At 36.3% G+C, this 144,179-nt stretch overlaps 1 long non-coding RNA gene across 2 annotated transcripts; it reads left to right on the top strand.

Annotated features, from left to right (window-relative positions):
- The first annotated feature begins 52,119 nt into the window (after positions 1 to 52,119).
- Positions 52,120 to 122,495, top strand: LOC134758276 (uncharacterized). 2 transcript variants are annotated; one of them, XR_010133278.1, is made up of 4 exons: positions 52,120 to 52,378; positions 109,274 to 109,395; positions 117,374 to 117,446; positions 120,923 to 122,495. It is a non-coding gene; the product is annotated as an uncharacterized lncRNA (long non-coding RNA). The 2 variants fall into 2 exon arrangements; XR_010133279.1 differs by lacking the exon at positions 117,374 to 117,446 and adding an exon at positions 60,065 to 60,168.
- Positions 122,496 to 144,179: the final 21,684 nt, after the last annotated feature.

Genomic DNA, 144,179 nt, shown 5'->3' with positions numbered 1-144,179 from the left:
TGGAAACAGGTCAGTTACAGTAATCCAGGGAGGACAGAGGAAGAAGAAAACTAACTACTAGATATCCACAAGAGAACTGTCAGTGAGAGAAGGGATTGGGGATAATTAGAAGAGGGTAATTCCTCTGAATTTTACCTCCTTCTGTTATTAGGTTATATGTCAAATTTTTAGGTTTGTATTAAAATAAATATTTTCATTTCAGCAGATATCCACTAGAAACTGATAAAATATACATTTTTTTCTGATTTTATACCACCTGAAAAAATGAATCATAAACTTTTCAATGTAGCAATTTATCTAAGAGATAACAGATAAAGTACCTCAACAAAAGTTGAAATTAAAAGTTTTTATCTAATATTTTATTTCTTAAGGTGTAATTGAGTTAGGTTTTAAACGACTGTGTTAAAATATATTAAAATAATGAGGAAATGATTTTACAAAGATTGAATAAGAGCTAATACCTTCATTATGTTTCAATGAATTTGATACATTAGGGAAACGAGGATACTTGTTTCTTTTCAGTTCCTCCTCCATCCTCTTCCCCCAGAAGTGTTTATATGTTAGGAAGAAGCACCACAGCTAGGGATACTTAGTTTGGTCTTTGGGATCAGTTCCCAGATAATAACACTGTGCCCCAGAGACCTGAGAAAAGAACAGTACATATGAAACTCTGAGTTCTAATTGAAGCCCCATCATTCACTCCCATTCTGATTCCTTGAGCAAATTACCTAACCCATCTCTGGGTCTCTGCGTAGCACATGAGGAATGATGCCTGCTTTAAACAATGTGGTAAGTGTTAGCAATTTAACGATGGCATAATGCCTTGAAAATACAAAGCTAGACTATATAAATTAAGGTTAAGTAAGAACGTAGAAAACAAAGAAAGAAACAAGCTTAGGAGTACGTGAAGAATAATTCCCAGAAAATCCCCTCGAGAGGCCAGGGCTCCCTGCAGGGCCTTGTTTTGCACAGCAGCTAAGTCAATAGACCACCCTTCATAGGTAAAAGAGGCGGAGGGACCCTGTGAACTTCTCACTGGATAAGCACAAATTAATTTGGTACAGGTGTTTCTTTTATATGCTGAGAGAGAACGTTCACAATGTCCTGTAGCCTTCCTACTCCTGAGGTGGTCTGCGCTGAGGAAACACTAGGATGTCATCTAAAACCTGTCAACACACCAGATGGATGTAGGTGCTTAGAGCCCTGTGTGCTGACTTATTTTTGGTATCCTGAATACACAGAGAAGACATAAAATACTCAAGAAAAATTTCAGAAGGATGGGAAACTATACAGGTCGATGGCTCTTTACTCAAAAATATTCAGGACCCATGGTTTTCAGAATTTTGGTTTCTTTTGGAAGTAGAAGGTGTGCATATGTATATATACACCTACATATGTATCTACACACACACACACACACACACACACACACAGTACATTATGTAACCTCACAAGGTGATACTGAAGCATCACCTTGTAATCCAACACATCGTTATTTCTGCTATAAAACATAAGCAGCACAAATAAACATTGTAAATAATCTCACATTAGTGCAGGTCAAATTTTGTTGGTAAATGAGTATTAAAATATATTTTTAGCATTAAGAATTTGGCTCTTGAATGTCAAAATTGTAGAAAGGAGATTGTCAAACTGTTGAAAAAAAGTACAACTCTGTGGTTGAAACTAGAAATTTAACCTTATAGGGCAGATTGCCTTATGGCCTGGACTATATAATTTTGGGGGTAGAAATTGTTTACTTAGGTGAGTATTATAATTATGATTTAAGGACCACATTTCATTTAGCTCACTGTAAAATAGTTTCTATGATTTTTTTTTTCACCTGAAATCCATGGGCCCATGGGTAGGCTCCAGGGGGAACGTGATCCCAATTAACTCCTGAAATAGTGTGCACATTTCTGTATAAATGTGAATTTTTCCAAGGAAGATGGGTTCATGGCCTCCCCCCACAAAAGTCCAAGCATTCTGAGAATCAGAAAAGTTCACAAACTTGTGTTTTATGTCATTAAAACAGAGGTTAATGGCAATAGTCTGAAAGGTCGTTTGACATTAATATTTTAGTAACACATTGCATGCTCTTTCCCATAGCTAAGAAGCCACACAGAGCCCAACTCCCTCCCGTCTACACTCCTTTTGCCTCTCATGCCCGTTCCCCTTCATTGGCTTTATCCCCACTGGCCTTCTTTATGTTTCTTATGCTCAGCCAACTCATCTCTGCCTCAAAGTTTTGCTGCTAGTTATTTGCTCTATCTGGTGTACCTGCCCAAGGCCTTCCCATAGCTAGATGATTTTTGTCATTTAAATCTCAACTCAAATGCACCTCCTCCTAGGAGCCTTCTCTGACTATTAATCTAAAATCACTTTGCATTTCCTCTCTATTGCATCATTCTGCTATATTGCCTTCATAACACTCACAGTCACGGGTTGCAAAGCTAGACATGGCAACCCTCATAGCACTTACCTTCTAACTGAAATAATCTTATGTATTTATATATTTACTTATTTTCTTACCCCCCAACCTAGAATGTAACTTCATTGTTTCCTCTATGTCCAGAATAGTCATTGGCATATAGCAGGCCTTCAGTGAATATTTGTTGAATGAATAAATAAAGGAACTCATTAAATTCATTGCAGTAATAATGCAGAGTATTGTGGAAAATTGGAATTGGTAAATAATGGTCAGTTTAAAGCCACTGTGTAAACCAGTGAAGTTACTTCTCTTTTGGCTCATTTTCCTCATTAGTACAGCTTACCCTCCATGTAAATTTATTGTGAAATTTAAATCAGTGCATTTAAGACACATGGCATACAGGTGGCATGAATGTAGTCTAATACATTTGTTAAATATTATTGTTGTTATTATTGTCCTTTTGGAAAATATTTAAAAATTACTTAAATGATGCAAAAGACATAATCAAGAAATGAAAATAGATATCCTCTCAAATTTGTGATCTAAGATTTCAGATAAAATTATTTAAAGATATATATATATACGCATATCATATATATGACCGCCATGTTAATACAAATTTCGTTTCCTGAATAGGTATTGAAATGGATACATTTTAACTTCTGAATAGGTATGTGGATTTGAAAACAGAACATGAAAGTGTTTTAGTAACTTAAGCACGATTTTGGATTCCAATGTTTGAGAGTTAATACAAGTTTGAAACTAACTACATGCTTTAATTTTTTTATTTTATACTAACACAATACATAAACAGAATACCAAGTAGTCATCATCATATCTAAAACTCTCCAGAATTCAACACTCTCTCCATTAGTCATTCTCTAAAAAATGGGGTACTTGAATATTCATTTGTCTTTACAAAAGGAACACTCAGAATATATTGGCTAACTAGATAAATGGAGAATGTGATTTGGGGGATGCGTTCCCAGAAACTAATTTTATTTTGGAGAATTTTGCTAATACCCTGTACCAGTAGCGTTAACAGGGTATTTTTCTATTTAATTCTAGCTAAAAAATTATTTCCAATTCATTGAAGTACTTTATTGTTAACATTTTTGTTGATTAGTTTTCTATATCATTTTGCTGAAAATTGTAATAAATCAACTTCCTAAAACCATTGGATGTGTCCTAATTCCATTTATTAAATATCACACCCTAAACACTTCTTTTCTTCTGTTTTCTTTCAAGCAATGCATGCACCAGCCTTGTTTTCATCAACTGAAGGAACTATTGCATAGCTTTATAATATTTTAGAACTGAAAGAGTCCTTAGAGATCATTTAGTACCATTCTCATCATTTAAAAATGAGGAAACTGCAGTCCGGAAAGGAAAATGTGTCCAAGATCATCCAGTGAATTAACAGATCAGGGGCTAGAACTAATTTCTGATTTCCTTCCTTCAGATATCTAAACGCTAATTCCCAAGCAGCAGTCACCCACTAACAGGCTCAGCACAGGCTGTGGGCCAAGTCACTTCTTAGTTTAAAAAGTCATAATCGCAAAAAAGGTTGTCAGCTTTTTTAATGGAGAGGGATTGCCCTAGAAAAGGGAGAGAACCATGAAGGGAGAAATGTTTTCATTTGGAGATACATTTTCCAAGGTCACTCCCTTCCACCTTTGTTCTCGTGATAATTCTTTGCTGTATTTTTTGTAATTTTTGAGTTCTGGGTTAGATCAATACTAGTGATTCCGTTTCCTTTCCTTAATGTTATTTCTTCTTCTTCGCTCTATGAGATATTTTGTCATCTTTGGATAGAATCTAGCAAAGCAGTTAAAAGGCTTAGCAAATACATCCAGTTAAGCAGACTTCCTTTATATAAAATTAAAATTTAAAAATATAGGCAATTATTAGGATAAGAAATGCAAAGAAAATAGCAAATTTTTTTCTCCTAAAGTAGCCAGAAAATTAAACTAAGAAGCATTGTGTAGAAAACCAGTCAGTGGTTTAATTCATTTTACTCACCCAGACATACTCTGTTGTTTGCCTCTTTCTTTTTCTTTCTTTCTTTCTTTCTTTCTTTTTCTTTCTTTCGTTCTTTCTTTCTTTCTTTCTCTCTTTCTCTCTCTCTTTCTTTCTTTTTTAACAGGACCTTTCAACATGTATCTTTAGAGGTCCTAAAAAAATGCTGCGAGAGAAGAGTAGTGAAATACACTCTTGCCATTGTGTAAATTTTCCGTGTTTGTTCTCAGAATTTATGCCATGTTTTAAACTAGGAATTGTAATCTTAGTTTGCTCACTCTGAAGGCAAGATAAGATTCCAAGCATTTCTTAAATAGTTGGTATAATTTATTGTCATTGCAGTGCAGTCAGATTTAAACCCTTGTGGACCCTGATGCCACAAAACAGTTATTCAGAGTTCAAAGGGGTAGGCCTACACATGTGATTAAGTTATCACTAATGGAGCTACACTAACCCTTGCTGTGCCCTGGCTGATCCTGGTGTTCCAAAGATTATGTGATTCTCAAAAGCCTTCACATACCTATTGTGCATATTTTGTTGCATAAATCATAGCTGTCAGAGTCAAATACATATTCAATGAATTACTTCCCACCAATAACCCCCAAATAATTTCAAAATCAAAAATCATGTTTCCTCATGAATACAAACTTTTCTTGACAAACCTCCAGTGCCAAATGTGGTTTCCATTTGCTGTTTTTGGATTTATTTGACTGTGCCAAAGTTCAGGTGTGCCAGCTCTTTGTAATAAGCCATTTGGATGAAAGCTTGGCCAGCTCAAAGGATCCTGATGTATTTTATTGCTGCCTTTTAAGATTATTGTTCAGAAATACCAAGTCTAATTTTGAAATCAATTAGCCATTCGGTCTGATGAGGTGTTGGCCCAGCTCGGGTTCACACCCGCTGTCCACAGATTATTGTTCACTTGAGTCAAGTCCTTAGTATCGCGCTGTTGCCCAGCATCTGGTAGACATATGTTTGATGTTCTCGCAGAATGAGCTGATGGTTTAAATAGCAAACCCTAACGAAGAAAGCTTTGTACCTTGGCTGCTGTTAGCCAGCAAAACAAACTTTTTTATGATGCTCTTAAAAAAAAAAAAAAAGAAAAAAAAAGAGAGAGAGAGAAAGTAAAAGAAGAGGAGGAACTTCATTGCTTTCATATTTTATTTTATTTTTTTAGGATTTGTGTCTAGGAAACTGAACTCTTCAAAATAAACGTTAGATTGAATGGATGTAATGAGAAAGGAATTAAATTATCCACTACCTACTAGTACCAGACACATAGTCCTATTTTCTTGGGCCCTCCCCACAACCAGGCTGGAGGTGTAATATCTTTCCCAGAAAGCTGCTTCCAGAAGGGGTCTATATCTTTCCCTCCCAGTCAATCAGCACTTGTGAAGGTGCAAATTCTGCTTGGCAGGGGCAGTGCTTCTGGGAACAGTGCCAGAGGCCCCAAGCACCACCCATGCTGTTCAAAAGAAGTGGCAGATAGTAAAATATAAAGCTAAACTACCCCTTTCTCGGGTTTCCAACTCGCTGGCCACCTAACTTCTTTGTATAGAAGGGAGATCTAACTTGTCCTTCCACACGACGCCACTGATACCCCAACAGAACTCATTGTGGAGGTCTCATGAGAAGCCAAATGATAACAGGGTAGATACTGACTGGGCATTTTCCATGATTTTTCTTATCTTTTATAGATAAGAACATTTTCTTATTATTTTCTCAACTCTGTAACGAAGCCATTTATAAATGAAAAATGAATGGATTTAATAAATTATTTATATGAATAATGATAATAAGGATTCAGTGGGCTAATGGGAGACCAAATGACATGGAAGACTGCATAGCCCTCATAGCTCCCATTCCCTCCCACTGAGCTGTTAGTGAGTCATTAAGACCAGTGGCATTGGTTGTGTACATTCATCACGTGCGTCACTCACTTTCCCTCAAAGCAGGTTCATTTGTTTTTATTCATTGAATCAACAAATATTTATTGAATGCCTGCTTGTGTTTTAGGCACTGGGAAAACTACAGGGAGCAAAACAGAACTGGTCTCTAATCTCATGAAGCTTTTAGTCTGTGCATAAAGAGAGATGTTAAAGAAGGAAAAAAGAAATCGTTGAATTTCAGCCTACAAATAAGAAAAATGAGGAAACAAAGTACTAGTTACATATTTAAATTGTTACTTCCATCTTAAACGTTCAGACAAGTTTTATTAAAAAATTGTCTCATGTTCTGGATGTTTTCGATAAGAAGGGTACAAATTTTCAATGTATAAGAAGTATATCCTGTTAAATAATTTCTATTGTATTTTAACTGTGTATTTAAAAACCTATTTCCTGCCAGGTGCAGTGGCTTATGCTGTAATCCCAGCACTTTGGAAGGCTAACGTGGGAGGATTGCTCGAGACCAGCCTGGGCAACATAGTGAGAGCCTGTTTCTACAAAACATACAAAAATTAGCTAGGCGTGGGGGTGCATGACTGTAGTCCCAGCTACTGGGGAGGCAGAGGTGTGAGGATTGCTTGAGTCCAGAAGGTGGAGGCTGCAATGAGGTGGGATCATGCCACTGCACTCCAGCCTGGGAGACAGAGTTTTGTTTGAGACCTTGTCTCAAAACAAAATAAAACAAACCACTCCTACTTACTGAACATACATTATATATGTGTCACTCAATCATACTTTATCACATTTAATATCTGCCCCCATTTTTTAAAAGTAGCTATTTACTGATAAAGACACTGAGGATCACAGTGGCTGTAAATTAGAGCTGAGATGAAATTAAGGTGATATTTAGTTCCAAGCTCCTTGCTATTTCCAACATTACTGATCACCTCTCAACTGCCAAACTCTTAATAAGTGAAAAAAGCTACTTTCATTATCATTGAAGTTGCCAGTTAAGCGCTCAACAAGTAAGTAGCTCTAAACCTGCAATACCAAGTCTCTTCAGGTGTTTCCAGATATAAATGATGGACACACAAGTCTCTACCACCTTTACAGATAACAAAAGGCATAGATATGCAGAATAAGTATGTTTAGCAGCCTATGGGTAAACCCTGAGAGGAGAATTTGTTTTCCTTTACTAAAAGAGAGGGAGAAGGCAGTTGAGAGAAGACCTTCTGAATAGGAGGAGCTGTATGATTATCCTTCTGTTGTTTCGTTGTGAAAATATGTTGGTACTCTGATCACTTCGGTCACTTCCTAGGGGAGCTTTTTCTTAGTTTTCAAAGAAACATGAAAAAACATATTGATTTAAAGGGGAGAAGGTTATTATATGGAACCACAGAGTGTGACATTTATTCCTGTTCCTGCAAATTTCTTTATCAAAGAAATATACTTTGAGATAAATGTTATAATAATAAGTCCTAGCTTTCTTAATATTTCTAAAAACAAAGATGACCAACTTACACCAAAGTACCAAAGTAGAATTAAGGTTATAACTACCACAGTAAGTTACTGCCATTAAAAAGTACTGCTGTTCTAAGTTTCTGGCTGGATAACAGGCTATCATAAAGGATGATAAAGATGAAATGGCTTATATTTTCTTCTAACATGGAAAATATTTCAGCTAATTTTTATTATAAATAGAATATGACAAGAAGTTCAACAAAGAGGTAGGTTTTAAGCATTCCTAAACCCTCTGTAACATCTAAGCTTGGTGAATCTTTAACAGTCCAGAAGCTTAGTTTCTATATTGCCATACCTAAAAATGTAAATATCAGTAATTTCTTTGTCTTTGATGTTTTTATATCCATTAGTAGACCCTTTGACCTCAAGTGTAAGAGGATTCTTGGTAGATTAAAAACATAACTACTGATATTAATAGTTTTCTTCAGATATTAAAAAACACATTGAAACAGATTAACAAAGAGATATCTTTTATAATTTTCAGCATGACTCCATATTGTCAAGGTGACTGAAATTCAGTAGTGTACAATAACGTTGCTTATTGTTATTGTTATTGATATTATTGTTCCGGTGAAGTGCAGCCGTGGATCTTCTGATGCACAGTGATTGTACCTTGCTCTATTTCCATATATCACATTTATCCAATTCATCCAGTCATCTGTCTTACTCTTTTCTTATCACCAACATAACAATTTTAGCCTTCATAATGGCTGGAAATTGGCAAACAGCGATGAGGGACTACCACATATCAAAACCTATCACAACCACCTTTGGTGTATTCTGATTCCTGACTGAGAAACAGAAACAATCACAATCCAATGTTTCAGAAATAATGCATTAATATGAGCAGTGGGCAGAAATCTATTTTCACTTTTTTCTGATACATTTTTCCTCATATTTCATAGTTAGAAAGAAATCAAGAACATTACAAAAAGATGTTTTTGCTTTCACAGTGACACCTTAAATTTTTTTTCAGTTTGGTTTTAGTCTATTAATTGATGGTGGATGTCAACATTTTGCCATCAGCAACTGTAGTATGAAAATGCAATTAAATATACCTTCCAAGAAAATTCTATTGAATATAAAATTTGAACCATTTTTAATATATTTTTTCTAATTTTCAAGAAGACATTGGAGATTAATAATATATGCCCTCTTATTTTTATAAAGCAATTAAAACAAATTTAAATATGGGTAAACCTTTATTTATTTATTTTCTGAAACAGTTAAACACATTACATATCTAGCTCTGAAAAGTATAGTTGGGTTATTGGGTGTTTTTGTAAATGAAGACAAAAAGAGGAAGGAAGATTTGAATCAAGTGTATATAGCATTTTATATCCTGATTTTCTTATAAATATTTTGCATGGTCACTAAATATTCTTTGAAGATGTAATTTATAATGGTTACAGGGCATTGCATTTACTGTATGTGTTGTAATTTATTCAGTTCATCTTTTATTATTGAGTTTTGTTATTTTTTCTATTATAAATAAAGCTGTGATGACTATTCTTATACATAAATCTTAGTGTGTATCTCCAAATTCGTTCCATATGATTACTCTCCAGACATGGAATTACTAGACCAAGGTACGTAGACATTTTTAAGGATCTTGATTCATATTGGCAATGTATCCTTTCAAAATGCTCTAATTTACATTCTTGTCTGCAGCATTTGAGAGCATCTGCTTTACCCAAACAACACTAGATATTACTATCATTTGTTTCTAATATTTTTAAAAGGGGAAATAATATTTCATTTTAATTTCTTAGATTGAAAGTGAAATTCAACCTTATTGGATATATTGAATGACTATTTACATATTTTTTGTGCGTTGTCCCTTCCTGTCTTTATATGTAATCTTAGTGATGTGTTTGTATATTTTTGTAGGAGTTTTTTGTTAGTTAGGATTTTGTCCACTAATCTGCAATGAGTGTTATAATGCTTTTCTAATTTGTAATTTTCTTTTAATGTTCTTTTTGTTTTAAATGTTTCATTTTTATGTTGTTAAAATATTCTGCTTTTGCCTTAATGGTCTGCCTTCACTTTGATGCCTAAGTTCTTCATCTTGAGATCAAGTCATATTCATCTATACTTTCTTCTTGGTCTGTTATGGTTTCTTTTTTCTTTCTTAAATATTAAGATTGTTCAACTATTTAATTGTTTAGATGGCTAAACCATGCTGTTGCTTGTTAGAAGTAAGGGTATAACTTCATTTTCCCCCCGAAAGTTAAATATATTATTTAATGGCTACATTCTTTTCCAAATGCCTTTATGTGCCATCCTTATCATATGCTATATTCTTATTTTTTTGTAGTGTTTTCTGTTTCTTGGAACTCCAGCTGGTTTTATTTTTGTGTCAATATCACCATTCTTTATTAACTGTGGTGGCTTTAGAACACATTTTCAGATCTTATTGAAAGTCTCCTCCTACAACTCTTTTTTTTTCCTACTTGTCTTGAACTTTGACATTATACACAAGAAAAATTTAGTTAAAAACATACTTTTGAGATTTTGATTCAAATCCTAGACTTTGGTTTCTTTATCCGTCATTCTATCTTAGACTGTACTTGCCTGAAGTTTTTAAAATTTGTATCCTTATACAGTATTTTCAAATTCTCACACTTCCTTTGCCCCATCAGGTCAGTAAGTCAGAGTAAAAGGAAGACTAAAATCAGAATCAATGTGAGATAGAGACCTGAGAGAATATGCATAACATCTTTCTTCCCTTGCCCCCACCCATAGCTTTTATGACATTCAACATAGAGTTCCCAGACCCACCCTCCACCCCCAGCTCGAATTAGAACAAAATTCACTTGGTCCAAGTTGTGTAGATACAGAAAAGATGCATGTGAACAGATGTATCAAAATTTCAAGTGGACAAGGGGATTTATTTTCACAGTTTTTTATATCTATAGATCTCTTTGCAAGTTTCAGAGGCTGTATAAAGCTGTAATACAGCCACCTTTCTGAGCAAACTTGTGTGTAAATACAGTTTATTTCACTTGAAGCCTGTCCCAGTGACTGATGGAAATTGTAGTAAAACTTCCACCTGGGTTGTCAACTACGGGAAACTTTCTTATTTATTTTTATTTGTCACAGCAGGTTAAGCTCACAAAGTCCAGGTGTTACATGGCTTTAAATCTCGACACAGGCACGGGAATAGTCTGTTGAAGGTAGTTTATTTAGGATTCTTAAACATGAAGGGACTTAAAAAAATGGATTTTATCCAACTTTGCGGGTCGGGGTGTAAATTCAATGTACAATGACCAGAAATAGAACACAAAAGTAGTATCAATAGAACAAAATCCTGTGGCGTGTTATATAATAATTCAACGTATTTTTTTTCTGAACATGATAGGAAAGAAGGGAGCTTGGAGACAGAGAAGCAGCAGGTTTTCTGGTAATTTACCTAATTTTTTACAACGTAGCTAGAAGCGGTTATTCCTCTTAGCAATGTTTCTGGTTTTGTGTGAAGTAACATGTTACCAACAGATAAGGTTTTATTTTCTAAATGTTTAAATAGAACCTTTTACATATCTTAATCTTTTATTATTTTATCGTTATTTCACTTTATTTTTTAAACCTCATTCCCAAGGTTCTAATATATGTATTTACTTAGAAAACACACTGCTTTCACAATTATTTTATTTCATTTTTAAAACTGTTGTTTTCTTTTCAAATGACTTTGCCCAAACTAACCTGGTGATTCTTTGATTAACATGATAATTCACTGTACAGCAGTTGAAATTATATAATTTATGTAATTAGCCTGTCATACTGGCTATATTTTCTTTGTTGCCTTCCTAAAGCAGCTGAAAATAAAATTATCTTCCTGCCTTTGCCTACACATCTAGCAGATGTTCATATCATCCATCCAAATGCTTCTACTTGTGAGTATACAACTAATTTGGATCCAATTAATGCACAAGTAATTAAAGTTGATTTTTGTATGTTATTATAATTTTCCTCACACCGTGCTTGTGTTTCCATACTTTGGTATTTCATAAGCTGTCAGCTCATGAAACATTCCAGTTATAAGAGATTTTAGTTGACTCTCATAGGATGTATATAAGTGCATGTATCAAATTGACCCATCTGGATAGCACAAAATTCCCAGACAAGCCCGTTTGAACTGAGCCACTTGCGTGGTCTGCTGTAATAGTTTACTCTGTCCTGTTTTACATTTGTATTTGACATTTGCTTTCTACTTCCTGTACATCAATACAAGAATTCAGGAATCTTTTTCTGAGTTACCCCTTAGGCTAGGTCTACACTTACCAATCCATACTCTCTCTATCCAAAATTGCAAGGGTTAAAAAAGCAGAGTTAAAATTCCTACTTGATTCCACAGCAAAGATAATTAATCGTAATGCAGTTATTACTTTTCTCAAAAGTATTTTGGCCCAATAGCATATTATTTTATTTCAAATAAGCCATTTGATATTGAGGTTAGAATTGGCAGAAAAATCCTATATAAGGGAGCTTTGAAATTCAAGATGTAATTCTGTTTTGTAGTTCTCATCCCAAAAATCTTCAGAAAATTTTAAATGGGGAAAAGCAAGGAATAATTCAACAACTCTCTAAAAGACAGAGAGGCAAAAGTCATGAGATAATATCAATTTTATCTCACTAGTTACCACTATAAAAATTCTATAATTGACTACCTGTTTTTTAAAACTATATTTTATTTTTCAACTTAACATAGTTACCAGTTCATAACAAAATATGAGACAAATAAATATATGAAATTATGCTTCAAATGAATGAATAAATGAATGAATATTACATCGTATTCTGCAAAATATTTTTTCTCATCTATACTTTCCTCACCTCTGTCTTATAATTAGCAAATTATATTGGAAAATTGGAATAATTAAGGATATCTGATTTATTCTGTCACTGCTATTTATTACCTGTATGGCCTTGAATATATCACTTACTCTTTCTGGTTTTCAGTTTTCTTTTTCTCATAATAGTAATATTTACCTCTCATATCTCACAAGATTGTGTCATAATATAGATACGATGAAAGCAGTTTATACCTGGAAACCACAATATGGCTATAAGATAAATGTCACTTACCCTTGAGTTAATTTTGTTGTTGTTTTGTTCTTGATATATTTTTAATTTTCAATGTACACTTTGTAGAATTCCTGAATTCTTGTATTGATGACCAATGTAACTTAATCACATAAGGGAGTTTCGGTTAGTTTCTGATTGGCAGATATCGAATTTTGTATTTCATGGCCTTTTGGGCTTTGTACCTTTCTTAAAGTGCTTTGTATTATACATAATTTAAAATAATTGAATTGAAAGCCTTTAAGTTTGAAAATGTTTTGGATGTTTTACAATACCTTCTTAGTTGGGAAATGTGACTAATCTGAGTATTTCATAAAAGCCATGGTTTGGAATTCATGGTCCAGACTTTTTCTATCCTTCCCCAAGCCCTACCTCACCCCTATCCCCAACACGTCTCTGGATGGAACAGAAAGTCGCATTGGTCACTCACTTTGTTAAATCATCTGTCATTTCCTTGGCAAGTTAATTTGGCCAATGCATACAAGGAATTGAAGCGAAGGCAGTTTCTTCTCTTTGAAGCCCCAGGCATTTTGTTTCCAAATAAACTAACTGAATTAGTGAGTCCCCATGTAATTTATGATTTTTCATTTACTTGACTTATTTCCATGATGATTGGAGATTAGTCCATTTTAAAGAAGACAAGAGAAATTGGGTTTAAGAAACATTAAAACTGACCAAAAAAGCATACCAAGATCAAGTGGTTCAAAGTTATGGTGACAGATGGTCCTTAATTCATTCCTCACTCAAGAAAGAGAAAAATACATTTTGTTTTGTTTGTTTTTGTTAAAGCCTGTGCCTGAAGAGTTTTTATTTTTATTTTATGCTTATAGGGATTAAAATCTGAGTTTTATATAAATTCTAAACTCACTACAAAACCCTTGGTTATATGGAGTTTATCGTTTAAATGTGAAAAATCTCTGTTTATAGTTGGAGTTGTGCCTGCTGGGGGATTAAGGTCTGAAGGCCATAGTGATGTCACTGGATTAGAGTTAGGAAGATACATTTTGGTAGGACTAAAACCAATGCCAAATTCATGACTCCAAAATTTATGATTGAACTCTAGACTGCCTACAACTTCATGACTCCCAAATTTACGATTGAACTCACGACTTTCCAGCTTACAGATTTAAGTGCATGCATGAATAAATAAAGATTCTTGAACCTCGAAGTAAGTTCAGGGAAAATCAATGTGCAGTTAGTACTTAAAATAGTGATCTAGGAATAGCCAATGCGATAATTGTGTCTTGACTGTGTGTGGGTAAGGAGACTATACCACTTTAGATACCATTTAAAATGTTAATGTTTATAAAATTATACAAGAGTAGGCACATTTTATGCTATTGGTCTTCCGATCTTTTTGACATTTTGTTAGAATTTATTTTCTTAACTTTGGTCTCTTTTTGTCTGTCTCAAGGGATAGTGGTAAGACTACTCCCCTTGGAACAAAATTCCAAAATCAAATTAAGATATTCCTTGACCTTTACACAAGAATTATGTTTTTTTGATTTTTTTTTTAAATTTAAAATTCCAAGTCAAATCCTGGGATGACGCCAAATACCTGGGTGAAGAGATCAGCCATCCAAATGTTTTATCTATGTAATAACAAACAGCTCTAGACTGGCCTTCAAGGCTCTTTGCCACCTTCACCCAGCTTACACGTTTCTTTGTACTCCCAATAATAATCGTATAGCTCAGCAGATCTGAAAGGTTTATTCTCCATCTCCTGATTCCTTAGTTCTATTTCCTTTGCACCAGACTACCTTCATTTATTGCTGCCACCAACACAGATGACTTCTTCCCTCATTCTCTGACCTGATGTATAACATTCCTGAGGTATATGTTACATGCCTCCTTCCATAATGACAGCGTGTTTATCATAGACCTTTCCCAGAGAGCACGAGCCACTATGCCTTCTAAAATCTTATATTACACCTTATATTTAGCATGTAGAATATATTCCATAAATATTTATAAAAATATTACATGTAACAAATGATCCACAAAATGTTGGTTGATTGGCCTATTGTTTTATCTGTTTATTTCTTCTGGGAATAAACAATTTCAGGTCTTATACATTCCGTTTTCTGTGTATCTTTAAAATATTAACAAGCAAATTCATATCTATATTTAAAGTATGCAATATAAACAAATACTATACTTGGCAAATTTAAAAATTGAGGTGTCAATAGAAAAAGAGTTCAAAGTTTTTAATTTAATAAAGTTGAAGATAGAATTATTATTGTGTTATCACTACAATTTTATAAATGTCTTAGTCTGTTGTGGCTGCTATAACAAAATGCCATAAACTGGCTGGTTTACAAACAACAAAAATTCATTTTTCAAATAAATAACAAAGATATTTAGTTCTGGAGGCTGGGAAGTCCAAAATGAAGAGGGTTGCAGATTCAGTGTCTGCTGAGGGCCCACTTTATGGTTCATAGAGAGTGTCTTCTTGCTGTGTTCTCACATAGTGGAAAGGGTGAGGGCTCTCTCTAGGGTCCCTTTTATAAGGGCACTAATATCATTTCAGGTGATCTAATTACCTCCCAAAGGCTCTACTTTCTAATACCATCACGTTGGGGGTTGGGATTTCAATATATGAATTTTGAGGGAACCCAAACACTCAAGACTATCGCAATAAGCCAGGGAACAAGTTACAAATTTGTAAAATGAGAAAGAAAATGGTTGCTACATCCTTTAGTCACTTCCAAAGTCATCATCACTAAAAAATGTAGAGATGATCAAAGAAACTGTGTGTGCCACTACTGCATAAAAGTGCAGTATGAATGTTTATATTTTAGGATGGGCTTTGTGTGTTTAAAAATTTTATTTCTAATTCACGTTAGAATATTTTTTACATTTTCTCAGCTGAACCTAATTTGTTTTAATCTGTAAATATTATGTCCCCAAATGGATCATCTATCTTCTAAAAACCTATTTTCCACTTTCAATACTCCTTCTCCCTCTCTTGCAGCACCTGGCCAAAAGCAAGATGTGTTGGACCTTACCCAACTGATTAGAGGTGACACTACAACAAACTCCACACAACAAGGAGCCTTCCACTTATTCTGTACGTGACATCTCTCATCTCTAGGCAAGCCTATTTCCCCTCTGAGGGTCTTTGTCCCCTGAGGACTTTCTCAAGCCGAACATTTCAGTTTAATTTTATTTAATAGAGAGATCACGACTGTCTCATTTTCTGAGTCATCTGTGTGCATCACCAGTTAGTCGTTTTGCCTGGGAATGGAGAGGGACTATAGACTTAAAAATATTTATTTCTTTTAGCTGCATGTCCTTGGGCAAGTTATTTAATCTCTTGGTAGCTCAGCTTTCTTGCTCTCATTTGTCATAAGTGGTGAATAGTACAATTGTCATGAGAATTGAATAAATGAATACATGTAAGGTGATTAGAATTCTGCTGAGTGTTTGACAAGTGCTTAATTAGCTTTAGCAATTCTTAAAAATGATTAGCTTGATCAAAGATATCTTGGTGAGATGTAGCCCTTTGTTGTAATCATCTTCACAGGCCAAATAAGAATCCAAGGGTCCACACTTAAGAAGTAAATGGGGAACAAGAAAAAAACATTAACGATCAGCCAAGATTTACATCTTTTCTTTATTTTTGAGTCAACAAATCTGCTAAATCTCATACTCTGTTTTGGAATGAAAATTGATGCTCATTTCATAATTTAAAATTTTAATATAAAACCATGGTTTGATAGTTATTTTTCCAGAGTGAGGCTATTTTTCCAGAGTTGGGAGAGCAGTAAGCTAAATATAGTGAGGGATGTTTCATTATGTTCTTCTACAGGTAATAAAGCATGGAAACTTCTAAGGCATATTTTATTAAATTTTCTTTTATCTAAATTATTTGTGTAATAGTAGTTTAAATATTGTGTCTATCTCTCTGCATTGTAAGATGAATCTTCATACTTTCAACCATAGTGTGTTTATTATAGACAAAGCTCCAGTTTGCAGGACTATGCCCCTTGGACCATTTACCTCACAGTTTCCATTGCATCCATTCATAGATTGCAGTGACTGTCACACACCAGCCATTTTGATGGAACATTGGAAGCCAATGTGTCCTTTGTAATGTCTATCTTTGGTGATTTATCTTTGAGTGATTTGGTTCAAGAGCCTCTTGCAAAGGATACTTTGCCTACAGTTTTATTTTTTTCAGGTGCATCCACTTAAATTTTTAATAAAGCCACTGCTGATCTTACCACTTTATTTTCAGATTCACATTCCATGGTAACTAATGGCAGGTCATCACTTAAGTCCCTTGGAGAGAGACAAATCTAATTCTTAATGTATAATTACTGGCACTCCATCTCCTCCTTCTCACCTTTAATTTAACTTAATCTTTCCCTTTCTCTTCCTTTTTCACCATCTTCCTCCTCCTCTGCCCCTTATTTTTTTTGTAACTGTATCTTTGTTTTTATATGTGGTTTGTTTAAACATCTATGTTCCTAACACAATGCAGCATATTTTATTTTTACTTTCTTATTTAATTCTTATATTTTAATCCTACTTTTTGGCCATGCTATCTTTCCAGGTGCCACTTGCAAAAGATCTGATTATATATTATTAATGTCATAGAGAGCTATGTTTTAGACACCATCTCTTTTTTATAGATTTAAAAGTAGTAATATTTTCAGCAAATATGTTCTTGATAAATCATTACTTGCTAATTACTTCAGCTTGTAACTGTCTTGGAGTTCATTTTCACCATATTATTGCAGATGACACTTTGGGATCATAAAGTTGTATAGCATGTTATGTTTGGGTAGGACTTGAGAGAGAGCCATTATTTTTCCAACAGAACATTTATTCTAGGTTCTTAGTTGAATTTTAGGTTTAGCCATTTTAAGGGCTACTAAATATATCCCAAGGAAATTGATTAGGTTCAATTGATTATTCTTTTATTCCTACATTTAAAGTTACTAAATGTATAGGACATCAATTGGAGAGCGAATCTAGAGTCTTCCATTCCAAGTTCACCTTTTGCAATATGTTACTGGGGATTATCATGTCATTTGAAGATACTCAGGTTGTCAGCATCAACTCATTTACCGTGAGTTAGTGTTTCTCAATTTGTGGAGGTACCGCCCTTAGGAAACATTCCTTAAAATTACTAGGAGCTTGACTGATATTTAAAGGATAAGAATGTAGGATACTAAAAGTCCTGTAATACATGGGCCAATCACACAAATGATGAATTATTTGGAACGAAATGCCAATAGAATCTTCATTAAATACTGAGGGGGCTTGATCCAATGTTGCCGGGATATAGATGTATAAACGTCCTGAAAAAGGACTGTGTATTTGTTACTGATTCATTGAACATATTGGTTTTGTGAGAAACAACCAGAAACCAATTTTATTTTTTTTCTTCCATTGCTCATTCAAATCAGTTCCACAACTTATTTTCCCCATACCTGAGATGACACTCAGGCTTGATTCCTTAACTTCTAGATACTTTCTGAAAATAAAAACACTGGCCCAGTTAAGGGAAATATCAAAATCCCAAATTCTTACCCAATTTAAATTTCTCCTTTCCAGCACCTAGGTTTGACTCAGCTGGGAAGACTTCAGTGAAAGAAGATGTGATTGATTTCTCTTCTTTTTCATCCACTCGCTAGCTGCTTTGTGCAGATGTGAACAGGCATGGGTGCCCTGTGCTGGCAGAGAATATCCAGAACTGGTATTCCCTCTGGGAATCTGACTGTGGCTCTTCTTATGCTTAACATCTCTTCTCTGGCCAGCTATTTAAGAGACTCCATTCAGCCTCTTGGTTTCCTGTGACTCATCCACTTATTAGATCATATTGGTCTTCCAAAGTGATTTTATTGGGTAGCATAACTCTTAATGCATGTCACATTAGTTTATTGCTACAGGATCCACACCTAGTCCATAAATATCCATGGTCCACTGCAGTTTGAAAGCCATTACCCCCCAGTGCAATCCTTTTCTGGTGCTGCCAATTTCAGCCAGGCTCTCACCTATGCAATTCTCTTCTCCTACTCTAGCGAAGACCAGAGTGATTGTCTCAAAGCCCTCTCTCTTACCTGACTTCCCTTCTGGGAAGCTTACAACATTGACACTCTTCTTCAAGCACCCTGTGGTCAATGCCAACTTTAGAGATGGTTATGTGGAGAAACAGTAGTGGCATTTAATTATAGGATAGAATATGTATGATCCGGCTTTAGGGCTCCTAGCCCAGAGTTGACGGGCAAGTTTCATTCCCAGGGAAAATATACAAAAAAGGAAAAAGTGCTGTCTTTGACACATGGTTCTCTCTCTCTCTCTCTCTCTCTCTCTCCCTTTTTTTGAGATGGAGTCTTGATCTCTCGCCCAGGCTGGAGTGCAATGGTGCAATCTCTGCTCACTGAAACCTCCACCTCCTGGGTTCAAGTGGTTCTCGTGCCTCAGCCTCTCGAGTAGCTGAGATTATACGTGCCCACCACCACCCCCCAGGCTAATTTTTTGAATTTTTAGACAGGGTTTCATCGTGTTGGCTGGGCTGGTCTCGAACTCCTGACCTCAGGTGATCCACCCATCTCGGCCTCCCAAAATGTTGGGATTACAGGTATGAGCCATCACACCCGGCCTGGTGCTCTCTTTTTATAGATCAGATAGATGGCTAAGGGTTGGAGGCTCTAGTTTGAGTCAAAAGAGCCACTTCCCAATGTTTGTGCTATTTTCTGTCTTGTTAGGCCAGCAGAATTGCGCTCAAGACTCTCATTTGAGTTTAACTCTAGGATCTAGGTGCAAGAGACCAGATACAAATGTCAGCACAAGCCATGAGATACAGGATTTCTTTGTCAATAATAAACAGAATGGAACACCAGGCGCTCATGCTGTTTCTTCATGAAACAAATAGGCAAATAGGCAGTTGCTAGTAGGGATTCCCAATATTCATAAACCTCAAAAGGTAAAACTGTGGTACTTCTGCATGAAAATATAAAACATAATAGAAAGTACATAAAGAAAAATATATACAGGAATCTAGCGTACAATAAAGATGTCATCACAAGTAAGTGAGAAAAATGAAGCTTTTAATTTTTATATGGTTAAAATGATCAGTGTTAATTTTTTCATGACCACTGGATTTTGTATGATAGTTAGAAAAGTCTTTCCCAATCTGAAGTTATAAAAAAACTAACCCAGGGTTTCTGTCTCATGTTCATTAAAAAAAATAAACTTATTACTGGTGTTAGAACAATTAGCTAGCATCTGGAGTAAGTTAGCATTGCACATCTTACACCAGAATAAATCCCAAATTGATTAAAGGTTGAATTTAAAAAATAAGACCATGTAAGTACAAGAAAATATCATTGAATTCTTTTATGTCCTTGGAATGAGGAAGACCTTTCTTAATAAAATACAAAATCTAGAAGTCACTAAAGATGAAAAGGATAATTTTAACTACATAAAAATCAAGAAATTCTGCATGGAAAAAATACTATAAGCAAACTCAAAAGATAAACACAAAATTGGTGGTAGTGGTAGAGGGTTGATTGTAATTCATGTCACCAACAAAGGCTAATTCCCAAATATATAAATAACTTTTAGTAATTGAGATAAACTAACAACCTCCCCCAAAACAGTTAAGATCATCCACAGATAACTACATAAACAACCCACAAACATAGCAAAAGAAGCAACACCTTAACAGTAATGTGAGAAATGCAAATGTTACCTAAACAGAGGTATGATATTTTACATATTTTATTAGCAAAAACCCAGAGGTTGACATATTCTTCTGGCAAAACTGTGGGGAAACCAGTATCCTCATGCATTGTTTTTAGGATTCCAAAATGGAACAACTCCAAAGGAAGGAAATTTGATACTATTTACCTAAATGCATTTAACTTTTCTTAGTAATTCCACCACTGGAACATCATCCTACAGATGCACATGGGTATTTAAGGAGTAACGTATATTAAATATTATTAATTGCACGATTGTTTACAGCACTAAGAAGTTGGAAACTGCTTAAGTATCCAACAATAGGCACTGGTCCCAGGGATTCTGGTGTATCCACACTACACAGGCTTAGGCAGCAATAAAAAAAAAAGATCTTTTGGTACTAAAATAGGCCTCTAACATTTTTTATTAAGTAATTAAAGAAAGCAATAGTACAATATTTATAGTAAGCTATCTTTTGTATAAGAAAGGAGAAGATTATATATATATACATTTGCTTATATATTTATAAAGTATTAAAAGAATACACAAAAAAACTAGTAAATCTGCTTATATACGAGGGAGTGGATGGGGACAGATGTAAAGGTCTTCTCTCTGTATGTATTTATGTTGTTCTGATTTTTGAGCCATGTGAGCACACCTCTTCAAAAATAAAATAACATACATGTGTATATGTATATACAAAGTATACATAATTTTAAAATTCTAGATTCAGAATGTCTTTCTGGAACTCTGAATACATTTATGAATAAATTCCTCTATTTTCTTCTAAAATCTGGTTGGTAAAAGTCTAATGCAGTCTGATTCTTGATTCTTATTTCTTAGTAGGCAATTCTTTTTCTCATTCGCCATCTCTCCCTCTCTCTTTTCCCTTTCCATTCTCTCTCTTTTTGGAGGCTTGTCTATTTTTTTCCTTTTTTTAATTACAAAATTTCATCAGGATGAATGTGCTCAGCGTTTTGAGTTTTCTCTCAGTCTAAATATGAGTGAATGTTTTTTAAGTTTGGAGTGTTTTTTTTTTTACTCCTAATTATTTGATTTTTTTTTTCTCTTTACATTCTGGAAGATTCCCATGCCTTATCGCCTATTTCACCAAAACGTGATTCTTATATGTAAATACAGCTTAAGTATGTGAATGATTCCCAAACAGACTGTACATTGCTGGGAGAAAAAATTAAGAGATCTAAACAAAAGAGGTTGTATTCACATTATGGAATTTATAGCCAAGATATATGTTCTTTTAAACTTCACACTCCCTACTATTTATCATCTCCTCCCCAAAAACCCAAAGATCTCTTTCATTAAAAGGCAATAAAAATGTAGGGAAAGCACCTAAAAATAGCTCTCATGTTTCTTTTGACTGGCTTTCCCAAAGATGTATAAACTAAGAACATATAAGACAAATGTTTTCTACTGAAACTTCACATACAAAAATCCTGCACATTTATCACAAATACGGGAAAAATCTCTAAGTAGGAATGGATATAAGCAAAGTCAGTTAAGAATTATCTACCATACAACTCCTTTTCTAGCATTTTGGAGGAAATATAGGAAATGTTTTATCTAATATTCTATGTAATTATAATAAAATTTTGAAATGTTCCAGCGTATTCAAAAAATTAACATAATTGATTTCATATTTGAAGCCAGAAGAAAAGTGGGCAAATGGCAGTGATTTGGCAGTTCCTACTCTTAACACTGAACTACCTTTGTGCTAGTTTCGGTTAAGTCTATTAAGCTTATTAAACTTAATGCTTATTGTTTTCTTTTAACAGATATGTTAAGAGGCTTCAAGTTTTTACTACAATAGTATCTTCCTTTTAACTTTGGGGTTATATTAGTTTCTTTCAGGTTGACCTGATGCTCTGTAAGTGAACACATCATTGAATAGCCGATCCATTCATTTCATATATGTTATTATTTAATAGACTACACAATGCAGTACAGTGCACTGCCTTGACTAATGTATGTGCTTTCTCCTTTCCTGGATTATGAAGAAGTTCACAGTCACGCATTTTCACTGAAGGGGACCTAACTCCAGATTTGTTTTCTCTGGTTGGATGGAAGCTTTCTCAGTACGCAGTAGCACTCATCTGTGTTTATTAACTGCTTTCTTTATCAGAGTCTGTGAGGGAAAATGTATTTATTATATTCATTTATATATTATTTATTAGATTTGATTATATCTCTGAGGCTACTTTTTCATACTCATAATTGTTGAAACTTATTTCGTGCCTTGGAAAGTGAAGAAAGTTGTTGAATCAAAGATGTTCTCTCTCTTTTTTTAACCCTAGAGTTTACATTGTCACACTGTAGCATAATTTTTTCTCTCTGAATCACAAAGCTATTTTCTACCTGCTCTACCCCACCCATCCTATCCAGATCCCTCCAACTTACTATGAGCAGACTGATGCCATACATTTTCTCACCATGTCCTCTGTCTAGAACTCTGTCTCTCTTCTCCATTCATCTGTCCTACCCGCCTACAAAGTGTAGTTCAATCTCCTTCTGAACCTTCAAAGCCTCTCAATCTCCTCTTTGTCTTTAATAATAATAATAATATGGCCATTTATTAAGTACTGGTATCATCAGAACTTGTAAAACTTTTCTACTAAGGTGTCCCTTTTATCAGAGAAGAATGGGTACTATTTCAAGGGTGAGTAGGAGTGAGGAGGTGTCTTACATGTTTCTTAAAAATTGCATATATGTTTTAAAGTAATGTTTCACATGTATTCCCATCAGAGTTAAATCCAGGGGTGGGTCGTTCAGGCACCTGTCTGGGAAACACAGCTATAAGGCATTTTAAGCATCCATAGAGGGAATCAGAAATATACTACTAGATACCTCAGGTTTTCACATGTAACTCCTTCTATGAGTGAGATGTGAATTAGTACCACTTCTCCTGAAGAATGGGCCCTTGATTCAAAAAAGAAAAGAAAAAAAAAAGAAATGACAGAGGAATAAATGAGAGAAGGAAGGAAGAAAGAAAGATGGGCTATTTTCACTGGCCCCAATCTCTAGCAAGGAGCATTTTCTGATACACAATTTCCCCAACGCAACTGCAGGGCTCTCATCAACCCTGAGATCTGACAACTGCCTGAAGTGGGCAGTCACAGGACGTTGAAATTAGGAAAATACATAACACATAGAATAGCGCTTTTTTACCTGAAAAAAAAGGTAATTTGAAAAATCTATATTTAATATCTCCCAACTATATACCACTCAAGAAAGTTAGTGTAGGAGATCACAAATGAAAGTGAAAAAAAAGAATCATAAAAAGGTAGAAAATGTTTTGCTAATACAAAGTGAGAAAAACATCTTATTCAAAACAATGCTTTGCAGCGGGGCATGGTGGCTCATGCCTATAATCCCAGTACTTTGGAAGGCCAAGGCAGGTGGATCACTTGAGGTCAAGAGTTTGAGAGCAGCCTGGCCAACATGATGAAACCTTGTCTCTACTAAAAATACAAAAAGTTTTCGGGCATCATGGTGCATCCTTGTAATCTCAGCTACTCAGGAGGCTGAGGCAGAAGGCGCTTGAACTCAGAAGGCGAAGTTTCCAGTGAGCCACGATTGCGCCACTGCACTCAAGCCTGGGTAACAGAGTAAGACTGTCTCCAAAACAAACCAAAAACAATGTTTTGTGTCATAGTTGCATGATTTACCTCTAGGTATAGTTTTAGCTCTGACAATATCCAATTATGAATAAAGAAAATAATGAACAGACTATTCCAAGTAAATTAGAATGTTATGATCAATGTAAGGGATATAGCCCTTCTTTGCAATTTAAAGAAGTATATGAGTTTTAGTAATATAAAATTAGTTTCTTTGCTTTCTCCCTAAATTAATATTGAACAAAGATGTTAAACAAAAATGTTAAGAAAGGAATTTGTGGTGTCCAAATAACCCGGGTTTAGCTATATTCCCTGTACAGTAACTCACACAGTAGTTAGAGGTGCAAAGGCTTTATCAGGAAGGCACTAAAAATGTTGCATACCAATTTCTCATGTAACACTCACAAGACTTCTGTAAAGGAAGTGTATTTAAACCCCTTCAATCAATTCTTCTCCTGCTTAGGTTAAAGTTTAAAATCCTTATTGTCGTTTATCAGGTCCTCTATAATCCAGTGTCTGTCAAAATCACTGGTCTCAGAAAGGTTTTACTTTTTGGTTTACTTTTCGTTTTCATTCCCATATCTCCCTTTCAGAATACTTATCCCAATTTGGATTCTTTGCTGTTTGTTGAATAAGGCCTGAGACCATAACTGTCATGATCACCATTGTATCCCTAGAGCCTAGCCTGAAGAAATTCAATAATGTTCTGAAATGTATCTATTTTAAGGATGAGATACTTGGAGCTCATGGTATAAGTGACTTATTCAAGGTTGCACAGTTAATAAGTAGAGTCAGGACGAGCTCTTTCTGACTCCATGGACACAGGACTTAATCACCACACCATGTAGATTTAGGATTGCCATACCCTTATCGTCTGCTCAGCTTAGGGTCTATCTCACTTGCTGCCTTGTAGTAATTTCCACACAATTTCTGTCACACTATGCTATTAGGTATTTTTCTACGATCCTTTTTCCGTACAAGAATATTGCCTCCTTTCCTTGAAGAGATAAGTCATGTTTGTCGTTATTGTTTTGTTTCTAGTTCATATATTGCTGAAATGGGTGTCTTGGACATTTTAGTTACTCAGCAAATATTTTACTGAATGCTGTATAGGAAGGAACAACCTACTGGGCAGGGAGGCAAGCCTATTAGTTTAGAGGATGGAAATAATTCTTTTCATTAGTCACAAACCATAAGTATATATTAGGATTATGAAAAACTCTGCTATGCTTCATGAAAAAGGTCGAATATCAATAGCAATAAGAGAGATTTAATCTATTTACTTGAAGAAAAAAGCCAAGGAAGTTTCTCCCCTTCGGGTGAGAAACGGAGAGCACTCACTATAAGCACTTTGAAAAACAGCGAAGTAGGAATTGTATCTGTTTCATCCTTTCGTTTTCCTTTTCAACACCTCTTTTCACTCCTCCCATTTATCCTGTAGAAATACCTATGTCTCATTTCCACAGAAATTCTGCAGTAAGAAGTGTTAGCTAGTAATAGTTTAAGAACATATCAAACTAGGCACAACACATGTTAGGATTGTGTGAATTTTCAAGGGAACTTGCAATTCCCAAAGGACTATAACCTTGTAATTAGGAAGATATATTTGTAAGGCCTCTAGGGCCAAAATTGTTTCTCATTCTTGATTTCCTGCACAGAACATAGCAGAAGACCTTGCATACAGGAAATGACCATTGCACGCTAAGCTGCAGAACGCGTTCCACATTCATCCATCCTCTTCCTCTCACCTCCATCTCCTCTTCCCCTAGGATAATGAGGCCTGATTGGAGTCAAACACAAAGTGGACTTTTAGAAATACCAGTTGGGCAGCCATGACTTGCTTTAAATAGAAAAATAGAAGTAGAGATTAGAAATAATGCTAAATGAGAGTATTTTCTCTCACTTTCATTACCTTCTTCTCTTTTTTTCTGCTCATGCTGTGACTGAAAAACATAGCTGGGAGAGTGCTGTGCTAGGTGCCTACTAAGAAGGCTAAGAGGGAGACAAAAATGAAGCCGATGAAAAGGCTGGGCTAGTGGGAAAGAGAGATTCTAGGGTCCATGCATGCTCTAGGCCAATCAATGCCAAGGCGAGTGATCAGCAGCCAGTGTGGGTAAAGCCTTGGCTAGTGACTATTGGTAGCTGCATACACACAGACAGGCATTCACAAAACAACAACAACAACAACCACAAACCAACCCTGGGCCCCCGCAGGACTGGCTGTAGTTAGTATCAATCCTCGCTTGAAGGGGATGGGTAGATCCTGGTCCCAGCCCTATTTTTTGAAATATGATTAAAAATAAGATAAATCTATGTTCAAGTCTCCTCCTATTTTATTTCATATTTATCAAAGTCATGCAAGCACATAGTTTAAAAAATAAATTTTACATTGAAAAATTGGTATCTCCTCTACTTTCCTCCTTACCTGTAGTCCTATCCTCCAAAGGTAACTACTTAAACATTGCTTTAAGCTGATTTTTCTGGCACTTATCTTTCCATTTCTAAATAATATGTTTCTGTTTTTTAAAAAAACATATTTTCAATATCATCATTTGACATTCTGCTATGGTAGATGAAGATTTAACTATTTTCCACTTCCCACTTCCTTGTCCCATCCTTTCTCCTAATACAAGAGATCACATTTTTGTTGTTGTTGAATCAGTAATCAGCATTTCCACTAGTGTGATCATTAAATATTGTTCCTCGGAGTGGCAGTATATTATATTTCCTTTTTTAAGTATAACTTTTTGTTTTTTCTTGAATCAATAAAACCCAATTTTCCATTTGTATTGTTTCTTATGTTCTTTTCCTTAGTTTTTGCTCCCAAATGCTCCATTAATTCTCCACATAGCTACAAGTTTTATTTTCCCCAAAGCCCTATCACATCAGTGAATCTACCACTTCCCTACTTTTCCTGGAAAGGGTTCTTCTGGAGTCAGTTGCAGCTTTCTAGGCTGCTGAACAGCTGCCCTCCCAAACTGAATTCTCTTCTGTTTGAACATCAAGTCTTCCTTTTTCTTCATTACTCTGTCATTTAGTTGGAGAAGAATCTTAGAAAAAACGCATAGGAGGTAAGATTTTTGATCTTCCAAACTGATTGACAATTTGGTTGTTATTACTTTGAAAATAGATTTTCCTCAGAATTATTAAAGGAATTTCTCAATTGACTAATGGCAGATAGTATATCTGGTTAAAAATAAAAAAGTCTAATGTTAATTTGCTTTTCATTTCTTTATAAATACCTGATTTTTTTTCTGTGAAAGCTGTTATTTTTCTCTTTTTCCTCAATATTGCTAAATTTCATAATGATGTGTCTTACTGTGGGTCTTTACTCATTGAACAAAACACTAAGTAGGTCTTTCAACATGGAGACTGGGTTTTTTCCAGTTTTGGGAGATGTTCTTATGATTGTCTTTGAGCCTCCATTTTCTCTTTCTGGAACTCTCTTGTTTGTCATATGTTGGACTACTAGTTTTGACACTCTAAACCTCTCATCTTTTATCTTCTATTTTCTTCTCTTTGTATTTTTTTCTTCTTTTGGGGAGATTTTCTTAAGATCATTGTTTAAACTTCCATTGAATTTTAACTTTGACTTTTTAATAGCAAAATTTTTAATTTTTGTTCTTTTAAAATAATAGCATTCAGGTCTAATTTATGAGCCATCTATCTTTTTTCTTAATCTCTCTGAGGGTTTTGGTATACATTTACAATGCTTTCTTCTCCCCCTTCCATTAGAGCTCCATTTCCTTTGGATTTTTTTCATGTTTGATGTCTATTTCTTTCAGTCTTTCTCTTTCATGTTAGAGACTTTCCTCAAATATCTGCTAATCCTGACCTATGTCTAAAAATGAAGTATTAAAACTCATTTAAGCAATATTCAAAACATACTGAATACCTACCACTCAGGCATTATTCTGGGTTCTTAAAATTCATCAATGAAGAACTGATGGGGAATTCTGTTTGGCTGAAGAACAACTAAAAACCCCTGCATCCTTAAATGTCAATACACTTTCCTTCTGGAGCCAAGCAGCATCTTTAAATAACCCAACTATCTCCTTCCTTTTCAATAAGTAGACTTTCATCTAATCCCAGGCTTTACCTCCAACCCATACTACCTGTTGTTTCCAAATCCTAAAATCTTCCACTTCATTTTTCCAGACAAAAGATCTCCTATTTCCTGCCTCAGAGCAGGTAGTTCTTATCTGCATGGGTGGAGGAGGTAAGCTGAGGTCTGATTGCTCTCTGCATGTGTATCAAACCAATCTCCCAGTTCTCAGGACTTCCTTTTACCCCTCAACCTTCTCAGTACTTGAAACCTCCAAATCTAGGTCTTCTCAGGGAGGTTGAGTGGCTTAATTTACATTACTTCTCATTGATAAAGTATTTTGATGAATAACTTCCTCTGCTTTGTCAAATCAATTAACAAAAACATTGTTGAAATATTTCTTCAGATATTTCCTTTTCCCCATCTCTTTATCCCTGTAGGGTTACTTATTTATTTTTATTGACATTTTAGTGGGATTTCAGGAGGAAGAAGCAGGTTTACACATTTAGTTAAATCACCACCTTTAACTGGAAGGTTTGCTTCTTGAATTTAATATACTATTATATGTAATCATAGAGTGCTGCAGTAAAGACCTCAAATTTGTTCTCTCCTTCTTATATTCAAGTCTTTGTGTCATTCACCTCTACACTGACTCTCGGCATGACCGTGTGACTCGTTTGTCCAGTGGAGTAATTGCAAACAGGAGACAGAGATTTGAGACTTCTTGGAACACTCTACTTTGTGAATAAGTCCGGGCTAGTTGGTTCCAGTCATCACAGCTCTCTCCATTGGAGACCATTTCATAAAGCATCAATCCCTACTCACCCAACCCACCACTTGACTGTAGACCATGAGTGAGCTCAAATGAATTCAGCTTTGCTGGCCCAGATGAGAACTGAGCCAAGCACATACTTCCAGTTTGTAGAATCATGAATAGGGGGTGGTTTATTATGCAGCAAAAGCTAAGAAATACAACTCATAATTGCTATCTTCTTTTTCTTAACATTTACTGCATGTTAACAATATGTTAGGCACTGTTTTAAGCAATTGACATGTCTTAACTCATTTAATCCTAACAAAAAATTTATGAGGTTTATAGTATCCTCAATTTAAAGATGAGAAAATTGGAAACATAGGAAAACAGTATGATATCATAGAAAGAGTAATGTCCTGGGAGGCAGGAACCTAGTGTTCTACACAGGCTTTGCCATTTATTTAAAGTACAAATATGGAATACAAGATACTAATCTGCCTTATATTCCCATTACATGCACATATTCTTGACCCAGTTAGGCCACATCCATATTGACTCCCAAATACCTTTTCTAGTTAACAGTTGAGTAAGTACTTATATAGCACTTACTTGTCCCAGACACAATTTTGAGTGTTTTACATGTAACAACTTTACATATATTAGCATATATGCTTTACACACATTAATTTATTAAAACCTCACAGCAGCACTAGGTACTACTATTTCTCCCATTATGCACTTGAGAAAATTGAGATAAAGCCAGTTTCTGTGATGCGGGGGCAGGGTTTGAACCCAGGAAATCTGACTCCAGAGTCCTCATTTTTATTACTCTGCAGGAGTGACTCAGATATATGTGCTCCAATATTTATGCATGTGTATGAGCCATATCCCTCTCAAGTCTCTGCCGTCCTTCCTACCAACCATGTCCTGCTCATTTTCTAAGACCTACTCCCTTCATAAACCCAAATATGAACATGTCTACTCACACTAATTTCCTTATTCCTCAAACATTTATAATCTGCAGCATACATTTTATTACTGGGTCATATAATTGTTTTGTTGTCTAGTTGTTGTGTTTTAAAAAATATATAAATCTGTCCTCCCTAATGAGAGTAAATCCCCAGAGATAAAAACTCCTCAGGAATCCTTATCAAAATGCTAAGTACATAGGAGTCACTTTATAAAAATCTGCTGACTTGAGTCTAACTTGAGCATTTACCGGATTAATATCACGGCTCAGTATTTGGAACATTCCAAACTCATAATCTCTACTTGACAAAAGTGCCTTGTTACTTCAAACCCTGCTGTAACTGATTTGTCATTATCACACACTGTGCGCAGCCTGGAAGTAGCAGAGAAGAGTAAATGACTCTGAACACTGGTTTGAAATAAACAAGGATGACCTAGATAAGCAAACATCACTTTATAAGCTAAGTCTTTCTGGGAAAAGAGAAGATGATTCTCCATTGTTCCAATCTGATCAGGTTATAGATAGTTGGATGGTTATTGGGGTGTTTTACAGCTTGACTTAACCTTTTGTTAAACTCCTTCTGGACCAGAGTTATGTATGCTGTAAATATATATTCTTTATTATCATTAGCGATAACAGAACACCTCCAAGTCATGCATAGAACTCTCTTTTTGAAATGTATTTAAAAATTTTTCAGCCAACCATTCAATGGAAACATTTATTAAATATTCACTTTGAATGTAGCAGTGTCGAAAAATCTGTGGTAAAATGATGCAAGGAATAATAGCATACTCTCCCTCTGAAAGACCATAAAGTTGAATTTATTTATATTTTATATGTTTTTTAAAGTATGGTTTTGAGTCAAAACACTTTTTGAAAAGTTAATGCAAAACATCTTTGTTTCTTAAACAAAATACAAAAAGCTGGCCACTGTTCCTGTGCCTGATTTTATCTTTTACGTATGTATATATATGCATATATGTGTGTGTGTGTGTCTGTCGGTCTTTCGGTCTATATGTATAATGATATAGAATTATCTAACATCTGAAAATAACTCACATGAATTTTCATAAAGCAGTTATACATATTTATGTCTTTTGAAATATTGCCTAACACATGTATCTGAAAACCAGAGAAGATTTGAGGCAGTCATTTTGGTTCCTTTGTTAAATATTTTTTCTGATTTACAGTTTTCCATGTATGGAAGGATTTGGGCTGGGAAATTATATGATGAGCAAACGGTTGCTTTGAAACATCGGTGAAGAATCAGATAACATACTTTCAATTGGATAATTCAATGTGATAGTGCTGAAGGAACATCTTGCTTCTTAGGCTTACCCAAATCTATATGTAATAAATCTTATATTTTTAAATTTATTGCAAAGCATAAACTACTTTCCCATATATGATCTCATTTTGATTTTGGCCCCAATGCACAGAAATATATTTCTATTATGAATGTATTTCTCTTATAAATATACTAGAAATGTATATCAACTCAAGATAAAGCAATATATTCATATATCAACAGTCTCATCTGGTAAGATATAACAAACAGAAGCATAGTATTTTAAAATTGTTTTTCACTTGGCATTAAAGGTTTGAGGTATCATAAGGCTTAATCAGTCCCCGAGGTTTAGTGAATCTCCTTTATTTTTCAACTGAAAAGAATTATAATTTTTAAAGAAATATTGGGTTTTCTCTGTGGTCTAAAAAAGGCAGCCCTCCTCTCTTATCTAGAATGACACTGCCTGTACTAAATGCCACATCAACATTTGGATTTGCTAATCACAATGGGACCCAGCAAAAAAAGGTGGATCCCCAGTTACCCACAATCACATCTGGAAAACCCTTCTAGAGGACGTCCTCCCATGGGGGATAATCATCTGCATATCTATCGCTATAGTCGTCAATAATCATGATCAGCTTAGTTTTCAGAAACCTTATGAGAAAAGGTGCAGCAGACCTCTAAGCTAAGTTCACAAAATTACACCGTAATTTGAAACATTCAAGCTCTAACATCAAACGTTAAAGACATAAGTAATCAGTAATAAAAAATTAAAGAAAAGATTTCCTGGCCGGGCGCGGTGGCTCACGCCTGTAATCCCAGCACTTTGGGAGGCCGAGGCGGGCGGATCACGAGGTCAGGAGATCGAGACCATCCTGGCTAGCATGGTGAAACCCCGTCTCTACTAAAAATACAAAAAATTAGCCGGGCGTGGTGGTGGGCGCCTGTAGTCCCAGCTACTCGGGAGGCTGAGGCAGGAGAATGGCGTGAACCCGGGAGGTGGAGCTTGCAGTGAGCCGAGATCGCGCCACTGCACTCCAGCCTGGGCGACAAAGCAAGACTCCGTCTCAAAAAAAAAAAAAAAGATTTCCTGACCTGGATAGGGGTATATACAAACTAAGATTTTAAAGTCAGGCACGATATACAGTAAACTGCTTAAAAAGAAACAGGAAGTGCAAACAATTCCTAATTCTGAATCTGTCACATTGGTGAAGGAGACCCGGAATTTCATGCATTATAAAAATGTTTTTCAGCTTAGTTGTTGATACAGGTCTATAAGGCCAGACTTTTACCAACACTGTTTCTTTATAGCTTCCTGATATGCCATAATACAAATGTTCAAGCAAATTATAAATGGAAACAGACACAGTTACTCCAGTTACAAACTTATTTTTGGAAATTACAGATCATATTATGCTGCAGTCTCTGCATTCATTGATTTGGCACACAAATCTTTACAGATGAGTTCTTTTCCTTTGGGATTATGTGCTTTATGAACTATAGTGAATATTTATAGTGAAGTGAACAAAATATTAGGGAGTTGAAAGTTGAGATTTGTTTTCGTCTTGTCTGATGAGCCCTTTTTGTCATTATTTAAGGGATGCAAAGACCATTAGAGAAAGCTAATAGCCTTCACAGCCCTCAGATTATACTGATAACCACTGATGGGAGAGTTAAGCCAAATTGCATTCTCAAAATGGTTCTGGGAACATATCACTTCCAGTAATGGTCCTATCAACCAGACCTAAAAGCAAAAGGGCAAGATGCACTTAAAGGCAATTATCCATCAACATTGGAAAATATGGTTAGTAGATTAAGAGAGTTGAGTATATGCAATATATCTTGATTGCAGAAAAGCAGTTGATATAGCATTATTCAATTTACCAGCTAAATTAATTTAAATTGGTTTAGGCAGAAGTATAGTCAAATGAACTATCAGCTATCCAGAGGGCCATAAATAATAGATAACAATAAACACATTTGTTTTACATGCTGCTAATATAGTTATTTCTCCCCAGAACTCTCCTTCAGATCAGAATATGACAGTTATATATTATATGCCACCCTCTGGCTATCATTTCTTAAGATCTTTTTTGGAATTACATCTGTTCTATAAAGTTACAAAGACCAATTATGGACCATTAACAACTCCTATTTTTTCAGGGCTTACTTTATTTATCCATATTCAGTTTTCAGCTCCCTATTATATTCTGTTTGATTCTGGATTTTATCCTAATGTAAAATGTCATGAGCAGAAGCACAGGGCAGTGAAAGTAGCCTTTGCCTCCATACTCAAAAAGTTACTGACTGAATTTTCCTGGGTGCTGTGGTGAAGATGGCAGTGACCAGGAAGTCTGGTACAGGCAGAGTTTTCCTTCTCTCTTTGCAATGTCCATCTTAACCAGAGAGTGGATTTTCTTGAACCTGGGATGACCTAACCAAAGGTAAGATGACCAGGTGAAGTTTCCACGTGGTAATTTAATCCTTGAAAATTCAGAGCATGTTGTCCAACAATGATATGAAAAAGAACTTAACATCACTGATTGTTAGAGAAATGCAAATCAAAACGACAATGAGATACTGCCTCACACTGGTCAGAATGGCTATTACGAAAAGGTCACAAAATAACATGCTGGTGAGGTTGTAAGGAAAAAGGAATGCTTATACACTATTGGTGGGAGTGTAAATTAGTTAGACTATTCTAGAAGACAGTGTGGCTTTTTCTCGGTAACCTAAAGAAAAAAATACAATTCGAACCAGCAGTCCTGTTGCAGAGTGTATACCCAAAGAAATAGAAATCATTCTATTATAAAGACACATACATGTGTATGTTCACTGCAACACTATTCACAATACCAAAGACATGGAATCAATCTAAATTCCCAATGGTGAGAGACTGGATAAAGAAAATGTGGGACATATACACATGGAATATTATGCAGTCATTAAAAAAGAATGAGATCATGTCTTTTGCAGGGATATGGAAGGAGCTGGAGGCCATTATGCTTAGAAAACTAATGCATTAACAAAACCCCAAATACCACATGTTTTCACTTATAAGCGGGAGCTAAAGGATGAGAACACACCGACATATACAAGGTAACAACACACACTGGGGCCTACTGGAGGGTGGCAGGCGGGACGAGAGAGAGGATTAGAAAAAATAACGACTGAGTACTAGGCTTAAAACCTGGATGATGAAATAGTCTCTACAACAAACCCCCATGACACAAGTTTACCTATGCAACAAACCTTCACATGTACCCCTGAATTAAAAGTTAAAAAAAAGAATTGAGTTTCTTTCTCTTAAAAAAAGAAAATTTGGAACATGCGATTAAGACATACATTTGGAGGTTACATAACCTTATTAAACAAAGGAGAAAATGTAAGAGTCAAGAAGCAATCTCTTCCCCCTGTCTTAAAGAGACAAACCACTTTGTGGTCTACATGGTCTTTATGATATTTTCTAGGACCATGATTGTCAGCTTAGTGATGGTGGCTGTGATGATCCAGGGAAGGGCTGGGAAGAGAAAATACATGCATCTGAGAGAACTTTTCTGTACCTTAGGAGCACCCTTTGGGGCTGGTGCTTTTTCTAAAAATATTGAATCAATGCTGATTATATCAGAAGGAAGAAAAATCTTTTTTCCCATAATGTAAACTATAGAAAGTAAAACTTGAAAAAATTGTTTTGGGTGTAAATATACAAAATGCAGTGGTTCTCAATATAGACATGTCTCCCATGGCCGAGTGGGAGAGTAGAGATGAGGGGGTTGTGAGAGAAACATAAGAATCCCCGGGCAGTGGGAGGCAGGGCAAGTGTGAGGCTGGGAAACACTGTTGCAGGTACTGCTGCCTCAATTTCCTCACCCGTGCTGAAGCGAGGGCATGCTCGATCTCTATCATATCCCTCCTTTTCTTTTTTATGCTTGTGTCACACAGTTGGTTGCCTTCGGAACGTAATACAATAACGTTCTTATATATGTTTTGGAATGTTGGAATATCCCCATTAGAGGTTTGAATATCAAATGTACTGTTTCCTTCACCATATGATTTGAAATGGATATGATACAAGATAGGAAAGACAACAAGAACAACAACAACAAACAAGAGGCTACTTGATTCTTCTCTACTTGAGAGGAGAAGATATTTTTAAAAGTATGGCAGAAAGCTTGAGAAAGAGAAACTGTTGTGATTGAGTCTTCAATGTAGCCAAGAAAGAGTAAGCACAGCACAGAAGAAAAATTTGATTTTCTCATTAAGTATTGATGTGGTTTTAGGCAAATTACTTAATACAACGCCAAGACCCTACTTTACAGAATTGTCATGAGTATAAAGTAAAATAATTTATAGAAAATGCTTTATTTAATAACTGCATATAACAAGCATTCCAGCTTTATGATTATTATTTTTATTAGATCTAATTTCTTTGGAGCCAAGGCAAAAAATGAGACTAGGCTGTTACCTCATTTTTTTTCCAATTATAGTATGGCAGACAAATAAAAATATGTACTTTTAATTAGTACTGAACTTTAAGAAGAATTTATTGTACAGATCTTTTGAAAAAATATAATAATCTACATAATAAATAGAATTGAAAATAATAGCTTTTCAAAACATATATAAAAATTAACTTTATAAGAACATTTTGAAAATCAGCCTAGCAAGGAGCTGAATTAAAAGTGTTGGAATACATTGTTTTCTATTAATAATATATAATAGCAGGAAAGCCTAGAAAATCTTGAGGAAAGAATAATTTACATTTTAGTTAGTGTGTGTCTTTGATTATTAACTGGCTAACTTGGCTGTGTTTATGTGTGTTCCTTTAAAATTTTCCTTTTAGGTCATGAAAATAAGGCATATTTATTTAAAAAATCTGAAAATACATAAAGCATAAAAATGATAAAATTAATTCTAATATTCATAATTTTTTTACTTTTTCTGCGTATTATTGCCTTGACTTACAATGCTTTTATTTTTATTGTTGCATTTTAAATTTATCATGTATTTTTAACGTTTGGACTTCCTTGCTTTCACTTTCTAAAATAAGTTATTTTGTTCAGGATCTTACCTGATGAATGTTTTTCATGTTTAGTTAGAAGTTTGGCCCCCTAATTCTTGTTCTTAATCTATAATCTATTATACTACACTTTTTAAGTGTTTATTTAATATTTTAAATGTATTAACATTTTCTGTCACCTCCTTCAATACCTTAATGTTTTTATTTTTGTTTTCATTTTCTCGACTTAAACTCCCTTTTCTTCCAGTTGATTTTTCTCTGTTTGCCTCTCCAAATTCATTCTCTGATGTTTTCTGCCCCATTTTGTGCCCCAAGAGGCATTGGAAGGAAATTGAAGTGGGCAGTGAAAGAGGTCAAGGAGATGTCCCTCTCTGTCTGACCATGTGGTTTCTTTACCTTAGGTTGGAGTTCCATTTGGTAGCCCCTCTTCCATGGCTATGGCCCTTGCCCGTTCTGGCAACACAGTTTGATAAGAGAGGATGACAGCAGTAGAGAAAGCCCACATCACGAACAGGAGGTTGAAGGACCTTTTCCTTGGTTCTCTCTATAACCTTTTATCCAATCTCCTCGATCAATCTACAGCCACTTTAAAAATTATTTCTCAAAAAAACTAACCTTGGAATACTCAGGGACCTACAGGTTAACGCTCTAGAGGCAACTTATTTTCTTTATGTAAGTTCTATACTTTCCTAACACTATGTATCTTCTGTACTGTCCAAATATCTTTATATTTGCCACTGCTTGTTTTAATAGCTGTGGTCTCTGATACAAGGAACCCGTGCTTTTTATAAGCTGTAGCAATGTGTTACAAACAAGCACACCCTGACATGAACTTTATCCTTAGAACTATAATCTCCAATGATGCAGGAGGTAGACTGGACAGGGAGTGGCACTTGACATTCCAAGATAGGAACTCAGTTGCAGGAACAGCTGAGCCTGGGAGAGCTGAGAGCGGCTCATGTGGGGATTATGGATTTTGTGATTTGCTGATTCTGGCAAGAGAAGATGTGACGCTGTTACAGAGTAACCAGAGTGAGCTCTACCACTCACAGTAAGATGACCAGGAGATTCCTACACAAGCCAGCTGAGTCACATGGTGAGAGGGCTATAAGCCTTCAGATAATTGATTACGGGATGCATACATCAAACAGCACTGAAGTAAAAGGAATCAAAGAGAATCCACCCACAACTGGAGAGATTTATTTTTCTTCAAGAATGCATTACAGCAAAATAGAAAAAAAAACCTCCCTGGAGATTATTAAACATTTCTCTAACAGAACAGTGGAAAATACAGTACTCAAGGCAGAGAGGAATAGGACACACTTATAGGAAAGATTGACTAAAGGAAGCAGAACTAAATATTTAAAGAATCTGTGTTGTGTTCTCAACAGTCAGCGAAAAATAATTATTGGAAATATAAGACAACGTGTTGAGTAACAATTCTTTTTGTTCCAAGTAGCCAAAAACAGGGTTGACAGGAAGAAAGAATGTTGGATAGCTCGTTGACATAAGGTCTGTGATGGCTCTGAGCAGCCAGGATGACCTGGCTGAAAACAATGGAGGCTCTCCCTTCCCTCTGCTATCTGCTCCTCTGGGTGCACCTGTTCCGCTCCACATTCTCATTACAGACTGGTCCATATGGCATTAAAAGGGCTTCCAGAAGATTCAGGCTTAACATTTTACAAGTCCACATACCCAGGGAGAGCCTGACTGCTGACTCTTTCTCTTACTTTCAAGGTTAAAGGGGACTGTTTTTCTTCCACCTTGGATCTGGCACAACCCAACCAACAACTCATAACGCAATCCCACGAAGGAGTAGGCAATTCATGGAAAAGAGTGCTGGTCCCATGGTACAGTAGTGTCCACTGTAGGTCCTAGGAAAGGGCACTGAAGTGGGAGGCAGACTTGGTTGAAAAGATGGAAGGGTATTGGGAAAGAACATTAAAGAAATTGCAGCACTGAAATCAATTTTAGAACAGTTCAGGACAGAATCAATACTTAGAAAAAAATAGTTATGATATAGATGTGAATTTACTCCGAGTGAATTAGAATAGAGAAAAAGAAATAAAATGTAAGAGCAAAACGCTTTAACAATTCGCACCCACTTTAAGATAGTTAAGTTACACATACTTTTGTTTTCCTAAGTTCTTCCTTGCTAGTTTCCCTTAGCTGTATGTATTACAACTCCCTGAGTTAAATAATTAGCTGATTTATTTCATTCTTTCTTGTTTAATATTCAAAATATTTCAGGCTGTTAATTTGCTTATACTTACAGATTTAACCTCATACCATAAATTTTGATAAGCAATATTCTCATTTGTTTTTTTTCCTGATAATATGTAATTTCAGATGAGGACACATTTCAAATTTCAAAACTTCTATTTGAAAATACTTATTAGTTTCTAGGTATATTAAATTCTAGACAAAGACAGTGACTTGTACAAGATCCTACTTTTGAAATTTAATATTCATTACAGTCTTAATATATGAACTATACATATTAATTCCAAGCATATGCCATGTTTGTATGAGAAAAACATAGACATATTTTACCTTGTCTTATTATTTAAATTCTCTGAGCTTTATTTTTAATTTGCTTAGGTTTACAGAAAGTGTTGGCCTTTATTTGCTAAACTCATCAAAGGCTGAAAAGTTCTTTAAAACATATCTGTAATAATTCTAATTCTATTTTTCTCTATAGAACCTAATGCAGTTATTTGGCTCATAGAGGTTCATGACTGTTATTTTTCATGGTGAATATTATCTCAGAGTTATTATGAAGATTAAATAAGACAATACTTGCAAAGCACTTATTCAGTAATTGGCATATGGTAAATGTACTATAAATGTTAACTGTTACTATTGTTTCCTAAATCAGTAATTTCTGCTTTTATCTTTATTAATTTCCAGCTCCTGCATTTTTCTTGTTTATTAAATAGAATGGATATTCCATTTGTTTTAAATCTTTCTTATTTAATAGTGAAATATTTTAAAGCTGTGAATTTTCATTAAGCCGTATCCTATAGGCTTTGATATAGAATATTCTTATTCTTATTGATCTTTAAATAGCTTAGAAATTTTCAGTTTTATTTTATTTTAGTCCTAGGATGTGGCCACAAAATATGCATTCTTGGAACCTAGTTACATTTTCTCTGTGATCAAATGTATATAATTTTAAAAACGTATTCCTGGACATAAGGAAAAATGACAATTCTCAGTTTTTACTCTGTTCACAATTCCTATATCAATTTACGTTATTTATAGTCTATGTTTTCGTATTTTTTTCTACTTAATTACTCAGTTTCTGTGAGGTAAGTTTTAAGTTCTCTCCCTCATCCCTGAATTATATCTTGGCTGCCTGTAAGATCCTTGGATCTTTTCCTCTTAGAAAACTATAAATGTTGTTTTACTCTGTTCCAGCTTCATGAGTTGCAGAGAGAAAATTTCTCCCTATTCTGGTCTGTTATTGGTAAGCTTTCCTCTCTATTTGGAAGCTTTCAAGGTTTGCTCTTTTATTTTGGAGGGCAGCAAATTTTCCAGGTTATATAGTATGTCTTTTGGAGACCTGGCAATTAAGAGCGTTTAATCTGAAAACTCAACTCAGAAATATTCTCTTATTCTTTGATTGTTTCTCTTCTTCATATGTTTATCTGTTTCTGAAACTCTTATTACTAGAATATTTGATCTCCTGGCTCTATCTTCTATTATCCCTTGTTTTTCTCCTAACTACTGCTCTGTTATTTTTACAATTTTAGGATAATTTCCAGTTCATTTCCCACATGATTGATGAGGTTTTTATCAGCATCTAATCTATTTTTACTACCTTTATTGAATGTTAAAATTAAACACATCATGGTACATACACACCATGGAATACTACACAGCCATAAAAAAGAATGAAATCATGTTCTTTGCAGCAACACAGGTGCAGCTGGAGGCCATTATCCGGCGTGAACCGATGCAGGAACAGAAAACCAAATGCTGCATGTTTTCAGTTATAAGTGAGAACTAAACATTGTGTAGTTGTGGACACGAAGATGACAACAATAGACACTGGTGACTACTGAGCAGGGAGGGAAGAGGGTAAGGGTTGAAAAACTATTGGGTACTATGCTCACTACCTGGGTGATGGGATCGTTTGTATCCTAAACCTCAGCGTCATGCAATATACCCATATAACAAACCTGCACGTGTATCCTCTGAATCTAAAATAAGAGTTGAAATTATTAAAAAGAATTAAACACATTATAATTCTTACTAGCAAGAATGCTTTATTATCCCAAGATGACTTCTCCGTTTTTGTAGGATTTTCCCCTTAGATCTCACTGAATTATTTTAGTTCTCTCACTGAATTATTTTAGTTCTTTTCTGTTGCTATCATTACATTTCACAACTTTTTTCCATTTCAATGGGATCTTTTCTGATAACTTCAACTTCATCTCCATTCTTAAAACTATGGATTTTTTTTTTTTTTTTTTTGAGATAGAGTTTCACTCTGTCCTCCAGGCTGGAGTGCAGTGGCACAATCTCAGCTCACTGCAACCTCCACCACCTGGGTTCGAGCGATTCTCGTCTCAGCCTTCCACGCATCTGGGTTTACAGGCACGCACTACCATGCTTGGCTGATTTTTGTAGTTTTTATAGAGGTGGGGTTTGGCCATGTTGTCCAGGCTGATCTCAAACTCCTGGGCTCAAGTGATCCGCCCAACTCTGCCTCCCAAAGTGCTGGGATTACAGGGGTGAGCCACCGCACCTGGCCAAAACTACAGATCCATCTTGGTGGGGTGCTGTGTATCCTGCCTACAAGCCGAGCACTTTGAGAGGCTGAGGCAGCAGATCACCTGCGGTTAGGAGTTCAAGACCAGCCTGGCCAACATGGTGGAAACCTGTTTCTACTAAAAATACAAAAATTAGCTGGGTGTGATGGCATGAGCCTGTAATCCCAGCTACTCAGGAGGCTGAGGTGGGAGAATAGTTTGAACCAGGGAGGCAGAGGTTGCAGTGAGCCAAGGTAGTGTCACTGCACTCTAGCCTGGAAAACAGAGTGAGACTCTGTCTCAAAAACAAAACAAAACAAAAACAAAACAAAACAAAAACAAACGTATAGATCAATCATAAATGTTAGTAATTTTCACTTTCCATTTATCATTGGTACATAACAGATCTCTGAAGAACATCACAGTTACTTATTTCCCCTGAGCCCATTTAGCTTTGTCTGGTAGTGGAGGGTGAGTAGAGGGGGGAATGTAAGTAACAAATCTATTTCCTAATAGGAGGGCAGCATGTAGAGAGCCAATGGGTTAAGGCAAGTCTCTGGAAATTTCAATTTTAGAGGGTGATTGTCTTCTTCCTGGTTTTTCAAGAGCGCAGCAGTCCAGTTCAGTATGAAAGAGTTATCCAAAAGCAGTCAGCATCAGTAGCATCAGAAAGTTTCTCCCTTCATTTAGCATGGCAAGTGAGCAGGACACCAGGAGAAATAATTATTGATTATAATAAATATTATTATTTATTGACCATAATATATATTGGATTGCTCAACATAGCTTCAAGAGTCCATTGGTTTAGTTGTTTTCCCAACAGGCTTTACCAAAAAGGCAGACTGTGACCTCGCTTTGGACCTCTCTACAAAGAGTGGTGTGCAGCAGGTGAGTCTGATGAACCCTTCCCTGCCTGTTCCACATCACAGAAACCACAACCTGCAGACTGCAGTATTAGGTCAAGCTTTGTCCTTTACATTAACCATCAGCCAGATGGGTGCATTACCTCAGTAGAAATCAAGAGCACTGTGTATTCCTGTTCCTCCCATCCCACATCATAAGACAATGAAGAACTGTAAGGATGATATGGTTGCTTTATAATAAACTAAGACTAGCCTCAAAAGATAACTGGCCCTGCTAGCATATTTCCTTATGAAAGAAAACCTCTGGATCAACTCTTTCAAAACCAGAGTCATAATTTTTCTTCAATGGCCCCTAACATTTAACTGGCCTATTGGTAGCATCTCTAAAAAACTATTTAGCACACAGTCTTGATGATGTTGGCAAGGCAAATGGCAAGGTGACCGAGACGCTGTTTTCAGGAAAAGGAAGATGTTCTCCTGGACTGTAGAATGGGGATCTGTAATTTGGAGGTTCTGTTCTCTAGCAATACATTTTACAACCAATTTATTTTGAAGGATTTAATGGAAAGTTATATTTCAATAGGTGGTCTATGGGTCTTACAGAAAAAAAATCTTTATAGTCACAGTGAGCCCAAATGTTCATTAATACCTCATCTATGGCTTGCCACTGGAGTTTGGTTGCTTTCCTCAGGAGGCCAAAGCTCCCTTATAACAGCTAAGACTCACTGCAAAAACAAACAAAGAACAACTCTGAGATCTTTCACTTTACTTTCTGAAAAGATGTGAGGCTGGCCTGAGAGACTCCAAAAGGAGTTGAGCCATAAGATGACCCAGCTGTTGCCAGTCTTCCTTGAATGTTATATATCGCCTCCCTCATACTCCACATGCACCACCAAAGTTCTAAGACCTGCCTGGCTTCTGCCCTTAGTGGTTATGAACTTTCCTCATTTTACAATGATTATAAGTGCTTATCTATGTAACTGTTGTCTGTTGGCAGGTGGACACTTCTGCCCACCTAAGATGACTAGTACTAGTCTTTGCAATAGGGCAAATCCGTGGCACACAGATAGCTTGGTGGTGAGTTTCAGCCTTCCCCATGAAGGGGAGTTAACAACAACTATGGCACCACATGGATACCATCTTTAAACCTACTTCCCAGTACTCAATCCATAGCCACCTCCCCAATTCCTCCTCATTAACAAGCAATGACGAGGAAGATACCATTTACTGCCAAGTTAACCGTACAATTTCATCAACATGTTCACTACGGATTCCCACGGACATCCTTCAATTCCTACTAATAAGCCTGAGAAAACTTCATCTTCATTTTTTCTGGAAAGTCATGTCTGTCAGGTCATTCCTGTTGCCAAAGCTATCAAGAACTGTGAAGGATATGAGACTTGACTTGACTTGTAAGCTAACAAGTTTGCCTACCACAGTTTCATGGAAGCTGGAAAAATACAAAATTTTGTGGTTTTGGAAACCAAAGACTTCATTAGAGCTATAGCAGTAGTCATAAAATTCTCTGGTTTCCTGAGCTCTGAGTCCCACAGTGTTACTTGAAGAGAGTCAGGTCATGACTATAACATGCAGGGTGTTTTGTTACAGGAGAGGAACGCTTGCTCTAGAAGAGGACAGTATCTCTTCCTCTGTCTGTCACCCAAGTTGTTCACTATACAAACATCCTTAGGACAGATAACTGCAACACAAGCAGCATGTCCTTCTGCTTGTAAGGTGTACAGAAATGCAAAAGAATCACAGTAAATTTTCTCCCACAAAGGAATTGATCAAGAAGGATTGTAGGATTCAAAAGGACACTTTGAGGTCTTTTTAAACGTAAGTCACTTCTCTGCTCCAACAAGTAGCTGTCACACTTAGAATAAAATCCAAATTCCTTACTATGGCCCACGAGAACCACCATGACCTGGCCCTGGCTATCTCTTGGGCCTCATCTTTCTGAATTCCAGCACACTGGCTTCCTTGCAATTCTTGAACACCAAAGCACTTCTCCATCTTGACATCTGCTGTTATGGGGTACAGGACTTCCCCTTTTCCTTCACTCAAGTCGCAGCTCAAATGTGACTTCCTTGGAGTGGAATTACTTGAATACTCTCACATATGTACCAGTTGCTTAATCTCTCCTGCGTTATTTTTTTTTTTAGCACACTTACCACTTCCTGCCAAAGCTATGTCTATTAGCATATTTCTTTATTGTCATTTCTCCCTTTAGACTAAGTCCTCTCTGAAGCTAGAGAGACAGTCTAATATGTCCCCAGCCTTAGGTCAAAGCCTGCCTGTTACTTGTCAGTCTCTCAATTAGTACTTGTTGAATGAAATATGATGATGTCAGTTGCTTCTTTAGTTATTAAAGGGACTATTCATTTGCTTGCTATTCATAAACAAGCATGTAGTGAATCGGGCTCTGACATACCCCGAAATGAAGTTATTTACCAAGATTGATTCCTTATAAAAAATGATACTTTCGGTACTATACTATACTATAGTTTTTGTCTTGAAATCTGTTTATCTGATATAAGTATAGCTATTCTGGCTCTTTTTTGTTTTCCATTTGCATGGAATATCTTTATTCATCCCTTTATGTGTGTCTATGTGTGTTTTTAGTCTATGTCTTTATAGGTGAAGTGTGCCTCTTGTAGGCAACAGACAGTTGGTAGAAAGCCCTCTTGACCCTCTTATGTTTTAAAACTTTTAAAATAAAATTCAGCCCAGGAAATGTGTTATCCTTCACTTCCAAGGCTAAGGAAAGTGTCCTCTGTTGCTTTAATTTTTTGTTATAACAACAACAACAAAAATAACAGCAGAAGAAATACGTTTTCTTTAGTAGTGTTTTAGGGTGGATGGGCAAGCCTCATTTCATTGGGGCCATGAGTCTTCATGATATTATTTTTACATGTCCTCACCACTCTATTCCATTTATCCTTTGCTACATGTCTCATTGTTTAACTTTTATGCTTATATTTAAAAATTTTGAGGTCATAAATGATCACATATTGTAATCCTACCTTATGTGTACTTCCCTTTTTATTCTGCGTCACCTAGAATTGCACTGATGAGATCTTCATGGCTTCCAAAATGTTTTAGACTCTCTTCCAGAAATTCATGTTTTGATATCAAGTCTATTTTCTTCTCGGAATTCTTTTGGAACTCTGCTTTCCTAAAACTTTGGATACCGTATGAGTCTGTTCTGGCTGTCGCAACAAAATATCACGACTAAGTGGCTTAAAGGTTAGAAATTTATTTCTTACAGTTCTGGAGGCTGGGACTTATAACATTAATGGATCTTGGCATCTGAAGAAGGCCTGTTTCTTTTTCCTAGATATGCCTTCTAGCTGCGTTCGCAAATGATGGAATGGGAGAGCTAGCTCTCTGGGGTCTCTTGTATATGGGCACTAATCTCAGCCATGAGGCTCTGCTCTCATGACCTAATCATCTCTCAAAGGCCCTACCTCTCAATACCATCATCTTGAGTGTCAGGATTTTAACGTATGAATTTTAGGGGAACTCAAACATTCAGACCATAGCAGACACCAAGTTTAACTACCTTCACATTTTCACTTACTGGCTATCAAAGACTCTAAGATAACCTTTATTTTTCAGAGATTTTAACATTTCCTTTTTGATAACCAGGCAAGTTTTGTTGTTGGTAAGAATAAGTCCAAAATTTTATTTCTGTTGCTTTTGTGTTCTAATTTCCCAGATATATAACTGATATCAAGAGAAACTTAGCCTAGTTCACACATTTGCCTATATCCAAGGCTACACTGGATGTGGACTCCAGGTAGGCCAATATTTGGGTATCCCTCAGACTAACATTTGCTGAATATTTGTCCAATATTTGTTTAGTGGAAGGGGAAATAAACCAAGTTTTGTTAATTAAAATTTTCAGATGTTTATATTCAAAATAATGTATTTATATTTATTACACATACGGTCTATAGATGCTTTGTTTTCTAAAAACTTTTAATTTGGAAATAATTCAAAGTTCAAGAAAAGTTGCAAGAGAAAGAATCATATACAGAATGCTTGTTTAGTCTTTACCCAGATTTACTCATTCTTAACACTTAGCCTTATTTGCTTTTACTTTATCATTTGCTTACTACCTACCTACCTAAATACCTACCCACCTATCTAATCTATCTAATCTACCTATCTAATCCATCCATCTTTCTATTTACATATTTTTTCTGGACTATTTGAGAGTAAATTTCATACATTATTACCCTTTACCCCTAATACTTCAGAGCATATTTTTTAAGAATAAAAATATCCTTTTAATAATAGGGATATTTATTTACATAACCATGTATATTTATCAACTTCAATACATTTAACTTTAATCTCTCATCTATATTCCAATTCCATCAATTGATCTAATTATGTTCTATATAACATTATCTTTGTTCTAGTTTGGGATCCACTCTAGGATCTGGATGGCATGTAGTTGTCATATTCCTTTAACATCTTTAAATTGGAACATTTCAACATTGTTTTTTTGTCCTTTATGACATCGACAGTTTGGAAAACTAGTCCCTCAGTTTTATTTGTTTGTTTGTTTGTTTGTTTTTAATGGAGCTCTCTGGCCAGGTGTGGTGGCTCACGCCTGTAATCCCAGCAATTTGGGAGGCTGAAGTGGGCAGATAGCTGGAGCTCAGGAGTTTGAGACCAGCCAGGGCAGCGTGGCAAGACCCTGTCTTTATAAAAAAAAAAAAATACAAAAATTAGGTAGGCATGCTGGCGGCCATCTGTGGTCCCTGCCACTCGGGAGGCTAAATGGGAGAATTGCTCAAATCTGTGAGGTTGAAGTTACAGTGAACCGAGATTGCGGCACTGCACTCCAGCCTGGGCGAGAGTGAGACTGTTTCAAAAAAAGGAAGAAAGAAAGAAAGAAAGAAAGAAAGAAAGAAAGAAAGAAAGAAAGAAAGAAAGAAAGAAAGAAAGAAAGAAAGAAAGAAAGAAAGAAAGAAAGAAAGAAAGAAAGAAAGAGAGAGAGAGAGAAAGAGAGAGAGAGAAAGAAAGAAAGAAAGAGAGAGAGAGGGAGAGAGAGAGAGAAAGAAAGAAAGAGAGAGAGAGAGAGGGAGAGAGAGAGAGAAGGAAGGAAGGAAGGAAGGAAGGAAGGAAGGAAGGAAGGGAGAGAGAAAGAAAGAAAGAAAGAGAAAGAAAAGAAAAGAAAAAAGAGATTGAGAGTGAGACTGTCTCGAAAGAAAGAGAGAAGAAAAGAAAGATTGAGAGTGAGACTGTCTCAAAAGAAAGAAAGAAAGAAAGAAAGAAAGAAAGAAAGAAAGAAAAGAAAGATTGAGAACTCCTCATTTTGTACCTGTCTAATGTTTCTTCATTATTTAACTGAAGTTAGAGAAGCCTCAGTCAGAATACTGCGTAGAAGCCATATTCCTCTCAGGGCATAATGTCCATCTGCCTCCCATTGATACTGTTAACTTTTATCATCCGATCAGGGTGTTGCCTGCCCTCTCCATTGTATAGCTATTACTTTTTCTCCTTTCAAGAAGTAGAAATTTATAAGTCACACTTTCAAGTCCACGCAAATATCCTGCTCTTTATCAAATTTGCCCCTTTGATTTAGCTCCCATTGGTGATTTTTGCCCGACCTAGTCTTTACAATAATAATTTTCTCACCCTGCCTCAGTTCTGGAATCAAACATTTCTCAAGAGGCATTAGAGACAAAGTTTGCTCATTCCTTCCAGGAAAATTAAGAGATTTGCATTTATTTACACATATACATATACAGGCATACCTATTCATATGTATTTACACACATGTTTACACACATAGGCATAGATATGTGTGCATTATGTGTGTATATGTGTATGTGTATATGTGTGTACATATATATATGCACATACACATAATAGCTATATGCATATGTAAATGTTTTAGAAATCATGAATCCTCACAAGCTTCTTGCCATCCCCTGTTTCTTGTTTGTATGTCCCTTCTTCCATTTGAGATCTCTGGCTCCCAACATAAACACATTTGCTTATTTGCTTAATTCTTTAACATATCTAATAGTTTCAGAATTGCTTCTCTTATATCACTACAAATAACCAAAAATTTCTACTAAAAGGAACTCAGAATCTGTTTGTAGTTGTCTCTCTTACCTCGACTCTGCCCAAGACTGAGGGTATATAGTCAAATACCATTAATTACTTAGATTAGTTTTTCACACCCCCCTTAAAGTCAGTATGTCATTCATTTGAAATACATTCTAGTCCATTTGTTTCTATTTGCTTTGATACTAGGAATTTTCTTCTCACCCTTGCTGACTTAATTTTACTTTTTGATTTCCAAAAATATTAGCATGCTCCAAAAAATTCAAAATTATTTTAAAAATGTATACCCAAAGAATTATCACACCTTTCCTTTCTGTAGCCCCTTAATCTCATTTCTTCCCTGACCCTATAGATAATAAAAGCTTTTGTTTGTTGGTTTACACTTCGTGTGTGTGTGTGTGTGTTGTTTTTAAAGATAAATGATATATGTATCTTACTTTCTCTTGTTTCTTCTACAAAAGGTAGCATACGCTTGTTTGCACTTTTCACTTTGCACTTCACAATGTCTTCTAGTAATCACTACATATAAGTTCATGAAGATCTTTTTTGCTTTTCACAACTGCATAGTACTCCTTTGAGTGTTTGTAATATGGTTAATTAAACCAACTCCTAGGCTTGGAGGACATCTAGGTAATTTCCAGTGTTTCACAATTACAATTGCTACAATAGATAACCATATATATATGCATATACATATGCATACACATATTTCATATAATTAGAGGTTTGTCTTTATGGTAAATTCCTAGAATGTTAAATGAATAATTTTGCAAATTCCACTTTATAAAGATTGAGCCATTTTGAGTTCCCACTGGCAATGTATGAGAACTTCAGTTTCCCAATGTCATCATCAAAAAAGTATACAGTCAGGTTTTGACTTTTTGCCAAACTAACAGGTGAGAAATAGTGTTCCACTGAAGTTTAATATGAATTTTTCTAACATGAGTAAAGTTGAACATCTTTTCATATATTTAAGGGCTATTTTTGTATCTCTTTCTGTGGCTTCTATGTTCATGACAATTTGACCTTTTTTTCCCCTACAGGATTTTTATTGTTCTTTTCTTCAAATTTTGTAAGTTCTTTGAATATTACAGAAATTGGCCTTCTCTGTCATATATACCGTAGATATTTTTTCCTAGTTTGTTGTCTTTTGAATTTGTTTATGATATTTGGCTTTCTTATTTTTTGCCATGAAATTTATAAATTTATATAGTACAACTTATCATAGTTTCCTTTGTTGAATCTGGATTTTCAATTATACTTAGAAAGTTTCTCTTCACCCAGAGAAGAATTTACTGATGCTCTCTTGTAGTGCCTGCATAATTCATGTTTACTTGCACATCTCTGATTTATTTGATGCAAAAGCTGAATCTAATTTTATTTTTTCCCAAGTGGCCATCTAGTTGTCCCAATAAATTTATTAAAAATGAGACAAAAAATTTTTTACCTCAGTCACTTGAAAAGCACCGTTACCATACACTAGATCTCCATATATAGCGGGAGTATCTCTGGATTATTATTCTGTTGTGTTGGCCTTTTAGCCGTTCACGCACAAGTATCACACTGTTTTGATTAAAATGCTTTGTAGTATGTTCTCTTATTTTGTAGGCCTAGCCCCTGCTAATTAATTGCCTTTCTTCTCAGTGTTTTTCTAGCTAGTCATCTGTGTTTATTGTTTCACATGAATTTAAGTACCAAATTGCCTAGCTCTGTTAAAAAGAAAGTCACTGGTATTTTTATTGGGATTACAGTAAATGTATAAATTAATTAATGGAGAACTGGCATCATCCTATTGAGACATCCAATGCTGGAATAGGGAATGTCTTTCCTGTTGTCATGAATACTTTTACTTCCAATAGTATAGTTTTCTTCTGTTAATATTTATTGTTAAATATATTCCTATGATTGCTTTTTGCCGTTGCTGCTGCAATTGGTTTTTGTTACTCCATTAAAAAGATATTTTAAGAGTTGGGAAGTTGTCTTTTATTTACACTTTTCCATCATTTGCTACAGCTTGCATAGGTGTAATTAGAAAGCTTAGTTCAAAATAATGTAAATGCTTGTTTTCTCCCGGCTTTCATGCCCGTTAAATCATCTCATTTATATGCATTTCTTTATTTTTCAATTTGCATTTGCAAGCTTTGGGATAAACAATTTTTTAAGGAGTATATTATACAATTGAAATTTTAAATAATTATTTCAATAATTTAATAAATCACTTTTCCAGTAAAGCCTTGTATTGTTTCTGAATTTTAGTGAACTCTCCCTGGAACTCTACGCTCTCTTGTGAATCATAGCCAAAATTAAATACTCATCAAGAAATAGACTGTTGTGGACAAAGGCAAGAAATGTTTTTTATTTTCATTGTGAGAGGGACCAAGTTACAGTTTATCAGTTATGTACAAAGTGTTCTGCAGAAAACCTAGTTTCCTGGCATCATATTTATTATTTATTCTAGTGATTTATGTAGCTCAGTGACCTGGACTGATTGCTTCATTTGCCTATTTTTTAATCTAGCTCTTCCCACAACCCTATTTGGCTATGTTTTAACCATGAGACGATGTTCGTACATGCCCACAGAGTGAGCCTACTTCCTTTGATCAACAGAACAACATCAAATGAACCTATTTTGGCTGACACGCAGGAAATGTATTTTTCTCAGATGAAGTATGAATTATAGTGCTATATAATATGCTATTCAAAGTAGGAATTCCAATCTTTATTATTAAACAAGTCTGTCATTATTGTTTAAAAGATATGTAAAACAGCTCTTCATTGCTGTATTCACTTCCTGTTAAGTATGAAATACGCATATTTTTCCAGAAGGAGATTTTAAACATTATTTTTATTATTCTTAATTAATAACCATTGTGAACCTCAAAGTGTGAGACGTTTTGGCTGTAGCAACCCAGCAACTTTTCGCACATAAGCAACCTCATGTTCTGCACAGACAAAACTAAGAGAATAATCAGCTTTTGCCAAAACACAGTGCCCTGTCACAGGAAAGAATCATCTCTGATCACTGTCTGATCTTATTTCAGAGCACCAGGCATTGCAGATTACCGGAGAGATAGTTTATTTTTTTCCCATAAGTCCCATTGCTAGAATTTTAAAACCCAAATTAAATTATTAGAACATCACAGCAAAATCCTGTTGTTGTATATTTTGAAAGGAAAAACAACAGAAATAGAAAAAGCAACCAGGAAGAGTGCTGTTAATTTCCTGAATATATATTAAATATTAATTTGCTTAGATTCCCACTTTGAAAAACAAAGTAATGTTAGCCTACAGTTATAGCACTAAAATTATCTGTAAACATTTAAGAAAGTTTTTACTTTTGCCCCTTCAGCTTTGAGAAAACACATTATCAGCTATCTAAATGTAGACGATGTTGTATCACCAACATAAAAAGCAACACTGGGCCATTGGCATTTAGAGTTCTGACCTAGGTTATGTGCTTATAATACCATCTCCTTCCAGGAAGATTGCATACATGCCACCAAGTATTTAGATACATATTACAAAAACAGGCTATCTGTACATCTCTCCCTGGAACTCTGCTCACTTGTGAACAACAGCCATATCTGGAGATATGGCATAATGTCAACAAAATATGCAAATACATGAATAAATGATTCCTTCTTTATCTGGCTATTTGGTGTTATTTATGACAGGCCATTGTAGCATGAGAAACTCCAAGAAATTCTGTTTGGAATTTTAAAGTTTTCCTAGGTTCAGCTAAGGATGGTGTGGGATTCCCGCTTTGGTTCCATTTTAATGACATTTTTGTGTCTCAAAAGTACTGAAACAGGAAGGTTTTCTGGGAAGGAAAGTATTTGACCAGGAGAATTTGTCTTTTGCTGTCACAATCTTCAGCTACCATTCAGCTAAATGTTGTTTGGAATAATACGGCCTTAATGCCCCTATCTCCTGCTGAATTGCTCAGACGGGTAGGAGATTAGAGTGAAAAGAGGTGCCGGTATTATCTGTGCGAATGCGCCAGGGGTCACGCTACACTAACAGGGCCGCCCCAGTCAGGGTGACAGAACCCAGCTGCTGGCTCCAGGCTCCGTCGTCAGAAGGTTCCACTTACTGCAGAACTCTGTCTCCAGAGAGCGTGGATTCTAACTAGTTTTTTTCCACCTCTAAAAAAGTGGCTAGCTCATCATTATTGTCCTCGTTTTTTAGGAAGGACCCACATGTGAAACCACTTACCTGTTTAACCCTATGAACTTGAAGAGAACATGTAATGGCACTTAAAATACCTAAGCTAGGGTTCTGCCTTCAGCGACTCCTGGTAGTAGTGCCCTTATGAGCCATTTATCAAGAAGGTAAGGTATTTGATTTTTTAAAAAATGTACACACATTCTCCACCATCAGATTTGATGTGACTGCATTCTACAAATTGTTTAGTTCTTTTTTATTTATCCTGGAAAAAAGTCACATTCTATGCACACAGATCATTGTGCACTTGCATTTTAACCTCCAAGAATCTTCTTGGTACTTTTTTTAATGTTTAAGGAAAATAGTTCCCATTTTTCCTCTGAACACTGCTTATTCATGGTAATCCTTTTTCTTTGAAAGGTGGGAAGAAAATTCCCAGTCTTGTCTGGCTTAGGGCTAATTGTGGAAGCAGCTCTCGTTTGTTTTCTTGTTTGTTTCTGGGGGTGACATTCTTTGGGTCAAGGGAACTCAGAATCTGGGTTGCTGACTTTGCCAGTAGAGGGAGATAGAGCTATCTAACAGCTTTACAGGGCACAACCTAAGGCCAGACTAACTTTTTTTGCATGAAGTTGTTTCTTAATGCTCTATCGATAATAAAAATTTTTTACATTGTTTTTCCTATAAAAGTGAAGAAGTAAATGAAACCATCCAGACCCTTCGAGAAGAACAAGTCAGGAGAAGCTTACTGGTTTACAAAGTAGTCTTGAAAAGTGAGTCCTTTTTGAAGGACAATTTTTGAAATTATGTTTATTAGACAACCATAATTTAAAAACATTATTAAAACAAAATTACATTTACACAGGGCCAAAAAGGGTGGGGAAAAATTCATCCTGGAGGTAAAAGCCCAAGGGAGCCCTCGGATTTGATTACTTATTACATGATTGGTATTTAAATGGTCTTGCTGTGTTACCGCATGGCATAGATTCTTCTCATCAGTGAATGCACTTGCACTGGGGAAGAAAAAGCCTATGAAAGCATTTTTGGTGACCTATTTTTTCATTTATCAGCATTTGTAATTATAGTTAAGTGCTTCCAAAACAGGGTTTCCATCTAAGAAAGGTCCTGCTTTTATGTGATGCTTTTAACTTTTCAAAGTATTTTTATATGTACTATCTCATTTTAAAGTAGATCTGACACAACCCCAATCTATTAAGGAAGTGACCCTTTAAACCTAAAACACTCTGGCATTTTCTGAGCTAGACTTATCTTAGCTACCATTATAAAACTTAATGAAAGTAATGGTGATACTAAAACTTCCATATTCAGAACAAAATTTATCTAGGTAGAAGATTTGCAAGGAGCCATTCAGTTATTCTTTTAACATCCAGGGGGCTTTTACATTTTTATTTCAATCAGTTGAAGTTATCTGTTGTTTGCGTTAAAAGTAATACTGTCAAGAATTTTATTATGGCCACCACTGTGGCCGATAAACTGAAAATTTTGTAGAAAAAGGTTTTGTGAGTGTGTCCAGACTCATCCATAAAATAACAGGAAGTTTGAGTTGTCCATTTTTAAAGGTATTTTTTAGAATATGATACATTTTATCCTCTTGAAGAATTGCACCATGCCCTTTTTGAAGCACGTGCTCCCTCCATGGTATCTTAAGAAACACTGGATATTCCAACACTGTTTTTGATTGTCTAAATTTCTGTAGCTAGGAAACTGGGATGTCTAATCTGGTTCTTGTCCATCTTCTGGAATAACAAGGCCATTTTGTTACAGGCCAGCAGAGATATTGACTCTGTCAAAGTTGTTGATTCAATTCTGAATAACCATCCGAATGTGTATGGCTGAGTGGTTGTGCATTGAGTAGTGCTGAGAAATGAGGATGCTGGGTACAAGCAGTAAAAATCAATTGCTTCAGCTGGGCTAAAATTTCCTGGGGAAATGTTTTTCCCCAAGCTTGAGCCAAGTCTGAGATAAAAAAGCACTATTGTCATCTCCTGAAACTAAATTAGCAGAGAATCTGGGCTGGTTCCTTGATATTTCCAAACTCTGTCATTTTCTCTATGATTTGCTTCCTTTTTCTAAGTTCGTTGTGCTTATAAATTCTATACAAAAAATTATTAATGGGGCTATGTGTAGTTAACATGTACAGAAATACATGTTCTTTTTTTTTCTAATTTAGGCAGGACACTGGAGCAGTTAATTTTGATTTAGTAATGTTTCTCATGCACTTTTATCATAGTGTAAGAGAGGGAATTATTTTGAAAGATATTGCTTTTTACTTTTAAAATTTATGACATTCTTTGTTGGTTGAACTTGAGGAAATAATAGATTAATGGAGAAAAGTTACCATGTAAGTAACCACCCATTTCAGGAAAAAATACTGATTTTATGTTTAAACAATTTTTTTAATTGTACCTTAGTGCCAACATTGAGGTATTTTTAAATTTCATTTTATTATAATTGTAATTAATAAAGCCTGCAACAATCATATGTTTCTGTAGGTACTTATAGGGCTTTTATGAAGATTTAATGCAATAACTTATATGAAAACACTTAACTACATACAGAAACTTTCTAGTTACTATTACTGTAATTATTTTACTAAACATATTCAAGGCATCTTTGAGGTTCAACACAACCTTAGGGTTAGAATCTGAAACATAAAACAGAAAAAGACTTTTATCCAAAGGACCCAGATGAACTTCTTGAAATTAGTAAATCCCATGATATTCCTGTTTTAATAAATGTTGTAAACTTAAGAATAAATATATGCAACGACTTTCAGATACGGCATTGTCTTTTTCACATCTTTCAGCTTCCAAATACCTCTGAAGTACATATTTATGCTTTACTTAGCTGAGAAAACTGAGGCCGAAAGAGAGGAAGCTAATCGTTAAATTTCATAAATAGGTTAGTCTCAAAATGGCAATTAAATTTAAATCTTCCAATTTCAAGTCCGAGATTTCTTCCATAGCTCATTCATAGTTCCTGGTCTTATAGCTTCACGTTAATTATCATTATCAGATTGTTTCCTTAATTTCCAGATATCTATACCAAGGTTGTGCTTTAAATGGAAAATCAGATGGCTGAGGTTTACTGACACATTTATTCTCTCTATAATTTCCTTAAATGTATTTATTGAGCAACTACTATGGGGTCGGACGCTATATAAGATGCTAAGAACAAAACAGGCAAAAACATCTACTCTCTTGGAGTGAACCTTCTGGGGTTGGGGAGTAAAGTGGCGGTGGCAGGGGAGACGAAACAAGACAAATAAGTAAAATATACAGTATGACAGAAGGAGCTGAGGAGAAAAATAAAACAGGCAAAGGAGCTAAAGAGTCTCAAGTGATGGAAGAGCTGCAGTTTTAAATAGGGTGTCCAGGCAAGGCCTTGCCAGGAAGGAGCCATTTGAATCAGGACCTGAAGCTGAGGAGTGAGCCTGGGGGAGAGCTGGAAGAAGAGGATGTTAGATTGCATGGCTGTGAGTTCCGGGAGGAAGAAGCATACAGGACATGTTGGAACCAACAAGCAGCCCCTGGTATGAGTAGAAGTTCAGGTCAAGAAGTAGCAGAGGCTAGACCATGAGCTCTTACTCATAATGAGATGAGAAGTTATTGCAGGACTAAGGGAAGAAAAAATGTCTTGGTCAGATGTGTTTTAACATCATCACAGGCAGTTGTGAATACATTTAGGGAAGCAAGAACAGAAGCAGAAATGCCAGTTAGGAGGATATTGCAATGGTGAACAATTGGGGCTTCTAGTAGTGTGATGATGGGGGTGATGAGGTGATAAGTAATTAGAGACTAGATATATTTTGGAAATATAAACCTGTGACAGAGATCATAGGCTGTCCTCCATAATCTTTTCACCCCTTCCTCTTGGTCATATGGGTGCCCAGCTAGAGACTACACTTCCAAGCGTCCTTTGTAGCAAAGATTGTCCATATGACTAGAGTCTCACCAGTGAGATGTAAGTAGAAGAGATGTGTGCAGACTCCAAGCTATCTTCCTAATGATAATTGCCCTGCATTTGCTTCTCCTTTTTCCTTCTTTCTTTCTAGAAACCAGGGCACTTGGAATGTTTTGAGGGAGGCAGATCTGTCCCCCTGTCATGGAGCACTGACTACCATCCTCCCTGAACTCTTACATGAGGAAGCACAAACCTCTAAGGTTGTTAGCCTCTATTTTGTGATCTCCTTATTAGAGCAACTGAGCCTATACCCTAACAAATAGACATTCATAAGATTTGCTGATGGATCAGATGTGGATGGGAGACAAAAAGAAGAGTTAAGGATGGTTCTAAGGCTTTTGGCCTGAGCAAAATGTGTCATTTACTAAGATGTAGAAGACTATGGGAAGAACATATTTGGCAAGAAGATCAAGAATACAATCTTGGGCATGGCACACTGGAGATGTCTAGTTGACATATCTTTTAAAAATAATTTTTCATTAGCCAAACTAGTACTTGCTTTAAAAAAAAACCCACTAAGATCTCTAGGTGCACTAAGCATTGCACAAAACTAAAAGGAGATACTCTCCTATTTTCTAGGGGTTCACAATTTAATGTAAATCCTACAATGGGCTGAATGTCAGATCAAAATTATACCCCACATTTAGAAATTTCTGTAGAGGAACCCATTCAAGGTTTAATTGAAATGCCATTATTACTTACGCTACTTTATACAAATTATTCTGCTAGAATACCTTTATAATTGTAAAGATCTCAAAATATAGGTATTTACTATATACAAATATTATAACCCATCTCTTCTTTATGCACAAGCCAATTTTATGTGAACGTATGATTGTACCTTTTAAAACTGAGCAGAGAGGGTTTTATTGAAAATCATTTTGCATAGCTTCAATCTAGTCCAAAGGAGTGATGTTGCTCTTAGCTACTTTTCCCATTGTTGTCTTCTCTATAATCCACTCTGCCCAATTAATAACAAGGTCAAGGCCAGAAATTAAGAGGCAATATAGGGACAGTGAAGGAAAATGTTTCTGATCACTAGAGGATCACTTACTTTATGCATTTATCTATCTTCTTCATGTACATTCTTTGCATTCCATCTCTGCACAGAGTTCTCTTAAAGTCCAAGACTGACACCCAAGGCCTATACGTCCGTCCAACAGATCTTGTTTGGGGCCTGTCTCGGGGACCTGTGAATGCCAACTTCTTTTTCTATCACTTTCTCAGACCACTTAGGTCACATGCTCCATCACCTCAAAACCATCTTTTCTGTTACTTCCAACATTATACAATTTGAGAAACTATTCTCCAAACAGAAGAAGGCTAGAATACCAACCCTAGTCTCCTCCTGCACTTAGTCTGGCCATTTTAATAGTGACATTGTACAGACTTCACAATATGGATCATTAGCAGTGAGTGTAGGAATTTCAGAGAAGAAGTTAATAACACATACTTTAGAAATCAATTGCTACTTTTGCACAAAAAAGATGACAATATAGCATACTGGTTAAGAGGGTTCTCTGGACTCAGAAAAACCTAGGTTTTGAACACTTCCCCTTACTACAGTGGGATATTGGCATGTTTCACTTAACTTCCTTAAGCTTTGGTTTCCTCATCTTTTAGACAGGAAAAATACTGAGATTTATGCACAATATGTAAGATTCAAAAGATTTTCTTGAATATGGATGGCACAACATCTGCTAATCACTTAGCACGCAGCCTTGTACGTAGCAAACAAAACTAGGCTCCAAATTAAGTTATATGATTAAAAATAAACATCATTTTTACATGTGTTATTTCACCTTTTAATCTCACCATAAATTTTATGTATGAGAGAAGATATCATTTCCATTTTGCTGCTAAGGAAATGGACATCAAGAGAATGTTGAATGATTTGCATGAAGAAACCAGTGTTAAATGGAGATTTAAGCTAAGTTGAGTTCAAGTTCATCCCATTTCATCAACACCAACTGGTAGAGGGATGTTATCCTATGGTGTCCCCCAAAACACAGTTAGCAGATAGAAGCCAATTCATCTTATCCTTCAAGCAATCTTTTATCACATGAATTTTTTTCAGGTTATGTATTTTCTTGGTGGGATTGAAAACTTTTTAGGGACAAGGACCACATAATCTAGATTTGCATTATTTTGTAATCTTTAAAGCGGGATTAGACATAGCCAATTCTTGGTAAATATATGTTGGCTGAATATTTGTCAAATGACTATTAAATCTGTAAATACTTTTCCTGAGCTGATGCCTAACTTCCGTTTTTTTAAAAAATTTCTCCTAATGAGCTGAATGGGAAAAAAAGAAATACTTTATGAAATCAGTCAATACACAAAGTAACATATTTTTTTCCTATGTACACAGCATTTAGGGGAAAACCTAAAATAACTGCTAAAATAAAATTAAATGAGCTTGAGACTATGGTCAACCCAGTTAATGTTATTTACCCAGGGTGACTATTGGAAACTGAGAGCCCTACAGTATATTCCAGCAACACCCAATTCACCTTTTGAACTATTTTAATGTTCAACTTTCCATTGGCACTATTCTTCCTTGGCTGGTGAATTTTTACAGAATGTAATCTCCATTGCATCGTGGGTACTTTTTTCCTGTGCCTTGATGCAGAGGGATGTTTAATTGTGTTATGGGCTGGGAACAAAATTGTTTTGGATCAGAAATCTGCATGGTCTGGAAGCATGGTACGATTAAACTCAAGTTTAGCCAGGCAGAAGGTTCTCCTTAGGAAGAATTTAATGGGCTCTGCATAATGGTTTTCAATGAAAAGAACACAGTGCCAGCATTCCACTCTGTTCTTTCCATAGCCCATTCAGCTGCCTCATAGGATTTGTTGTTGTTGTTGTTAACACAAGGAGATAAATTTATTTTCCATGGGGAGCTCTTGGTATGTTTCTCTTTCTCCAATCTAGCTTGTTGAACTCAGTGACACTGTCAGAAATATTTTATATCCATTTGTCTAACGACCTTAAAGATATAAAATGTTGCTATTTTCTGTGAACTGGCATTGCCATTTGGCCATACATATGCATTAATGAAAAAGTATATTATACTTAACAATTCTCTGGAAGCTCTTCCTTCCTTCCTTCCTTCTCTTTCTCTTTCCTTCTCTTTCTTTCTCTCTCTCTTTCTCTCTTTCTTTCTCTTTCTTTCTTTCTTTCTTTCTTTCTTTCTTTCTTTCTTTCTTTCTTTCTTTCTTTCTTTCTTTCCTTTCTTTCTTCCTTTGATGGAGTTTGTCTCTTGAGCCACCACACCCAGCCTCTTTCTTTATTATTACTATACAGTTTACACAGGTTAGCAGAAATAGTGTATTCTGAGAGAGCAGGAAATACCAAATCTGAGCAAATTTTAAAAAATAAGCTTCACATTTTAGCAGATATTATACTAGAAGGAAAAATCTTGGTGTAAAATAACAGATTGTAAAACTATTATAATAAAATGAGGAACCAGAATTCAAAAGTGAGGTCTATAGACTATTGAGTGGGGGAGAAAGATGTGGAATCCATGAAAGCAGCCATGATCCTTTTCTGCTGAATCCTCACATCCCCTGCTTCTCTCCCCTTCTGTTTGCTATCTTCTCTCCAATCCCTGGGTTCCACACCCGTCTTATGCCCAAAAATGATTTGCTAAATGTTGGGAATTGGTCTCACTCCTCTTCACCATTAACATTACAGGGAATCTGGTTTAAATAGCCCAAAAGTTTGACAAGTATAATATAAGTAAAGTAAATCATTCACATTCAGAATTGCTTTGGGTGGTGGGGAGGTATAGTTAACCCTTGAACAATGTGAATCTGAGCTGTCTATGTCCATTTATATGTGGATTCTCTTTTGCCTCTGCCACACTGAAGAAAGCAAGACTAGTCCCTTCTCTTCCTCCTCCACCTCAGCCTTCTCAATGTGAAGATGACAAGGATGAAGACCTTTCTGATGATTCACTTTCACTTAATGAATAGTAAATATATTTTCTCTTCCTTATGATTTTCTTAATAACATTTTCTTTTCTAGCTTATTTTATGGTAAGAATACAGTATATAATGCATGTAACATACAAAATATGTGTTAATCAACTGTTTATATTATCATTGAGGCTTCCAGTCAACAGTAGAGTCCATTTGTGTCGCTATGAATATGTGAGACTGGGTGATTTATACAGAAAAGAAGTTTATCTGGCTCATGGTTTTGCAGGTTGTACAAGAAGCATGGTACTAGCACCTGCTTCTGGTGAGGTCTCAGGCTGCTATGAAGCAGAGTCAGCATGTGCAGAGATCGCTTGGCAAGAGAGGAAACAAGTAGGTGAGGAGAAGTGCCAGGCTCTTTGTAACAACAAGCTCCTGCGGGAACTGAAGAGTGAGAACACTCACCTCCACCCCACTGCGTTAATCTATTAATGAGGCATCCATCCCCATGACCCAAATTAGGCCCCACCTCTAACATTGGAAGTCAAATTTTAGCATGAGATTTAGATGGGTCAAATGTCCAAACTATAGCAGAGAGTCAAAAGTTATATGCAAGTTTTCCTTGCATTGTGTGGGGCCTTGGCTCCCCAAACCCCTTGTGTTCAAGGGTCAACAGTATTATTACTAAAATGTTTGGGAACACGCTCGTGAAGAGCAGTTTCTTAATGTTTTTTGTCAATAAGATACTCAACACTACAATAGACCAAACACAAGACTAGGCTGATGTGGGAAGACGTGCAAAATGTATATACAGCATACATGGATGTGTTTGCATGCATGCATGGATGCATATATATACATTTTCTAACTACAAGAAAAAATTTATACAATCCACTACCTGAAATCATGGTGTAGTCAAGATAAATCATGTGAATAGATCACTAAGAATGTATGCAAAGAAGGAAATATATGTCAACAAATATTTGATGTTTATATTAAATTCTGAATGTGGTCTGAGGAAACAAAGTATTGAAGCTGGGTGGAACTACTTGGAGGATGTTTTGAATTTTGCAAGTGGAAGTTAAGTTTGGAAGGGTCAGTTCCATATGAGGGAGCCCCATTTAGAAAATAATTAAGAGAGCTACGGATATATTTACATAAGATTTTGTAACTAGCTTATGCTTAGATAGTGTGGACTAGTGTTTTCAAATCTGATTGTACTTCAAAATTATCAGGACAGGTTTTAAAAAATATATATGCTCAGTTTTTACCCCCCAAAAGTGCTTAACCGGTGGGTCCAGGAAAGTACTAATTTCAATTTTTATAAAGATTTTCCTGGCTGTTTCTCATGTGTGGCCTGGCCTGGGAATCATTGGTCTGAGGATACTTTCAGAACTTATCTTTTTTATTGTTCTCCCAGCACTTTTTTAAAAAGTATTTTCACACTGTGCCTTGTGTAGATTATTTCTATAGTTTATCTCCTCACTTCTTGTATGTTCCCTAAGGATTGAGTGACTATTTGCAATTATTATATCCTTTAGAGTGCCTAGCGATTTTTACAATAGGTATTTTTAAATTAAGTGGAATTGAATTCCTACCACTATTAATTTTGGTGCATCTTGGTATTCCCTGCTCACTTATCACTCGGTCTCGATCCCTGAATTCAGAAGAATATTCAGTTGTTGAAAAGAGACATCAAATCAAGATGAAGTTAAGAGTAAAGTGAGTTCTCCACACCACTACTTAGAGAACTGATACAGAAGAAATAACAAAGCCTCACTTGAAGATGTTTTAATATCATGATAATTGATTTATTTCCTTTTCTGAATAAAAACAACAAGGTTCAGTAAATTTGAATCTACCTATGCGAATGGAGTACTTGACAATGTGGGTCTTGGGAAGTGTTAGATATGCGGTTACCAAGCTCAAAGCATGTGAAGGCAGGTTCTTCTTTCTCTCGCGTACACACGCATGCAGAGAGAAAGTCTAAGTCTCAACGATTTTCTGAAATATAATTAGTACAACCTTCCTTGAATAACAGTTAAAAATCTGTTACTATTTTATGACACATTCTGTAGCCAAAAGCATTTTGATAATTTTTTATTATCTTCACAAGTCATCTAAATGTAGGAAAGTAATATTATAATTTCAAAATTATTGACAAAATGTTTTCATTTCAGAGCCTACTGAAGTGTAATTCTATCAATTTTTATGAGTTTTAAAAAATCTCTTAGTTATGAAATTAAGAAAAATTATCTATAAATGCACCCTACTTTTGACATGTAAACTGTATCATCCATTACATGTGTAAATATAACAAATTTGATTAACATCTTTGAGGAAAGGTAAAACATAGTGGAATTACAGCTCCAAATTTATTTCAGTAATTTGTGCAATTTTTGTAAAACAGAAAAATATAAAAAAAAAAGCATGTCAAATCAGCTAGTGTTTTCAAAGTTTAAATACTTGAATTATGTTGCAATGGTACCACGGTCTACTTTGGTAATACAAAACACAGGCTAGAGAGATTTGGATTTTCTAATCACTAATCGTGATTCAAACAAACATTGCTATTTTTTTTTTCAACTTTAAAGCACAATATAAAACTTGTAGGGGAGGAAGGAAAAGTAATAATTTTAAACATGCTTACCTCAACTAAGTCTGCTTTACAAAATGTAGCATTTCTTTGATTTTTAATTGTTTCTGCATTACTTGTGAGTGTGACCACATGACTATAGTTTATGCTATTATGTTGTCAGGCTTCTGATAATGGGAAGGAATGTTTGTTTAGACTGTGTAGCTCTTCAGTTTAATTCACTCTGGCTCCAGTGTGACATGTTAAAACTGCTATCAATGGAAAATCCAATTTTCCCAGAAACACTTAAAACAACAGCAACCCCTGTGAACCGAAATTATCTCCTGTTGAGGCTAATTACCTTAGTACTCTTAGGAAAAGACTGCTATAGGAAATCTGTTGCCTTGGAGTCTCTTCTCTTGTGTAAAGTACCTTTAGTTGATATGAAGTTGTATATTTGCTGATGGCTCTGTTGCATCCTTTCAGTACCAGTATAGGTGTGAGGAGAAACACAAAAACTGAAATGACATATTGAGCCCTAAAGAAACATATTACATTATGTATGTACGTTTTCTGTGATTATTAAGTCTATGCCTAGAGAATTTACACCAGTACACTGTGATTTTGAGGCAAAAAAAGAGGAAGGCTTAAGATACAAGGAAAAAATTAGAATGACTAAGTTAAAAAATTTATTAATCTGAAAGTTTACATATGGCAAATAACTTACATGACTTAACAAATAAAAAATTATATTTCATAACATTTTCTACTGTGTTTGGCATACCACTACTCAATCCTCTAAAAAACCTAGTTCTATAGGCACATTATTTCCTGTGTAAAATGATGGTTATTCTATTAGTCATTTATAAATGAAAAGAACAGTCATAAAGGGAAATGTAAAGACTCAGTATTATTCTACATGTCATTTTAACAAGGTAGTTCTTGATAGCTCTGTTCAACTATATTGTTTACTTGACGTTGGGGTGAAATTGAGTGTTACTGAAATCAACATTAAATAGATATCTAAATCAATTATTTCTGTAACCTAAATGGAAACGTTTTTCACACTTCATTTACCACTATCCTTACTGCAAATGAATGTTTGCAAATTAAGCAAACAGGGTCTTCCCCATATGCCAGTTTAGAGCTCAAATGTGGCACCTAAAGCCACAATATAGGGTTATTGTTTATTTTTTAAAATTTGACTTGTCAATTTTTCTCTCTACAATTATAATTATTTAATAATAATAATTCTATAAGTAATAATAATTATCCTACAATTATCTAATCCTCTCATCACTTTTCTACGTTCAAAATATTGTTATTTTTAAAAATTTATATGGCAAACTGCAACATTATTTGGCCTTCAGTTAGTGTCAATGGGACTGTAGACACGTACAAACATGGGAATTGAACTTGAGTGGCCACACTCAGGTTAACATGGTCAGCTATATGATTCAATGTATGCATGTCTTAATTTTCTAGATTATCATTGTAACAGAAACACAAAATTAAATTTTCTTTCAGAGAATTAAATGATGCTAGTTTAAAGGAAATTGAACTCAGCTCTGCACAAAGTGGACCTAACAGACATCTACAGAACTCTCCACCCCAAATCAACAGAATATACATTTTTTTTCAGCACCACACCACACCTATTCCAAAATTGACCACATAGTTGGAAGTAAAGCTCTCCTCAGCAAATGTAAAAGAACAGAAATTATAACAAACTATCTCTCAGACCACAGTGCAATCAAACTAGAACTCAGGATTAAGAATCTCACTCAAAGCTGCTCAACTACATGGAAACTGAACAACCTGCTCCTGAATGACTACTGGGTACATAACGAAATGAAGGCAGAAATAAAGATGTTCTTTGAAACCAACGAGAACAAAGACACAACATACCAAAATCTCTGGGACGCATTCAAAGCAGTGTGTAGAGGGAAATTTATAGCACTAAATGCCCACAAGAGAAAGCAGGAAAGATCCAAAATTGACACCCTAACATCACAATTAAAAGAACTAGAAAAGCAAGAGCAAACACATTCAAAAGCTAGCAGAAGGCAAGAAATAACTAAAATCAGAGCAGAACTGAAGGAAATAGAGACACAGAAAGCCGTTCAAAAAATCAATGAATCCAGGAGCTGGTTTTTTGAAAGGATCAACAAAATTGATAGACTGCTAGCAAGACTAATAAAGAAAAAAAGAGAGAAGAATCAAATAGACACAATAAAAAATGATAAAGGGGATATCACCACCGATCCCACAGAAATACAAACTACCATCAGAGATTACTACAAACACCTCTATGCAAATAAACTAGAAAATCTAGAAGAAATGGATAAATTCCTCGACACATACACTCTCCCAAGACTAAACCAGGAAGAAGTTGAATCTCTGAATAGACCAATAACAGGAGCTGAAATTGTGGCAATAATCAATAGTTTACCAACCAAAAAGAGTCCAGGACCAGATGGATTCACAGCCGAATTGTACCAGAGGTACAAGGAGGAAATGGTACCATTCCTTCTGAAACTATTCCAATCAATAGAAAAAGAGGGAATCCTCCCTAACTCATTTTATGAGGCCAGCATCATTCTGATACCAAAGCCGGGCAGAGACACAACCAAAAAAGAGAATTTTAGACCAATATCTTTGATGAACATTGATGCAAAAATCCTCAATAAAATACTGGCAAACCGAATCCAGCAGCACATCAAAAAGCTTATCCACCATGATCAAGTGGGCTTCATCCCTGGGATGCAAGGCTGGTTCAATATACGCAAATCAATAAATGTAATCCAGCATATAAACAGAGCCAAAGACAAAAACCACATGATTATCTCAATAGATGCAGAAAAAGCCTTTGACAAAATTCAACAACCCTTCATGCTAAAAACTCTCAATAAATTAGGTATTGATGGGACGTATTTCAAAACAATAAGAGCTATCTATGACAAACCCACAGCCAATATCATACTGAATGGGCAAAAACTGGAAGCATTCCCTTTGAAAACTGGCACAAGACAGGGATGCCCTCTCTCACCGCTCCTATTCAACATAGTGTTGGAAGTTCTGGCCAGGGCAATTAGGCAGGAGAAGGAAATAAAGGGTATTCAATTAGGAAAAGAGGAAGTCAAATTGTCCCTGTTTGCAGACGACATGATTGTATATCTAGAAAACCCCATTGTCTCAGCCCAAAATCTCCTTAAGCTGATAAGCAACTTCAGCAAAGTCTAAGGATACAAAATCAATGTACAAAAATCACAAGCATTCTTATACACCAACAACAGACAAACAGAGAGCCAAATCATGAGTGAACTCCCATTCACAATTGCTTCAAAGAGAATAAAATACCTAGGAATCCAACTTACAAGGGATGTAAAGGACCTCTTCAAGGAGAACTACAAACCACTGCTCAAGGAAATAAAAGAGGATACAAACAAATGGAAGAACATTCCATGCTCATGGGTAGGAAGAATCAATATCGTGAAAATGGCCATACTGCCCAAGGTAATTTATAGATTCAATGCCATCCCCATCAAGCTACCAATGACTTTCTTCACAGAATTGGAAAAAACTACTTTAAAGTTTATATGGAACCAAAAAAGAGCCCGCATCGCCAAGTCAATCCTAAGCCAAAAGAACAAAGCTGGAGGCATCACACTACCTGACTTCAAACTATACTACAAGGCTACAATAACCAAAACAGCATGGTACTGGTACCAAAACAGAGATATAGATCAATGGAACAGAACAGAGCCCTCAGAAATAACGCCGCATACCTACAACTATCTGATCTTTGACAAACCTGAGAAAAACAAGCAATGGGGAAAGGATTCCCTATTTAATAAATGATGCTGGGAAAACTGGCTAGCCATATGTAGAAAGCTGAAACTGGATCCCTTCCTTACACCTTATACAAAAATCAATTCAAGATGGATTAAAGACTTAAACGTTAGACCTAAAACCATAAAAACCCTAGAAGAAAACCTAGGCATTACCATTCAGGACATAGGCATGGGCAAGGACTTTATGTCCAAAACACCAAAAGCAATGGCAACAAAAGACAAAATTGACAAATGGGATCTAATTAAACTAAAGAGCTTCTGAACAGCAAAAGAAACTACCATCAGAGTGAACAGGCAACCTACAAAATGGGAGAAAATTTTCACAACCTACTCATCTGACAAAGGGCTAATATCCAGAATCTACAATGAACTCAAACAAATTTACAAGAAAAAAACAAACAACTCCATCAAAAAGTGGGCGAAGGACATGAACAGACACTTCTCAAAAGAAGACATTTATGCAGCCAAAAAACACATGAAAAAATGCTCATCATCACTGGCCGTCAGAGAAATGCAAATCAAAACCACTATGAGATACCATCTCACACCAGTTAGAATGGCAATCATCAAAAAGTCAGGAAACAACAGGTGCTGGAGAGGATGTGGAGAAATAGGAACACTTTTACACTGTTGGTGGGACTTTAAACTAGTTCAACCATTGTGGAAGTCAGTGTGGCGATTCCTCAGGGATCTAGAACTAGAAATACCATTTGACCCAGCCATCCCATTACTGGGTATATACCCAAATGACTATAAATCATGCTGCTATAAAGACACATGCACACGTATGTTTATTGCGGCATTATTCACAATAGCAAAGACTTGGAACCAACCCAAATGTCCAACGATGATAGACTGGATTAAGAAAATGTGGCACATATACACCATGGAATACTATGCAGCCATAAAAAATGATGAGTTCATGTCCTTTGTAGGGACATGGATGAAATTGGAAATCATCATTCTCAGTAAACTATCACAAGAACAAAAAACCAAACACCGCATATTCTCACTCATAGGTGGGAATTGAACAATGAGATCACATGGACACAGGAAGGGGAATATCGCACTCTGGGGACTGTGGGGGGTGGGGGGAGGGAGGAGGGATAGCATCGGGAGATATACCTAATGCTAGATGACGAGTTAGTGGGTGCAGCGCACCAGCATGGCACATGTATACATATGTAACTAACCTGCACAATATGCACATGTACCCTAAAACTTACAGTATTAAAAAAAAAAAAAATCTAACACCGGGGCTCCAGGAATGGTTGCTATTGAAGTCCTTGGTTTATAATAACTTCACTTGAAATGTCTATGATGGGATTTTTAAATTCTTTTATTATTTTTATTACTAGAATTTATATTCTATTCCAATGACATATCAACTGCTATGTACTTTTGGCACTAAGTTTGTACAATCAAAGTAAATACTAATTAAAGCAAATATCTGTTATAGTAAGATGAAGCAAAATTTTGACAATGTTTCTCAAGCATTTCTAACATTAAATTAAATGTTTTGGGTAAATTAATGAAAATAATATGTCTGTAACTGATACTCTGGTTAGAAATATAAAATATGATTAAAGCAAATACATGAGCAGAAGTCAAAATGATAATAAGCTTATAATCCAAAGTTCCTGAAATGTCCACTACACTTCTTCCACATTCTCTGCTCGAATATGAAAAAGGAAACTCAACAGAAGCTCCACTGCAAAGCCCATCTCTGTCTCAGTGTAGGCTTTATCCAAAGTCATCTTAGACTCATTGCTCTGTCTTATGTTCTATAACCGGTCACTGATGTTTAGGAAGTTGTTCTCATGCTTCTATAAGAGATTTCTCTTAGAATATACTAGCAAACTTCATACCTAAGGTCTTCATGAGAGGGCTGACTTATTGCAGCAATGTGAATAGTGAGATTTTAAAGTTCACTGGTCCACATATCTTGACTGTATGGAATGAATACAGTCAAAAGTCATGTAGATGTCTGTCTTGTTTCCTTACATCCTTGGATGAAGGATCAGCTGTCTAAGAAACAACTCCCTACATCTATTGGTGCAAAAAATTTACCCCACAACTTAGCAGTTTAAAACAATAAACACTTATAATATTACACGGTTTCTATGGGGTCAGAATTATAGGGATAGCTTAACTAGGTATCTTGGCTCATATTCTGTTTCAGTGTTTATCATAAGATTACAGTCAAGATGTCAGCCAGGGCTGCAGTCATCTGAAGGCTTGGCTGGGGCTGGGGAATCTGTTTCCAACTCCTTGGAGTTTACACATGCTGGTTAAGTTCATAGTTGTTGCTGGTGGGGGCCTTCTTGCCATGTCAGTTTCTCCTTAGGGCTGAGTGGCCTTGCTATATGGCTGGCTTCCACAAGAGTGATTGATCCAAGCAGGAGAAAAATGGAAGCTTTAACGTCCATTCTGACTTAGCCAGATTAGAATTTACACAATTATTTCCATGACATTTTATTGGTTACACAGGTCAGCTCTATTCAGAGAGGAAGAGGGCTAAGCAAGTGTGGATACCATGAAGGAAGAATCACTGGGGACCACCATGGAGGTTACCTACCACACTCCCCTAGATTTGCAATTTTTTTTTGTTGCAGCTTCCAAAACATAGAATTAGAATACAGGTATTAAAAATATGATTGTGACACCAGATTAAAGCCACATTTCCCAATTCCCCTATTTTAGTAACTTAGAAAATATTTTGTTCTGAATCTTATATCTGTTTCTTAAATAAGTACTCTTAAAGAGGATAGGCATATGAATTAAATTTCACTATTAGCCCCCAATCACCTTTAAGTTATAAATTGATTTTGCCTCTGTCTACTCAGTTTCTATTCCCATTACCACTCCTCCTATAGCAGGGCTTCATTATCTTTTGGGGTGGCTGTGAAAATACTCGCCCCTTAATTAGTTTTATTCCCTCTAATGCCTGATGTCGCTGGTCCATTCTCTACATATGCACTGTTTAACAGAACTTTCTATAATGACAAAAATGCTCTATATCTGCCCTGAGCACTTAAATTGTGGCTACTACAACTTAGGAACTGAATTTTTGATTTTATTTAAATTTAATTAACTTAAATTTAGGTTTAAATAGCCACAAGCAGCTCATCACTACCATATTGGAGAGTGCAGTTGATTTTTCCCCAAACACAGATCTGATTATGCCATGACTTTGCCTAAAATACTTCTATTACTTTCCATTGCCCACCAGATAAAAGTCCAAACTCCAAACTCATTATTAACATGGTGTTTAGGATATTTATCAATTGCTTTCAAAGGTTATGACCATGGTTTATGTAGCCATATCAAAATGTGAGACTGCTCATAATTCCTTGAATCTATCATGTATTTTCACACCTTTATTTTATTTTATTTTTTGCTTATGTTGCTCCCACATTATCTTTCTTCCCAAATTACTATGTGCTTTTTAAAACCACTGAAATGCCACCTTCTCATTTCAGCTTTCTCTGAAACTCCAAACGCACATGCCTCCAAGTAGAATGACTTTTCAATGTTCTTGTGCCACGTTTATACTTTTATGTTATATATTTATGTTTTAATATTATACTATCATAGGCTGACTTGTATTGGAGTTGTACAAAGTCTACCTGTAAGCATCTTGAGGGCAGAAACAGACTTTTTCAAATTTTTGTTTTCCTCACTGTCTACCACTTAGTAGGTTCTGACTAACTATAGAATCAGAAATAAATTTGGGCCAAATTTTGTTACTCCATTCATTATTATATAAAATAATTTCAGGCTGAAGAATCAATTTGCACATTCGATGTTACTGGCTTCTGGATCTTGAACATTTCCATTTAAACCTGCAGTTGTGTAATGCCTTCAGGTTGGCTTCCTTCTTCCCAGACTGAGCTCCTACAGACGGGGAGGGAGTAGTGGGCAGGTGTCTTTATGGTCATCTTGGATTTGGGAACAAAGTAATAACATCCAGGTTTTAAAAGACTCCACGTTTTTGCCTTCATTCCTAAGTCATAGCAAGGATTTTCCCTAGCTGTTGTAGTATGCATAAGCTGGCTGCTTAACCATTTCTTGCTTAGTGCATGTGGGCTATCTTTTCCTTCTTGTTTGATTTAGCAATCAAACATGTCATCAGAATGCAAAATAGTGTTAACAAATGTTTATGGTAAATTTAATATAATATTGATTACCTGAAGTAGTCCTGTCATGATTAGTGATATACCTGGAGTTTAAATGTTTTACCTCTAAAGATTCCAAATATTGAAAAAAAGGCATATTAGGATTATTACATATATACCTTTTTTTACCTTATTGTTTAAAGTAGTTGTAGCCTATGATATATAAAGAACCGAGAACTGTCTCAACTTGCACGTTATCAGTCAGAGCTCCTAATGCCACACCAGTCAGCCATTCTGTTTTATCTACATCTTGCCTGGGCTCAGTGGCTCCTCCGATTATTTTCCAACTTTCAGACCTTCATTACAAACATACACCACCATTCATTATAATGGTGTACTGAGAAAAATGGGTTAATATTTTACAATCTTTTAGAACAATTCTCTTGTTGGATGCTTGTGGTATTTAAGTTCCTGGATAAATACGTTCAAAATAATGTTTACAAGGGTATAGCTCAATTCAAAACCATTTCAAATGGAGTATTACTTCCATTCTGAGCCATTGTTTCCTACTCTGATATTTTAGCGGCAGTCTTTTGTGTTACTTACCATTCTCCTCACATTTTATCATAGACAGAGAGGCCAGAAGGTACCTTCACCACACTACCTGGAAATCTCCCTAGATAGATCTAAAAATTCATTGAGTACATTTTCTATTGTCCAAGTTACTGCGGGTGATAGTGCTGCCAAACATTCTGGCACTACGTACATAACTAAGGTCTCCTTTCCTCCAGCATCCTGTGACATTTTTCTTACTTTCCTGAGAACACTCTTCCCAACAGTCTGCTCAAAGCCCAGATGCTCTCCTTGAAGACTCTGAGCTTCCATAACAGTCCCTGTGATGTCCTTTGGCTTCCATCTGCTACTTTGCCCCAAGGGCAATCCTGCTCTAGGATTTTGTGAGAGTAGCATCACTCTCTTCTGCCGTATTTTCTGAATCATCTAACCAGCTACACATATAAATTGTGAGATGTTAATGAATAGATTACTAGAGAATAATTTTAATAGAAAGTGTAATTTGTTTAAATGTGATTTCTTATTAATTATGAAAGCTCATATTTGTTTTCTTCTTTCTGATGACTTAAAGAGATAAATGAAGAAGTAAACGAGTTTACTTCTCTCTTCCCTACTTTCATGCTGAAAAACGTGTTTGCATTTATGTTTTGAAGCATTTCTTGGCACCAAACCCACAAATTCTTACTTCTTTGACTCTACTGTCTTCCAGTTAGTATTTAAACCATGTAAAAAAGAAAGTGTTAATTTGCCTTTCTAACATCTGCCGGCAGAAATATTTTTCTCATTTTTATTTTTTATGAAACAAAGCAAAATAATCAATAAACAGTTAGAAAATACATAAGAAAAAACAATGCTGTTAAATGTTTACAAATTCCTCAGGAAAACAATCACTAAAATTATAGTTTATTTCTCTCAAGAGTATTACCTCTTCTCTCATTATTCATGGTAAGAGAAGTTAAATCATCTTCCCTATTCTCAGGCATATGATAAGAATAGGAAATAAACTATTTTCACTTGCAATAAACTGATGATCCACAAAAAACGTAGTGATTAACTATGTTTCTAACAAGGCAGGAACTCATAAATAAGCTATTAAATGAGCATATCAAATTTATTTGATATCAAGTAAATTGAACAAATTCAAATTTTAAATAATCTCATACTGAGTGATATCAGCAAAATGGTAGACTAGGAGGCCATGATGCCTGTCTCCCTCCCACAAAAAATAAATAAATAAATAAACAAACAACTGGCCGGGCGCGGTGGCTCACGCTTGTAATCCTAGCACTTTGGGAGGCCGAGACGGGCGGATCACGAGGTCAGGATATCGAGACCATCCTGGCTAACATGGTGAAACCCCGTCTCTACTAAAAAAAATACAAAAAAAATTAGCCAGGCGTGGTGGTGGGCGCCTGTAGTCCCAGCTACTCAGGAGGCTGAAGCAGGAGAATGGCGTGAACCCGGGAGGCAGAGCTTGCAGTGAGCCGAGATAGCGCCACTGCACTCCAGCCTGGGCGACTGAGCGAGACTCCGTCTCAAAAATAAATAAATAAATAAATAAAAATAAACAACAGCGCACCAAAGAAAATTTCTCTAAGAAAGTTCTAGACTATAAAGAAGGAGCAGTAGAAACCCACGGGTGCAAAAAAACTGGGGCCAGCTGCATATTAGAGTCCAGGAAGCATTTTACCTGCATCACTCCATCCCCTAGCTTGGTGGAGCAGATCAACACCAAGAGGGACCCCACCTCAGAGGATTTGCACCTCGTGAAAAAAAAAGTGGAGCAGAAGGACCTCAGCAATCCACATCACTACCATAGAAACCTGCAACCTTTGCTACTGAGGATTCCCCCAGTCTTCACTGAGGCTGAGCCCAGCTCACAGAGCTTCCCAGAGTCCATACTGCATTGCTGTCCCAGAGAAGGAGCCACTGCTGCATCCCCTGCTGCTGCACTGAGCATTAACTCAGGGGGCCTGAGTCACTAGCTGATATGCTTTGCCCTTTGGGATCAAGATACCATAACTCCTTGACATCTACAGAGTCGGAGCTGCCACCATTCTGTTCTCTGCCCCTTGGGTTCTAAGTCACTACTTTGACTTGCTGAAACAGGGAATGTGTTTCTGCTGTTCTGTGCCTCATTCTATGGGGTCTGAGTCTTGGCTGTGACAAACCATTACTGAGGTTGCCCTGCCAACCTGAGTTCTAATTTGTGGCTTTGGCTCACCATCGCTACGGCTGCACTGCCACTGCTCTGTGTCCCAAACCCTTGGGCCTGTCTTGTGGTGGCAACCTACCATCTCCTTAGCTGTGTTGCCACTGTATCATGCCCCTGAGGCCCAGGCTGTGTCCTATCATAACTGGGTTTGTGCTGCTGCTGAGTCCTGACCCCTGGAGCCAAGTCACCCTGTAGCTCAAGACCCCAAACCCCAGCTTCATGAATAATCTGCATAAAACTCTGCCTCAGACACCAGCATCACCACTGCAGCAAGTGCATCTGCACCCCAGGCCCTAGGTGACACAATAGTTCCTCATGTCCAGCTCTGTTGCCACTCTGAGCATCTATACCCTAAACCCAGGTGCCATTACCACCATGAGTGCCCCTGTGCCTAGGACCTTGGTTATGATGTCTGCACCCTACACACACAGGCACTATTGTTGCCACAGTATGTCTATGCCCTGGATTCTAGCAACACCACAGCTGCATGCATATCAGCATGACAGATCCAACACCAAGAGAGATTCCCTCAGCTAGAATTATTTCCCATAGGGGAGAGGAGAACAGAAAAATCCCAGCAGACTTTGCCAAGGACCCCAACAACTCTTGCAGCTGCAACCACCACCGACATCTGCAACCTTGGTTGCCAAGGACCTTCACAGCCTTTGCTGACATTGACATTGATGGAATTGTGAGGCGGCTGCACTGCTGTCCCCAACCCAGAAATGGAAGTGGTGCACCTCATTTAGTTGGCACCGTTGTGGCCATCCAAAGATGACAGTCTTTTTCCACTGAAGCCAACCCAAAAGGAAGAGGTGACTGCTGCTTCAAATGTGAAGATATCAATGCAAAGCCACTAGAAGCATAGAAAAAAATGAAAACATGACATTATCAAAGGAACACAATAATTTTTCAGTAACTGACTCCAAAGAAATGGAGATATATGAAATGTTATTCCTTTGTTATTAACTGAAAATAATTCAAAACAATTATTATAACCAAGCTCAGCAAGATAAAAGAGAACACAGACAACTCAATAAACTCAGGGAAAAAAATTATATAGCAGATGCACAAAAGATACAGAGAAAGGAATCAAAGCATACCACTACAAAAAAATAATCAATTCATGAAAGAAGACAGCAAGAGATGAAGAAAGGGACAAAGGAACTACAAAATAATTAGAAAATAATTAATAAAATTGCAGAAATAAGTTCTTACCTATGAATAATTACTTAAAATGTATATGGAATAAATTAATCAAAATACAAGAGTGACCGAGTGGATTAAATAAATGAGACTCAACTATATGCTGCTTACAATCATTTTAGCTTTAAGAATACTGACAGGTTAAAAATGAAGGAATGGAAAAAGATATTCCATGTAAATGGAAACCCAAACAGAGCAGAGCTAGCTATGCTTATGACAGCCCAAATAGACTGTAAGTCAAAAACTGTCACAAGACACAAAAAAGTTTATTATATAATTATAAAGAGGTCAATCCATCAAGAAGATAAAACAATTGTAAATCAGTATGTACCCACCATGGAGCACCTAAATATATAAAACAAATAATAATAGAAATGAAGAGAGAAATAGAAAGCAATACAACTATAATAGGAAACTTCAACACACCACTTTGAACAATGGATAGATTACTCAGACAGAAAACCAAAAAAAGAAAAATGAAACATTGAGCTTGAACTACACTTTAGACCAGATGGACCTAACAGACATATACAAAACATATGTAAATATCCAACAGCAGCTGAACAAACATCTCAAGTGAACATGGAACATTCTCTAGGATAAATAAGTTAAGTCACAAAACAAGTCTCAACAAATTTAAGAAGATTGAAATCGTATCAAGTATCTTTTATAATCACAGTGGTATGCCACTAGAAATCAAGAATAGGAAGACAATTGAAATATGGAGAAATATGTGGAAATTAAACAACAACCTCTTGAACAACTAATGTGTCAAGGAAGGCATAAAAAGGTAAATCAAAAAATATGTTAAGACAAAAATGGAAATACAACATGCCAAAAAGTATAAGAAACAGCATAAGCAGTCCAAGAGGGAAGTCTATAGTGATAAATGTTTACAGTAAGAAAAAGAAATATCTTAAATAAACAATTATACTTTACACCTCAAGGAACCAGAAGAAGAAGATCATACTAAGCCCAAAGTTAACAGAAAGAAGTAAATAATAAAGATTAGAGCAGAAGTAAATGAAATTGAAATTTAAAAAGATAGAAAATATGAATGAAAATTGATTGACCAGATTTTAAAAATTGACAAAATTTTAGCTAGACTAACCAAGAATAAAAGAGATATGACTCAAAAAAGAAATAAATAAAATAATTTATTTATTTATTTTATTATTATTTTTTGAGATGGAATCTCATTCTGTCACCCAGGCTGGAATGCGGTGGTGTGATCTTGGCTCACTGCAACCTCCACCTCCTGGGTTCGGGCAATTCCCCTGCCTCAGCTTCCAAAGTAGCTGGGACTAAAAGCATGTGCCACCACGTCTGGCTAATTTTTTATATTTTTTTAGTAGAGACGGGGTTTCACCATGTTGACCAGGGTGGTCTAGAACTCCTGACCTCAAGTGACCTGCCCACCTCAGCCTCCCAAAGTGCTGGGGTTACAGGTGTGAGCCAATGTGCCCAACTATAAATTTATAAATAAAAGGAGACATTACAATGATAACACAGAAATACAAGGGATTATAAGAGACTACTATGAGAATTTTTATGCCAAAAAATTGTTTAACCAAAAAATTGATAAACTTCTGGAAACATACAACTTACCAAGACTGAATCATGAAAAGATGGAAAATCTGAACAGCCCTATAACAAAGAGACTGAATCAGTAATCAAATACCTCCCAAAAAAGAAAAACCCAGGACAAAATGGTTTCACTGGGAAATTCTACCAAACATTTAAAAAATTAACACCACCTAAAACTTTTTAAAAATTGAAGAGAAAGGACCATATTCAAACTCATTTTATGAGGCCAACATTATTCTGATACAAAAGCCAAATAAGAGCACTACAAGGAAAAGAAAATTAAAGGCCAATATGTCAGATGAACACAGACGCAAAATCCTCAAGAAAATATTAACAAAAGTCAAGTGGAATTTACCCCGGGATGAAAAGATGATTTAACATATGCAAATCAGTAAAGGTTATGCATGTTGTTAACAGAATAAAGGATAAAATCATGTAATCATCCCAATAGACGTAGAAAAAACTTTAAAACATTTGGCAAAATTCAATATTACTTCATGAATAAAAACTCTCAGCAAATTAGGGACAGAAGGAATGTACCCCAACTCAATAAAGGCCATCTATGGCAAGCCTACAGCTAACTCCATCTTCAATAGTAAAAGCTGAAAGCTTTTCTTCTAAGATCAGGAACAAGACAAAGATGTGACTCTTACCATTTCTATTTAGCATCATGCTGAAAAAGTCCAGCCAGAGCAATTAGTCAAGAAAAAGAAGAAATAAAAGGCAGCCAAATTTGAAAAGTAAAAGTAACATTGTCTCTATTTGCAGATGACAATATCTGATGCACAAAAAACCCAAAAGTTCTACCAAACTTTTAGAACTACTGAACAAATTCAGTAAAGGGACAGAATACAGAAATCAGTTGCATTTATTATGCACTAACAACAAACTGACTAAAAATGAAATTAAGAAAACAATCCCATTTACAATAGAATCGAAAGGAATAAAATAGGCATAAGTTTAACCAAGGAGTTAAAAGACCTGTACACTGAAAACTAAAACATTGATGAAAAACATTGAAGTAAACACAAATAAACATATTCCATGTCCATGGATTGAAAGAATTAACGTTGTCGAAATGTTGATACCGCACAAACTGCTTTACAGACTCGATGTAATCACTGTCAAAATACCAATGACATTTTTCACAGAAATAGAGAAAACAATCTTAAAATGTATGTGAAGCCACAAAAGAATTAAAGTAGCTAAAGTAATCTTGAGACAGAAGAACAAAGCTAGAGGTATCACACTTCTTGATTTTAAACCGCAGTTGACACCTAAACAACACAAGGATTGGGGTGCTGACTCCCCTGCACAGTTGAAAATCAATATATAACTTTTGACTCCTCAAAAATTTAACTACTAGGGGGTTCCAAGATGGCTGAATATGAACAGCTCCAGTCTATAGCTCCCGGCGTGAGCGATGCAGAAGACAGGTGATTTCTGCATTTCCAACTGAGGTTCATCTCACTGGGGCTCATCAGACAGTGGGGGCCAGACTGTGGGTGCAGCCCACCAAGTGTGAGCCAAAGCAGGGCAAGGCATTGCCTCACCTGGGAAATGCAAGGGGTCAGGGAATTCCCTTTCCTACCCAAGGGAAGGGGTGACAGATGGCACCTGGAAAATTGGGTCACTCCCACCCTAATGCTGCGCTTTTCCAAGGGTCTTTGCAAACGGCACACCAGGAGATTATATCCCGCGCATGGCTCGGAGGGTCCCACGCCCACAGAGCCTTGCTTATTGCTAGCACAGCAGTCTGAGATTAAACTGCAGGGTGGCAGCGAGGTTGGGGGAGGGGCGCCCACCATTGCTGAGGATTGAGTAGGTAAACAAAGCAGCCAGGAAGCTCGAACTCGGTGGAGCCCACCATAGCTCAAGGAGGCCTGCCTGCCTCTGTGGACTCCACCTCTGGGGGCAGGGCATAGCCCAACAAAAGGCAGTAGAAACCTCTGCAAACTTAAATGTCCCTGTCTGACAGCTTTGAAGAGAGTAGTGGTTCTCCCAGCATGAAGCTTGAGATCTAAGAATGGACAGACTGCCTCCTCAAGTGGGTCCCTGACCCCCAAGTAGCCTAATTGGGAGGCACCGCCCCCCCGAATAGAGGCAGACTGACACCTCACACAGCTGGGTACCCCTCTGAGATGAAGCTTCCAGAAGAACGATCAGGCAGGAACGTTTGCTGTTCAGCAATATTTGCAGTTCTGCAGCCTCTGCTGCTAATACCCAGGCAAACAGGGTCTGGAGTGGACCTCCAACAAACTCCAACAGACCTGCAGCTGAGGGTCCTGACTGTTAGAAGGAAAACTTACAAGCAGAAAGGACATCCACACCAAAACCCCATCTGTATGTCACCATCATCAAAGACCAAAGGTAGATAAAACCACAAAGATGGGGAAAAAATAGAGCAGAAAAGCTGAAAATTCTAAAAATCAGAGCACCTCTGCCCCTCCAAAGGAATGCAGCTCCTCGCCAGCAATGGAACAAAGCTGGAAGGAGAATGACTTTGATGAGTTGAGAGAAGAAAGCTTCAGATGATCAAACTTCTCCAAGCTAAAGGAGGAAGTTCGAACCCAACGCAAAGAAGCTAAAAAGCTTGAAAAAAGATTAGATGAATGGCTAACTAGAATAACCAGTGTAGAGAAGTCCTTAAATGACCTGATGGAGCTGAAAACTATGGCACGAGAACTAGGTGACAAATGCACAAGCTTCAGTAGCTGATTCGATCAACTGGAAGAAAGGGTATCAGTGATTGAAGATGAAATGAATGAAATGAAGTCAGAAGAGAAGTTCAGAGAAAAAAGAGTAAAAAGAAACGAACAAAGCCTCCAAGAAATATGGGACTATGTGAAAAGACCAAATCTACATCTGATTGGTTTACCTGAAAGTGACAGGGAGAATGAAACTAAGTTGGAAAACACTCTTCAGGGTATGATCCAGGAGAACTTCCCCAACCTAGCAATGCAGGCCAACATTCAAATTCAGGAAATACAGAGAATGCCACAAAGATACTCCTCGAGAAGAGCAACTCCGAAACACATAATTGTCAGATTCACCAAAGTTGAAATGAAGGAAAAAATGTTAAGGGCAGCCAGAGAGAAAAGTCGGGTTACCCATAAAGAGAAACCCAACAGACTAACAGCGGATCTCTCTGCAGAAACTCTACAAGCTAGAAGAGACTGGGGGATGATATTCAACATTCTTAAAGAAAAGAATTTTCAACCCAGAATTTCATATCCAGCTAAACTAAGCTTCATAAGTGAAGGAGAAATAAAATACTTTACAGATAAGCGAATGCTGAGAGATTTTGTCACCACCAGGCCTGCATTACAAGAGCTCCTCAAGGAAACACTAAACATGGAAAGGAAAAACCAGTACCAGCCACTGCAAAAACATGCCAAATTGTAAAGACCATTGATGCAAGAAACTGCATCAACTAATGAGCAAAATAACCAGCTAACATCATAATGACAGGATGAAATTCACACATAACAATATGAACCTACACAGACTGGCAAATTGGATAGAGTCAAGACCCATCAGTGTGCTATATTCAGGAGACCCATCTCACGTGCAGAGAAACACATAGGCTTAAAATAAAGGGATGGAGGAAGATCTACCAAGCAAATGGAAAACAAAAAAAGGCAGGGGCTGCAATCCTAGTCTCTGATAAAATAGACTTTAAACCAACAAAGGTCAAAAGAGACAAAGAAGGCCATTACATAATGGTAAAGGGATCAATTCAACAAGAAGAGCTAACTATCTTAAATATATATGCACCCGATACAGGAGCACCCAGATTCATAAAGCAAGTCCTTAGAGATCTACAAAGAGACTTAGACTCCCACACAACAATAATGGGAGACTTTCACACCCCACTGTCAACATTAGACAGATCAACAAGACAGAAAGTTAACAAGGATATCCAAGAATTGAACTCAGCTTTGCACCAAGCCGACCTAATAGACATCCACAGAACTCTCCATCCCAAATCAACAGAATATACATTCTTCTCAGCACCACATCACACCTATTCCAAAACTGACCACACAGTTGGAAGTAAAGCACTCCTCAGCAAATGTAAAAGAACAGAAATTATAACAAACTGTCTCTCAGACCACAGTGCAATCAAACTAGAACTCAGGATTAAGAAACTCACTCAAAACCGCTCAACTACATGGAAACTGAACAACCTGCTCCTGAATGACTACTGGGTACATAACGAAATGAAGGCGGAAATAAAGATGTTCTTTGAAACCAATGAGAACAAAGACACAACATACCAGAATCTCCGGGACACATTTAAAGCAGTGTGTAGAGGGAAATTTATAGCACTAAATGCCCACAAGAGAAAGCAGGAAAGATCTAAAATTGACACCCTAACATCACAATTAAAAGAACTAGAGAAGCAAGAGCAAACACATTCAAAAGCTAGCAGAAGGCAAGAAATAGCTAAGATCAGAGAAGAACTGAAGGAGATAGAGACACAAAAAACCTTTCAAAAAATCAATGAATCCAGGAGCTGGTTTTTTGAAAAGATCAGCAAAATTGATAGACCTCTAGCAAGACTAATAAAGAAGAAAAGAGAGAAGTATTAAACAGACGCAATAAAAAATGATAAAGGGGATATCACCACCAATCCCACAGAAATACAAACTGCCATCAGAGAATACTATAAACACCTCTATAAAAATAAACTAGAAAACATAGAAGAAATGGATAAATTCCTGGACACATACACCCTCCCAAGACTAAACCAGGAAGAAATCGAATCCCTGAATAGACCAATAGCAGACTCTTAAGTTGAGGCAATAATTAATAGCCTACCAACCAAAAAAAGTCCAGGACCAGATAGATTCACAGCCAAATTCTACCAGAGGTACAAGGAGGAGCTGGTACCATTCCTTCTGAAACTATTCCAATCAATTCAAAAAGAGGGAATCCTCCCTAACTCATGAGGCCAGCATCATCCTGATACCAAAGCCTGGCAGAGACACAACAAAAAAAGAGAATTTTAGACTAGTATCCCTGATGGACATCCATGCAAAAATCCTCAATAAAATACTGGCAAACCGAATCCAGCAGCACATCAGAAAGCTTATCCACCATGATCAAGTGGGCTTCATCCCTGGGATGCAAGGCTGGTTCAACATACAAAAATCAATAAACGTAATCCAGCATACAAACAGAACCAAAGACAAAAACCACATGATTATCTCAATACATGCAGAAAAGGCCTTTGACAAAATTCAACAAGCCTTCATGCTAAAAACTCTCAATAAATTAGATATTGACGGGACGTATCTCAAAATAATAAGAGCTATTTATGACAAACCCACAGCCAGTATCATACTGAATGGGCAAATACTGGAAGCATTCCCTTTGAAAACTGGCACAAGACAGGGATGCCCTCTCTCACCACTCCTATTCAACATAGTGTTGGAAGTTCTGGCCAGGACATCAGGCAGGAGAAAGAAATAAAGGGTATTCAATTAGGAAAAGAGGAAGTCAAATTGTCCCTGTTTGCAGACGACATGATTGTATATCTAGAAAACCCCATTGTCTCAGCCCAAAATCTCCTTAAGCTGATAAGCAACTTCAGCAAAGTCTCAGGATACAAAATCAATGTGCAAAAATCACAAGCATTCTTATACACCAACAACAGACAAACAGAGAGCCAAATCATGAGTGAACTCCCATTCACAATTGCTTCAAAGAGAATAAAATATCTAGGAATCCAACTTACAAGGGATGTGAAGGACCTCTTCAAGGAGAACTACAAACCACTGCTCAATGAAACAAAAGAGGATACGAACAAATGGAAGAACATTCCATGCTCATCGGTAGGAAGAATCAATATCATGAAAATGGCCATACTGCCCAAGGTAATTTATAGATTCAATGCCATCCCCATCAAGCTACCAATGACTTTCTTCACAGAATTGGAAAGAACTACTTTAAAGTTCATATGGAACCAAAAAAGAGCCCGCATTGCCAAGTCAATCCAAAGCCAAAAGAACAAAGCTGGAGGCATCACACTACCTGACTTCAAACTATACTACAAGGCTACAGTAACCAAAACAGCATGGCACTGGTACCAAAACAGAGATATAGACCAATGGAATAGAACAGAGCCCTCAGAAATAATACCACATATCTACAACCATCTTATCTTTGACAAACCCAACAAAAACAAGAAATGGGGAAAGGATTCCCTATTTAATAAATGATGCTGGGAAAACTGTCTAGCCATATGTAGAAAGCTGAAACTGGATTGCTTCCTTACACCTTATACAAATATTAATTCAAGATGGATTAAAGACTTACATGTTAGACCTAAAACCATAAAAACCCTAGAAGAAAACCTAGGCAATACCATTCAGGACATAGGCATGGGCAAGGACTTCATGTCTAAAACACCAAAAGCAATGGCAACAAAAGCCAAAACTGACAAATGGGATCTAATTAAAATAAAGAGCTTCTGCACAGCAAAAGAAACTGCCATCGGAGTGAACAGGCAACCTACAGAATGGGAGAAAAGTTTTGCAGTCTACTCATCTGACAATGGGCTAATATCCAGAATCTACAATGAACTCCAACAAATTTACAAGAAAAAAACAACCCCATCAACAAGTGGGCAAAGGATATGAACAGACACTTCTCAAACGAAGACGTTTTTGCATCCAACAGACACATGAAAGAATGCTCATCATCACTGGCCATCAGAGAAATGCAAATCAAAACCACAATGAGATACCATCTCACACCAGTTAGAATGGCGATCATTAAAAAGTCAGGAAACAACAGGTGCTGGAGAGGATGTGGAGAAATAGGAACGCTTTTACACTGTTGGTGGGACTGTAAACTAGTTCAACCATTGTGGAAGACAGTGTGGTGATTCCTCAAGGATCTAGAACTAGAAATGCCATTTGACCCAGCCATCCCATTAGTGGGTATATACCCAAAGGATTATAAGTCATGCTGCTATAAAGGCACATGCACACGTATGTTTATTGCAGCACTATTCACAACAGCAAAGACTTGGAACCAACCCAAATGTCCATCAATGGTAGACTGGATTAAGAAAATGTAGCACATATACACCATGGAATACTATGCAGCCATAATAAAGATGAGTTCATGTCCTTTGTAGGGACATGGATAAAGCCGGAAACCATCATTCTCAGCAAACTATCACAAGAACAAAAACCAAACACTGCATGTTCTCACTCATAGGTGGGAATTGAACAATGAGAATACTTGGACACAGGAAGGGGAACATCACACACCAGGGCCTGTCGTGGGGTGGGGAGAGGGGGGAGGGAAAACATTAGGAGATATACCTAATGTAAATGACGAGTTAATGGGTGCAGCACACCAACATGGCACATGTATACATATGTAACAAACCTGCACGTTGTGCACATGTACCCTAGAACTTCAAGTATAATAATAATAATAACAAAAAAATTTAACTACTAGTAGCCCACTGTTGACCAGAAGCCTTACTCATAAAAAGAGTTGCTTAATGCATGTTTTATATATGTATTTATATACTGTATTCTTATAATAAGTAAACAAGAGAAAAGAAAGTTATCTTTAAAAAATCATAAGGAAGAGAAAATATATTTTCTATTCATTAAGTAAAAGTGGATCATCAGAAAGACCCTCATCTTTGTTGTGTTCATGTTCAGTAGGCTAAGGAGGAGGAAAGGTTGTTCTTGATGTCTTGGGGTGGCAAGAGGCAGAAGAGGTGGAGGTGGAAGGGGAGACAGGAGAGGCATTCATGCTTGGTGTAAATTTTATTGAAAAAAAACTCACGTATAAGTGGACTTGCGCAACTCAAACGTGTTCTTCAAGAGTCAACAGCACATTACAGAGTTATAGTAATCAAAGCAGTATGATGCTGGCATAAAAACAGACATATAGACCAATGGAACAGAGCAGAGAGTCTAGAAATAAACTCACCTATATCCAGTCAGCTAGTCTTCAACGAGGATGCCAAAAATATACAATGGAAAAAGGATAGTCTCTTCAATAAACGATATTGGGAAAATTGGCTATTTATATACAAAAGAATTAAATTAGAATCTTATCTTAAGCCATACACAGAAAACAACTCAAAATGGACGAAAGGCTTAAATGTAGGACCTGAAACTGTAAATGCAAGGCAAAAATAAAGCAATTAAGCTTCCTGCACAGCAAATAATACAGTCAACAAGATAAAAGATCAATGGATTGGGAAAAGTATTTGGAAACTATATATCTGATAAGGAGTTATAGCCAAAATATATAAGGAACTCATACAACTTAATAGCAAAAAATAAACAATAACTTGATTTAAAAATCGGCAAAAGGCCTGAATAGACATTTTCCAAAGAAGGCATATAAAATGGCCAACAGTAGGTTTCCGTAGTGTAGTTGTTACCACGTTCGCCTGACCAAATGGCCATGAGGTATATGAAAAGGTGCTGGACATCGCTAATCATACAAGAAATACAAATCAAAACTACAAAGATATATTTTCTTACACCTGTTAGTTTGGTCTTTGTCAAAAAGAGAAGAGATAATGTGTTGGTGAGGGGTGGATATAAGAGAACTTTTGCACACTGTTGATGCAAATGTAAATTGGTACAGCCATTATGAAAAATGACATTTTGAAGTTCCTTAAAAATTAGAACTAGAACTACTATACGATCTAGCAGTCTCACTTATGTATATGTTCAAAGAAAATAAAATCCATATGTTAAAGAGGTATGTGCATTCCTATGTTCATTGCTGCATTATTCATAGTCGCCAAGATATGGAAACAACCAAAATGTCTATTGACAGATGAATGGATAAAGAATATGTCATGTATATATCTATACAATAGAGTACAATTTAGCCTTTAAAAATAAGAAAACCCTGCCATTTGCTACAAGGCAGATGAACTCGGAGGAGGTTATGCTAAGGGAAATAAGCCAGACATGGAGAGACAAATATTGTATGATATAAATTAAGTGGGATCTAAAAATAGTTGAACTTAGAGAAACAGAATAGAATAGTGGTAGCCGGAGGCTGGGGGTGGTGGAAATGGGGAGGTGTTGGTGAAAGTGTAAAAGCTTTCAGTTGCAAGATGAATAAGTTCTAGAGATCTAATTTACATCATAGTAACTACAGTTTAATAATAATACATTGTATAGTTGAAATTTAGTAAAAGAGTAGATCTTAAAAATAAATAAATAAATAAATTCATACTACATATCAAAGGAGGAGAAAATAGCTCTGGAAAACCATCAATAGGTAATGCACAGATTATTATCTTGTAATACATTTCAGTGAGAAAGGAAAGAAAGGACACTCATGGATTTCAATGCCATAACATTTTGAATATATTTTATTTTGTGCTCCTGGAATCATGTGTTAAAGGGATTTTATTTTCTCTAAGGCCTCATAACACAGTCAAGACTTTTCCAATTACTTTCATTTCATCTGGATCACTTACACTCAGGAAGGATTTAATGTTTCAATAATAATAATTGGAAACAAAACATGTCACCTAAAATTTGATCTTTTTTGGTTCTATGTTGACTTTATATACTATTCTCTACTCCTTCTCTGATTATCTATTACTGCATAACAAACTGCATTCAAAATTTGAGAATTTAAAATAGTCTTGTTTACAATCTTGTGTGCCAGAATTTGGGAAGGACTCAGCTGGGCAGCTCATTTCTGCTTCTCATGGAATGAGCTGGTGTAGCTCTACAGGTCTGGAGAATTCACTTCCAAGGTGGCTCACTTCCACGGTGCAGGCTGCTGGGTAGGAGCCCTGCTGGGGCTATCGTCTGGGGCGTTGGTTCCTTTTCACGTTGGCCTCTCTTATGGCAGCCAGGTGTCTAGAGCAAGTGTTCCAAGCAGACAGGCCAGAAACCATGTGTCCTTTTTGACCTATGATCTATAATATCAGAAGTCTCAAAATATCACTTGTACTGCATTCTGTTGTTCAAGCAAGGCTTACAAAACTCAGCCAACACTCAGGGAGAGGGGAACTAAACTGTACTTCTCAATGGCAGATGCAGCAAAGACTTTGCAGACATCTTTAATCTATCACAACTGCAGAACATAAAAGAAAAAATTTTAGATGAGGACTTGAAGGAAATTGTCTTGCTGAGTGGAGGATAAATATTCCTTGAATATATCTTTAACACTTGCCCCTTTTCAACATTTCTACTGCTTTCCATATATGTCCTAATTGTAACTACATGTTTTCACTATTTTAGTTTTCTTGCCTCTATTGTCTTTCCCACCAATACACCCCAGATATTAACCTTTCCAAAACACTGCATTCCTCAGGTCTTTTAGAATCTTCAGGGTTTACAGGATAGAAACCAATTTTACTAGCTAAGTCTGGAATATAAAAATTATTCTATTATGAAAGTATTTAAAGTCCTCCAAATCTGATACTAGGTTTTTCTTTCCATGCTTATTTCCCACTAATTCCTTCTTATTCAAGCAAATTAGCTCTTCATTTTAACTTTTTAAGCAACTTCTTCTCAGTCTGGTCTTGGCATCTTTTCTCATTCCACAAACTAAAATGTCCATACTTTTCCAGATTAAAGCCTGCATTGTCCATGACAACCTAAACACTGGAGGCTACATTATAGTTTTCTCTTCCAAAGTTTCGATATACCAACCTCTCAACAACTGCACTCAACCTTGTACTATTATAAATAAACATTATTCACAAGAGCATAACTTCTATTTTACTAAATTATAAGGTCCTCGATAACATGAGCCACTTATACTTATTTTTGTATTCTACATTTAGAATAGTTATTGCCACATGGTAGAGACTTACTCAATATTTGCTGAATTGAATGTATACTTCCTTTTTGTTATTTTTTCTATATTCATGAAGATATGCCTAACATATTTTAATATGGAAATGATATTCATAAAAACATTTATAGTGTTTCTAATTTCTAAATTAAAAATTCCAAATTATAACTCTTAAAATCAGTCTGTGTTTTTGTTGGAAATTAATGTTATTGATACAATAACAAAACTTAGGCATAGATGCCATCTGAACAGGTCCTTTATGGTAAAATATTTTTATGACTATATAGACATGTTTTCAAAGTTTCTCTCCTACTTTAAATGCATCAAAGGCAATATGGATTCATAGATTCCATTTTCCTTTTGTTAATTTATTAAATTAACAAACTGACTTTCACAATCTACCGTTACACAGGAGCCCATTGGTCTCATTAATTTGGTAGTGTTATAGAAATATTTCCAGAATTCAGTGATTAAGTTGGAAAAACTACAAAGTGTAAAAAAGAAAAGGAGGCAATTTTAAGATAAACCGAAAAGTTAGACAGGAATCTGTTCGTTGTAAAATGTCTTTAAAAATAATATTTTAAAATCTGTTTCTTTACTGATTGTTTTCTCAGTTGCTTTGTTTTTCAGTTACAATATAAACATTTAATTTTATAAACCTTTTGCCAGATAATCCTATATCAACACATCTTATATAAGCCATGAAACCATTTCATAAATACTATTGTAAAGTTATGTTTATGTCCAAATATCTTAGAATAGATTCTTTTCCTCCTTGGAATTAGCAATGTGCCTTGTTAGCAAAACCTCAAAGTAGGAGCGTGATTTTGCATTTGGCACATCATAAATAACTGTGCCGACTGTCAGGTTTCCCACTGATTGAGTTTATGCTAACTTAGTAATCTGTTTTAGTTAAGTAAACCACAACTCTGAATCATCATTCCTCTGAGAAACAGAAAGTGTAATGAGGAAATAAATGATGTGCCACAATTTTTATAAAATGATGTAATTCATTTTTTAACATATCAGGATTGTAGCTTTGCTTCCTATGCTGTGAGTACACAAATTGCAATTGAGATGAGATTTTATTTTTGCTAAGATAGGTAGTTTGAAATCGTACTCAATGTGAAATCTGAAGAGTAAGAAGCAAAAATAGGTATCAAGACATAATCATGGTGGTTACGTCTATAAACATCAGCATCATTTGAGATAATGTTTTACGTATGTTTAATTCTAGGTTTACATATATGTGTGAAAAAGCTAGTAAAGCTAATAATTCTCTTTGATAAGCTCCATAAACCCTAAAATGAAATATTCATTCATTAAAGATACCTCCCTGATTATGTGGCTTCATTAACTAATGTTATCAGATGCTACTTTGCATTCATGTTATTGTGCTTGAAAATGTTTTATTTCTAGTATTTTTATCAAAACTATACAAAAAGATGGTAATGCTGTCAAAAATTATTCACTCAGTATATTTCTCTAAATAATAATGCTTTTGCTTGTATTATGCTGGTCTTTTTTGAAGAAAAGTTAAATATTTTTGTGCATTTTGTAGAAAGATAAGTATTATTTAGAAATGCAGCTATCTAAATTTCATTTCAAAAAAGCAAAACGTTTCTCAGACAGATATATATATATATACACATACAAATGTATATACATATATGTATGTATATATATGTGTGTGTGTGTATATATATGTATGTATGTGTGTGTGTTTCTCTGTAATGGGGTTTCTGTAAAAGCAACCAAATTGCGAGAAACATAGTTTTGCTTTTTTGAAATGAAATTTAAATAGTTGCATTTCTAAATAATATTCGTCTTTGTATAAAATGTACAAACATGTTTAACTTCTTCAAAAAAGAGCATGCATAATATAAGCAAAAGCATTATTAGAGAAATATACTCTGAGCAAATAACTTTTGACAGCATTACCATCTTTTTGACAGTTTTGATAAAAAATACTAGAAATAAAAATTTCAAACACAGTAACATGAATGCAAAGTAGCATCTGATAACATTAATTAACGAAGCCACATGATCAGAGAGGTATTTTTAATGAATGAATATTTCATTTTAGGATTTATGGAGCTTATCGAAGATAATTAGTAGCTTTATTAGCTTTTTCACATATGTATATAAACCTAGAATTAAACATATATAAAACATCTCAAATGATGCTGATGTTTATAGAAGTAACCGCCATGATTATGTCTTGATACCTATTTCCGATTATCACTCTTCAGATTTCACCTTGATTAAAATTTCACCTAGACTACAAATTATATATATATATATAGAGAGAGAGAGAGAGAGAGAGGTATACATATGTGTGTTTCTGTATATGTATGTGTGTTTGTGTGTGTGTGTATGTGTATAGACAGAGAGTCTTGCCCTCTTGCCCAGGCTGGAGTGCAGTAGCACAATCACGGCTCACAGCTTAAAAGATTAACAACTCCAGCGGGGCGCCGTGGCTCACTCCTGTAATCTCAGCACTTTGGGAGGCCAAGGCGGGCGGATCACGAGTTCAAGAGATCGAGACCATCCTGGCCAACGTGGTGAAACCCCGTCTCTACTAAAAATACAAAAATTAGCTGGGCGTGGTGGCACATGCCTGTAATCCCAGCTACTCGGGAGGCTGAGGCAGGAGAATCGCTTGAACCCGGGAAGCAGAGGTTGCAGTGAGCCGAGATTGTGCCACTGCACTCCAGCCTGGCAATAGAGTGAGACTCCGTCCCCTGCTCCTCCAAAAAAAAAAAAAAAAAACATTAACAACTCCTTGTATAACATGCATAACCAATAGCGGAGAAAGGCTCTGAAGGGGAGGGTAGGAATAGGATTCAAATTCTTTTGGACAGTAAGTGTGATAATTTAAACTTAAGATATAACATCCTATTTCTGGAGAGAGAACATTATTATTTATTAAAAGTTATGAATCTGAAAATAAGAAAAATTATTCAGTCATTGCTAGGAAGGATTCACATATGAATGCCTTCTAACCTCTGACCCAAATTTGTCATGTCTGATAATAAAAACATAATTCCAACAATGCGGAATATTGATCGGACTGCAAGGCACCCAACATGCAGACCTAGCACGTCCCACAGCTGTATTCTTACCACCAGCAGGAGCCAGTTGTAGCATGAATTCAACAGGGCAATCATAAAAAGTATCTACCTAAAACATTGATTACTACATGCCACAACACTTGTGTGTAATTTTTCCATCTCTTTTATTTTTCTCCTCAATGAATTGAAAGTAGAGCTAATGACAGGGTCGATGAAGTGAAAAAGGAAGTCAGAGACAGAAAGAGTGAACCACTGGAAGGCTACAGGAATTTACCTTTTTTTATGAATTTCTTTTCGCCCCAACATTGACCCAGATGTGATTCATGGAGGATTTGAATCATAGTTATTGAACACATGGTAGGCAGATTATTTGACTGGTAGGTGATAGAGTCGGACTCAATCAACTTGAAAATGAAAAAGAGCTGTTCCATTCAACTTATGTGTAGAGAAACAACATACCTGATTACTGTACAAGAATAATGCAATACATTGTCATGGCTCTCCTCTTACATGAAGCCCGCAGTGGAGAGCTGGGCATACTCCTGATCTCATCGAATACCTGTGATACAGATTCCACATATAAAACTAGCCAAAATGCAATAAAGAATTATACAAAAACAAAGTTCACACATCTGTGTGTTCTCTTCACTAATATCCCAAATCCCAGACTTCTGCTTGGGCACGTAGTATAGGCACGCAATAAATGTTGAATGATGGAAAGAAAGAATATCCTTGTAAATAATCATCAAAATTAAGTTGGATAAAACAGATGAAGAATTTTTAAAGCCACTTTAAAACCAGACAAGTGGGGGACTTGGGCGGTCTTTGTAACTGCCACAAAAGACTGAATTAGAAACTCTGTAAACTGGTTCTGACGTTCATCGCGGTGCAGAGCCTCATTCTGCGACACTTGAGGGTTTAAGTTGACCTCATGATTCAGGTCATTGGAAGGATGTGTCATTTTGAAGATGCTCAATTCACATGTTATTTATTTATTTATTTTAACTTTTACTTTAGGTTCAGGGGTACATGTGCAGGTTTGTTATATAGGAGAACTGTGTCTCATGGGGGTTCAGTGTACAGATTATTTTGTCACTCTGATAGTAAGCAGAGTACCCAATAGGTATTTTTTTCTGATCCTCTCCCTCCTACCACCCTCCACCCTCAAGTAGACTGTAGTTTATTTTTAAAAAGATGAAAAAGGATGAGCTGCATTGGAGGTCTAGAATAATTTGACTTTTGAAAGCAAAGGAGATGCCTCTCTTTGCCACCTGTTTACATGGAAGTTAGAAAGAAATACCTTGAGATTTGCTTGTGAAAATGTTCAAAGCCTTAGGCTGTGAGTTGATGGGGTGTGGTATTCAGAAGAAAAGACATGTGTGGATAAATTATGAGGCTTTCCCAGCCCGAGTACCACTGATTAAGAGTTCATGATCTGCCCACCAAGCGGCCAGATATAGTCTCTACGACCTTCACCACACACTTGGTTATTGGCATTTTGACACCTTTTTTGCACAGCTGGGGTCGTTCCTGACACTGTCAATGTAATATCCCTGTTTCAGATCACAAACATTACTCATTAACCTTAGGGCAGAAATCTAACGTGATCAAATATCCTTTTGCCACCTAATTCAAATTAATAGGGGCCTGGAGAGATAGGAAAAGATAATGTAAACAATATACAGGGAAATGATCAAGAATTGATCATAGGGCTTTTCTGTTTTCAGAGTCCACAATCTGTCAGTTTCTAGGTATTATTTTGTGAACAATGTGTTAAAAAGTGCAAAATATAGGTGCTGTGATTTAGGGGAATTATAGTCTTTAGCAAAATGGTTTTCCTTGTTTTCTTGTTTGATGGAAAAAATATTCATGATCTCAAGTATGGCAGAGAAAAGTTTTCAAGAATTACACATTCTTTTTTATTTATTTTCTCTGACTTCCTATAAGTTACCTCTTACAGTCACTTTGAAACATAATGTTCTTTATTTTGATCACATCATTCTTCTCTCTAAAACCTATATCTTTGTCTTTGTATATTTCAACTGGCTAGATTTTGCAATAATTGCCTTAAAAGTTTAGGAGAGATCACTTCTCAGCCTTTTGGCTAAGATCAAGTGTAAAAGTTTAGGAGAGAGAAGGCTGTTCCTAACCTGTCTAATTTCTTGATAACCAGGGCCAGGACCAGGATGTCTCACTCCACCTTATTCCCTGCCTTGCTGATAACCAGATGCTAATTATGTCCCCAGGCAGTAAAAACCGCACAGATTTTAAAAAACAAAGTGTGATGAGAATTACTGATAGTAGATTTTTAAATTTGAAAACAAAATTTTATCATTATGTTGTCCCAAATGATGCCTCCTCCCTTTTAATAAGATGAAAAAAGTCTAATTTAACATTTTAGTAAGCTTGTTACCCACAACTTTAATGGAACTTAGCCTAGATGAGAGCTCACACTGGATTCTTAACATAGTTCTTACTCTTTTAATCATGTTTAAAGAACAATTTCTGTACGAGCGTGGTGGCTGATGCCTGTAATCCCAGCACTTTGGGAGGCCGAAGCAGGTGGTTTACCTGAGGTCGCGAGTTTGAGGCCAGCCTCACCAACAGGAAGAAACCCCATCTCTACTAAAAAATACAAAATTAGCCGGGCATGGTGGCACATGCCTGTAATCCCAGCTACTTGGGAGGCTGAGGCAGGAGAATTGCTTGAACCTGGGAGACAGAGGTTGCCGGGAGCCGAGATCGCGCCATTGCACTCCAGTCTGGACAACAAGAGTGAAACTCCATCTCAAACAAAAACAAACAAACAAAAACTTCCATAATGCAAATGCTGCTCTTACAGGTAGACTGAAATTGCTTTTATATGCAGAGATGACAAAGAGAAAAGATTATGTTATGGTCCCAATGCAAGCATCATTTTCTTATCTCAAAATTTTAATTATTAAAGAGATATCTTGCTCTGGGGGCTACTCAGAAATAAGGTTTATTATGTTCATTATATGTTATCATAATATTATTGTTTAAATGTTATTAAGTCACTCTGAAGGATGATTCAATCTCCTTTCTAATGAGATATAAGACACAGCAGCTAGTCTGTTTTGTGAGCAAGGAGCAAAAGAGAAAGGAGATGGGCGAGGCCAAGAAAATCTAGGGCAGCACATAAAAAAGCCTCATCCATTCCTCATTCTCCATCTAGCTCCCTGCTAGGTGTTTCACTCCTGACTCCTTCTGTGGAATCACCTCACCTTTACCTGAGGCAGGTCCAATGACAGGTCCATTCGTCAGCAACTCATCCACCTTCCCAGCCCCACCCAGGGACCTGTGGGAACTTCTTGGTGTCATCCAGATTATTTCTTAGGTGCAGTCTAGAGCAGCCCAAGAAAGCGTTGCATCAAGGCTTTCTTCTGCCTGATTGCAAGGAGCCGCCAAATTTGAGGTGTTCATGTTTCAGAGTGGCACAGGGCAGTCTAAAAGGCAATCTTTCTCCAAGAGTTTGAATGGGAAACAGGAAAAAGTACCTTTTCTCTGTGTCTTAATACCCGTAAGTGCTCTTGAGAGACCAGTTGGGAGACAAAATAAGTTAACTACATTTTTTTCTTTATATCTAAGTTGTAGTGTCAATAAATTTGTGTAATCGTAGTGTGAGTAAATTTACTGCAATAGTAACATAGTTGGTCTTTGGGTCTGAGTGCAGAAACACATTGGAGTTTTCCTGTAAAGGCCATCCTCATTCCCAGATAGATTCCATGTGGCTCACACATCCTCCTTGGTGGCAGTTTACCTCTTTATGCTGCTGCCCACGGCACTTATCTTCACTCAACCACTTGTCAGCCCTGATGGGGAGCTAATGTTGCTCATCATCCCCTCTAGATCCCCTTGGTGAGTGACACTATCTTCATCTCAATCCCAGGTATAGGGACTGTGATTAGGAATGTCATGCCCAACCCTCAGGGCCAGTCCTATCGCAAAGGTGTGTAGCTAGGGTGGATCTCCAGGCTCTCCTCTGCCCTTACAACTTGTTGTCAAAGTCCCAAAGTGCTTTCCAGTTGACTTTCCCCCCCTAGATTTTCAAGTCTGTTGGAAAAGCTATCTCTTTCTTTCGGTTTTCTAATGCCCCTCACTCAAGGAACTTGTCACAAGCTTTCCCAAGGCTGAGTCAGAGGACATTTGAGTGGTACCAAAAAAGCACTCACCTAACAGGGTAGTGCACTCTGCCTTCAACTCAATCAGCAGCCTAGGATAAAACTCAGACATCTCATTATTTCTTATTTCTAAATGAGCTTCCTGTCTATCTGAGATACTCCTGGAAAGCTCTTTCTGTCATCTTTTCAATCTTAATTCCTGCATTCCAGGGCCTGATCATTCCTTCCAAAACACTCTTTGATCCTGTTCCTAGTGGGATCATTTAGTCCTCATGCAAGTTAGACTCCTGTTTCTGCCCACATGTTTTGAGCACGTGCTCTGTGCTAAGCATCATACTAGACATTTAGGATTTCATCTCTAACCTGAAGGACTTCATAGGTCCTAATGGGGGGCAAACACAGAACACTAAAACTCCCAAAGTAATTTATATTCCCACAAAGTTAATGTAAGAAACATACATGAATTCTTAATCCAGTGACCATAGAACATCCTTATGTTAATCTTGTTAAATCTGACAATATTTTCCCTTATAGAAATTGGAATTATTACCCCAAACGTCTCACTGGTTCTACTCAAACTGTCAACAATTTATCCAGCTTTTAAAAATTCTGAGCTAAAGTTTAAGTTAGTGGTCTCAAAGCACACCTGCAATGTCTATATTCAGCCCGTGTTCAGAACCACTGTGATGCGAAGGAATGATGAAATATGCATGGCATCTCTTGCCTCCTGGATTATCAACTAATGGTAGCACAGTTGACATAACAAAATTAATTTTACTTAAGGAATCAGAGGCAACCAAAACTGAGATCTGAGAGGAGGTGAAAAATGAGTGCTTTATCGGCTAAAGTACTCAGCAACAAACTCCCTTGATTCTTAAGTACAGTGTCATCAAAGTAATGAATTGCTATTTTTTTGGTGTTACATTGCATGCCAATCCATCCTGTCATAATTAAAAATTTCTGAGCAACCAAAGAGTTGTTTAATGGTCATCCCAATGCTTGTAAAATGAAACATACCCAATAAAGTGGATTTTTGAGAATCTCTCAAAAGACTAAATGTGACATGGATATCACATATAGGGGCTTAAAAGATAAAATCGTAGAGAATAATCTTTAATGATTAATGCACTTGAGTTTTCTTCTGTTGTTTTTGATATTTAGATAATTTAATCTTTGTTAAATTTGATTATATTTTAAAATCGGGAGCTAAGATATTCACACTTATATCCTTTACCCTTAAAAAATGATTCATTTTGATATGTGATAGCATGAGCTGATTACTGGCTGTTGTGTACAATTATTATAAACTATAATTTTAAGACCCTATGCTTGGGAGCTTTTAAATATTTGAGGTCTGAAATGCCCATGTAGAGCAAGAAATTAGCTTAACCAGCCTGTCATTGTAGCTAGAGAGCCAGCACATGACCAAGGCTCAGTCATTCAGATATATCCATGGAAGACTTAGATTTAAAAGAGAGTGAGATGACATAGTAGATATAGAAGCATCAAGTCAAAGACGAAACTTTGGGATATTATGCTTTATGATAGCCTTTGCTTTTGTGGACCTTTAGGGTGACTTCGAGGAAATACAGTACATGGTAACTTTTTGGCTCCACTTCACTTCTTTAGGAAATTAGAATACCCAGTACATTTGTGTTTTTGATAGTTGTAAAAAATTCCTAAAGTAGGTTTCGCAAATTAATATTTTATAATTTTATAAGCACTGAGAAAACATAGTTTTAAAAAAACAAGTAGATGTTCCTTTGGGGTAATCTGTAAAGAATATGGGAAATGAGGCCGGGCATGGTGGCTCACGCCCGTAATCCCGGCACTTTGGGAGGCCGAGGCGGGCAGATCACGAGGTCAGGAGATCGAGACCATCCTGGATAACACGGTAAAACCCCGTCTCTACTAAAAATACAAAAAATTAGCCGGGCGTGGTGGCGGGTGCCTGTAGTCCCAGATACTCTGGGGCTGAGGCAGGAGAATGGCGTGAACCTTGGAGGCGGAGCTTGCAGTGAGCCGAGATCGCGCCACTGCACTCCAGCCTGGGCGATGGAGCGAGACTCCGTCTCAGAACAAAAACAAAAACAAAAACAAAATAAGAATATGGGAAATGAGTGCAACTATGACTTAAATATACTTTTTAAACGTACTACCTTATAATAGCACATTCTAATTATTTCTTATCTGCTTACAGCCCTGGTTTTGCTCTAAGTTTAAGAATTGTGAGGCTTGTTCTTTGTTCTGTTTTAAACTAACAGTTCCCCCAGAGAAAATATGAAGCGTTTATATTTTTAAAGTCAAACTATTCTCTTATAATGAAATGAGAAACACTTCACGTCAAGTTCCATTGTAATGCACACAATAACTACCATAAATATCAATTACCTTTAACTTTTAGGAATGTGTTTTCTATGGAGCAATATAAGCTCTTCACCAGTCTCTATTTTGCTGGATTGCTGCATGAACTAGTGCTTCCATTCTATGAATACAACACAGTGACTGCTGCTTGGAGGCCACTGAGGGTTCCCACCCCACCTACAAGCTTTTGCTCTAGGATCCCATGCACTCCCGTGGTCACTGCTTGAATCATCTTCAAATCAAGAGTCAGTTGCATTTTTCTAAACTTATTTATGCCAGTTGTACTTGTTATTATACATATATAATTAGAAATTATATAAATCAATGAAATAGCACAAAAAGATATTTTTTCTATGAAAAATAAAAGGAGTGCTTTGGAAAGAGTTAGTAAAGCAAGTCACTGAATTGACTGCTGTAGAATGTGATACAGGTGATATAACTTGAGAGGTTGGAAAAAACAAAATGTAGATAAATTTTTAAAATCATATTGTTTTGGAATTGTTTTTAAGTTTTGAATTCACTTAAAGAAGCACTTGGAATTGTAAATGGTGCTGTAAGTGTGTGACTTACACACACATAAAAGGATGATTTACACCCCCAATAAACATATTCATGAAAGGAAATCTTGGAATTGGATTAAATATTGGTAAAGGCATGAGCATTTATTATTTTCGAAATAAATAAAAAGGCTTAATCTACATTTATATATTATTTTTTCTAGTAACTTCCCTTTTTAACTGACTCACTTATACAACCAAATACCAGTATCAATTTTATCAGATAAGATAGCTTCTCCTGTGTAATCAAATACATTGTAAAACTATTTCTTCAAATCAAACAATTATCACTGAACTTTTCCCCTAGATCTCATAGATCTAATGAGTCCTCAGGTTCTGTTTTCCCCCTTTATATGTGTACTATCACCTTGGACCAGACTTCATCACCTCAAGCCTAAATTGTCCTAATTATCCTCCAAACTGTATAGTCAATTACAGTCCTTTTTGGTCCCACAAATATTTTTAAATACTGCCATCATTATGACTCTTTAGTGTTCATAAAATTCTGATATTATCTTCTTTGCTTATGTCATTAAGTCCAGACTCTCCAACTGGAATTTCAAGCCTAGTCAATCTGGTCATCCCTCTACTTGTCACTACTCTTCTATCAGAGCACATTGTTAGTGCTGGGGAGCGTCCCTGTCGTCACCTGAATGCACAGTACAGAGCTCCAACCCCAAGTTGGTGATAGCTTCTGCCTTCTTCTCATACATTGCTGCCCATCCTTGGGTCCTGGTTTGATTGCCTTTCCTCCAAGAGGTTTTCCATAGATGCATACTGACCTAGGTTTCTTTACTCCTATTTGCCCCACTTATCTGGACAAACAACCACATTCTGGTTTACAGAGTGACATGATTATTGAGAGTATGAGTTGTGTGCCTTCTCTCTCCAACCAAATTATAAAATCCTTAAAAATGAGAATCCTATTTTTCATTATGCACTGTACATACTAAGCCCTTAATAAATCTAGATTTAAAAAATAATGATACTAAAAATAAGTAGCATGCTTAAAATATTCATAAAGTATTTCTATATTAGAAAAGCAGAATATTTAGTTGCTTCAATCTAGAAAAAAATCTCATCTCTTACACATATAATGAATGACCTTAGATAATTCCTTTGTTTCCTTATCCTTAACAACTTAGTAACTCACTTACAGGCTTGTTGTAGGGATTAAGTAAAATAATCTAAATAAAGAATAATACCTGGTAAGTAGTAGATTATTTAAAAAATTATTTCCATTCTTATTGTTTATTCCTGTTTATATACTTTGTTAAGTTTTGTTTAAATATAACTGTTTAATTGTAATTTATTCAAAACTCTAAACCTTTTCCAAAAATAATTTATATCAAATATTTTTGGAGGCAGGGTATCTCAAAGAAAGAAATGGTTAATTGGGTAAATATAGACATTATTATATTTATCTGAAAACTTCAAGCAGTTCACACTCCTTTAAAAAAATGGGAAGCAGGTGATGAGTTGCTAAAGTGACTAGAGACTTCTAGCTGCGGGAAAGCCAGTGCCTCAGCTGCAGGCTCTCCATGGCTCCCTAGGAAGAGTGAAGGGGTATGAACTCTTATGAAACTGCTTCAATAGCAGGTTTTAGAAGAGTGAAGACACAGAAATAGTTTTCTGTCTAAGATGTAAAGCTGCAAGGATGTACTTATTCAACTATCATGTAGACCCGAAGTAACCTAGGTCAAAGGGTATTTTTTACAAAAGAAAGTTTCACTCTGAGTTGATGAAAGATCTCTTTTCAAGCCTGCTGGAAATCAAGGTTACAGTAGGCCGTGATGCTGAATAATTCAGAATTAATAACCAAAAATGTTAATTTGGGAGTTAGTATTTCTTTAAATCTTGCTTACTTATATTACTCAACTCATGCCTTTCTCTTCTTTTCACATCCCATAAGGCTGATTGTTCAGCCCCAGAATTCCAAATCCAGGCACTATTTATCTCTCTAAAGTGCACCATAATTGTATAAAAAGAACCTGCAAGAAAATAAACATTTTAGTATAGTTTTTATTAACTCAAAGCAACTCTAATTATAAAACAAAATGATATAGCTATGTAAGAGTTTTTGGTAGGTAGATAGAGTACTAACAAGTATGATGAGTATGTATATCACTCAAGAGAATAGATATTAAACATGGACTCTATATCCTTTCAGGTTTAGTGCCCCACGCAGTCTCTAAGATTTCTGAAAGGGCAGATACTTGTCTAACATTGTACTTTTAGAATTAGAGCTTAAAATGAACCTTGAGGCAATTAGAGGCTGTTAATAGGGCTGCAGACTCTCATCTCCTGAAGAGTTTGAGCCTAAGAAGCTCATGTCTTCCGAAAGACACTTGAGTACAGACCTGACCCTCTTTGTGGAATAAACCAGCAAAGCCCAAAATTTATTAAACTATACATCTTTGTCATGTGTAGTATTAAGATGACCTGATCTGAATGTTTGTTATTTCACATGAAATACATTTCATTTACACATAGAAATTGCATTCAAGGCTGTGTTGGAACAGAAATCTTCCTTCTAGCTGTGCTGAGTTTCATTCCTTAATATTAATAGCAAATAAATACATGCACTTACTGTGTGCCAAGCACTTTTCTGAATGGCTTATTCCTGATTTGTAAGTCGGGAATAATAATAGTATCTATCTCAATCTTGTGAGATAAATTCCCGATTTACAAATGAGGAGACAGAGGTACACATGCTTAGTAATTTATCCAAGGTCACACAGCTACTGTGTAGTGGAGGTGGGATTTAAACTCAATCTTCTAGCTGCAAATTGATGTTGTTGGCCTTTAAGCTAAGAGAAAAACTTCCTGCGCTATATAAGAGATTTAAAATAAAGCGTCCTTCTGGAGAGCACAGAATCATGCTCAAGTATAGCTGCAGAACTGCTGGTCACACATAACTGCAAAGAATAAGTGAATTGTGTTTAAGCTTCAGGTATATAATGAGTGTCCATGAATATGCATGTGTGTGAGCATGTATGAGTGAGCATCTATTTGAACATATGCATGAGGAGTGTGTGACTGTACTCATGCATGCATGTGTCAATGTCTGTATATGTGAATGCATACACGCATGTTTGAGCTGTACATATGTGTGAGTAAATGACAGAGCCAGCATTTGAGACCAGATCTGTCTGATCCAAAGCATGTATTCTTATGCTATATTTTCTCAAACAAAAAAAGATAATAGCAACTGATATTTCTGGCTGACTTTAAGATTTGTAGATTTCTTTTGTGTACATTGCTTCAGTTGAAGAAAGAAAATATGCACCACAGAATCTTCCATCCACAGTTCCCATAGTTTTCCCGGAAAGTGGAAGTGAAGAGGGTTGGGAATTGGAATAAGTTTTATGTGTATACCTAGGCCAAGAGGGTGAGAAGGGATGGAAAGGAACACATTACAGAGTTAATACTTTTAAGTATACCTCATCTTTACATCAAAAAGTTTCAAAGCACATTATGGGTATTTCTATCCAATATTCTCATGCATCAGTGAAGTACGCAGCATTTCACTTATATTTTAAGGGAAATACATTGACATCAAGAGGGCATATATGATTCTCCAGAACAAAGCAGCGGGTGCAGGGTGCATCATGAAAATTCGGCCTTGAGGAAAATGGCTGCTTCACTTGCCAGGAGACCCCAAGGCATCCTCTAAACAAGTCAGTAATTTGACCACTTTTGTCTAGAAATATCGTTGCACATCTGCATGCTTGACTTTTGATGCTAGCTGAGTCTCCTGTTGGTAGCTCATCTTCACCTATTACCAAGCTCCATAAATAGCTTCAAAAGATTCTCTTGGAAAGAATCAAAGTCAATTCCAGCTGAAGCTTTCCAAAGGAAACTTGAAGCAAACACTCTCGCCTCCTGGTAACTCTGACACGTTAATTTCCCTCAGCCACCTCACTTAAAGTAGTAAGTCTGGCACCACTGTGGCGGGGAGTCCTAATCAGATACCAAACCAGCGCTGGCTGTGTCAGAAATGATGTCAGATGAACGGCAGTCGCCGGACCACCGCCTCATTTGGAGCAAACACTGAAACACTTGTGTTTTAGGCTACTTTATGACTTGCTTGAAAAATGACTTTGTTCACCATGGAAGGCCACTAATGTATGAGGTGTTACCCCAGGATTTTAGCACTTCTACTATGTGCACAGCATTCTTTTTATACGCAGAGCTACACAAACAGTGGAAGTATCATTAAACTACTTATATTATCAATGCCATATATCAGGGAGAAACTACATGGCAAAAGGTGGGTTAATACTTTCCTGTATATAAAATCCAGTAAGAAACCATTTTGCCAAAGGTAGAGGGAGAAAATGTATTCATTTTATACCATATGGTTTGGCTTATATCGGATTTACACATTTGGAGTTTCTCACTTATTTTTAATGGTGGTCTTTCACCTCAGGTACACGAATGTGGTTTTCACTTCTCTTCTTTGGGGACTGTGCCTGTCAGTGGCTTTATTGAACGGGGTCCTGGGAATTTGCTGGTCCGTCAGTTGGTGGATCCTCATTGTCTCCTATCTCCTGCCAATAAGCCTCTTTCCTCTGAGGAGCAGCCAGGAGCACTGCAATTTATCCTGTGACTAGGGCTGGGGGAGAGTGGCCTTTTTTCCTGACACTACTCTTGTTCTCACAATCAGTCACTGAGAACAGCACTCCTCCTTTCCAAACTCTTTTTCTCCCCTGCACAGCTACTGGAAAATCAGGCTCAAGCCTGATCTCCTTCTGGAAATTATTTGGTAATAAGAAACAGGCCCAAGGCAGTGTTGTGAGGTGAGGCTGTGACCTTTCACCTTTAGAGACTTGGGTTCCAAGCCCATCCAGAGGTTGGTGGTCTCTGCCTAGTGCATAGCAGGTACCTTTTGATGCCACAGAACTGAATGACATTTGGGAGCAATATTACCTTGACCTCAAGAAGGCACAGGATTATGGGGAACGACTCATCATTTTCCTGCATCACCATGGTTTCAGATCTGTTGACTTTCTATTTTGACTTCAGTGACATCCACTTTTGTAGATAATAATTTGTAGAGGACCAGGTGCTGGTGGGGATAGTAGATCAACTTTTCTGTATGGGCCATGGTACTCTTGGATGCATGGTTTTCATTTAGAATATTTTTACATATTAAAATTAATTCATCCAGATTCTAATTCATACTTCATTGTAATTAGTCCAGATTCTAATTCATACTTTCTAATACGAATGTCATTCCTTTGATTCAGGCTTCCAAATCCTTATTTTGTCATTCTTTCAAATTAAAGCTCAGAAACTTGAACTGATACAAAATACAGTTGCTATAGTGATACTATGATATATATTTTTCCACTTTATTTACCTTCAAGGAAACCTACAATATCAATTTTATTTATCACAGACCTAGATATATGTTGCTTGGTTTACTTTAGAAAGGAGTTCTTTCCATTATAGTAACTGAGAATGGCTTTATCGTATTACCACAGTTCCAAAATTAAACTCCAGACAATTGGAATACAAAGCCCCAGGTCTTTCTGACCCCTCAGGGTACCAGATCACAGAAGCTAATTATATATCTAACTCACTTTGAGTGGCTCTGAGACTAGTGGGAGCCACATTGCTTGGGTTGAAATCACATCCCTGCTCCTATTTGTTTGTGTGATGCGGAGCCTGTTACTTCACCTCTAGGCATCGCAATTTTCTTATCTATAAAACGAGACTGATAACAGTATCCTTGTCACAGGGCTATTGTGGAGTGATCTATGCAAAGTGCTTAGGACTGTGTCTGTCACACAGAATAAGTGTTGTGCGTGATAAGGGTTTGTTATTATTTCATAAGAGAAAAGTAACAACAAACTTCCTCTAATTTGAAAAGTAGAAGGCCACAAGACACTCTATTTGATAATGAAAAGTTCTGCACATAAAATGTAAAAAGGAAAGACTTATATGAATCTTTTTCAAAGGACAATGAGGTGGGAGCATGCACAGTTAGGCCAATTTCAGGACTACTGGCTTTCATGGACCTGACAGTACCCTAAAGCCAAAATTAAATGTAGAGAAGACCATAGACCACTGCCTCTTCTCCTTTCTAAATGAGGTCTCACCCATTGATATCTTGTAATGCTGAGTGTGCTCATTTTCATTCTAAAATAGTAGTTCACAAATTCCCAAGGGCTCAAATAGCACAAATTCTAGAAATGTACCTTTTGAGGCTCAAGTCATCAAAATAAGTAAGGCAGCAACAACAACAACAACAAAAAGACAGAGTTATGTGGAGACGTATGCACCTTGGACAGTGAATAGAACTTAGGAATTTCAGAAGATTCTAATTGTAGAGAAGTTTCCAGAGCTTTTGATTAGGGGATTGCACTGTTTTGAAAGACATCTAGAACGAACAGAAATCTTTGCATGCTAGGCCCAGGGATTTTCTGAAGACAACTGAGCTGAGAAATTCCTTCTTTGGTACAAAAGCCTTATCTCTCTGATCCTAACCACAGCATAGAACCACAAAGAAGTTCAGGCAGTAGATGAAATGGAGTCTTTCCTCTGTGTCCCTCTGCTTTCTGCACCCTCTGGGGCCTTTTCCAAGAGAATGAAGAACACACACGTAGCAGCAAAGGAATGGGAGCTGTGCCCCATATGTTGCATTTCAGATTGTAGGCAATAAATCTGGATTTCAAATTGTTTTTATACAAATGGATTTGATTTATCCAAATTTTAGCTAAAAAGTTACTTCAAACTTACACCTGGGAGCTGAGCACATTATAGAAACACTAGTGTAAGAAGAGCATATTCACAAATGATTTTTATAATTAAAAATGAGAAAAAATAATTATATAATTAAAAACATCATTCCTTAAACTATATTGCACTTACATTTTGAGATTGATGGATGAACACTGGTGTACATGGTTCCTGTTTCAGAAAACTGAAGTATTATTTTTTAAATAAAATTTGTAAAGACATAAGATGAAAACACTTGTGCATGCTATCCACACATTATGTAAAAATTTCAAGTTATTACAGAGGTAACAGATTGGCTTGCTACACCTTGAAATTTCTATTTGAAGGTTCTACAATGTCCAGCATTTTCAAACACTTTGGGAAATTTGAAAAAAAAAAAGAGAGAATGATACTATGTGCCATGTTTATGCCCATGACTCAAGGGCAATATTTCTTAGAAAAATCAAATTTTGGTGGTCAGATTTCCCACTAATAAGAACCGGGGTTTCTTAGAGAAATGGCTGATAGTAGGTCAAGGAAATATATAAGATGAGGCTGGAAGAAACGAAAAATCTATTAAAAAGAAATTCAATCATGTCAAAGGGACATGGGAGACAACTTGAAGAGGATTCCACCGGCCTAAGATGGGAGAGTTTTAGTATAAAAACAAAACTGCAATCGATTAAAACACATCACATATATAAAACTCTATGCATTCATTATGATAATTTTAAAACTCAAAACAAAAGACACTTTCAGCATCTTTGGGATTGGGGTTACTAGTACCATAACACATTATCTTGAGCATCAATAAATAAAGAAAAACAGTTGTGACTGTCTCAGATGATCTGTATTTCAGAGTAACTAAATAATTCATAAGGTAAAATTCTTATTATAGAAAATTTCAGAAATAACAGAATTAGGGAATCATTATTCTGTGAACTCCAGTAAAATAATGGCTATGTGTAGCCATAGTCAATATATGCTAAAAAAATAATTAAGTGAAAGTGTGATGGGGATCATTATAATAGAGAATTGGGCTGACCTCATCTGACCCCACTGATCAATCTTAGCAATACTAAGAACACCAAGTACTCAACACCATGTTTGAATAAGTGAAGCTGAATGTAATCAAGCTTCTTGATCTAAGTACCAGTTTATAAGAAAAACCCCAAAACCAAAACCAATAGGAAGCAACTGGCCATACCCAGAACACATGGAATTCTAATCTCTTTATCAAAACAATGATGCAAAGCCAGTAGGGTGAAGAAGGACTATTACAAAATAAAATAAACTTAATTGACTAACAACAAAGCACAGTGTATTGATCTTATATGAGTCCTTATTGGAACAAACTAGCTGTAGAAAGACATTTTTAAGACAATCAGGGTAGTTTGAATATAGATTGGAAATATGAATATAGATTATACTTAGCAACTGTTGGTTTTGTTGGCATGGGAGCATGGTGGTTAATAGAAAAAAGTTCGCAGCATTTAGAGTGTATGCTGAAAATATTTACAGGTGAAATGACACGTCTGGAATTTTTTTAATACTCCTGAAAAAATGTTGTTGGGAGGTGTCTAAGGATAAAATGGGATCACCACTGAAACTCAGTAAGGGGTAGAGAAGTACATTGTAGGATTGTCTGTATCATTGTTTACACTTGAATTTTTTAAAAATTGGTAGATAGGGTCACAGTGATGACCTCGAATGTCTTCATTCTGCGTCTCAGAATACATTTCACACATCTGGATACCCATAATATTAAAAAGCATGCAAAATGGACCCATGAGTTTTCTAGAAAGATTTCCAGGTTATTTTTTTACAGCCACAGTGAAACACAATATTGGGTCATTATTAACTATTCTTGAGGTTTTATGCTTTTTTGGTACCAATTTATTAGGCAATCGTATGACTTAAGCTATACATATTTTAGGTATTTTATCACTAATATCTTTGGCAACAAATGAACACATATTCTGAACAGTTTCCTTTAAAAATAAAGTTGATGGAAAGAGCATTAAGCTCTTGGTGAGGCACTCTGGAGCAGCATATAAATCCATAATAACAAATTTCAAAATCTCTCTCCAAACTTTGGGGTCAGAAGCAGTGACATCCTTAGACAAAACTCAGGAGTGAGGCAGTAAGAACACAACCTCTCACTTCAGATTCACAGCTATGGGAGGAAGAATTGTTTGTTACATTTTCTACTAAAACAGCAGCTTCTAGAAGCTCTGAGGTTCTCCTGGATGACAGCTGCACAAGCTTTTATCCAAGGAAGGGCTATCTCCAAGTACTAAACCCATTCTCAGAAAGACACAGTCTGTTAGTGAAACAGTCACAAGCTTGTCAACAGCAGTGACGTCTGGTGTCGGCACGTGGTACAATACTGATATCATTCATCATTTTGACACTTGTATTAGGATATATCTTTACTTGGCTGATTTATAACTCAAATCCTAAAAGTGAACAAATGTTTCACTGCAATTTCCTGGAGCTTAGTAGTATACACCTGAGACGAACTAAATATATCTCTATCTCACACAAACACAAAGAGAGAGGTAATATCATATAGTCCATTTAACATTATTTTCTATAAAGTCATAGACTCCATTTAGAATCTTGATTATTTGAATTCAGGAATTATACTATCATTATCCAGCTTTAGTTTATCCAAACAGCTAAAACACAAATCCTGCTTTGTTGTGAAGCACCAAAGCTATTCAAGAATAAGTGGAAACAAATGCATCTTTCACTTTATGCTGGGCTAGCTAACTCTCTTAAAAATATATAGGGTAATTTTTAACCTCCAGTTCACCCTGTGCCTTCGATAGCCTTTAATTTGGGCATACACTGTCAGACAGTGTGCGTTTTTTAAGAGTAGAGAAAGTCTCTGTGTCTGTGATGGGTCACTTTTTCTTTGTAATGTATGAGCTGAACCACCTGTTCAAAGTTCAAAGAGGGGTAACAAATAGAGGGAAGGACAGCTATCACCCCTATGAACCCCAAGAGAGTCAGGGGATGTCCACTGGGTACATGAACAGAGCTTGGATAACCTCTGGACTCCCATGGGGCTTTTGGCTGCTGGTGACAAACAGTTCCTGATTTCCTGCTCAGGCTGATCTCTGAGGTTCAATCCAGCTCCCATTTACCTGACACTCCCCCGACTCCCTTCCCAAGCCCAGGAGTCTGATAGTATGAAAAACCCTAACCCTCAAACCCTTGTTCTCTTTCATGTGGACCAAGGCTCAGTCTCCTGGTATTCTATATTGAAGTACTGAGTGACAGTCAAGCCAAGCCAAGTGGAGATGAGAACCTCACTATCTATGTACATTGAAGGCAAAGCTTGGGGGACAGTGAAACAATTGTTGTAATTATTACCTTAACATTTTATCCTACCATACATTTTATAAAAATAGAATACTTCCCACTCTAAAGTTTTTGTTGTCACAACTGCACCTTGTGAAGTAAATATCTGGTCCTCAGGTCCTCCAGCCATCCCAACTCAACCCGTCTTCAATCTGGGCAATCTATTGGGCTTGGCCATCCTAGATATATCCTAACCCACGAGGTTTTCAACAACCTTTCCCCCAGTTCTCTAAGAATGTACCAATCTTGCCTCCAGGAAAGTCTTATGAACAGCTGGTGAAATGCAGTACATTATTAATTTCATGAATGTGAATGTAGTAATGTAGAGCCACTAAACAAAATCAGTGACTTTGAATAAAGTTACTTTTACAGGTGTTTTTTTTAAGACACCTAACCTCAGAGGGCTATGGAGGTTAAATTTAATGCATGGAACATCATAAGTGTTGCTCAAATACAAAGTCAGCACCAAGTCTTTGCCTAATATGGGCAGAAGATACTCAGTAAATGTTTAAAAAAAAATGATACCATTTGGTTGAGCCTGTATTTGGCCATGTTCCACACAAATGAACTATTGTCTTATTGTACATAAGGCCCATATATCTTGTTTCTCAGCACAATATTTTTAAGACATGGAAAACAACTTCAAAATAATTAAGCCCCTTTCTGATAAAGCCTCTTAACAGAGTACATGCAAAAATTATAAATCATACAGTGATTTAAGATATTGATTCATTATACATACTGTTTGTATTGTTATTCATGTTATAACTAACATAAAGTTAGTCCATGCCAAATGACTTATGTGTTATTAAGTAGACGTGAATCAAGAAGACAACATTTATACCTAAGATAATGCCATGGGTAAGACATATCCTTGAATGAGGAAAAAGGAACTGTGTAACACAATTATCTAATTATACTAATACAAATGTAAGTAGATATAAAATAAATTTAAAATGAGGATGCTAATCTGAGATAACCTACTTACATAACTGCGAAAAAACACAAAAAAGTAAAAAGGAAGAAATACATTAGAAAAGGCACAGCAAGATTTAAAGAAAAGGGAAAACAAAAAACAACAACAAAAACAAAATGATGATCTTATTTCTTAAAACCATTGTTCAACCACCCATATATAAGCTCAAGAAACATATCTGATTGCTACATTTCAGTAAAGGTTGGATGTCCCTATCCTCTAATGATAGCACTATGCAGAGAATAATACTTTGTACACAGGACTTCCAGTGATGTCTCTTTTCCATGCTTAGTGCCAGGGATCACATGCCAGTGTGGTGATGAGAAAACAAGTATAAATATTTTTATGTTGTGCTTTCAGTGGTTTTTTTAAATTGTGGTTAAAAAAAAAGTGGGAACATAAATAAAGTGAAAATATTTTTATAGGGAAAATGAACTCTTTTATAGTCAATTGTACAGCAACAGGAAGCTTCAGAAGCTGAGGTTCCAGGAGCCCCAGTCCAGCTCCTGGCCTATTTTTCTCAGCTGCCCAATGTGTAGAGTGAATACACTAAGGAATTTAAGAGCTTACAAACTGATTTTTATGGAAGTCATCAAAAGTGGAGAAGGCTGATTTAAAAATCAACCATGATTTTAAACAGGGGCTGAAAACTGTGGCTTACGAGGCAAGATTGCAAGTTTGTGAAAAGTTTGAGCCAAAGAAAGTATTCTTTATGAAGGCAAGTAATTCGATTTAAAAGGAAAATTTAAATGAGGCATTAGGAACTGAACTGTGAATTCAATTAGGCTGTATATTGGACTTTCAAAAGAAGCAGTGAAAACCTCTATAGCTTTTATTGAGGCAAAGAAAGGACATGTGTTAAGGTAGATAATGACCCTGTTCAACTATGTAATTGATTTTATATATATATATATATATATATATATATATATATATATATATAAACCGTAAATATGTATTCAGTATTTTATTCAGCAAATATTTATTGATTGCTGACTGTATTCCAGGCATTAAGATACAAGATACTTCAATGAATAAAACAAAGACCTTTGCTTTCCTGAAACTTGAGATCAAATGGAGGACACACAAAAACAACGCACCTACAAATCACCATATTGTGTGTCAGGAGGTAAGAAGGGAAAAGGGGGTAGGAATGAGGGTGGGTATGATTGCAGTTCAGGGAGGGTGTGCAAGGCAGACCTTATTAAGCAGGTGACAATTTGCACAAAATGATGAAAGAGTTATGGGCAGAATGCTTTCAGGAGGAGGAGTGATGCAGACAGAAGGACCACAGTGGGATGGGATGAAGATTTTCATTGCATATGGAGGAAAGGCAAGGAAATCTGTGTGACTAGATTAGGGGGAGGGAGAGTGGGGAGAAGTAGGAGAAGTGATCTGAAAGGTTAGTTAGGGAACAGATTGTCTGGGCCTTTGGGCCTGGAGGGAACTTGGGCATTAGTTGAATTCATTATATGCTCACCTAGACACAGGACACACAGAACTGGAAAATAATCCCCACCTGTAAGAAGTTCTCTGCTAGTGGATACAAACAACTAAAATGCAATGTAGAAAATGTTGAAGGAGTGCAGTGGGTGCTATAAGACCCTGTGAGGATGATGTTTTTTCCAGTTCTGCATATGGGAGGTAGAAGATATCCACAGAGTGACACAATTTTGAAATCGAAGTAAAAATTCGGGCAGGGGAAGAAAGGAGAAGCGTTTTACAAATCCAGGAAGGAGCATGTGTACATTATTTGGTTAACAAAAATTATTTGATGCTTAGCAAGTTCTAGGAACAGTTTTAGGCTTTGGAAATATAGTAGTGATCAAAACTGATATTTTAAATCTCGTTGCTTTTCTGGACAAGGGTAAAATCAATAAAGTATAAAGGCACCAAATAATCAAGGAATTTCAGGTGCTTTAGTGTGCCTTCTGTAAAAAGTGCCTGTGGGAAAGTGACAATGGAGGAGGCCAGATGGGTAAACAGTGGCCAGTCCTAAAGGTCTAGTTTAGGAAGGTCCCAGCTTGCTAGGAAGTTTAGATTTTATCCTGAAGGAAGGTGGGTGGAGAGGAGGTCACAGAAGGATATTACTGAGGGGAAATACATAGTCAGTTTCTATGAGTTCACGTCAGATAACAAAAAGATTACACAGTTGAGAATAGAGGAGATAGACTCCCATTGTTTTCAAAAGATAGCTCCAAAGGCCTCTCCCTGGCCCCTACTTCTCTTCTTACGGTGTTTGGAAAGAAAACACTACTGGGAGAGAAGATATTAGCACATAACCTTACATATATAAGAAGCTTGGGAGTGTTTACACTGTTTATGATTCATTGCTATTCCCTTCTCCATGGGAACATTTCACTTGTGAAACACTCACATTCTTCCATTGTAAAATAAAGGCTTAAAAATAATACCCATCCATCCTTGTAAAACGACAAGCCAATTTAAACTTAGGGGGAAACAACTTGAAATAGGTTGGGGACCGAGGGCTTTCATTTACTGACTTGTGTTAGTTTACTAGATAAGGATACACTCCCTTGCTTTTATGTCAGCTAATCTCCCACTGACCCCCAGAGCTGCCCTGCAGCATCCATCACAGAAAACAGGGGCTTTTTTTTTTTTTTTTTTTGCTTTCTAATTGTATCCACTGACACTCTTTTTCTCCCTCAAGACAGATTTTTCTTCTTCATTTCTTTTTACTATCTGAAGTCAACCTATGTTGACAGAAAATTAATTTGTAGAAAGTTTTCTTTTTAGATAAGTTTGGGTAGGATGATGTATGCAATTTTCATATTAACACATTTTTAGGTATGTAATTTTTAAAAAAGATTCAAGCATCCCTGTCATTATAAGCATCACACCCAGCTTTGTGTTTCCAAAAGGGTAGCATAGTTACACGCAGGTGATGTCAAGAATTAACCATGGAATAGAGCCCACAAGCTGGTTTATAGCCTCACAGTTTACGAAGCCAGATGGGAGTGTTTTAAAGCAGCATCCATCGCTAAGCTAACCTTCTGCAAGAGGTGAAATAAAGTTCTTTTTAAAAGTCGCCAAAGAATCTGCCTCACTTAAGAAACCTGTGGCATCTGAGGTGATAACAGAACCAAGTCATTTCAGGCTGGCTGAAAACTTAGCGACAGATAAAACATAAATCAGAGCCCTTATCATTCCCTTCCCTGCTTGCCAAATGGGGAGTTAGTTTATCAGCGACCTATGGGCTCACTGCCTGCTTTCCCCCTTAGTGCTGGGCAGCAGGGTAGAGCTGGCTGGAAGCTATATGGCTGTTCTAAAACGTGTTCATGTAAACAAGCTAGGCTAAGACTTCCTTGAACTGCCAGTGAGTGAAGTGTCATCCATCTCACTAAACTGTACATTGGATAGGGGCATATCATCTATATCTCGAAAAGAAAACAAATAAAAAGAAAAAAAAGTTCCCTGGTTTAGGCTGAGACCTGTCATGTTGATAAAAGTCCTAAGAATTAAATTGCCTGGCTCAAACAATGGCTGTTCATTCAAAAGAGGATAGGGATTGAGATGGGGAAGAAGAATTTTTTTTTTTAGGACACTTGGAAATATCACTCGGGCCTTCCGAGAAAAGCGTGTAGTAGTTATTTTAATTTTTACCAGGTAGTATACTAGGTATACTAGTTGGAGTGCTTTCCTAATATTTAAAGGAACAGTTCCAATAACTTGTTGGAAAGTCCTTTAAAAATATATTATTTTTCATCTTTTTATAATAGCTTGCTTGCAGCATCAATGTGGTTTTCTAGACATGGATGTAAACCTCACAACACCATCCAACATTGATACTCTGACTAGCAAAGTAATTTATTGATACCCGGAAAGAATTAGGCATTTTCTATACAGACACCAGTATTTTTTTGTTGTTGTTTTCAAAAAACAATATCAAGATCCTGAGTGACTCACTCTGGGCTCATCATCAGTGAGGCTATAAGGCCCTCCCCTCATTTGGAAGAGTACATATGCATGTTTTCTGACATAGTGAGGGCAACTCTACTCAGAAGAAAAATACGCAACCTTTATAAAAGGCCAAATAGTTATGCGTTGGCACTGAAATCAAAGGAATACATCCAGCCAAAGGTAGAGTCAATAGCTGAAAATTAACTATTTGTCTCACTTTTAGAAGTATTTTCAGGTGAAGTTGATAGTTTAGGAAGAAGAAACAATAGATTCCTTACAGGAAAGCCTCGTTAAAATTGCTTTTCCTTGGTAATGGAGTCAGTGTAAGCCCAAATACATTCTGATAAGTGATAAACTCTACTATAAATTCCTTATGCGGCAGAAACTCAACATGCGTATGGATGTGCCTTATTTTGACTACACCTGGTTATTATACCAAGTTTTGTGTGAGTATGGCTTCCTCACTCAAGACTGGCTCATAGCCACTGAAAGCTCAGATGTTTCCATTTAAAAATTGATGTGTGGTTATAAATATAGAGAAAATACACCTGTGATCCACCAACGACCTCAGCATATAAATTAACTAGGCTTTATAAAAATGGAGGCCAGAAACCTTTGTCTAAAAAAGCCCAAAGTCTTCCACTCAAGAAGTTACCTTGGATGTAGATCAGACAAAACATCATGTGCTATAAACTAGGCTTTTAACTTGATCAGGAACTTTTATTTAGGTAGAATTTTTAGAAAGAGATTTGTGGTTCCATTTGGTTTTCTCATATTGACCTATGTAGTGACTTTTCCTTTACTTACTAATATAAAGCCATGCTCTCTGAGGAAGTTATCTTGCAAGAGATTTTAAAACATCGATATTTTTAGAGAAGTTATTGATAATTTACCAAGGCATAAAATTGTTCTAACACTAAATCTCATTGGTAAAATTTTGAAACTTTATTATACCCATGTGCAGCATTTGCTTATCAAAGTTTTGCAATATAAATGCACTGGACCAGAACTGGAGAGGCTGGGCTTTCTGCCACACTTCAGCTGCCTTCTCTACCTCAGCTGTGGAAATGCGGACATTTGGTTTTTTTTTCAATTATGAGTGAACATATATTCACTCATCAAATGTTTTTGAATGGCTACTATATCCTATAGTGGACATACACATTTAGTTATATAACATGTATGATATAGTTACATGCATACAAGGGTGTGTCATAATAAAAAGGTAATTTTTACTGTTATAAATAAAGACACTGTTTCAGCTTGTAAGGTGCTTCCATTCAATTTCCAGCTATAAGATTTTGATAAGCTTTTCAGTGCAAATTTTGTAAGAGAATGTTGAGATATCATAAAGTAATAAATTTTAAGATAATTTTATTAACACCTAAGGAGAGAAATTAAAGATGGCTCCGACTGAGGCTCAGTGTGTTTGAAAGGGCTGGTAATCTAGTCCCGTCTCATCACCAACTTTCATAGGCACTCAAAGTATCTGAATAAGTGCTGATACGGCATAGCTATCTTAAATTGTCTTCTCCAATCTTATGCTTATCTAGGACTTCAGAGGAGGCCTTGCCTTATTATCATTGCCCTCCAGGAAAAGAAGAGTCACAACCTGTATCGAGTGTTAAACAACCCTGACTCTTAAGAAATCATTTAAGTTAACCTCCAGCCTTCATGCTGCAATCTTAACCTGTCTCATATGTCCCCAGGAGATATTTATTAAATTTTGCCTTGTTGTTTTTTCCTTCAATCTGAATAATGCCAGTTCCTGACTTTCTAAAAGTAATCCTTCATTTTCTCAAGTGTACTATTGAGGTTATTATATTTATTTTCCGTTTGATATTGTAACAACACTAGCTCTTTGATTAAGAGTCTGTTTGGCTTAGAGGATCAGAATAGGTCAGAAGTGTTTCTCCTCTGGGTTACTGGATCACATCTGGTCCAGGTCAATGGTGATACCGATGTAAGTGACTCTTCTCATTGGTCTATACAAACACTGTCCAATAGAAATATGATATGAGCTATACACATAATTTTAAACGTCCTAGTAGCCACATTGAAAAGAGTGAAAAGAAACAGATGAAATTAATTTTAATAACATATTTCATTTAACTCAGTATACTCCAAAATTGGCATTTCACCATGTAATCAACAAAAAATTATTAATGAGTTTACATTCTTTTTTTAAAGTCAGTCTTTGAAATTTAGTGTGTATTTCATCTTTGCAGTGCATGTCAATTTATACTAGCCACATTTCAAGTGCTCAGTAGCCTCATGTGGCTAGTGGACTGCACCGTTCCACACGGGTCTGCAGGAAACTGTTTGAGCGAGCCTTGCTCAAACACAGACATCTTGCTCACCGAGCTTCATAGGCTCATTGGGTATGAAAACTGAAATTCATTTTTCCTGTTGGAGATGGTCATTGTTTCCAGTGTCTGTGCTATTTATTGCAAGTTTGAAGAGTGGTCATTAGAGTCAGTTTTTTAAAAAACTATTTATTACTGAGGAGATCCATGTATACAATTTACCATCTTTACCATTTTAACTGTACAGTTCATGGTAATAAATACATTTATATTCTTTTTTCTCCTTCGTCTTCTTTCCCCCTACACTTCCTGGCCTCTGGTAACTACCATTCCAGTTTTTGTCTTCTAAGATCCAATTTTTTGCTCCCACATATGAGTGGGAACATGCAATATTTGTCCCTCTGGGCTTGGCTTATTTCACTTAACATAATGGCCTCCAGTTCCATCCACGTTGCTGAAAAAGTCAATGGATGCAGCACACCAACATGGCACATGTATACATATGTAACAGACCTGCACATTGTGCACATGTACCCTAGAACTTAAAGTATAATAAATAAATAAATAAATAAATAAATAAATAAATAAATAAAATAAAATAAAATAAAATAAAATTACCTACTACTCCTTAACAAAGAGAGACCTTAAGTGTGCCTTTTGTCTATATACCCTTTACCATGGCTCTGTTTTCAGAGTCAATCAGTTAGTGGAACAATATTTCTTAGGGCTAGGCAGGGTTAAAGCATAAGGAATGAGCCATGAGTGGCAGAGTCCCGGTCCTCCGGGTGAAATTACTTCTCACAAGTTTTGTCCTGTGAGGGGCTAACAGAGATCTTTCAGACTGGCATAGTACTCCTTGAGTATTAAAATTTAAAAAACAAAGCCTTCAGTCATTTTCTTTCTGCACTATAACATTCGATTTGACAAGTTTTCTGGGAAATAAAATCTTCCTGGCAAACAAGTGAATCCAATTGTTCCTTTTTATAAATACCTTGTAAGTGACTGTGCAAAATGATGCTATTTATTTCATCTTGTCTTCAGTACCATATCATATCTGATTTCTTTCCTTCTTAAAAGTAATAGGAAAGGGGAAAATGCCAGAAAGCCAAAGAATAATAGAAATAAAAATCATGAATCTGTAAAATTTCAGGTATTCTGTGGGCAGGAGTATCCTATTTACAGACAGAAGCCCGCTAAGAATGGGCAGAATAGTCTCCTGCTTAGCCAAGTGAGGCACATTGTTCTGATCTCAGCTGAAAGTTAAGACTGAATTCTCATTAAATGTTCTACCAGCTTCTAATGAAAAAGAGTGCTCAGAACTTCCCTTGGCACACCATGCTCTTTTCCTCCATCAGCTGACTTTAATGTTCTCTTTTCTTTTAGCCCTTCAAGTTTCTGTGACCTTAATATGACATTTTAGTTGAGTGATTAATTGCGATTAAATGGCACTGCGCTGATTAAACGAAGGCCTTGTTGGCATAATAGTCAGTTACAATGCTGCAATTCAGTGTGATAAGCTTAAACATACACAATTAGAGGTAGTAATATCTAATTTGTCAAAGCTCTTGTGGCTTAATTTTCTGCCACAAAGCTTGAAAGCAATAGTGACTGGACAAAAAGCTCCAGATTTACTGCTTAAGTACCTTCCAGTAAATTGATCTTGTCCCTCATGTAATCTCATTTTGTACATTTTGGGAGACAGTGAAGCTCAGCTAGCCTGAAACCTCCTTAAAAATGGGCCTGAGGGTTCCTGATCACAAAACTTGAAAGCTAAGCGACGCGATATGAATGTCTCTTCAGAGGCAGACAACAACCAATTTGCCTGGCCAGAGCTTTCCTTTTAGGATAATTAGATAAAATGAATAAATGTCAGTAAAAGGATGAAAGATTCATGTAGGAAAATAAAAATATATACCAGATCCTGAAAACATCATACTGAGACAGGCCGCAGCTCTATCCTGTGAAAAATAAAACAGGAGCAACTGACACTTCTTTTAAACTAGCTGTTACAATCGTAATTATCTTATCCTAACAATAGTCACTTTTCCTGTCATATGTTTTAAAGACAATCTATTTGAAAAAGAGAGAGAAGACACTTTTCTAGTGCAATCTGTGAAAAAACAATTACCCTTTCATTTGGTAAATAGGAAAGGAGTAAATGTGAGCATTTTCTGCTGACTAAATATGAAAGACGCCTGTTTTAGCTAAATAAATACAGAGTATGGCTTATAGTCAGTGAATATCTCACAACCATTTATGGGATTACTAAGGGCCTATTATATATAACACATTGCCCTAGATATCAGGGAGAAAAAAATTAATAAGATGATAGTTTCTGTTCTGAAGCCCCTAGTGGAATCTATACACTTATGCCTATAGTTATTACGTTAGACAAAAAAGTATGTTCTGTGAAAGAAGCACAAAGGAAGAGATTAATATTACCTGGAACAGCATAGAAGGCATAGGGTCAGCTCAGGAGGAGAGGCAAAATTGGTAAGAGCTACTTAAGTAGATAATATTTGAGCAAACCTTGGATGGAAAATATAATTTCTACCCGTGGATAAGGGACATTACAGGGAGAGAAAAGGGCATGAATAATACCTGATGTTGTCAGGGAAAAGGTAGAATTATTTCATACCTGAGGTAATGTTTTATTAAATCATTTACACAGATTTCTTTACTTTGATATCCATTTATGATGGCCTATTCATTAGGGTATAGACCAAGAGATTCTCAAAAGTACAGTTGCTTAAACAAGAGGGAAATTTCCTTCTCTCACGGACAGGCCCATTGTGAGCTGGAAGTCCAGGCCACGTAGGTGTCTATGCTCCACAAGGTTGTTCAGGGACCCAGGCTTCTTCTGTCCTATTGTTCTTCTAGCCTCTAGGTTACCCTCATCCATAGGAATCATATCTGCATTCCTGTAACTGCATAAGGAGAAAGAAGGTGGAAGGTAAGAAGTTTTCCTTCTAAGGAAATGTTGCACACATAACCCAGCAGCAAGCATCTAGCTGGGGGGCTAGTGTCCCATAGAAAGTTCAAAGAGTTCTATTACTAATAAGAGGGAGAAATTGCATATGTGGGATAATTAAGCAGCTTCTGATATAGTAGGTGCTTAATCAATGTTCATTGCTGAAATAATGAATGAATAATTAAGTGAATAATTAACAATGTTTCTATATTCCATCCAAATACAATCTAATATGGTCATCAGTAACCTCTCAGTTCCTTTTGTGAATCAAAGAAATTGAAGATGATTAGTTGTGCCAGATGCCTCAGTGGAGGGAGCTCTGTGTGTGTGTGTGTGTGTGTGTGTGTGTGTGTGTGTGTGTTTGGAGGTGGAGGGTGAAGAGAAAGGTGAAAGACTGAACTGCCAGAGAAAGACTTGGATGTCATGGTAATAGCAGCTTCTCTTAGGAAGTATGATGTCTTCTTAATCAGGGAAACAATTTCTCAACTAGAATACAGAAAATAGTTTCTACTATTTGGGACCCTGGAGTGACACTAACTGTACAATTTCTCCCTGGAAGCCATGCCTTCTCTTCGTCTTCAGGGACTCCATGTTCATCTCATGCCTTTGATCCAGCTGTTAGGAAATGGGCTCTCCCTTCGGAGGAAGCACGAGGTACCACCTGTCTCCAAGTCTCCACATCTTCATTCTTTACTTGTATCGATATCATATTTTCATTAGAAAAAATTGTCTATGGTTTTGGAAGGATATTTCTAGACTTTCAAACTGGATTCTAATTATATTATTTTATATCTATTTCCAAAAAGAAACCTCATGTCAAAAATAAAATACATATATACGTATATAACTTAAAGCTTACAAAATTATAGTAAGTACAAATTCCTTAAATACAAGGACTTGTTTGCACCTCTCATAAGTATTCTGATATAGAACTCAAAGTAGGTAGAATTGAATAAATGTGGATTGAATTTAATGGAGCACATAATTTCAATGTCATGGATTTGTGGTCATAAATTACCACATGTGAACTGTTCATATAGTGTGATTAATCAATGAAGAACTATGAGTCAAAGAAAACAGGTAAAGTATACAAGTCTAGAAGTAACCATAGACGTAGAGATAATTTTAAAAACAAACTAAGAACATTGTCTTTTTATAAGTTAAGTCATTTCTTTTTCTTTCCTTTTTTTTAGTGATAGGATCGCATTCTGTCACCCAGTCCGGAGTGCAATGGCATGACCTTGGCTCACTGCAGCCTCGATCTCCCAGCCTCAATCAATCCTTTCACCTCAGCCTCCTGAGTAGCTTGAACTACAGGTACACAACCCCCCCCCCCCCCTTTTTTTTTTTCAGAGATAGAGGTCTCACTATTGTTGCCCAGGCTGGTCTTGAACTTCTGGGCTCAAGCGATCCTTCTGCCTCTGTCTCACAAAGTACTAGGATTATAGGCATGTGCCACCATGCCTGGCTAATTTTTTTTATTTTGATATTTTAGAGACAGGGTCTTGCTATATTGCCCAGGCTGGCCTCAAACTCCTGGCCTCAAACAATCCTTCTGCCTCAGCCTCACAAAGTTCTGAGATTACAGGTGTGAGCCACTGCAACTGGCTTTCCTTTTTTAGATTAAAAAATAAGTACAGAAAAAAGTTCAAATATTATTGTCCCCCAATGGATTGTTTTGTGCATTGCACTTTGGAGACCACAGTAGTAGAGAACTGGGATTAAAATAACTATTCAAAGAAACTTGAGTCATGTTTATTTCAAGGAACCAAGGAATCATGGTGGTAAAGTTTTTTTATTTTTTTAATTTTTAATTGCTATGGATACATAAGAGTTGTGCATGTGATATTTTGAAACAAGCATACAATGTGTAAGGGTAATTGGGATATCCATCACCTCATACATTTATCATTTATTTGTGTTAGGAAGAATCCAATTCTACACTTTTAGTTATTTTGAAAAATTCAGGCAGATCGCGGTGGCTCACGCCTGTAATCCCAGCACTTTGGGAGGTCGAGGCGGGCAGATTGCTTAAGGTCAGGAGTTCAAGACCACCCTGGCCAACATGGTGAAACCCTGTCTCTATTAAAAATACAAAAATTAGCTGGGCATGGTGGTGCATGCCTGCAATCCTAGCTACTCGGGAGGCTGAGGCAGGAGAATTGCTTGAACCCGGGAGGCAGAGGTAGGAGAATTGCTTGAACCCGGGAGGCAGAGGTCGCAGTGAGCCGAGATTGTGCCACCACACTCCAGCCTGGGCAACAGAGTGAGACTCTGTAATAAATAAATAAATAAATAAATAGGTAAATAAATAAATAAATAAATAAAAATAATTTAAAAATCTATAAGTTTTTCCTAATTATAGTCACCCTGTGGTGCTATTGAACACTACCTCTTATTCCTTCTACCTAACTGTATTTTTGTACTCATTAACTATGCCTTTTTATCCCTCCTCCCCACTGCCCTTCCCAATTTTCATTGTAATAAGCACTCTATCTTAGGCCGAGAAACAATGACCACAGCAGCAAAACATTGGTTTCAGAAAGAGTTTTCATCGGAACCCTTGGTTCAAGTCCTAGAACTCACAGGTCAGATTAAAAACATAAAGTGACTAGAGAAAAATATAAAAGATTAAATAATCCAGTAGTGCAAATAATCACAAACTGTGGGTTGTGAATGAAGAGTTAATTTGGAGTTACTGAATGAAAGGTATCATTTAAAAAGAATATTAACCAAGGCCAGTACCGTTTTGGCTTGGAGAGATACTTCCTTTTGGGAAACAAAAACAGCATGCGTGTTAATAGAGGGCAAGAAGGAAGGATAATAAAGAGATTATTTTTCTTTATGTGATTAATATCTTTCACCTATAAATACAGAATTGAAATGTGAATTGCAAGTGCATCTTGGGAAATGTCCAAAGCTGAGAAAGTCTGATTTAATTGGTGTAGACCGATGAGAAGACTCAGATTCAAAGTATCTCTTTCATCTAATCTTAAAATTGTTATATTGGTGACAAATATGGCTTGTGGTAAACAATTCTGTAGGTTTTTTAAAAATTGCTTCTCCCAGTTCCTAACTTCTTTACAAGAACAAGATTGTTTTAAAAAATTAATAATTAATATCTATTAGGCATTACATAATTCATTCATTACATAACCACACAGTAAGAAAATCCATATCTTGCAAATGAGAAAATGGAAGCCTGGAAAGATTAAATGACTTGCTGAGGGCCATAGAAACTGGTGACACCAACGTGGCCTACCTTCAAAGCCCACGATTGTTCCTGTTTTGGGAAGCTATGAGGTCAGGGGAAGGTAATACAGGATGCGATACATTGCCTTCCTTAAAAACAAGAACAGAAACATAAAATAAAGGAAAGCAACAGAAAAATGTTTAAAAGACATGTAATTTGGACTTTTATAGGTTTTAAAGAGAAATTCTAATTATTCTTCCCACAGGTGAGGATGCTATGAAAACCCCTTGGGAAAACAAAGGCACCTTGGGGGCCATTGAGAACTCCTGACGAAGAGGGCTCAGCTGCCAGACCTGTTCAAGAAAGACCTCAGAAATCTCTATGGGGCTGTCAGAAGAAAAGGTTTGAAAAGGGTCTGGAGAGACTGAAATTTGTCTGCCTTGGACTTTTCTTTTGACAATTCACATCCATCTTAAGCAGAATCATTGTTTATTCTTATTATGCCAGGTTTCCTTTTCTGGTCTGCAGGTTCTCTAGGGTTTCATAGGCTAGTAGTTGGAATTTTCATATTTCAAAAGCATTGGGGATTTTGCAAAAACAAAATCTAAAGGATATTCAGCAGCACAGTTTACTTAGGAGGTTTTAATCATAATAATCTGCATAATGTATGAGAATTTCTACCTCAGCTGCCTCCTTTCTTTCTCTTTTGTGTCTGGGAAAAAGCCAGGGATTTTTCCCTTCCTCTTATTTAAATACCTTATAAAATTTTGGTGGAAGCATTTTGTCCTATTCTGTCTTCCTGATTCATTTTCTGCTGTAATGAGCAAAATTAATTTGCAAGAGCTGCTACTGACATAGTGTAATAAACTGGGTCATAGGTAGAATCAGTGCCTCCTTATGACCCTTAGCTGTCATTGCTTTAAGGAATTTGGCATGGTCCTCGAAGGCCAGAAGGCAATGTGGGTTGCATCCTACAGCTTTTGAGATCTCAGAGACTTACTGCACCCATGGCTGGGAATGAACTGTAAATGCTGACACTGGCAACTAGGTGCCAAACTGAAGTGATCACAACCTAATCTGAGCCAAAAGGCATTTCTTTGCATCAGGCATAAAGCAATATCAAACTCCCATAACCCACACACAACACAGAAATCGTTACTGAAGAGATTCAATATCATCATGCCAGACATTAAGTGAGTTATTTCTCTCCTTCCCTGTCTCACCACAGTTTCCTCCCACTTGGTCACACATGGTAAGCATTCATGTGTGCGAAGGCATTTTATGCCTTCGACCTAACCCCGACCACAGTCCCCTAGTCTTATCAGAGATCTGCACTCCCCACCATTTGAGCACGATGGAGTGCATATTTCCAGTGCAAAAAGACTGATATCATTATGATTTTCATTAACTAGTTGCCAGCTTGCATTCTTTTTTCTCCCTTTTTCTCTCTCTCAACAGCACTTCTGTCCTCAGCCCAACCCCAGCCAGAAAAGGTGTTGCTACATTCAGTGAAAAATTATTATTAGTATAGACATGAAATTTGATGATAATGTAGATTGTTTTGTGTCATCTGCAGGCTGTCACAATACACTCTGCATCACTGAAATGTGTTGACCAGAAGGATGATGGTGTTGTCATGATACTGAGGTCTTTTAATTAATTACTTTGTGACTTTCATAGCATTTAGAAAATGGAGAACAGGGTATTTTCTTGAACAGCCTAGCCAAATGAAAAACTGGTTACTAATGTATGTTATCTTCATCAACGAAGGCATAAAATAATAAAAACAAATTAAAAATTGTTAATAAATTAATAACTAATAAAATAAATAAAATAAAGATTGTTAGCATGTTTCATCCATGACAATCATGTATACAATTTTGTGATGTGCATAATAATTTTGTAGTTAGGTATCAGTGCATATTTTGCACATACTGCCTTCTTTAAAGGACTGTATAAATTGACTAAAATATTTTCAGAGACTTAATGAAGATACAATATAGGGACTTGTGATTTACACAAAGGACCTTTTAAATTTTTCAATGCATTTGTTTTAAAGAGGGCTTTGACCACACACGTACATTTTCTAACTTGGAAAAGTAGCTTCCTGTTATAATCAATACAGATTACTTTTGTACTTTAAAAAAATCAGGCAAATATTCTAAATTGTTGAACTCTCTGGGTACATGTATCTTCTGCTTTGTTAAGTTTATTTACTTTATACAGTTCCCCTTCTTTCCTTGCTGTAGAGCCTGTTCAATATCACTGACTAAATCACAGAAAGAACTCCAAGATCATCTAGCTAACCCACAATCACTGAAGCAAGCAAATGCTTGTTTAAAGAATCAGGGTAGGTGGTGATCTCTTCTATTTTTAAATCATTATATGGGTAAAAAATTATAAACATTGTTTTTCTTTATAAAATGGCTTCGCACATTTTACAGATTTACAATTCACCAACAAGTCATTTGAAAACCTCTGCACACTCCAGTAGTCATAATTTTAAAAATCAGATTTTATATTTTTCTTTTCTTCTCCTTTCCCTGATACAGTCTTAAGTCCCACATTTTACAGGATGCTTTATCCTCCTAAGTTCTATTTTGCTTTGCACATACATGCAGAATGCCTACTTATAAAGTCATGAGCATATAGATCCAATAGAGTATATGTGCCCAATTAAGTATTGTCCTTCTGGGTAGACATCTTAGAGGAAATGAACTTATTATGGATTTGTCCTAACTTCAGTAACACCCATCCATAAAAGGCCACCAAGTTGCTGCTTTCTGCAGTAGTACTCGAGTTGAAGAGAGGAGATTTTTCAAGGATAAGATACTTCGTGATCAATAGCATGTCCCAGAAGAAGGCAGAAAGTAGAAGATGAGGGGAGGATGGCTCCAACTCTTGTAGGACCTAGGGGATATGATGAGATTAGCCCGTGGGCAGTACAGGAGGACAGCAGGCTTGGGCAAAAGTGTACAGTATAAAGAAGATAATGGGAGACAAGAAACCTGGGATTAAAGTCCCAGTGAGCAAACAAATCACTCTTTTTTCTTTTTGGTTCTTCATAAAATGAGAATGGTTATATTCAGTTGAAAACCTTGGTGCCCCAGATATGAATCGCTATAAGCATCTGTCATTTTTGTAAAGAAAAAATATTTATGTTTTATTATGGAATTTCCCACATGTTGCTTTCTTGCTCCTAAATTGTTTGTGAGACTTTAGAAAGCAAATAATAGAATATTTTCTTTCTTTCTTTTTTTTTTTTGAGATGGAGTCTCGCTTTGTCGCCCAGGCTGGAGTGCAGTGGCGCGATCTCGGCTCACTGCAAGCTCCGGCTCCTGGGTTCACGCCATTCTCCTGTCTCAGCCTCCCGAGTAGCTGGGACTACAGGCGCCCGCCACCACGCCCGGCTAATTTTTTGCATTTTTAGTAGAGACGGGGTTTCACCGTGGTCTCGATCTCCTGACCTCGGCCCGCCTTAGCCTCCCAAAGTGCTGGGATTACAGGCGTGAGCCACTGTGCCCGGCCTAACAAAATATTTTCTTGGCTATTTTAGCAAAAGGAAAATCTGATTATCAACTTATGTTACTTTCATCAATGAGATCCAAAATAAAGAATACCTGGCCATATTGTTAGCTCATTTTATCAATATACAGTTGCACAGAATTAGGTCTCCAAAGAACAAATCATCAAAGAGCGTAGTTCCCTGGTGAGGGAATTCAAACCTGCTTAGTCATCTGCCTCAAATGACCAAAATATTAAAATAAATACTTTAAAATGTGCCAACAGTTCCGGGGTGCTAAAAAGCAAATCCCTAAATCATTTTTGTTGACTATAGATTTTATCTCTGGATTAGAATTGCTGTCTGATGCTTTCCCTTATTAGATTGCTAAGTGGAATAACTATGTATTCATTCTATATTCACTGGGCCTCCACCATGAAACAGGCTAATTTTTAGGCATCGAGGATACAGCAGTAAAGGAGACTCAGTTTCTACTCTCAGGAACTGTGTGGTGTAATTGGGATGTGGGGACAACAGTGGGTGTATGTAAGAAGACAACGGCCTAAATACGCACTTCCAAAACAAGGAGATAGATGCTATCATTCGGGGAGACACAGACAGCTCTGCGATTTATAACACTGTTCAGCACTTTAAGAGTGTTTGCTGCCAGGCACTGTGGTGTGCGCTTGTAGTCCCAGCTACTTGGGAAGCTGAAGAGGGAGGATCTCTTAAGCCTAAGAGTTGGAGGTTGTAGTGAGCCATGGTCACTCCTGTGAATACCTCCACCAGTCTAGCCAGGACAACAGAGCGAGACCCTATCTCTTTCAAAAAAAAAAAAAGTGTTTGCTATATGGCAGGCACAGAGCCAGCATTGTACATGTAACGTCTCATTTAAACCTCTTAGCAATCCCTAAGGAGTAGGTCCTCGTTCCCATTTTACCAATGAAAAAACAGACTTAATAGCTTGCCCCAAGCTACCTGTTATTTAAAGTGATTGATAGAATTTGAACCTAGGTGCTCTGACTCTAGATGTTTTATGTACCTTCGCAAGATTAAACTGAGAATTGAAGAATAAAAAATTACGCCAAGAATGGGGACAGTAGTTAGAGCAGGAATATAGAGATTAGTGGGGAAAGAAAAAAACAACCCAGAGAAGGAAGAGAGCATGGTATTTTCATGGCACAGCCACCAGCAGAGAATGGCTGAAGCAGAGTTCAGAGAGAGGAAGAAGAAAGGGAAAGTCGATGAGCTGGGTGGGCTCATACTATGCACGGGGCCTGCTTACCAGCTGCTGCTTCACACTCCTCCACTGTAGAAGGGAGCCCTGACGCTGGGTAACACAAAAGGCAACTTTATCTAAGTCCTAAAGTTCTTTGTTTTTGATGAAATAGTGATTTTGTTCCCAAAATTGTTTTAGAGCATAAAAAGACAAAGCTGGCATAATTTTTATTTTATAGATTATAAAGCTAAATTTCAGCATGGGATAGTGACTGCAACATTCTAATTAGAGAGTAAATTCAAGCGAGAACTCTGATGTCTTTCCTTATCTCCTATTGTCTTTTTACTCTACCATATAACTATCTTCTTATAATACATTTAAGGCTGAATATCTAATTTTTAGAAACACAATGTCACTAAAAATAAAATGCCTTTTTCCACTCCCAGTCCCTCTCCTTTCTTAGCCAGATTAGCATGATCTGGCTAATGCTAATCATTTAGGTGATGCCAGATTAGCACTCCTAAAGTACAATCCTCTGCAGGCTGCTTCTTTATTTCTATGTAATCACACAATAGTCAATTTTGAGCAATAAAAATAAAAAGCTTTTATATTGAAAGAATATGTTATTTTCATCTCACTTTATTACACATACTGACTAAATCACTTAGGAGATAATAAAATACATAAGTAAAATATATTTCCTTCCCCACCAAGTTGATATTATTATTTTTTTTTAGATTTTGGCACTTTGTCACAAATTTGGTTTTATCAGAGAGTTCAAAGAGTGCTTCAGAAAATAAGAAAACAAAGTGATTCCTTCCATCATTCTATATTTTCCTTCTGATAACCTTCACCTATCAACTTAGTCACCATTTAACTCTTAGTGATAGTTACCCTTCATCTTATCTCTACGAATTTCCTTCACAAAAAAGGAGTCCATTTGTCTTGTAGATATAACTAGTTTTGAATGGAAATACAAAAGAAATGTATTGTGTTCTTACATAACAACTACAGATATTGACTATATCAAAAAAGGGACAGTTTGAAAAAAAAAGTGAGCCAGTATATACTTACAAATTTTAAGAATGATTTTATAAAGTCATTTCCATTTAAAATCTGCATTTACAAATTTTACATCCTCCCCTAGTTCATGTTTTTCACAAATGAAATTTGAGAAGTCTTCCTCCCAGGCACTGTGGCCCAAGGAGTTGTGTGTACCTTAGTGACTTGTGCTGCTCTCAGTGACAGCCTCTATAGTTTGGGAAGCCTTGTGTCCTGGGAGCCACAGCACAGCCCCCGGGAAACCCCTGTGAGATCTGACACCCAAAACGGAGAGCACACATGGATCTGTCTGCCTCATATTCCTCTCAGGATCTGAATGGAGACCCCAGGTGTCAACTGCCCCAACACTAAGTTGAGAAACTCTGGATCTCAGTCAACCTCCAGTGTTTTCCACAGCCTGTACGTGATTTTTTGGTAATCTACTACACTTAAAGTTCCTGGACACTTCTCTGCTCCCCCAAGGGTATCACGGTAATGGATCTCTTCTCAGTTTCCATGGACAGCAAGTAGAAAATGACATCCTTCCCATTCCTCTGGTCACTGCAGGCTATTCTTAAGGGTTGTCATTCACTAATGCAAACTTGAAAGAAGCCATTAACAAAATGGAACACTACATTTTAAACATTTAAAAACATTATGCAATTCATCTGTATCAACGTTTTATGTGTATCTGAAGTTTATATAACTTGAGATTTGAGAGATAGCTGAGAAAAAAAACTTACGTTTATTTATACATGAAACATTTTTTTAATACCAAAGAATGCTGAAAGTCAGAGAGTTGATACTTGAAATAGTTAAACTTGCAAAGAGACTCATTCATTACTTTTCAGAGAAGAAAATCTTCTTAAAGCTAAAACATTCAATTCTTGGTTTAAGTCCAAAGGTTCTGTTCAGTTGTTTTGAAGTTACAGGGAAAAAAATGTACTTTTCCTATCGTACCCATTGACATTTTTAAACAAAAATAATTCAAAGATATTTAAACAGTATGACTTCAAATGTCTGTGGTTAATCCATTGTGGAGAAGAATCTGTAGGAGAAAAAAAAACTATGAAAAAATAAACTTGGAGTTTGATCATGCTTTCAAACACTGGAATCAAACTAAAATTCTTCTAGGTTTATAACTGTACTATCAAAGTTTGTTTTATTTTTAACTAAAAGAGAATATAGGTTCCTGTATTGTATTTTTTAAAAGTATTTTAAGTGTAAATTAAAAAAAACTATTAGACTCACAGAATAAAATAGTCACATAACAGGGAGTTCTGTTTCATTAATTCTGTAGAATTAATATGTGATCTTCCCCAATCTATTTTTGAGTTGTAATTTAAACTCAAATTCTATTCTGAAGTGGTCAAAAATGCATAATTTAGTTTAAAGGGATGACTATTTGGTACAACAGCCCAGAGGTAAAAGCTAACAGACATGTCAGTGTTATCGATGTTTATGGTTATTTAGCCTCTTGTACTCAGGGACAATAAAAAATAGATGGGATTGAATTCTTGGGTAAGATACTTTCTGTCTTTCACCTTTCATTTCTTTATCTGTAAAATGGGGTAACAGTAGGATTATTGTGACTGTTAAAAGAGGAGATATGTGTAGAACAGCATAGGTAATATCTGACACACAGTGTATACTTACAAATTGTTAGTTTCTTTCACCTTTCCCCGAGGCATTCATTAATGGAATTAAAAATTATGAAATATCAAAGTAAAATAAGACTTAATAGCTGATGTGAAACAAATTTGTGTAATAAATTCATTTATTCTCATTTGAGTCAATATCTTTTTCAAGTTGTTCTTTATACACTATTAGTGGGTGTAAAATCAACGTAGCTGATTCTGACCAGAAGGGAATGGAAGAGAAGATAAAGTATCAGAGTATATTACACATAGAAGAAAGGTTTCTTTCAATTTTCATTTCAGTTATACATATGGCCTATATATGTATTGCAGACTAGGTCACAATGTAAAATGTATTTCGTTCTAGGGGTTACCGTTTTGTTTTGTTTTTTAAAGGGAAATATTGCATTATCTGTTCTTTCTATTCTCACTGACATCTTTTTCTGAGTTCACAAAACATATATGGAGATGGCCTTAAACATACGCCAATGTTCAAAAATTCACTGAAGCATTTTAATCAACTGAGCATATTTTCCAAATGAAAGAAAATATTCTGACTGTCTGATCTCATATTATAATTTTTTGAGCCATTACCAATTATGAGACATTACGCTATCCACACACTCTATTCTTCACAACTGCCTCAAGAGGTATTGCTTATTCTCTTTGTGTTACAATGAGGAAACTGAGTCTCAGGGAAGTGAACTCAAAGCCAGGGCTAGATTCCAGTTTTGTCTCACTCCATGCCCAAGCTTTTCACCACTAACCCATAAACACGTTCGCAGGTGGAACAAAAATTGTGTTGCCTGGTCAGTGGACAAATGGCTCCCACGGCTCTTGCTGAGTGACAGACTCGGGAAGGAATGCACCACACAAAGGAAACGGCTCTGAGATGGTAAAGAACGCTTCTCTCACAGAGCAAGTTGGGTCTATCAGTGACTAGTTTAGTCATAACACAATTTAGCCTTTTAAAGAGACAGAATTGTATAAATACAGTACAGGAAGTTCAAAAAGTAATATTTTAGAAACCACATTCTTTTCTCCAGAACAGACAGCACAAAAGGTTCCATTCCCCACATTAAAACATTCTGTCTTCTCCTTGGGACACAGTGAAACGTTTACTAAGAAGTCTGAACAGCCTTAGGAGCATGAACCCTGATTTTTTTTCCCACTGTGTTCACAAAAGCAATGGATTCATTGGCAGTCCAGGACTCTGAAACAGCCTGTTCAGATTTCTTTGCTCATGCTCAGCTAATATGAATCACTTTAACTAAGTATTGCCCTGCTTTGCAGAACGGTTCTGACATTGCTAATAGTTGGCTCAGTTGAGTTGACCACAATAAGAGCTTTCTCCAGACTGAGAGAGAGCCAATCAGGCCCTTGTGAATGTCAGCATTTAGTTTGGAGATGGATTCAGATCCAAATTTTAAAATATAATAAACACTCTCCAAAGATACATTACAGTAGGGCAGCTACTAAAAGCCGTCATAACAGGGCAATTGTGGAACGCCAGATGAAACCTAAACTTTGTATCATACAAGAGCATGCTATAATGGAACTTCTTAAGGGGCTTTTCACAGTCCCTGCTAAAGAATGTTATTCGTCTGCTTCTATTCCTTTTTCAGTTTTTGGTTCCTTGAAGCTAATAAATTCAAATCTGAATCAACTTATTCTTATATGATATTAGATGGTCTCAAAAATATCTTCTATTTCAAAATTCCTCCCTTATAAATGGAGGTACTCAGCAATAAAATATTATAAAGAGCTTTTAGAAAGTACTGTGAGAGTCACCAAGAGGCATGCTGCACTTGGGCCCCGTGTAGCACTGCCATTGACAGAAGGAGAGACACTCAGAGTGGCTTGGGAGATTGAATTTAAACAACCTCCACATATCCTGAACTAACATCCTTTCTTACAAATAAAAGTACTGCATAGAATTCCAATTAAATTGGTCAAAGCCACTATATTTAGACCAGAAGCAACCCCTTAAATCACTTAATTCACGTTCTGCTGAAAAGGGTAATCCTCTACCAAGGAACCTATGATTTGTCTGCTTTTTAGGAATCCAAGAAGAAATAATGATTTATTTTTTAATAACAAAAGTTAGACTATTGACATCCTTTCTTGCAACCACCTCCCACTCCCCTTAGCCCAAATTTCATTTATAATTGCATACTTAGGACAATAATGCCATTCAGCTCATGCTTTCTCAGACTGAGTATAGAAAAAGAATCATAACAGTTTTAAAATTATTATATTTTATACAATATTTTGGCAGATAGTCTCAAAATCATTTCTATCAAAGTTCATTTTCTGTTGATTTCTTAAAAAATTGATTCATTATTTATGTATTTTTATAGTTCTTTTCTTGGGTATAGTTTCTGTTTGTGTAATATAGGCTCAGCATAGGAAAATTAGAAAATAAAGAAAAAGATTGAAATGAAAACAAAAAGTTCCCACACCACTGCCATGCATAAGAAATCACTGTCAACATTTAGGATTCTATCCTTCCAAAATTGGTTTCAATGCATATGTGCATGCATTAAGTTTTACAAAATGTATCATCATATAACATATACATCCCCTCAAAAACTATCAATTACAATTAATTGCCCTTGTTATTAAAAGTTGTTCAAAAATATGTTTGACAGTTACAAATTTTGTATTCCTGGAATGTGCAATAATTTATTTATCTTACATACTAGGCGTTTAGGTTTCCCCTAAATTTTCACTATTACAGTTTATGCTGCTGGTAATATCTTTTACACATGCCTTGTATTCATTCTTTCTTTCTTTTTTTTTTTTTTTTTTTTGAGACGGAGTCTCGCTCTGTCGCCCAGGCTGGAGTGCGGTAGTGTGATCTCGACTCACTGCAAGCTCTGCCTCCCGGGTTCACGCCTTTCTCCTGCCTCAGCCTCCCGAGTAGCTGGGACTACGGGTGCCCACCGCCACGCCCGGCTAATATTTTGTATTTTTTAGTAGAGACGGGGTTTCACCGCGTTAGCCAGGATAGTCCCAATCTCCTGACCTCGTGATCCGCCCGCCTCGGCCTCCCAAAGTGCTGGGATTACAGGCGTGAGCCACCACGCCCGGCCTTCATTATTTCTTAGAGGTAACATTGCTATGCCGCAAGGACCAAGGAGATGTTAAACGTTTTGTATATGTTGCCAAATTGCCCTCCAGAGAACTAGAAACAATACCTTCTCCCACCTGTTTCATTGCTGTCTGCCATGTTGGAGGTTCTTATTGTTAGGCAGCCTTTAAGATGCTCCGCAATGATTCTCTCCTCTCCAGTGTGGGCTGCACATAGTGATTTGCTTCTAGTGAACAGAATATGGCAGAAATGATGGGCTATGGCATCAGATTTCAGTAATAAAAAGACTGCTTCTGTCTTATGTGCTGTCTGTCTCTTTCTCAAATCACTTGAGCTGGGGGAAGCACAGTGCTGCGTTGTTGGCAGCCCCCTGAAAAGGTGGACAACTCATCACCAGGAGCTGAAGTCCCCAGCCTAACCACTCAGAGGAACTCAGACTTGCCAACAACCGTGTACATGAGCTTGAAGACAAACTTGCAACTCCAGTCCAACCTTGAGATGACTGCAACTTCACGAGAAGCCTTGAGCCAGAATCGCCCAACTAAGCCATCCCCAGATTCCTGATACACATCACTGTCAGAAAGAGTTTGTTGTAAGCTTCTAAGAATTGGGGTGAGATGTTAAACAGAAATAGATAAGAAACAACCATTTTTCCCATCCTCACTAATTTTCATTTGAATGCCTTTTACCTAATACAAAGGTTGAATGTGGTTTTCATTTGTTCAATGGTCACCTGTAGTTCTTTTGTTGAGAATTATCTGTCATCATATTTTCATTTCCTCTTATTAATTCACAAGAGCTCCTTATGTATGAAAGATACAATTCTTTATCTTTTTTGTATGTTGCAGTTAGTGTTTTCTCACTTTTCCATTTTGTTTCTATTTCTCTAGACACTGAAGTTGTTTGATATTTTTTAAAAGTTCCAATTTGTTATAGAAAAATCTATCCATATTTCCTTCTATGGATTGTTCTTATGAGATAATGCAGAGAAAAATCTTACTCATCCCTAAATTAAATATATATCTACCTATATTTGCTAAGAGTATTACATAATAAAACCATAAACATGTACTATTTAATCTATTAAAATGTATTTGCATAAAATTCGGTACAAATAAAATTTTTTTCTTCCAAATAGCTTTCCAGTAATCCTAGAAATATTTATTCAGAAAATGTTTTCAGACTGATTTAAATTCCACCTTTATTGCATAGTAAATTCTTAGAATAGCAGTTCTCAAAGTGTATTCCATGGACCCTGGGGGTTCCTTAGAAATTTTCATGGGTTCCGCAAGGTCAAAATTATTTTTATAATAATACTAAAGTATTGTTTGACCTTTTCACTGTCTTGACATTTGCACTGATGGGTGTCAAACTGTGGATGCCTTAGCACAAATCAAGGAGGTTTGACCATCTGAGCTAATGGTCATTATGTTGTTCATTTCCACACACTTGCACTTTTAAATATAAAGGTAGTTTCACCTACGAATGACTTAAGTAAGGCAGTAGAAATTATTAATTGTATTAAACCTCGAACCTTGAGTACACATCTTTTTGATATGCTGTGTGACACAATAGGAAGCACACATAAAACACTTCTACTGCATGGTGGAGAATTATAGTCTTCTTGAGAAAAAATGTGATTGTTTGAATTGAGAGCTTTTTTATGAAATATTATTTTACTTGAAAGATTCACTTATTCAGGCTTAGGTATCTGGCAGACATTTTGTTGAAAATGAATGGAGTGAAATTTTCACTTCAAGGAAAACAACTGAAACTATTTTTTGCCAATGATATAGAGGCTTTCAAGTGAATACTGGAATTTTGGGCAAGTTGCTTCTTGCCCAAACTTGACATAAACTTGACAGCTTCCCAGTACTTAAGGATGTTTCTCACTTTGGGAGTCTGACGTAGGTGGATCACAAGGTTAGGAGTTGGAGACCAGTCTGGCCAACATAGTAAAACCCCGTTTCTACTAAAAATACAAAAATTAGCCAGACGTGGTGGCGTGCACCTGTAGTCCCAGCTGCTTGGGAGGCTGAGGCAGGAGAATCACTTGAACCTGGGAGGCAGAGGTTGCAGTGAGCTGAGATCATGCCACTGCACTCCAGCCTTAGCAACAGAGTGAGACTCTATCTCAAAAAAAAAAAAAGTTTCTGATGAGATCAGTGATATTATTAAGTGTAATTTTTTGACATTGTATGATAAAATGTTAGCATTTAGAAGAGCTACATAACTTGATTCAAAGCACAAGACAGACAAATTGATTTTAGAATACAAAATATTCATTGATATCATTACAGATTCCACATTGCAGCTAATCTTCATTAAACTACCACGTGGTGAATTTTAATGTAGTATCCAAGAAGCATACGGACACCTTCTCCATTGTCCTACTATGTATCTGTGTAAGGCCAGATTTTCTTCATATACAGTAACCAAAGCAACATATGGCCACAGACTGAATGAAGAGGCAGGTATGAGAATCCAGCTCTCTTTTATTAAGCATAACATTAAGGAGATTTGAAAATATGTACAACAGTGCCATTCTTATCACTCATTTATTTTTACTTTGGAAAATACAGTTTTTAAAATAAAAATATGTTATTTATGTGTAACAAATTTATTATGGCTAATTTTAAAATAATAAATACTTATTTTAATAATTGCTGAATTATGATTTCTCATATGGTAAGTATTGATATATATGTATATAACCCAAATAAAGCAGACCACTTTGGGATTCCACTTTCCTTCTTTCCTTTTCCATGTCATGTCTACCACATCCTTCCCATCAGCATTTAAATATGTTCAAGTTCTAAAATACTCCTCATCCCACTTCTCCTCAACACAGCTTGTCATCTCCTCTTCAAAACCAAACATTCTCCTTTCTTGGCTTCAGTTAACATTGATAACTCATCATCCTCTATTCTGTTTTTTGAATTGTGAATTCACACAGGGTCCTGAATTCGGGCCGTTCAGGCCCCTTCTTGTCTCATTATGTCTTTCCTCTGTCAATCATTTCACCTGCTTTTATGCCTGTATAAAATCTCATCAATATTTATGTCTCTAATGTATTTAATTTTATGCAGGAACATGATCTTTTTCTCCTCTATTTTTCATGTTGCTATAAACATTTAGTTGAAAGCAACTGCTGAAAAATTAAAATGCTTCATCCATTTTCTTGGAGGCCCTTTGAGCACATTAGATAACATTAGATGGGGACAGTGGTTTAGATCCAAAGTTCTGCCAGTTGTGTTTCATCCTGGCATGTTTGCAATGGCTGATCAAGGGTACATGAAAGAGTTTGGAAAGGGCAGGCTCTTCCAATTTATATAAAATGCTTAAGTTGCTGCTAGTGGAAGTGAACTCTGTAAGTGAACTAAAACAGTCTGCTACAAAGATCTATACTTCCCTTAGAGAAATTTATAAGCTTTCATTATCAGTAGCATAAATCACTCAAACAACCACATCAACTAAACCAAATTTTGTGTAAATAGTATAAGGGGCCCAATGGCTGGAATAATTCTAGAGCAATTTAACTCATTAGAGCTGTTTATCTTATACCAAAATTTTCCTCAATCTTGCTTTTTATAAATGATCATTTCTTTGTTGTCAGGTTTCCCGGGACTCTGTTGCATCAAATTCTACTCCTAGGCATCAATTTTAAAGTATTTCATCAGTTGGACCTACCAAATCTCAAGTCAGGATTTGGCCATCTCTGCTCTTGCCATTCCACCTCTCACGACTCTATCCTCAAAGTAAGGAAAACCTCATTTTCAAATTCCAACTGCTACAGTTATTCACCTCTTATGTATGTGAACTTTCATTAAAATGGTTTAGACTCTTAATGCTTGTTCTTTAAAGGGTGTTTAGTTTTCTGTAAGTACTATCTTTTAAAAAAAATCTAGTTGACACAAATCATCCCAGTAAGGTAAGTCTTGATTGCTGAATCTCTGAATATACCAAGCAAGCTCAGAAAAACAATGCCAGTAAATTATTTATTCTCTGTGAGAGTTGCTAAAATATAGGAGTTATAAGGGGCATGATTTTATTTTTAAAGATAGGAGACATGTCTGGGGAACATTTGGCACATACACACACACATATATATACATAGATAGAGATCTCAATGCAAGACCCCACCACATCATATATATATATATATATATGCATATATGTGTGTGTGTATACATACATATGTGGATCTCTGTCTCTCTCAATATATATACACACATACATACATATATATGGTTTTATATATATATACATATATATATATAGTGGTGTTTTTTATATATGCATATATAATTATAAGGGGATGGTCTCACATTGAGACAGGAACTCACTCTGTTGCCCAGGCTGGAATGCAGTGGTGCAATTGTGACTCACTGCAACCTCAAACTTCTGGGCTCAAGCAATCCTTCTGCCTTGGCCTCCCAAAGTGCTGGGATTACTGGTATGAGCCACTGTGACCAGTCACTTGGCATATTTCATAAGCTATTTGAAAACCACAGTGTGAGAAGGAAAAGAGGAACATAATTTTTAAAGAGACTTCTAAGTGAAAAAATATTGCCTCTGTGCTTTAAAATGCACCATTTTATTTTACCTTCTCAGAATCACTGTGAGGTAGGTATCTTTTTGCTCTTTTAGCAAATAAGACAATGAAACTGAAAGGTTAAGTAACATACCTAATATTACATATTACATTTGAAGTCAATAAGAATGATAATTTTGAAATATTTTCCAATGCACTTTCTCTGTCTTTAATGTACCTGTTCTACCAATAAGGATAAACCCAAAACTTATTGTCCTAAGAAGGAAAAGGGTTGGTATAGTTCAGATTCTAGAAAAAAAGAGGCCTTAGTTCAGCTTTGATTTCCAAGGTGACATTTTTTAAGTCCATGATAAAAGTTTGCTCATTTTATTTCCCCAAAACATTTCTATCCTCCTATATTCTCCATAATTTTCAATGGCTTCTGCCTTACACCATCTAACCTGGACATTTGGTGGTCACCCTCAACACTCTACCCTTTCCATCACCTTCCAGGTTCACTGGTTAACAAATCTGTTGATTTCACTTTCAAAAAATAGTATATATGTACTTCAGTTCTTCCTCTGTGTTCCAATTCTAGCATCCTAAATCAGAGTCTCATGAACTCTAAACTGGCTGCTAACACATTCTCCTACGTTGTCCTTGTTTTCATTGTGTAATGCTCCATCTCCCCGATCATCCTCTTTACCATACTGAGAATAATCTGAAAAACAAAACTGATGTTGTCATGCACCCTCTAGTTAAACTTAATTGTCCAGTTGTCCAAAGTATAAGGTCCAGATTATTTTGGATGGAAATAAAACACCTTTACAATCTGGTGGCTGCCTCTTTCTCATTGCACTTTCCTTCTTCCTGTGCACTGCAAAGTCACACCAAATTATCAAGAGGTACAAGAATTTACCCTAATCTTTCTCAGCTACATGCACACATTACTTCTTTTGTTCAGAATGGCTCTAATCATCTGGGAAACTCTAGCTTAAATGTCCTTTACCCTTAGATGTTTCCTGGACTCTACTACTTGCCCTCTCTCCATTTCCCCTTCCAGAATTCAGTCCTTCCTCTTCTATCTCCTATAGAATTATAAACGCCTCTTTTTGTAATTAAGTTCATCTCTTCAAATGTAAGCTAAAAGGCAGATTCCATGCTCTACTTTTCTTTTTAGCTCCACTTAATAGAAACTTGTCATTTGAATGAAGACAGAAAGGGCAAGAGTGCAGTGGTATAATTTTGAGCCTTTTGCAAGCCCACATCTGAGTTTGAGATGCCTATATGATATGAAGGTGAGATACGCAGCACATCACTGAGGTTTGTTTTCAAGAGATTGATTAATGCTGGAGATAGAGATTTAGGAATCATTAGCGGTGATAGCCGAGGCCGTGAGTGTGGGGAAAAATTTTAAGAAAAGGGAGCTAAGAATTGGACGCTGAAGAACATTGGTATAAAAGGATTAGAGAAGTCAGAGAAACTTAGAGAGATGACTTAGGAGTGCTCTGAAAAGTTGGAGAGAATGATATTGAGAAAGTCAAGACAGAATAGAGTTTCCAGAAAGAGGAAGTGTCTAATAAAGATAACTGAAAAGTATTCATTAGTGTAGACATTCAGTTTAGTTATAATCTTAGCAGGAATATTATTTTTAAGGTGGAGACAAAATTTAAGTAGTTGAGAAATAAAGATAAAAATGTTGAAATAGTGAATTGTGATTTTTTTTTTCATCTAGGATTTGTCGGTCTTAGAATTATAGTCTTGGGTATATGGAGACACAGTGGTGAGAAAAATGTTAACAGTATCTCTTGTTGGGGGAATGCTACTGGCCTTGGGGACAGGACAGGGTTCAGAGTGAGGGACTGGTGCCGAGCATCTCTGACCTTGTCCATTAATGGCCCTTGTCATTGTGAAAGCCAAAAATTATACCCATTTTCTAAAGTCTGCACATGGGAGAGTCCAGCTCCTAGTTGAGAAAAGCTAATACCTGGGTTTGCTGTGACAACAGTAGCAGGATGCCACAGAGAGTTTTGGAATTTTCTTGACTGAAAAGGTTTTTAGAGGTGGAGGTTATCAGAAGCCTTTCTTTCCTAATCAAGACGTATTATTAGTTTACTGTTAGATTACTGAGAGCCTTTATCTTTCAGCCACTGCTCATATCTCACAAAAAAGTTTTGATACTTCTTGCCTGTTTCCAGCAGCACTCTCACATCTGCTTCCTCATAAATATTTACATGTTTTGCTCTTAATACATCTTTAATGCTACTTTTCCTGTTGAAAGAACACCAATACCAATTCATTATTTTTAACATAACCTTAATCTGTGTGAACATACAGGTGTTCATAAATGTAACTGTGTGTATAAGGTAAAATCTTTTTAAGATTTTTCTTGTGTATTCTTGTGTGAAGACATACTGCAAAATGTATGTAATATATTTTATTATGAACACACACTGCTCATTTCTACCTTTGTACTTTCCTCATGCTGATGTCCTTCATGGAATATCATTTACTTTTCTGCTCCATCCAAGTTCTTCTGGCACTTAGAAGCCCTGCTCAAATCACTCTTCCAAAAGGCTTGCCATAGTGCCCTAGCACTGCTGTAGGAACTTACTACTTCCATAATCTTAGGCAAGCCCTGACCTCGTTGATCTTTGATTTCTGAAACTTTAAATATTATTATCAGCATGGCCTACATCACACTCATTAACTCTGAGGTTCAAACAAATTATTGTATGTAAAAGTAACTATGCAAATATAAAGCCTACTATACACAGTAAAAGCAAATTCATGAATCTTCTATTATTTCATGTCAACGATTTCAATGCATTTTTGCTATTTAGAAATACATTTCTTTTGGAGGTACACTTTGTCTGAGACAGAGTTGTTCTGCCATTACGTTCAAACAGCATGTTTTTTACTGAGTTGTCCAACAGGGTGGCAAAAAGCCGCCATAGATTTCACGATCCATACAATTGCACATGAGAAACTGATAGCAGACCACCAACTTACTTCATATTGAGACCAAACAGCTCTCAGATGGAAACAATGACTTTTGGTCATTAACAGCCCGATTAAACAGAAACCATTGACCTGGAGGTGAAAGGCTCCAATCCCCCGTTCCCTATTCTTAGATCTGAGTAACCTACCCATGTGCTTTGCTTAATTACTTCACTCATTAATGGAATGCCACACTAAACTGCAGCATGTGTGTGTGAAACACACACACACGCACATGCACACACAGATGCCTGTATCCCACCAGAGCAGAGTTTTATATTTCAATTGTCCACTTTCTCAGCAATTTTTGGAGATAACCTAGGGAATTTGTGGCTTTGCTTAAGCCACACGTATCACACAGGGAAATACCTGGAACACTGAAAGGATGTTTAAAAAGATCAGAGGAGATTATATTATAAAATAATATTTATACTACTCACATATACCAACATAGTCCTAAAATGATTAGGGCCATGTTTCGGGTTTCAGAGTGAGGCATTTCTGGCAGGAGTGAGTTATTGCAGCAGTAAGAGCTCTGTGGCTGCTGAAAGACTACCAGCCTGTGATAGGTTTGTGAACTGATAGGGTCTTTTTTTACCTTTCTCCAGATGAGTGCTATCAAAAACACAGTAAGAACCTTATTATATTGCTGTATAGCACTAAGGGGAATATATTCACATGAAGTGATTATCTCTGATAGTTCTGGACAATCTAAAGATACATTACATTTTCCTAATAATACTTACCTTCTTTTTGATATGATGTTTTAGAAGAACAGCTTGAGCTTATAATCAGTACAATTTATCACCTATCCCCAAAGTACCCTGCCGTTGAAATGCCTGACATATATATTGGGTGTCATGGATTTAGCAAAAATTGAATTATAAATTGCCCTGCCAGTTTTTGCCTCTGGAAATAATGAAAAAGTAAGCTAAAGAAATGTTCTCCTAAAGGATTTACTTTTAAAGCAACTACGAAGAAAGAAACAAGCAATATGAATTCCCAAAATATTATGTCTCTGAGCATGGATTATTTAGGCAACTGAGAAAATATAACAATAGCATTAAGAAAAAGTGTAAATTCCACTTCCAGGAAGCAAAAGCAGTTGTAATATAATATTCATTTTAAACAATGGAAGAATTTGACATTTAACAATCTCAGGGTCCATTTAAAACCAAATCAAATGTCATGCAAAATTCCTTTTAGAGATTATAATTTATTCTTATAAATGAAATGATGTCCTATTGAGTTAATTACTTACTTTGGCAATTAGCAGTCAAAATAGGTTTATTGTTCAGCATCACTCGATTCATTTGAACTTTATTTAATATTCTTATGAACAATTTTATGTGAGCTTTTTACTACATGCTCATTGTATAAAACTGTGACATGCAAAAGCTTATAAAGAAAAACTAAATTTTATGTCTCCACTCAAATTTGGGGTAAATTTTTCCAGTATTTTCTCCTCTGCTGTATGATTTCAAATGAAATTATGTGTATACTTTGTATGTACATTTAGATTTGTTTTTCCTACCCAAATATAAGCCATTATATTATATGATATTAGAAATATGTTATTTAATGCCATATGAAAGTATGCTCACTAAAATATTTCTCTATTTTTGAACTGTGTTTTTCTAACTTTTGACTATGAAAATAACAATAAAATGTATTTATACTTAATCTATGCTTCAATTCTGACTATTTGCTTAGAAATAGAATTACTGGCTGAAAAATCTGAAAGTTTTGAAGTTACTTGATAATATTTTCAAATATCTTTTCATAAAGATTACATCGCCTGTCCTCCGAACAGCAGCCCGTATGACTGCCAGTAACAGAAAGAAAGCCTTATCAAATTTAAATTTTTTAAGCTTTTGTCATTGTGGCAGGTAAAATATTTCATCTTTTTAATTTGAATGTTTAGATAGCAGATTGTAAGTTCTTTTTTTTAATTTGTTTATGGGCTGTTTGAAGTTTTTCTATGAATTGCCTTCATAGTGATCTTTATTTTTATTGAAATGAGTAATTTCTTTAAATTTACTCTTTGTTGAATTGATGCTTTAATAATTTTTTTCTCTCAGTAATATCTTACAATAGATATCATAATTGATTATACAGGGTATTTTTCCATTATATATATTTATAGTTTTTTAAGAACATGGTTTTAATGTTCTGAAAGAGGCTGCATCCTTATTTAAGTATGCTTATTACTTTTTTTTATATTTGTAATAACGAGCTTGATCTTTCAAAGTTTTAGTCATTTTAGGATTTATTTCAGTTCCATTCACTGGGAGAGAAGGAAGATCTTACAAATTCACTGATATTTTCCAATTGGTAACATTTTGTAAAGTCATCTTATTATTTTCCTCTGACATTAGCCTCACTAATGCATTTAACATAGGTAGAAGCATTTTCAATAAGGCTATTTTGGAAACTTACAGAAGCACACAACATATATAATAGGCTTATTACTAGTATTCTGTATACTTTATAGGCTCAGCTGTTCGTAAAGATCTTGGCAGTTTCAAAGAGTTTTTCCCAGTCATGCTAATGTCAAAAAAATTAGAGAGAAGTGAGGGTCCAGTCTGTGTGTGTATTCTCTTGGATCCTAATGCAAAAGGTGGAAGTATGAAATTAGGAATGTAATAATAACAAAGTAGGAAGAAAAACAAAGTACTGAAAAGTGGTTAAAAACTGCATCCCTTTTTTCTTCTCAGATAAATGTAAAATGCATCTACTGGGGTTTGACACTATTCTGTACTTACTTGCTGAGGGGCCATGGGCATATTATTTCACTTTTCTCTGAAACCTAGTTTTTTCATTTATAATATTGGGTTTTTAAAAAAATCTACTTTACAAAGTTATTATAACTATTAAAGAAACGTATATAAGGATTCTGACACTTAGAATAGGTTTTACTGTATATTAGATGTTCAAGAAATGATGGCAACTACTGCCGTAATTCTTCTACTACAATTTCTACTACAACGCTACTACTGCTACTATTTATATTTGAATTTCTTAATTTATTTGAAGTGTTCTTCACTTGGCTATCTCAGTAAAAATACTTTAAAATTTGTATAAAATCTTCAAGTTTTATAGTTCTTTTCTAAAATATCTCACTTGATCTTTACACGATCCCTGTAGAATAAGTAGGAGAGGGGTTACTATCTCAGTTTTATAGACATGGAAACTAAGTTTCAGAGGTGATCAGTGGCAGGACTAGACCCCAAATTTTTGTAATTTAATTTAGCCCTGTTTCCATCACCGCTTCATCATCCATCCATTCCATCACTTCCTGAGGAATTCAAAGGAAGCCAAACAAGGTCAATAGTAGAATGCAAGACTTTTCTTTCTGTTCTCCAGTATTTTCCTTTACCTCTTTTGCTACCCCACTCATCAAACAAATGCCATTTGAGTTCTAGGAATAACATATGTTCTTCTCGAGGTGAACAATGTAAATGAAATGCATGGAGGTACAACAGCCCTTATGAGAAGTGTGAGTCATTAATGCTGAAGGTTAAATAGGGTCAGCTGCTGCCATGAAATCCAGATGCCTTTGGATAACTAGCTCCTCCCTAAAGCTTATGGTGACATAACCCTATATGTCGTTATATTCAGATTTTATCAATGCAAATCTCATTGGCCTGTCTCTGAATCAAGTAGTCCACGTCTATACCATGAATTGCCCAAAGGTAGATTTTTTGATACAATGTTAAGTTCAAATTTCAATTTTTTTAAATCATTGCCTTTATTGGTGATTTTAAGTAGGCAAAATGACAAAGGCAGGATACTTGGCTATGTTTCTGAGAGTTCAAACTCCTTCCATGGTTGGAGAAATGAGCTTCACAAGGCACAGAAGCTCAACTCCACTTCTAATGCCATCACAGCCTCTTGATCTTCCAGCAGGTAAGATTTCCCTCCAGAGAATTATGAATCAGATATTCAAAGTAACATCTCAGAGACAGTGCAAACCATAAATCTGCTAACTATTTTCTTCTGGGTTTACATGTGGTATGACAGACAAGGAATTCAGACCTACATAATAAAAGTAGCCAATATATTCTTGCTAATGGTGGACTTGCTGCCACTGGTATTACTGTCCTAAATAAATGCTATAAAAAAAAAAGTCTCCTGGACTTCATTTTATTCTGGCTGACTTCCTGGCTTTCCAAAATAGTGATAGAAGTCAAGACCCAAAAGGGAGACTAGAGCCAAAAAAGAAGGAGGATACATGTCACACAGACATAACACAGATCAGCTAAACCCACCTTCACTTAACAAACACTAGATAGTGAAGGCAGAAAATAGAACCATCAAACGTTATAGAATAAACTCAAGCAATTTCAAACAAACATGTAGACATGGGAAGTGCAGTGTATATGTTCATACTATTTAATTCTTTCCTTTAAACTGTAAATCTGCAAACAAATAACTACAGAAATTGCTTTTGATCTCAACAAATCTAGTCTAACTTGCACTTGGAGTCTAAGGCTGTGACACTGAATGTAAATGTGTTTTCTCTTCCCTTTAAGACCTGGGCTTGGCTGGGAACAAGAGCTTTAAATCAGACTCTTTTAGGTTTTCCTAATAAGACTGCAGCAAATAAGGTAAACCACAACAAAAATTGAAAAACAATACTAAACTTCACAGAAAATAATGTCTCAACCTACATGCAATCTTCATAGCTTTGTCTTACTTGCTGCTTATGATTTGAAGTTATCCCTTTCTGATGGTCAAATGCCATATCAGTACAAGAGTTCTGGGGCTGCTTCCATTTATGAGGCTAGAATTTTTTTATCTCTAGCCTCTCAAATTGGTTAAAATGTATTTATTTGGCTCACAGGGCACTGTTTTACTTAAGGGAGACAATATTTTAAATACAGAAATAGCAAAAGTAATTCTAACTGTTGAATGCCTTTTAGTTTGGTAAAATGTATGGCAAAGTCTCGTGTGTATAAATTTATATGGAATAAAGATACTAATGTCTCCAAAAGTAATATGAAATGTGGGAATATAAAGCTGTTTAGTGAGGCTGTCTGTTAAGTCTGTATCAGAGGGTTTCATAGCGTCAGTTTTTTTGTTTGTTTGTTTCATGCAAACAGACATCTTGCAGAGTGCATCAGTTTTGATTCAGACCCTACAATTTCTGTTATTCCCTTTCTGCTCTTATCCTCCTTCTTGGTCTCCACACCCCCACCATTCCTCTCCCCACACCTTTAAATGCTGGCATTCTTTCAAATTCGGTCCATATTCTAATCTTTCTCAAATCTATCTGATCATACGAAGCAACGAGAGTGCTTATTAAAAACAGATAGAGATGGGCATGGTAATGGGCACCTGTAGTCCCAGATATTTGGGAAGTTGAGGCAGAAAGGTCACTTGAGCCCAGGAGTTTGAGACTGTAGCACGTTATGATCATGCCTGTGAATAACCACTGTACTCCAGCCTAAGCAACGTAACGAGATACCGGTCACTAAACAAAACAAAACAAT

This window comes from Gorilla gorilla, chromosome 3 (assembly GCF_029281585.2).
Source record: "Gorilla gorilla gorilla isolate KB3781 chromosome 3, NHGRI_mGorGor1-v2.1_pri, whole genome shotgun sequence".
Classification (NCBI taxonomy): Eukaryota; Metazoa; Chordata; class Mammalia; order Primates; family Hominidae; genus Gorilla; species Gorilla gorilla.
This window is presented reverse-complemented; position numbering and strand designations above follow the sequence as displayed.